The 144,179-nt window shown below is 42.6% G+C and overlaps 1 protein-coding gene and 2 pseudogenes across 4 annotated transcripts; 1 reads left to right on the top strand and 2 right to left on the bottom strand.

Annotated features, from left to right (window-relative positions):
• Window positions 1-47,590: 47,590 nt before the first annotated feature.
• DHX35 (DEAH-box helicase 35) lies at window positions 47,591-140,303 on the bottom strand. Of its 4 annotated transcripts, XM_037811031.1 has the most exons (22): window positions 140,199-140,303; window positions 133,574-133,707; window positions 128,244-128,336; window positions 108,084-108,161; window positions 95,994-96,098; window positions 94,015-94,076; window positions 93,110-93,179; window positions 90,988-91,047; window positions 85,704-85,816; window positions 84,666-84,762; window positions 83,615-83,773; window positions 80,962-81,172; window positions 77,420-77,544; window positions 73,413-73,467; window positions 67,473-67,568; window positions 66,214-66,308; window positions 63,950-64,027; window positions 62,248-62,377; window positions 59,069-59,150; window positions 57,001-57,072; window positions 54,647-54,758; window positions 47,591-50,532 (listed from the first exon to the last, which is right to left on the bottom strand). In XM_037811031.1, the coding sequence occupies exons 1-22, from the start codon at window positions 140,236-140,238 to the stop codon at window positions 50,488-50,490; spliced, it is 2,112 nt and encodes a 703-aa protein (XP_037666959.1). In that variant the 5' UTR covers window positions 140,239-140,303; the 3' UTR covers window positions 47,591-50,487. The 4 variants fall into 4 exon arrangements, with proteins under 4 accessions (XP_037666959.1, XP_037666960.1, XP_037666962.1 ...); XM_037811032.1 differs by lacking the exon at window positions 67,473-67,568; XM_037811034.1 differs by lacking the exon at window positions 133,574-133,707 and having other exon boundaries at window positions 140,199-140,209.
• On the top strand, window positions 69,736-70,462 carry LOC119515955 (annotated as a pseudogene).
• LOC119515201 lies at window positions 122,271-124,628 on the bottom strand (annotated as a pseudogene).
• Window positions 140,304-144,179: the final 3,876 nt, after the last annotated feature.

Here is a 144,179-nt window from a genome sequence, read left to right as displayed (position 1 = left end):
CCTCTAAAGAACTCCTACTTGCCATTGAAGCCCCATCTCTGACATCCTCCTCTCCTTAAATCTCCATGAATCCTTCTTTAGCCACCCCAGATTGTCAGCTACTCTCCAGACTGCCCAAGGAGCTCCTCAAGGAAGGCTGAGTTCCAAGTTACACAGTCTTTCCTTTCCAATAAGGCATCAAGTTTCATCAATGCTCCCGACTTCCACACCCTCACTTTGCCCTTCTCCGTCTCCCCAGATTTGGCATAATCATAAAATCTATCACATTTACCCTTTGCTAAAAGCAAACACAGGCAAGCTGGGCACTCCTATCATCCTCATTTCACAGAGGAGGAAACAGGCTCAGAGGGGTGAGAAGTGTTAGCCAGAACTGCATAGCCAGAAAGCGGTGCTGCTGGGACTTGAACCCAGGCAGCCTGACTCCAGAGCCAAGCTCACAATGGCTATCCTTTCACTGCCTCTCAGGAAAATGCTGTGATCAAACTTGTGTACGGAGAGATCACTCCATCCGCTTTCCCATGGGGATCCAATGAGGAGCCCCCTGGGTCCTCAACTGCCCAGGCCAGAGGCCAGGGGTCAGATTGGGGGAGAGGTGAGGGGTTATGGGAAGAGCTGAGACCAGACAAGGCAGAGATGATCAAAGATAATCAGGCAGAGATGATTGGTCAAGACTCCCTGTGTGTGGATGTGCTCCAAGGTGGGGTACACAGGATTTGGGTCAGTCTTTTAGGAACAATAATGCAGGCAGTTGTTGGAGTCCTAGGGTCAGAGGTCCCAAGGAGAGATGTGAGCAGGGCTGGGCAGGGGTCCTGGACCCCAGCACCGGGCCTGCAGGGTTGGACAAGATCTATAAACAGAGGGCAGGTGACCTAGGCATGTGGGTAAAACGGTTGGCAGTGGTGCCAGGCAGCAGGTGGGTGCCTGATGGGTCTGAAAGTCCACGATGTCTTCTGGCCAGAATGGGCGTGAGGTGGTGCAGGAGAGGCTGAACCCTCCAAGATGCTTCAGGATTATCTCTCACCCCCTCCATCTTTGCATGGGAGGTGCTGAGGAGAAAGCAAGTGGGTTTCCCCCATTGTCCTTCCGCTTGGGAGAACTTTGACTTCCTTTGGAGCGGCCTCTTATCAGGGACAATTCTGAGGAAGTAAAGAGAAGCAGAGGCGACCGGTCCTGAGTCTCCACTCTAGCCTCTGGGACCTTGGTTGGGCCGCACTGCCCTCGGCCTAGTTGACTTGTAGTTCTGTCACTTGCCATCAGTGAGTTCTGTCCAATACTCCACACTCGAGTTTTACAAATGTGCCCTCACCCCCCTCGCCCTTATAACAAACCCTCCACATCTCCAGCTGGCTTGAGTGGATTCCACTACCCAAAACACAGGTGCTTCAGGTCAGCCCCGAGCCCACCTCTGGGCCTCGAGCTTTCCCAACGGCTCCAGCCCTCCAGCCTGATCTGAGGGCCCCAGGGTGACTCCACATTCTGAGCCACAAGCCAGGCAGTTTGGAAAAACAGCCTCTTTTCCTTTTAGTGTGCATATTAATTACCCTGAAACAGGTGCAAAATCAACCTCGTTTATTATTATTTCTTGGAGCCCATAATGGCAGTTGCTGTGAATAAATCCCGCTAACCCAGGGAAAGGATTTATGGCCCCAAATTTACACCGGCTGTTTAATCATAGCACCTTTGCCGCAGACAGACTTTCCGGAGAACAATTTGCCCCACGATTTGTCAGTGGGAAAATGGCCTCATATAAACGTTTGGAGGAAATAAATGCTAATCCACAGCTCCGTCTTTCATTCTCCTAATTGCCCAGGGAATTTAAAGGAGACAAACTTATTTACTCACAGCAGGAAGTGAGCTGTAATAAACCATCACCATTGTGGGCTGAAATCGGGCCCTGACAGGGAGTAGGGAGGGGGCCCTGGGATTTATGCTGCGGGGATGGGTGGGTGAGGCCGCTGGGACAGCGGCTCTGGAGTCGCCCTGTGTTTTAAAGAGACAGGCTCTTGGAGCCAAGTCCATACAAAGCTGTCCCTCTCTCATCCCAGCCTGGGTCTCTCTAACCCCCAAATTGGTTTCTGGAAGGGTTCTGGGGAAAGGGGCAAGTTATCCCCCAAGTTGTCCCTGGGCAAAGAGGAAGGAGACTCAGAAGCCAGCCCGGGCAGCCACAGTGCTGGGTTCGAGGCCAGGCCCTGAAAGCCAGCCTCGCTGCAGGGAGGCAAAGCTTGCTTCCACATCCCAGAACTGGGCATGCTGGGATCACTGCCTCGTGTGCTGGGTAGAAAAGCATGAGACCATGAGGTGCACTGTGGCGAAGAGACCCAGGAGAGCTTGCTGGGGGAGGCAGGGCTCACATCCCACTTCATTCTCCCAGGAGACCAAATGCTCTCCTTTGGGCTGCCCCTCTCTGAGCTCTTTCCCCAGCAGGGCCCAGGAGCCCTATCTTAAGGTGGGAAAGACTCTCCCTGACCCCACAGCATCAAATCCACAACTGCTGAGAACCTTTATAGGATGTGAACCACATATCCCTAAGGGACACCATCCTTAAGGAGTACAACATGAATGGTGCCATCTAGAGTGGTGCAGTGCACGGCCTGGGCAACTGTTCACAGCAGCCATAAGACACTGTCTTGGAACTGAATACTCAGGAAGTCTCCCATAAGTTCTCCTCTCCGTCCCATTCTGTCTCTCCCTGCACATGTTGGGACCTGAGGACAGAGGGGCTGAGGACAGAGAAGCCAGGCTCCTACCTCTAGTCTTGAACCCTCCCTACCCAGCTTCTGAACTGGTCTTCCTGCATCCTAACCCCATCCCTGCTCTCCCCAGCTCTTATTCAATTAGATTCCTGCAGATCACAGTGGCAGAGAGTATCCGAGTTTGAATTCAAACACAGCCACTAAACAGCTGTGTGGCTGTGGCCGCTTTAATCAACCTTCCTTATCCTGAATTGCCTCCTCTGTAAAATGGGAATTATGACATTGCCCGTGGCCACCCTGAGATTAAAGGGGAAAATGAGTGTAAAGTGCCTGGCCCATCACAATGCTTAATGGATGGTTATTATCATTCTGTCGGTGAGTGTGAGGGGTCCTTGGGGACCTCTCCACGCTCCAGCTCAGCAAGATGAAAAATTCCTAAAGAGAATGGAGGGAATGTCTCACCCAGAAAACCAGCCAACCCAAGGCAAAGGGCAATGGGGGGTTGGGATGAAGGTTGGAGATTTCGGCTCCCCTGAGCAGCAGTGCTCTGGCCTGGAGGAGAAGCTATGCCTTTTGGGTGGTCACTGAGGACAATACAGGAGGGGCCTGATCACTGATGGGCAGGACAGTGCAGTGGGAGACACCTCACATTCGGGCTCTAGGAGTGGCATGGCCGGGGCCGCAGTGAGTGATGGGTAGCACCTACTGGGTGCTTTATTGCATCACCTCAAGGCTCATGACAATTATCTCTCTAGTCACTTGTTTTATTTCTATCTTTTCCACCAGATGGTAATCAGTGTAACACCATAGACTTTGTCTATCTTGTTCAACGCTACATCCCTAATACATAGCACAGGCCCTGACCCTCATTAAATATTCGCTGAATGAATGAATGAACCCTGTGGGGAAGGTGTCATTATCACCATTGGTAGGTATGGCTCTGAGAGGTCAAGTCACACATCTACAAAGAGATTTTCAGCCCGGGCTGGAGTTAGTGGCAGACAGAAAGTCCTTTTACAAGGGTCTCTTCTGTGCCAGCTGCTGTGGGGGCTTTACAAAGTGCATCACCCTGTTTACTTTTCACAGCAGCCCCAGGAGCAAGATACTCCTGCCCCCATTTCATAAAAAGTGGATGCTTGGGGTGGGGTTAATTGGCCAGCCCAAGGTCTCTCAGCTAGTGGTGGGGCCAGGTGAACCCCATCATGCTGTTCCCTCTGCACTGCTCTGGCTCCCCATGAAAACTGCTCAGGACAAGACAGTGTGACCCATCCACGCTCCTGAGGAAGCAGAAGGCCTGGGCCTGGGGCTGAAGTTGCATCAAAGACAGATGGCAGGAACCAAGGCCTCACCGTGGGCAGCTCCTGTGCCTTCCATATCCGGCTGCAGAGGAGAGAAGGGACGTTACGGAGAGGCACTGATGACCAGGATGGCAGGAAGAGAGGATGACAGCACGAGGATCATGGAAGAACATCACACCAGACCTGAGAAACCACCAGGAAAAGCAACCTCCAAAAGGGAGGTGCTGTGGTTTCCACAACCATGGGCTGGGGAGGATAACGATGATCTGAGCGGATTCAGGAACAGATTATTGACTACTCTTTTTTCTTAGCTTTCATTTTTTAAATTACACAATCAATGTATGGAGACATTCTCACCATTAAATAGACAAACAATGCAGAGATATATATAGTAAAAATTAAAAAAAGTTTCCTTTTGTTCCAGCCCCCCAATTTCTCTCCCCTCCCTAGACTTAAACCCCCATTTTCAATTTGGTGTGCTGCCTATTCCTAATGATCTCACACCTACATGAGTGCATTTGTATGCACAGAAACACACACACACACACCTCTGTATATCCACAAGCAAACATACTGTATATTTTTCCTTATTTTTTAACTTAAATGTTATCTGACTTCAAGTTACAATTTGACACTTGCTTTCATAACCCAGCAGGGTGTCTTAGAGATGTTTCCATCTCGACAGAAATAGAAGTGCCTTTTTTTTTTTTTTTTTTTTTTACTGCTAGTAGGCATGCCATAGAATGTGGGTACCCTTGTTTGGCCCCCTAACAATGGCTTTCCAGATTGTTTCTAATATTTCACTAGACTCCAGTACTTGCCTATGTCACTTCCACCACATTCTTTGGTCAAAGCAAGTCGTGAGGCCAACCCAGGGCTGAGAAAATAGACTCTACTTGTTGATGGGAAGGACTACAGAATCTTGTGTCCATGATTTCCAGTCTATCACAGTCTGCTTTCTGCCACACATCCTCATTCCTCCCACATGCAAAATATGCTTGTCCCCCCTGAGGAAGTCTCATTGCACTATGGCTTCTTGCTCAGGTTTGAAGGCCCAGGTCTTATCTTCCAAATCAGGGCCCTCTGAAGCCGGGGCTCATGAAGTACAGCTTGTGCTGCCCCCACCCACCCAACACACAAAGAAGAGAAGGGGACAGGACATCACAGTAGATATTCCCCATCCAAAAGGTGTGGAACTGGAGGCTCTTAGCAGCCCCTGGTTGGTGGCCCTGCCCTTCAGCCAGACCCACGTTGCCAACTCCCTCTCCTCCTGAAGCAGAGACAACCTTGGGTTAGGGCTCTGTTCTGCTCCAAGGACATTTTCTCCATGGCACTTAGTTTTCCTGCCTGGACTCTTGGCTCTCCCCTCTGAGTCACCCTTCTTTTTCCATAAGAAAGGGCCAACATTTGTGGCTGAACAATTTTCTCAGTCTGCTTCTTGTTCATAAAAGTTAAGGGCCAATTTTCATTTTGAACAGAGCCAGTCACTTTCAGTCCAAACTTGCAGTGGTTTCACTGATAGAACCCCCTTTAAAACTTTGTGGGTTTCTTATGTATCTGATTGGAAGTCCACCATGCCTAATTCTTTTGGATAACCCCTCCTCTCTCCTTTTAGACCCTTAAGATTCTTAGAAGCTGGGTGTGCTGGTTTGTATATGTTATGTCCCCCAGAAAAAGCCATATTCTTTAATGCAATCTTGTGGGGGCAGATATATTAGTGTTGCTTAGATTGGAATTCTTTGAGTGTTTCCATGGAGATATGACTCAATCAACTGTGAGTGAAAAGTTTGGTTGGGTAATTTCCATGGAGGTGTTACCCTGCCCATTCAGGGTAGGTGTTAATTGTATCACTGGAGTTGTATAAAGGAATTCACAGACAGAAGGACCTGAGAGCAACTGAGAGTGACATTTTGAAGAGCACCTGAAGCTGAGACAGACATTTAGAAGCTGACACTGACATTTTGGAGAATGCCATTTTGAAATACAACCTGGCAGCAAGTAGCTGCCAGCCATGTGCCTTCCCAGCTAACAGAGGTTTTCTGGATGCCAATGGCCTTTCTCCAGTGAAGGTACCCTATCCCTGATGCCTTACCTTGGACACTTCATGGCCTTAAGACTGTAACTTTGTAACCAAATAAACCCCCTTTTATAAAAGCCAATCCATTTCTGGTGTTTTGCATAATGGCAGCATTAGCAAACTGGAAAACCAGGCAACTAGCAATTTCAACATTCTGCTTAGAGAACTTCTTAGACATACCCACAAGTTCATAAGTACATTTTCTGTCTTCCGAGTCACCACAGGCAGCAGATTTGCCAGTCGCTCCACCCTAGTCACACGAGCCCCTCTATCTCCCATCTCAGTCTCCTTGACATTTTCCCAGTCTCTGCCTACCACCCAGTCCCTGAGCCAATGCTAGATGTTTTAGATTTTTGTTACAGCAGTACCCTATTCCCTATAACAATTTCTGTATCAATCATCTACTTCTGGGTAATGCATCACCTCAAAATTTAGCAGTTTGAAAAAACAGTAGCTTCTATAATGCAAAATGTTAATAATAAGAAAAACTGTCTGCAGGAGGGTATATGGGAACTCTTTACTTTCTGCATGATTTTTCTATAAACCTATAATTGCTCTAAGTAAAAATAATAATAATGATAACAGTGGCTTATTATTTGTCATAATTCCAGGGGTTGACAGGGTGGTTCTTCTGTGGGTGGTCTTATATGGGATGACACACTCTGGCTCTGTGACAAGCCTGACAGGCCGAACCCTAAACTTCATCATCAACTTGCTGTGTGGGCCAAGTACATGAGAGACGCCAACTTGGGACGAGCTACTGTTGGGCCCCCATCCCAGCACAGCCAGAAGAAAGCAAAGTGCCATGAGTTCCCTCTTTAATATGGCAGGAGCCTCTGGAGCTAATGAGAGCTGAGGCTTCATTAACAGAGGCATAAGGCAGGGAGGGGACAGTCTAGCTCTGCACTGCCCTTGCCCCACCTGAAGTCTGGGTTCCACACTTCAAGAGGAGCTTGGCCAGGCCTGAGCATGCTGAGGTCTCAGGCATATGGTGGGAGAAGAGAAAATGAAAGAGCCTGGGTGGCCGTGACTCAGCCAGAGATATGGAGCCTGCAGGGACAAAATCCCATTTTTCTGGACCTCAGCTGCCTCTCTTTTGGAACTAGTAGGTTAGATATATTGTGTTCTTTTGCCTGAAGTCAGTACAATATTATCCCTATTTTAAGTTTGAAAAGAATGGGGTTCATTATCTTCTCCCCCAGAAGGAGACCGTGAAACAAGTGCAAGTGGCTTGGGGAGAGGCAAACCCTGGAAAAACTCTGGTTGGTGCGTGAAGAAGTGAGGAGGGGCAGGGAAGGAATCAGTAGAGGGAGCATTGTTAGGAAGTTACAATGGGGGTAACTGGGGCTCAGTCCCAGTGGGGACCTCTGGGGGGCAGTGTAGAGCACACCGCAGAGTAGCTCCCTGTCGCTGAAGGTGAGGGAGGGGGGTAACCCGCCAACTCTCTGTCTGTCACTGGTTGAGAGTTGCTTCTAGGGACATTAACTCTCTGGTATTTTGGTTTCCCCTGCACCCTGAACATGACCCCAAGATCAGAAAAATGCTCACAGGCAAAGAGCCTCAGGTGTTTGCAGAAAGCAGCCTTTGACTTAAGAAGGTGAATGATAATGAGACACGAACCAGGAACCAAGGGTCTCTACGCCTCTCGGAGAAGCATCTTGTACAGTACTCGGCAAAACTGCAGCTGAGAAGGATTTGAATCTAGCTGGGCCAGGCTCCAAAGTGCTCCACCCTGACTGTACTGGAGGGATGTGGGGGTGCCCGAGCTGGTGTGGGGGCAGGGACTGGAGCCACGGAGACCAGGGCAGACCCTCGGCAGAGGCTGATTTGAGAAGTGAGGTCAGAGCATCTGCCTCAGAGCTGGTCAGGGGTGCAGGGGAGGCTGGCTTTCCCGAGGGGGATCCGAGGTGAGACTTGGCTTGAACAGACAGAGGGGACGATCTCTGTGGTCAGGATCAGCGGAAGCCCTGGTAATTACAGCTTCAAGACCTGGCCCTACTCAGGCCCTGCACCGAAGGACATCGTCCCATGTAATCCTCATGGGGGCTCCGGGAGAGGGACTGTCCCCTCATCCTACAGGTGAGGAAACAGGTTCAGGAGATGGCCCCAAAAGACAAAGCTAGGAAGTGTGAGAGCTGGAGTTTGGATCCATCCATTCATCCATGCGACACATATGTATTTGTTGAGCACCTCCTGCTGGGAACACAGCAGCAAAGAGCAGGGACAAGGCCCCTGTCTTTGGGGACTTGACAATCTAGTCAAGGGAGACAGACCAAAAGTGAGTAATCAGGTAAATAATAATCAGACAGCAGCAGGTGCTATGAAACAAGTAAGACAGAATAAGGGTGAGCACATGGGCAAGGCGGAGGCCATTGCTGTCTCATCAGGAGGGCCTGGCTTCGGGGCAGGGGTCTTGGGGGAGTCTCTCTGTCATCTGTCCTGCAGGGATCCCAGCAAGGACTTTCCAGGTGGAAGGTGCTGCAGGCAGCTACCATGGCCTGAGCAGGGATGCAGAGGAGGAGGCCAGGGGGAGAGGAGGAGGGGAGGCGAGGAAAACCGTGTAGGGCCTTAAAGGAAAATCTGGTAGAGCTTTGGCTTTCACCCTGAATGAAAGGGAGGCCAGGACATGATCTGACTTCCATTTCCAGAGGATTCCTCTAGATCTTCCACCTTACACAGAGCTGGGCCAGAGCTGGGGAGCAATGATTAAGGCAGAAAGGAGCTTCCTCCCGAAGCCCCTCCCAGCTGGGGCGCCCTCCCTCCTCAGCACCCAGTCCAGCTGGGCTCCAGGGCCACTCTCTCCTCCACACCCGTCGGCACCCTCCCTGCACTTCCCTCCCTGGAGTCTCTCACTTCCCCAAGACAAATGGCAGCTCCTTCCTGCCCATCCATCACGGCTCCCAGGCCCATCTATCAGCGCCCCCCCCCCCCCCACCAATCCTGCCCCAGTCCCACCGTCCTTGCTCGGGGACCAGGTCCATTGATCAGAAGCCCATCTGCTGCTTGTCACACCCTGGCGGCCCTGACAGCGGGAGACGGAGTTGCTGCCGGCCAGGCCAGCCCGGATCCAAGGGAGAGACGGGCTAAGGCCAGGGCCGGTCTGGGAGCTACGGGCCCAGGGGCCAGGGTAGGCCCCCCACCCAGACAGAGGCCCTGGTGCTGGGGGCCTCGATGGCCAAATGGAAAGCAAGCTCTGCAGGACCAGCTGGGAAACGCTCCCGTGCTCCCCTCCACATCCGAGTCTGCTCCATCATGGCAGGGTTGAGGTGGTGAGGGGTGCAGCCAAAATGATGAGGGCTGTCCTGTCCATGAATCCAGCTGTCCCAACATCTCCAGCTGCCTCAAATCGCCCAGGCCAGATCCGGACTCAGCACGTTCCCAACCTGGTTCTCCTCCCAGGTTTCCCAGGCCAATGCCAACCAGCAGCGCCTGGCCTGGACATACCCGCTGGTGCCTCCAGGTCCTCTCGTCAGCCTCCTCCACCTGCTCAGTGACCCAGGAGGGGCCTCCTAGGAACTGCCTGTCTGGGGGCTTCCTGTGGGGTTCGATCAGTGGGAGGCCCTGGCAGGGGACCTGGGGGAGGAAGGAGAAAAGGGTTGGGGCATTTACCCCATGGTTCCTGCCCAGAAGGATCACTGGGGGTCACCGCGGCTTGGCTGTGTCCCTACACCCGAGGCCCCAGCTCCCGGCAGGACGCCCTCTCCATGCAGCTCCCCGTGCAGGGCTGGAAACCACTCCCTCTCCTTGGCCCTGGTCCTGGAGTGGTGAAGACACTGCCACATCCCCATGGTTCCCCTGCCCTGCCTGCGTGTGTGCCAACAGCCCCCTCCTGAAACTGCCCTCAACTGCCGGCTTTGAGTGTGCGTCTGTGGCCTTCTGAGACCCTCCAACCCATCACCTAAGCCAAGCAGCCAGGCTTCACCCCAGACACATCCCTCTCCTTCACCCTCCGCATCCCACCCTGCCTAGGCTTTCTCCTTATTGCTTCTGTAATCCGTCTCTTCCCCTCCCTCCTTGAGGCCCTGCCCAGGTTGATGCATCTCTCACCCGCTTTAGCTTTATCAGAACAGGCTTCTTAACTCCCTGCCTACCCACAATCTCGTCCTCAGCACACTCAGCTCTTGAAGATCTTCTACAAGCCCCTCTCTGACTTCACTCAAACACCACTGCTGGCTCCCTATTGCCCACACAGCCATAACTCCCTTCTCACACTTCTCTGTGTCATCTCCTATTTTTACACCCATGTTCTCCTGCTCAGGGTCTTTGCTCATGCTGCCCCCTCCCCTTGGAACACCTTTTTCATGTTTTAATGTGGATGAAAGTGTAACTAGTCTCATTAGCAAATGAACTGCCAAGGAAGGAAAGGAGACTTTGCCTGAGGACAGCTGCATGTCCCCCTGGAAACAGCAGGAGGAGGGGGGTGCTGCAGTCTCGGGAATTTCAAGGCAGTGACCAGAGCTCCCTCCTGCGTGCAGGGCCCCATGCAGCCGCACCATCTGCACGCCCACGAAGCGGGCCCGTCCACCAACCACCCTTCTCCCCTTGTCTCTCCTTGTCCCACCTGCTGGCCACATCCCTTCATACCTGGCCCCTAGCTCAGGCTTCTGCACCCCCTCGTGTGCCTCCATCACCGTGAGGGGACTCACCTGCCACACCAACCTCCCTCCACCGCCTGGCCGCCTCTCTCCAGGCACCTTCGCCTCCAGCTCACCTCGGCCACTCCCGTGGTCACATCCAAGCACTCCCCAGCACCCCACCTGGACCTGGACAGGGATGTTTCCTGATGATCAGCTAAAATCAGCCCCCATAAATTCCTCGGATTATTCTCGGCAAAGCTGTCCAGGCCCCAGAATGAGTGGGCTCCCTTAGATCCACAGCCCTTCACGAGTTGAAGATGTGATGACAGAAGCAGAGGTTGAAGCAATGCACTTTGAAGATGGAGGAAGAGCCATGAGTTAAGGAAGGCTCTTGAAGCTGAAAGAGGCAAGGCAACAGAATCACCCCCCAGGGTTCCCAGAGGAACGCAGCCCAGCCCACACCTTGATTTTAGCCCACAAGACCCATTTCAGACTTCTGACCTCCAGAACTATGGGATCATAAACCTGTGTTGTTTAAAGCTTCTAAGTTTATGGTAATTTGTTACAGAAGAAGTAGGAAAACTAAGGCAGATTTTGGTTTCCAGACAGTCTTCTCCAAACTGAGCTCTCACAACTTCTGCAAGCCAGGGAGTGCAATGCTGGGGAAGGTGTGGCCTCTCCATGCTTCTGTTTCCTTATTTCCTATTTCCTTAACCACACCTTCCTCGTGGGGATGTTGCAAGGATTAAATAAGTTAATACTTGTAAAGCAGTTAGCACATTTAGGCAAAGAGCTAGAAATAGTAAGTGCTCAAAAACTGTTAGCAGATATTGTTGTTGCTGTTTGTTGTTTGCTGTAGCGCAGTGGTTCTCAACTGGGGGCAATTTTGGCAATGTCTGGAGACGTTTTTGTTGTGACAGCTAGGAGAAAGGGTGCTACTAGTGGGTAGAGGCCAAACATTCTACCAGCGCAAGACAACCACACACACACACACACACACACACACACACACACACACACACACACAGAACAAAGAATTATCTGGCCCAAAATATCATTAATACTGAGGTTGGGAAACCCTGCTGTAGCTGATGCTTTTAAAGCCAGTCCATTCATCTACCAAAAAAAAAAAAAAAACTTCTAGCTCTTACTCGTGCAACTTGCATTTTCACCACAAGGTGGCGCTTGAGCTAACGCCTCTCTGTTGCCTATACTGACAGTTAATTCCGACCTTCAATTAAGAAATTATTCTCCTGTTATGCTTTTTTATCAAAAGCCATACCCTGTAAAGAGCAAACCATGTTCAAAGAAATATATGTTGCTTCCTTTTTGTACAGCATATTACCGAATACACCCGCCACCCCCTCTCTGCTCCTCAAAACATTTCTAGGGCACAGTTTATTATTCCCATTTTAGAGAGAAGGATACTGAGGCTACAGAAAGCATTTCTCTTAAACCACCTCCCTCATGGTGACATCAGTTGGTTGTTGGCCTTGGAGATCAGGTTCCACTTGACTTAACACCCTGATTTCATAAAGCCTGAGGTTCAGAACTGTCCCTGCACCAGGTGTGTCCCCCATAACCGCCCTACACTGGCTTCTCTGAACACATCCTGAGCTGCTGGAGGGCCGTCACCTTGACCCAAACTGCACATTGGAATCACCTGAGAAGACTCCTATTCCTGTGGCCCACCCCAGAGATGGAGAGTTCATTCAGAGTTGTTTAAAGATGATTCTGACACGCAGACAAGCCTGGGAACCACTGCCTTCCCTGGAGTCCTATTGTAAAAATTCCATCCTTCTCAAGCATTTCACTGCTTTATTAATTTTTCTGAAGATCTGAGGGGAAGGAGCAGGTGCTCTCCATCTCTGGGACTGCCTCCTCGACCCCCGGCTCACTTCAGTGTCTCCCTTGTCCTTGCAGAAGAGAAATTTGAAAAAGAATTCTGGAAAATCAAATGTCCTCATTTTGTCACCTGTGTTTATAAAATAAAACACTGTCCAGTGCAGTGTATCTCGAACTTTGCAGCATGTTAGCTTGACATGGGGAGTTTTTAAAAATCTCGCTGCCCAGGCCACACCCGAGAGCAACTACCACCGAATTTCCAGTGGATTCCAAGGAGCAGCCGAGTTGAGAAGTGGCAGCTGAGATCCCTGCTGCCTTACATCTGGCCCTTGAATCAGCAGCATCGGTGTCACCTGGGAGCTGGAGACAAATGCCGAATCTCAGGCCCCATCCCAGACCTACAGTTCCCCAGGTGATTCCTGTGCATCTTAGAGGTTGAAAAACATCACCCCAGAACCAAAGGTAAAGGAATGCGAACACCGGGCTACAGCCTACACACTTCCCCACAGCTGCTCAAAGTCCCCACCTGCTGCTCTCACACTTGGGCTGTCTGCTGGGAACTGCTTTGTTCCTCGATACAGGGGTTCTTCATAAGCGACAGTGTTTTCCAACAATTTTATCTTATTAATTTACTCTGGGTCTCTGAGTTTGTCAACATAAATTTATATTGTCACTGTGCTTGGTTCCAGGAATGCCACCATGAACAGGGCAGATTCCCCCGGCCTCAGGGAGCTTACCTTCTAATAGACAAGACAGGCAAGAACAAGGAAACAACCAAATAAACTTTTTTAAAATTGCAAGTCGTGATGAGTACAGAAAAGGAAAGCACAGAAGTCCGGGATACAGAATCCCTCCTCAGACAGTGGGAGGGCCGGCCCTGATGAGGTGCGGGTTAATCTCAGACTAAACTGAGAAGGAGCCAGCCCCAGCCCAGGCACAGCTTAGGCAACAGTCCTGAGCGGACAAGCGCTGAGTGTTCTAGAAGCATAAATGGGGCCAGGGTGGCTGACCCAGAGGGACTGGGGGAACGGGAAGGTTGGAGAGACAGGCCGGGCCCAGCAGGGCTAGCGAGTAATTCAAAGAGTTACTTGAATTTTATTGTAAGTGCAGATGGAAACCTCTGAAGGTTAAGGTAGAGGAGGGAAGGGATTTTATCAGTCGTCCTAGAGAGCTCCCTCTGGCTGCTGGGGAGACAACCGGCTGGAGGCAGCCATGTCCCGGCTGCAGGGTCCCACGGGGGGCCGTACCCTGCTTGGCACCAGACGCCGCCATTTGCCCGGTGCAGGCTGGGAAGGCGTGTTTCCGTTTTCAAAGGGTAGCTGAATACCTGCTGCATTTTTTAAACACGAAGTTAAATAACGGTGAAAAGACTGACTCTCTGGAGCTGCTCTCCCACCTGAGACAGCCAGCCAGGAGAGAGTTTTTTGGAAGACGTGCTCATTTACTTGCAAACAATGAGACAGAAACGCTGGTTAAAATCCCATAGAGCAGCACTATTCACATTAGCCGGAAGCTGGAAACACCCAAATAAATGCTCAACAGCTGAAGAATGCATAAGCAAAATGTGGCCCATCCATACAACAGAACATTTTTCAGCCATAAGATGGAATGAAGTTCTGATACCTACTACAGCATGGATGAAACTTGAAAACATTATGCTAAATGTACAGACATAAAAGAAAAAATAATGTACGATTCCATTTTTGTGTAATATCTAAAATAGGCAAATCTGTGGAGAAAGAAACAGATTGGTGATTGCTAGCATCTGGGAGAGGGGGGACGGGACTGGGGAGTGACTGCTTAATGGGTACAAGATTTCTTTTTAGAGTGATGAGAGTGTTCTGGAACTAGAAAGCAGTGATGGCTGCACAACACTGTAAATGGACTGAATGCCACTGAACTGAACATTTAAAAATGGTTAAAATGATATAATTTATGTTATATGCATTTTAACCACAATAAAAAAAAATTTAAAACCCTTGTTGGAGGGTGTTTGTCTTAAGCCCTCCTTTCTCTCTATAGATCCCTACCCCACCTTCCCCAGCCTCAGGACACATGCTCCTGAGAGCTCTAATTGGAAGAGGGCTACAGGGTCCCGGGATTTCTAGTAGGCGGCTATATGGCCCAGCAGGGCATCCTTCACGTTGAGGTCCATGTGAATAGCGCCACCTGGAGTTGTGCAGCTATACACGGAGACCCTGATTAGAACTTGGGGTTTGGTGGAAGGAGTCAGGCAGGCAACCCAGGTCAAAGTGCTTGACAACGAGACATGGCAAGGGAGGAACGCACTGATGGCAGTTCTAAGAAACTGGCCTGTGAGAGGGACATGGGAGGCTGGCCATCTGCAAGGGCTGTGGGAATAAAGAGAGACTTTTTTTTTTTTTAAGTTGGGAGAGTCTTGAGAATGTCTAAAGGCTGGTGGGGTGGATCCAAGAGAATCTTCAATAAATCAAGAAGCATGAGAAAAGGTAATCCATAATCAGGACTTTAATTTATATTTCTTTGATGACTGGCATGGTTGGAAATGTTTTCCTATGCTTCAGAGATATTTATATTTGGTCTTCAGCAAATTGCAGAATTTTATCATTTGCCCATTCTATGAAGTCCAGGGATTTTCTTTATCAACTTAAAGACATTAAGCGTTTGCTGACTTATATGTCAAAAAGACTCTGTCCATCTGACTTTTGACCTTTCATTTGGGGGTATGTCTTGAGATACAGGCATGTAAACATTTTCTAGCTAAATTGTCAGTCTTTTTCCTTGGCTGTTCTATCCAAGGTCAGGGATAGAGTTCTCCTTATCCAGAGAACAAATAATTCTCTTTATACTTTCTTCTAGCCTTTATCATTTTGTTTTTTACTTTGAACAGTTCCACTCCTCTAGTTTATATTTTTTTGAACCCTAGAATGAGTTGAAGAGCTAAATTGGTTGTTTGTCAAATAACCAGATTTAAGAATAGCATTTATTGAATAATCCATCCCTCTTCTATTGATATATGCTCCTTCATTTTTCACGGACTAAGTTCTTATTTAGAACTACTGATTCCATTCCATTGATTTGTCTGTCTAGTTTTGTGCCAGTAACATACTGGTTTTATTATTGTACCTTTATAATGCATTTTAATACCTGGTAAGGTGAGCCTTTTTTCCAAATCGATAACTATTTTCATCTTCTTGGTTTATTTTTTTTTCTTAACCCAAGCTTTAGAATCAGTTTTAATTCCTTTTTTCACTTGTTGTCACGCAGATATGACTTTGACATTCATAGGTGGGTTGTGCTGGATGCAGACCTCCCAGGGATGCTGAGCTTTCCTGAGGTGGTCCCCCTGGCTGTGAACAGATAATCTGAGCCACACAGACTCTGAGGGAAATACTGGTTATTGTGGCTAAGAAAGCCTCATAGAACTGCGTGTTCCTCGCCACCCCCCCCCCAACTACTTTAGTGTTGCTGCTAAATAAAAGTCCATTTTTATACTTATAGGAGCTGAGCAGGGAGATGTTTTACACCCCAGTTTTCACCCACCATGATCTATGTTCCTTTTACAAACTTATCTCTGGGTTTTTGCTCAGTTTATAAGCTAGGAGCAATCCTTCTTCCCTAAAGCCTCCTTCCACCACAGTCTGGAGGAACCTTGAGATTTCCTGCCGGTGATTTAAAGGACTATAACACTCGCAGGCTAGATTTGTTTTAGTGTCCATAAAACTCAAAAATTTCATAAAACAATTGGTGAAAATAAAATTACCAAAAAATGATATAGTGCCAGCAGACTGTATAATAGTTATGGGAGAAATGGAGACCATGATTCACTGGGGGATAAAAATGACAATGTATTTATTGCAGTGCACTGACAAGAAACTAATTTGTCCCTTTTACTTTTGAGACAGGGCAAGAATCCCAATTTTTCTCTTCCTGCTCTGACTCTGACAGGGGAGCGGGAGGCAGTGGCAAAGGGTTCTCGGCTTTGGGGGCTGTGCCTGTGAGTGTGAGCATGCATGCACGTGTGTGCACACACTAACAAAAAGGGTTTCAACAAAAACAAACTGTGTTTGGCTTTACCTTGGACTAAATCTTTTTGAAACTCAAAAAAGTTTTCTGAATTTAAAATATATGCGAGTGTATATGTATATACGTTCATTACATGTGTGTGTGTGACATGAATGTGTGTGAGTGTGTGTGAATATGTATGTGTGTGCACACATGTGTGTGTTTGTGTACATATATTGTATCTGGCTATTATCCACAAGGGCCAAAGAAGGTAGAGAGTGGAAAATGAATACTGTTTTCCACAGAGATGTGTGTGCTAAAGAAAAACACAGAAAGAAACCCACCAGGGCCTAAATAAAAGTAAATTAAAATTTAAGCTGAGGGATAGTGATAGGAACCAGATCAGTGGTTGCCTGATATTGAGAGGTTGAGTGGGAGATGGACGGCAAGGGGAGTCAAGGGAACTTCCCAGAATCATGGAAATGTTCTACATCTTGATTGGTGGGGGTTACACAGCTATATACATTTGTCAAAAAATGTACGGATCATATTTTACGTAAATTAGACCTCAATAAGAGTTGATTTTTTTAATCCTTAGGCTGGAGGGAAGGAGAAAAGGGAAGGAAATCTCTTCTGACCCAACAGATCATGGTCAAACCATAGGGCCAGAGGGCAGCTCCTGAATATATTAATGGGCGAATGAGGAATGGAGCCTAATTCTCCCCAAAGACAGAGTCCCCTGCTCAGGAGGGCACAAACTGCCAGAGGGGCCATGGAAGGTCTATACACCCACTTCGCAGACGAGGCCCTGGAGGCCTGGGGAGGTCACCTTTCGTGACCAGCCAGGGGTGGCAGCGTGAGAAAGTGACCCCCATTCTACAGCCCTGGGGCTGGGGCCAGGAGGTGAGGGATTATCCTGGGACTGACGCATGCTGAGCCGCTGCAGAACCCAGGGCCTCAGCACACAGTCAGCACCCCGGAAGACAGTGCCCCACACAGACCTCGCAGGGCCGCGCGCCCTGGGGCGTGCTCTGTGAGTCAGTCAGGCCCCCAGCAGGCAGCCCCGCACCCCTACTGCGACGCTGGAGAGCAGAGCGAGGGGCTGGTGGGCAGAGGTGAGGCAGGACTGAATCAGCCTCAGGGGTGCTGAGGTTAAGGCACCCTGGAGTGGGGGAGCCGTTACCCTCCCTGCAGGGTGTCAGGGTGATGGGAAGCCGTGGAGGGGGGCACAGCTACCAAGCCAGGGTGGGGGGAATGGATGCCCAGCTCCCTCCTGCGGGGACTCCTTTGACCATCCAAACTGGATGCAAGAGGACAGGGTATCCCTGGAGACACAGTCCACAGGGGTCAGCCTCCAGGGACACAGAACAGGGTGGACATGGGAAGGGGCTCAGCCCTGATAGAGTGGGGGCCTATGGAGGGAATTTGGAAACAGGGCCTTTCCTAGTCCCCCCATCTCCACTTTGGGTGAGGTACCGGCAGGCAAATCACAGTGACCTGCTCGGAGGCAGCCTCAGGGGGGTTCAGCCTGAGGCTGTCCCGCAGGGTCCTGACACAGCCCAGCGTCTGACTATCCCTCTGACCGTGGGGTCAGAGCTGACCTGCCATGCCTCTTGATCAGGAAGGGAACAGGTTTTTTTGAGACGGGGGCAAATTTTTCCACTCCAGGCAACTAAAGGAATGTGTCAGGGCCAATCCTGAGGTTGGGTGAGTGGAAGCCAAGGAGGCTGGGGCAAGGTGGGGGGTGAGGGTGACTTCGCTGGGTGTTGCCTGCCCAGCTTCTGTTCCTCTTTTCTCTGGTTCCAGCACCCCAATCTCATTTTGAGAACCACCCCTCTCTCCCTCTCAGGCCATGGGGTTGAGGCGGGCTGACCCAACCCTCAAAGCATCCACCAGTATGGTGTGGTCAGACAAAATGCTGCAGCCCACTGGTCCAGGCCTGGTTCACACCAGACTCAGTCCTGGGACTTCTCCTGAAACCATCATGGGAGAAATTAAAAGTCTTCCTAGCTCTGGCGTTGTGCAGTAAAGAACTAAAACTTGCCCAAAAAGAATTTAAACTTTGTCCTGGGCTCTTGAGAGATAACCTTTGCTTGCCTGGGTGCCTTGGGCTAGCCAGACATTAGCACCAGAAAGACCAATAAGGTGCCTTAGGTTGGGGGCTTCGGGTCACGCAGAACCAGTTGACCTGGAGTCTGGGGTCAACCACATGGGCAATCAGTCAATCAATCACGCCTACCTAATGGAGCCCTGATAAAAATTCTGCAACAGCAAGGCTCGAGCGAACCTGCCTGGCTGGCAATACTCTCTGTGTAGTTTCACAAACTTATACCAGAGAAGCAATGCATCCTGAACTCCTCGGGAGAGGACAAGAGAAGCTCCACATTTGGTACATCCTTGGACTCCACACTATGTGCTTCTTCCCTTGGCTGATTTTAATCTGTATCCTTTCCCTGTAATAAACTGTAACCGCAAGTATAATAGCTTCTGCGAGTTCTGAGTCCCAGCAAAATGGTGACTCGGAGAGTGGATCTGGGAACTGCCAAACTTGATGTCGGAAGTAAGGGTAGTCTCTCGTGGGCACGGTTCCCTCTCACTTTATAGTTATCCACCTCCACACAGAGTTCGTTAAGCAAGAAGGTGTAAATCTAGGGCTGCAGCAGCCGTTTTGACTGAGGATGGAGAACACAAAAAGGAGAGTCAAAATATAAAGCAGGACAGATTCCTGATGCCACTGGTTGAGCTCCTGGATCCAACTCTTCCTGAAGGCAGAACTATCTCTAGATTTCTCAATTAAACAAGTCATTGAAGTCCTGAAAAATTCAGAGAACAGAGTTCAAGAGAAAAAAAAACAAGACTGAAGCAAAGGGTAGGGTAAGAGCCAAAGAGGGCAGGAGTCAGCCTTGAGAGATTATCTTGAATTGGTAGGGGTTTAGAGGAAAGGGGTGGACCACCTAGTCCTCCCAGGCCCAAGGATGCCCAACATCCAAATTCCTGGAGGAAGAGAGCATACTGAAAACCACCTCCCTGTAGCTAAGGTTCCGCTCTCCTCTCTGAAAGTTCAGCAACAGGCATCAGTAGTGTGTCAGGGCCAGCCTCCCAAACCAGACAGGGGTTAGAGCTGCTGCATTCATTATTCAAATGCCAGAGAGGCTTGTTATCCCCAGTGAACTCTGCAGAAACATGTGGTTTCTCATTCTCCCTCATTCACCTCTCTCTTATTTCCTCCTGCACCAGCTCCTCACCCAGCCCCCGTATCTAATTCCTTGCCAAACTTTGTCAGCTCAACTTCCCAAATGTCTCCCAAGCCCTTCCGCACTTCTCCCCATCCCCACTGCCAGCCCCCAACCCCAGCCTCCATGGAGCCGCCCTGGACCATGCCAACGACATCCTCATCCATCTCCCAGCTTCCACTCCCTCCCCCCATCCACTGTCCTTTCTCAGCGCCAGGCTCCAGGGCCATCTTTCTGAAATGAAAGTCTAAATATTGTCCCAACTTGCATAAAACCTTCCTGCTTCTCTCCATTGCTTGCAGGAGAAAGTTTGAAGCCTTTCACATGTCTTGTGTGTCCCAACATGCTCTAGTCCCTGCTGATGCACCAGCTTCACCTGCCACCTCCCCCGCCCCACCCCGCGTGCTACAGGCACCCCGGTGTTCCATTTCCTCCAGTACATCTGTTTTCTTCAGTAAGCTTTTTATTGAGGTACAGCTGACATGCAGGAAGGGACAAAAACCATGAGTGTAGAATTTCACAAAATGAACACAACTATGGAAACAGGAGGGCATGTTGTCCACACCACTCTCCAACCAGAGGTGTCAGAACGAGGCTGCGTTCACAGGGCAGAGAGCATCAGCCCATTTTGATGTGCAGGAGAATGAAAATGGGAACTAAACACACACACACACACACACACACACACATGTTCTCATTGTCTCTGCAGAGTACAGGCTCCCAGATCACAGACACACAGCTCTGGGGATGGGGTGGTGAGGGGAGAGCTGGAGAGGGGCTCAGGAGCCCCCAGAGCTGAGGTGCAGGAGGCGCCTCTCAGACCAGCCTCAGCTCTTGGGTGAACAGAGCTCCTCTCTGTGCTGCCACCTTCTCTCCCTCCTTCTCCCTCCCTTGCTCATTGTAGGGGTCTCATGGAGTCTTTCATTCCTTTCATCTGCCTCTCTCTCTCTCTCTCTCTCTCTCTCTCTCTCTCTCTCTCTCTCTCTCTCTCTCTCCACCCACATGTAAGCACCCCCAGGCCCGTTTCTGTGGGTGGTAGCTTGCCAATACCAATTCCCTTTCACTTTTCATTTTCTTAGGTGTTCGTCTTTATTAATGCATTAAACAAAGAGAGCTAGCAATGGGTTTAGTAACAACCATCCTTTCAAAATAGTGATAATTTAAATAACATTTTGAAATATCTGCAACAATACTGTAAGGTGATATAAAAATATCTCTGATCACAATGGGTGGCAAAGTCACAGGAACTGCTAATACTGTTGTGGTTTGATACCTAAATTCATAATTCAAGGAAATGCTAAATAAGATGTTATTTTTCCCCCAGCCATTTCATGACCCTCTGAAATCTACCCATTCGGGGTCCACGGAGCCCACAAGAACCCCTGCCTTGGGAGGACGGCTAAAGAATCATCTTAGAGGGAGAGCTGCCCCTTAGGGAAACGCCCACAGGAACCTCCTGAATACACAAAATTGAAGGTGGGCTGGTCTGGATGAGGGATGGTGAGACCCAGAAGGGACCAGTATCACACCAACAATGAAATAAAAGGAAGCTGAGATTCTCTGTGGCCATCTGAGAAAAGGGGGACCTGAGACCAGAGAAAGAAGAGGAGGACATGGGAGAAAGCCCCTGTGGGAAGAGTGCAGCCCAAGCACAGTGTCTGGTTTGCAGAAAAAGGACACACAGCTGTGTGAGCAAGTGTGTCCCCGAGGTGGGTTTGCCTGGGAAGCCTCAGGGACCAGGGCGTCTCACAGCCCGGTTTAGCTGCCTTCTGTTCTGGGCACAGCCCTCCTCGGAGATCCTGGAACTGTCAGTAACAGTCTGTTAGGTGGCCCGTGAGATGCTGGAGTCAGGGCTGCGTCCACCTACAGCAGAGCAGTTCAGAGAGGGCTGGTGGAGCCTGAAGGGGCAGTGGAGAAACAGCCAGAAGGGACCGGGAAAGAGTCCAGGAGAAAATGTTTGAAGCAAGAGGTGACCAGCAGTCAGCAGGAATTCTCAGAGTTCTTGGGGGTGGCACTGGATGCCCCACGTTACCCTGGTTGGGGATTCTGCTCACCTTATTTGGATATTAAAATCTAGAAGACTCCAGGACATGAGTTACCCATTTGTTTAACAGACACTTATATCTTATTTTCTACATGTTGGACAATGTCCTAAATGTTTTTTAAATAATTTATATACTTCTTACAACAACCTTAGGAGGTAGGTACTAGTATGGTCTGCATTTTGCAAAGGAGGAAACTGAGGCACAGATGATAAAGTGGCTTCTCCAAGACCATCCAACTGGGATTTGATCCCTGGAAGTCTGGCTCCAAAATTGATCCATTTGTTGGGTGTTAGATGCCATACAATGTGGTAAGCTGGAAGCAGGAGTGAGACAAGATGACCCGAAATTGTAGGCTGGGAGGGGAGGGGCAAATGAACTCTTAGGAGGAGGAGGTTGGGCCAGTAAGCCCCAGGGGTCTGTGAAGATGCCCATGGAGAGCCGGGCCTGGGCCCACCGGAGGAAGGGTCCCCACCTGGAGAAGAGACTCTAGACTCCCCAGGGAGGCCCCATTTCTCCCAGTCAGATGCCCCAAAAGAAGAGAGCTGCGGGACACTGATTACGTGCTTCGACTTGGCGGGCCTGGGCCAGGGGATCGGCCACCCCTGGGGAGGGTAGTGGGTACGGGTGAACAGCGCCCTTCACAGCCCCCCGGGCCTGGGAAAGTGAAGCCGGAGGCAGGCCCCATTTCCTCACCCAAAATACCACTGTTAGGGGAGGCTTGCCGGAGGGAACCGCCTTTTCCCCACCCCCTTATCTTGCCCGGACACTCCCCGTTGCCAGTGCAACTCCCATCACCACCAGTGCGCATACATTGTTGCCAGACACCGTTGCCAGAGCAACTCCCGCCCCTTTTCAAACAACCTCCGTGCTCTCTTAGAACCAATCCTAACCTCCGCACCCTCTCAGAACCAATCCTACCCTTTATCCCCTCAGCATTGACTTGCAACAACCCCCGCCCTCTATGCCAGCCTATATAACCTGTGCTCACCCCTAATAAACTCTCTTGGCTTCTTCACCCTCAAAGAACCGTGTCCCGCCTGTTCCTTCTCGCCGCCCTCCACACCTTGCACGCCTCCGCCGGGGACCGGGCCCAGTCCCCCGCCTCGCCCTCGCCTCCGGGAAAGAGCCCCCGCCGCCGGTACCCTCCGAGCAACGCCGAGAGCCGAGGGTTCAGCAACCGGCCGCCCCCCCCCCCAGACAAATCAACTGCGACCGCAGAGAGCTCTCAGCATCCCTCTCCCAACAGACTCAGAGGACTCAGCTTCCAGCCGCAGGCCGGTAAGGGACTTCCTCTCTGGGAATCTGGGGATTCCCGTCCCTCCTCCAGCATTAGGATGACTGGCTAGAGCCCTAATTGAGAAGCCTGGGTTTAAGGGCTCCTTCCCCCAATATCAGCACAGGGAGAGCTTCCTTCCTAGACAAAAATGGCCTTAGCTCCAGTGCCAGGACCACAAGAATAGAAAACCTGGGCTTTGGAAGCTGCAGAAGCCCAATTTCCCTGGCTCCCATTTGGTTGAGCAAAATCCACCCAAAAAAAGGTTGATCGTGTACAGTGAGCCCAGCCGAACGCAAGCCTCTGTCCGCATGCACCCTCTGAGGAGGCCCCAAGGATCCCCACCTCTTCAAATTCACACTGTGTAATCCTCTCCCCACGGATGTGGCCTGAACCCAGTGTCTTGTTTCTAAGAAATATGGCAAAAGCAATGGGATGTCACTTCTGTAATTAGATTAGAAAAGACTTTTACTTTCATCTTGCTTACACTCTCTTTTTTTCCCTCTCTCTTTTCCTCTCCCTCTGCCACATTGCAGACTGTCCTATAGAGAAGCATCCATGGCAAGGAACTGAGCGAGGCCTCCAACCATCAGCCAGCTAAGGACAGAATCCTGCCAACCACCTGGGAGTGAGCTTGGAAGTGGACCCTCCCCTGTTGAGTCTTCAGATGAGACTGCAGCCCCAATGGTTTAATGGGAACCTCATGAAAGATGTTGAACGAGAGGCATCCACCTAAGCCATGCTCTGATTCCTGACCCAGAAACTGAGATAACAAATGTTTGTTGTTTTAAGCTGCTAAGTCTGGGGGTACTCTGTTACATGGCAATACAGAACTTAAACTTGTATATACAGCTATTGATTCCAGGTGTCCATGCTGGATGTTTAGTTATTACCAGTTATGCATTGCCACAGTAATTCTTAGTAACAAATCATCCCTTAACTTAAAACAATTATTATAGCTCAAAGGTCTCTGGTCATTCATGCATCTGTGGTCAGCTGTGGGTCAGGTAGGGCAACTTTACTGACCTTGGCTGGACTCTCTCACGTTTGCAGATGGGCTGGCCGTGGGATGGCCTCTTGTCCACCCGGCCTCTTGTAGGCTGGCTTGGGCTTTGCCCACCTGGTGGCTGGGCAGGATCCTAAGAGAGCTAGGATCAGCCTAAGAACAGGCTCACTGTCCCTTCTAACTCATGCAGTTGCCCAAGGGAAGTCTCATATCCTAGTTCACAGGGGTGGGGAAAAAGACCCCACCTCCTATCAGGAGGAACTACAAAGTCACATGGCAAAGGGTGGGGTTCAGGGCAGAATGAAGGAGTGGTGCAATCTATCTACATAATGTGCAAATTTTCTATGCTATTTTCCAAGCTCTATGCCTTCCTCTCCAGTGTCTTTGGGTAAGTGTAAGCACCCTGATATAGGGTCTATTTTTCAGTTTTCATAGTGATGTACCCAATGTGTTCACACATGCAGACAGGCTCCAAAGTTGGCTGAACACATGCACATACCCAGTCTCATGAGGACAAGCCCACTGTTTGAAAAGAAAACACAGTCCACACACAGAGAGAGATATAAAAACACCAGGAGTTCATAGCTGTGTACACAATATGTACACACGCAGATAGGACCATGCACATGGGTTTCCTTGTTTTGTTTCAATGCAAACACCCACACGTTATCACACTAAGGCATGCAGGCAGGCACACATCAGTTAGGGAGCGCATGAAAAATGGTGCACATGCATGCAGACATGCGCAGGTTGTGCACACAGTTTGAGGGGCTGTGCAGGATGAGCACATAGCACAGACACACCTACAGGTTTCAGGGCTCTGGACACAGAGGTTCGCTAGCTCTATACACACTGTGCATACATTCACACACCATGAACCCATGGGCACACACATTCCAAGTTGGTAAGTCCGGATCTGTGTGTAAACAGACTCACGCGGAAACTGTTGAATTGGTCTCTCTTGGCTGTTTTTGCTTCCAGAAAGATGAATGTCCTCCTCTCAAAGATGAGCTGCCGATCCCACAAATCACTGCTTCTGGGCTCCTGCGCCCTTCCACCCCGACCCTCCCCCATTACTCATCCAAAGGGGAAATGCAAAGAGTAATAATAATTAGACAAGGACAAATCACTGGGCTGGGTCGGGGATGGCTCCACTCAATAAAGGGCCGTTTCCCTGGCAACCAGGGCAGGTGCTGGGGAGGTGGGTGGCCCTGGGAGGCCCACAGGGGGTGGGTGGGAGGGCTGCAGCTTGGGGCTCAGCCACTCCTCTGGGTCACACAGGAGAAATTTAAGGAATCCTGGATCTAGGGCACCAGGAAAATCCAACCCAGTTCCAGGCACACTCATCAAATTTGCTTTAGAACCACATTTGCAGTAAAAGGGAGATTGAAGATAATCTGTCACATCTTGTACTCTACATTAAACGGTGTAGGTTTTATAATTTTTCCCTAAAGCTTATCTTTCGCTTCTAAAGAATTGGAATTCCTAAGAACATATTTCATTTTTTAAGTATTATTACAAGTGCTAGATGCTTGCTTTTTTAAAAACTTAAATATTAAGTATATAAAATAAAAAGTGAAAGTCCCTCTCCTGGAGGCCCGGTTCCACTCCCCTGAGGTAGCACTGTCACACATTTCTAGAACTTTCTACAGGCAAATACAGAGGACGATGAGAGACCTAACTCTTTATATAGCATTTACTGTGTGCCAAGCACTGCTTTCAGCACATTATGTACATTAACTCACTTCATACTCCCAGTAACCCTAAATGGCATGTACTATCATAACCGCATTTTTCAGATAAGAAAATTGAGGCAAAGAGAAATTAAGTAACTTACCCAGTTCCTTAAAGCCAGTGAGGAGCAGAACCAGATTCAAAGCCAGGCAGTGTGTCCCACAATCCAAACTCCTACCACCACACTCTACTGCCCACAGCAATCCCTAAGACGCTCATTCCACCTTGTTTCCTGCCATTCAGAATCCTTGTCTCATGGAGATGATAGAACTGGGGTTCTGGAGGGGAAACGGCTCCACGGCTTGTTGCAGAGGACGGAGGCAGGGGAAGGGGAGAGGGAGCTACGAGCCTGGGCTGCTGGGCTGCCAGGCGCCCATGGGTGCGGCATGAACTGCCCCAAGTTCAGGGCCGGGGAGAAGAGACCCAGGCCCAGCCCGAGACAGAGGAGGTGGCACTGTCCACCCTCAGAGGATCCTGAGGCCCAGGAACACCGGAAGAGGCCATCTGGGCGGGAACCAGCCTTCCTCCTACTTTGCAAGGCCATCTCGGCTCAGGGTTCTGGGACATTCCAGCAGAGAAAGGGTGCGCCCCTGAGGACGGGCAGGGGGTGCAGAACCAATTGACCTGAGAGCTGTTGTCCTGTGTCCCTGGCCCTGTCCATTCCCACTCCTCTCAGCCCTGCCTGTGCCCAGCAGCTGACCTGGGTGAGTCCAGCCTGTGCGGGCCCTGGCGGGAAACCAAGAGGTGGGAAGAAAGGCCAGGGAGGGGTCATTCTCAGCTCCTTCTCTGCCTCCCCTCAGTCCTGGCCATGGCTGTCTCCCTCTCATCCATACCGTCTCACCCCCATTGGCTCCTTGGGTGTGAAAATCTTAGATATTACTATGGTTTGTTGCTCTCCAAAGGGCCACACCAGAAAAACAGACATACAGCACATCTGTGATGTTCACTTCATGAGGGCGGGAAGGAGGGCACAATTAGGGAATAAATCCTGCCCACCTTGCTCCAAATAGTCTTCTCATTGAACTCTGTTTAATTAAACCCTAGCACTGTTCTTTTTGTACATCTATTTCCTGCCAGGACCTTGACTGATGCAATTTTTTTTAATTAAATTCAGTTTTATCGAGATACATTCACATACCATACAATCATCTATGGTGTACAATCAACTGTTCACAGTACCATCATATAGTTGTGCATTCATCACCCCAGTCTATTTTTGAACATTTTCCTTACACCAGAAAGAATAAGAATAAGAATAAAAAATAAAAGTGAAAAAGAGCACCCAAATCATCCCCCAGTCCCATCCTATTTTTCATTTAGGTTTTGTCCCCATTCTTCTACGCATCCATCCATACACTGGATAAAGGTAGTGTGATCCACAAGGTTTTCACAATCACACTGTCACCTCTTGTAAGCTACATTGTTACACAATCATCCTCAAGAGTCAAGACTACTGGGTTGCAGTTTGATAGTCTCAGGTATTCACTTCTAGCTATTCCAATACATCAAAACCTAAAAAGGGTTATGTATGTAGTGCATACGAATGACCACCAGACTGACCTCTCGACTCCATTTGGAATCTTTCAGCCACTGAAACTTTATTTTGTTTCATTTCATATCCCCCTTTTGGTCAAGAAGATGTTCTCAATCCCATGATGCCAGGTCCAGATTCATCCCCAGGAGTCATATCCTGCATTGCCAGGGAGATTTACACCCCCAGGGGTCAGATCCCACGTAGGGGGGAGGGCAGTGAATTTACCTGCTGATTTGGCTTAGCTAGAGAGAGAGGGCCACATCTGAGCAACAAAGAGGTACTCAGGGGGAGACTGTTAGGCACAATTATAAGCAGGTTTAGCCTCTCCTTTGCAGTAACGAGCTTCGTAAGGGCAAGCCCCAAGATAGAGGGCTTGGCACACCAAACGGTCAGTCCTCAATGTTTGTGAGAACATCAGCAACAATCTGGGTTAGGAAGTTCAACACTTCCACATTTTTCCCCAGCTCCTCAGGGGGGCCCTGCATATATATTTTAATTCTCTGCCCAAATTACTTTGGGATGTGTCACTATTTCACTCTAACCTATACAAACCTACTATATCTCACTTCCTATTCAAAGTTCCATGTAATTGTGCTGTTTGAACAAACTGACTGTAGAAGTTATATTGTTTAGAAAATATAGATCCTGAACCAAATAAACATCTCTTCCCTTGGTCTCACATGGAAGTTGAAGTTTTAAAACACAGTCAGTTTCGACCTTTACCCTTTGGCTCGATTTGCCCTAGTCTTTTTTTTTTTTTTTTTTTTATCTTCATTTTATTGAGATATATTCACATACCATGCAGTCATACAAAACAAATCGTACATTCGATTGTTCACAGTACCATTACGTAGTTGTACATTCATCACCTAAATCAATCCCTGACGCCTTCATTAGCACACACACAAAAATAACAAGAATAATAATTAAAGTAAAAAAGAGCAATTGAAGTAAAAAAGAACACTGGGTTCCTTTGTCTGTTTGTTTGTTTGTTTCCTTCCCCTATTTTTCTACTCATCCATCCATAAACTAGACAAAGGGGAGTGTGGTCCTTATGGTTTTCCCAATCCCATTGTCACCCCTCATAAGCTACATTTTTATACAATTGTCTTCAAGATTCATGGGTTCTGGGTTGTAGTTTGATAGTTTCAGGTATCCACCACCAGCTACCCCAATTCTTTAAAACCTAAAAAGGGTAGTCTAAATTGTGCGTGAGAGTGCCCACCAGAGTGACCTCTCGGCTCCTTTTGGAATCTCTCTGCTACTGCAGCTTATTTCATTTCCTTTCACATCCCCCTTTTGGTCAAGAAGATGTTCTCCGTCCCACGATGCCAGGTCTACATTCCTCCCTGGGAGTCATATTCCACGTTGCCAGGGAGATTCACTCCCCTGGGTGTCTGATCCCACGTAGGGGGGAGGGCAGTGATTTCACCTTTCAAGTTGGCTTAGCTAGAGAGAGAGTTGCCCTAGTCTTAACCAGATCTGCTTCTTTCATATCTCTAATTGAAGTCTGGGCACTTTTTCAGCTTTTTTTTTTTTTAAACAGTTGCTCTTTGTGCTAATACTGACATTCATATCTGCTGAGCTCTAGCTCTGAGTTTCAGGTTTGACTGATTCAATGCGATTTTGAAAAATATCATAAGACCCTTTAGGAATGCTTGTTCACTGCAGGTGAGTCTGTAAATTGGTACAACCACTTTGGAAAACAATTTGGCAAGGTCTAGTCAAGTTCAAGGTGGGCATACACTATAATCCAGGTTTCCTCTCCTGGTCATCTGCTTTAGAGAAGTGTGGGCCTGTGTGCTTCAGGAGACACATAAAGAATGCCCTAGCAGCACTGTTTGTAATAGCCAAAATCTGGAATCAATCCAAAAGTCTATCAACTGTAGAATGGTTAAATTGCATTAGAGCCGTACAATGGAATTATGCTCAGCAAGGAAAACAATCCACAAATACACACAAAAACATGGATGAACCCCCAAAACATGCTAAATTTAAAAGGCACAGTACAGTCGTGTGGCATGATTCCACTCATATAAAATACAAAACAGGCAAAACTTAACTATGGTGTTTAAGAATATCTTCTTAGGGGAGGAAAATTACAAAGACTAGCAAGGATTCCTCAAGTTCCTGACCGGTACTCTTCAAAAGTGGCAAAGTCATGAAAATCAAGGAAAGACTGAGAAACTGTCAGAGAAGCCTAAGGAGACATGGCAACCAAGAACAGGCCACGTGTGCTGCCACCCTGCTCAGGGCTAAATATGGGGTGGAGGGAAGGAAAGATAGAGCCTCGAGTAAGTTTGGGATCTGAAAGTGGACCCCATTTCCCACCTGCAATCCCCAGTCGTGCTGGCTGAGATGGCAGAGGCAGATACAGCCGAAGGCAGCACACAAAGGGTTCAGAGCTCCAGAGTGACACAGAAGAGCAGCTAAATGCTTCTGGGCCTCTGACAAAGCCAGAGAAGCCAGCTGGGATGGAGGAAGCTCAGAGGACAAGAAGGGTCTCGATGGCATCACAGCACCAGACACTGCTGCGGACACCAACATGGGGGTGGAGTGTCATGACCCAACAAGGCCTCACTACATCACCACCCGTCACCCCAAATACAGTGAGCCCCCCAGGAAAAAGGCAAGGAAGAGAAGAAATTTTAATTGGCTGAAAACCCGCTCAAGTGGTGGCTTATCTTGAATTAACTGGAATTTATTTCCTGCCACCTGAAGAAGGGTACATGTATTTGGGAGGGAGGGTGCAGTATTGAGACACAAACCAAATTCAATTACAGAATAACCAAAAATTGCATTTCTTGCCCACCTGAATTTTGGGAACTAAGAAACTCAAAATCACATTTTAAATCTCAAGTGACATTTCCAAATTGTTCTCCATAATGGTTGTACTAATCTCTGCTCCCCTAATAAACACAATCATGTGTCATTTCCCCCCACCCATGCCAATACTCATTGCCAATCTGAAAGGTACACTTTAAAAAAGTTAAGTTTACTTTTTTCTGACTGAACCATCAGTTACATTCCCAAGTCCATGGTGTTACAAATTCCATCCACACCAGCTCTTGCTGCAGAAATGGGAGTGGAATATCAAACCAATTTTAATGAATTTGTAACAGCAAGTTCTTGGCTGGGAAAATACTGTGGCTTATTGAGAGATGTTGTTCCTTCAGGGGTTGTGAACATCACGTCCAAGTCAACACCCAAATGGAAACAACTTTATCAGAAGAGGCAGTGCTGGGAGGTATGGGATGGTCTGTGGGGCTCACAAGGACAAAGCCACTGCACATCCTCGAACGCTGGGGCCCCCAGATCCCAGGAGATGCCTCTGCCCATCGTGCAGCCAAGCTCTCACCATCTCCTTCACACACAGGCCCATTTCTCTACCCACCACCATCACCATCTCTCAGGCCCCAAGACACTAACATGGGTGTCAGTTATAGGTCCCCAGCCACCCTCTAAACCTTTGCACCATTTCTTTGCAGCACTTGTTTGCACCACTGCTTAGATCCTCGGGGCTAGAGGAGACCTCACAAGTTGTCAAGTTCAACTATAAAACAGATCTTAAACTCCCCTATGGCCTCATCAGAGATGGAGTGCTCATTCCTTCCCAACACAGCCCATCCCATCTTCAAACCCATGACTGTAGAAGAGTCCTTTTCATAAGGAGCTGGAAGCTGGGCGTCTGTACGTTTCACACGCCTTTAGGGACACACAGATTGACAAACTTCCACCTGACAAATTTCATTTTTTCGAGGACAGCATCCTCCCCCTCCTAAGATTTTTATTCTGCCAACAGAACGGGCTCAGTCCTTCTGCCATTTCTCAGATGGCAAATTGCCAACTCCCTTCTACTCCCATTGGTACCTGTGCCTGTTTGAACGTATCAAGTCCCCCAGAAAAAGCCATATTCTTTGATGCAATCTTGTGTGGGCAGAGGTAACAGTGTTGATTAGATTGTAATTCTTTGAGTGTTTCCATGAAGATAAACTGAGAAATGAACTCTTGGTTTCAATTAAACCAGAAATTGATGGCCTGAAAAACTCTGGGCATCCAGGGTTTGAAACCCCAGAAGTTACAGCCCAATGTGAGGATGTAACCACACATGGAACCCAGCCGCCATTTCAGTACAAGCCAAGATTGGAGAAGGATTTAAGCAGAAAGGATCTGCGGAAAGTCCTATTGTCTGATGGCTTTTACCCCTGTGTGCTTCATGCAAAGCCAGCAGAATTTTTGCGAGCTCTTTACAGACAGAGCCGCTGCCAGTCAGGACTGGAGGAGAAAGACAAGGAACAAATTGAAGGAAAAATTTCTTCAAAGACAGAGCCATGGAGGTTGAGGTCTGGAGCCAAGAGGCCTCGGGCTGGGAGAGCAGAGTGGCCAACAAGCATGGAAAGGGTGAGTTTGCCCTGGAGGTCGAGGGTGGGCCTTCTGCCTCGATGCTCTGGAAGAGTTTTGCCACCCCAGGACCCAAAAAGGATGGAGCACATTCCCAGGGAATTGGGGAGAGCCTGGCTGCCACCCCACTGTTCTGAAGGGGTTGAGCATGTGCCCCGGAGATGGAAGGGAATCTGGGTGCTGCCCCAATGTTTGAGGAGGGTGGGGTTGAGAAGGTGGTCTCCCCAATGTGTGGATATGTTGGAGAACTGACCCCAGCATTTAGAGAGGAAAGGGGCTGCTGAAAAGGCCCTTAGGAAGGGTTAGACGCCCTCTCTCTCAAGCCCCAAGGATGCAATGTCATTCTGTAAATGACTCTCAGACTTTGAAATCTAACGGAGTTTGTCCTGCAGGTTTTAGGAACTGTTTAAGTCCTGTGAACCCTGTTTTCCTTTCTGTTTCTCCTTATGGCAATGGGAATGTTTCTCCTATGAATGTCCTTCCTTTGTATATTGGAACCACATAACTTTACCCCAGGAAAGGCCATGTTCTTTTAAACCAATCTTGTGGATGCAAATTAACAATGGGTGGGAACTTTTAATTAGGTTGTTTCCCTGGTCTACAGCCAGAGGGGAATTTTGCTTTAGGACAGATCATGCTTGTAACTGATTTTGATGGGATCTTGTTCTTACCTATTGTTTCTGAAATGATTTAAGTTTTTGTGATATTGTGATGGGATGAAAGTATTTTGTATTTGGAAAGAATATGTTTTTCTGGGGTCCAGGGTGTAGAATGTGCTGGTTTGGATGTATTATGTCCCCCAGAAAAAGCCATATTCTTTGATGCAATCTTCTGGGGCAGACATTTTAGTGCTGATTAGATTGGAATCCTTTGAGTGTTTCCATGGAGATGTGACCCACCCAATTGTAGGTGATAACTCTGATGAGATAATTTCCATGGAGGCGTGGGCCCACCCATTCAGCATGGGCCTTGATTACTGGAGCATTATATAAGCTCAGACAGAAGGAGTGAGCTTGCTCCAGCCAAAAGGGACACTTTGAAGAATACACAGAAGCTGAGAGAGTAGCTGCAGATGAGAGACAGTTTGAAGACGGCCGTTGAAAGCAGACTCTTGCTCCGGAGAAGCTAAGAGAAGACAAATACCCCAAGAGCAACTAAGAATGACATTTCTGAGGAACTGCAGCCTAGAGAGGAACATCCTGGGAGAAAGCCATTTTGAAACCAGAACTTTGGAGCAGACACCAGCCACGTGCCTTCCCAGCTAACAAAGGTTTTCCGGATGCCACTGGCCATCCTCCAGTGAAGGTACCCGATTGTTGATGCCTTACCTTGGACACTTTATGGCCTTAAGACTGTAACTGTGTAACCAAATAAACCCCCACTTATAAAAGCCAATCCATTTCTGGCATTTTGCATTCCGGCAGCGTTAGCAAACTAAACAGTACCTTATGGTCCACCTGATTGTCCAAGCACCAGCAGATATTGCCCCATCTTTTCCACAAAGATGTCATAAGGAAACCTACCAAGTGCCATGTGAAATTCTAAAACACTACCAGTTCTCCCTGAGCTACAAGGGGCAGTGTTGGGAAGGGAAAGCACTAGGCTTAGAGTTAGGCCCACTTAGCTCTTCCCTGTTGCTGGAAGTGAGGTTTTGAGATATTCTGAGCCTTGGCTTCCTTTTTTGACAAATAGGAATAATAATACTCAACTTGTATGTCAATTCTGTGAGCTCTCTAACAATCTTTTCTCTCATCTTAGGCTTCAAATTCTGTTTAGCGATGTCCTTCCCAGCTCACACACCTCCCATTTCCTCCCCATCCCACTGCCTCTGTCCTTTTAAAGACTTCGGCCCCTCCTTGGGCTAGTTATTGTCACATTCTGGTTAGGGTGTGTGCTGGTTTGAATCTGTTATGTATCCCATAACAGCCTATGTTCTTTTAATCCACTCTTGTGGGGGCAGACCTACTATGGATGGGACCATTTGATTAGGTTGTTTCCATGGAGATGTGACCCTGCCCATTCAAGATGGGTCTTAATCCTTTACTAGAGTCCTTTAAGAGAACTCACAGAGAGAGAGAGAGAGAGCTCAGAGAAGCTGAGGACACATTTTGGAGAAAAGCTAATATATATAATCCAGAGTTTGCCCCTGGGAGAAGCTAAGAGAGAAGCTAAGACAGAAGCCCAGAGACATTTTGGAGAAAGCCACAGAAACCAGAAGCTAAACCTGGGAGAGGACCAGCAGACTCTGGCCGTGTGCCTTCCCATGTGAAAGAGGAACCCCAAATGCCATCAGCCTTTCTTCAGAGAAGGTATTGTCCTGTTGATCCCTTAATTGGGATATTTTCATAGACTTAGAATTGTCAATTTGTGAACCAATAAACCCCCATTGTAAGATCCAATCCATTTCTGGTATATTGCATTTCAGCAGCTTTACTAAACCAGAACAGGGTGCTACTGATAACAGGAAAACAGAGGTCCAAGCAAGCTCTTACCATCAGAGGCTGGCCCAAGACCAGCGAACAAAGTATAGGAGCCTCGTGTTCCGTTGTGGCTGCTTTCACCCCTGCACATTACCAATGTTTCCCAATTTTCTTCACACTATGGCACACCCAGAATGTGATGACAACCCTAAGACTCACTGGGTAAACAAATGAGGCTATCCTGGGCCCGAGGTCCCAGCCTGGGGACTCCACTGTGCCAGGCCCTCTGGACCTCTCCAAGGACAGAAGGAATCCACACCCAGCATCCTTGGAACTCATTGAGCGGCCACCTTTCAGCACAAACACCTTCCACCTGCTGACTCCTGGGTCTGTGTCACTTAGTTCTTAAGAGGGAGCATTTGAGCGGCCACTGGTCAGCCAACAGCTCAGCTGACCTTGGTTCAAACAAGCTCCACTCCAGACAGATTTTCCCGAAACATTAACAGATTGAGAACAAGAGTAACAGAGAAGAGTTAAGGAAGAGCGGACTTGAGGTGTGAAATTCCAGCCCTGGCAGAGAAGGAGGGGAGGAGTCATTGCCCTTTGCATGAGAAGTGACCCCTCCTCTAAGCCTCAACCCAAAAATGGTTGCCACTGCCTATCAGTGATATCAGTATTGCTGATACTCCTTAAGGAAGAAGGTGAAGGAGTAAATGGGTGTACCAGTTTGAAACTGTTATGTACCCCAGGAAAGCCCATGTTCTTTTAAACCAATCCTGTGGATGCAGATTTGCTATGGGCAGGAACTTTTAATTAGGTTGTTCCCATGGAGATGTGACCCACCCAAATGTGGGAGACCTTTTGATTAGATTATTTCCATAGAGGTATGACCCTGCCCATTCAGAGTGAGTCTTGATTTCTTTACTGGAGTATTTAAGAGAGTTCAGGGGCCAACACAGAGCCAGATACTTGGAGATGCAGACAGGAAGACGTTTGGAGATGCTAAGCTAACATATAAAGCCCAGAGTTTGCCTCAGAGAAGCTAAGTGAGAACCCACAGATGCTTAAAGAGAAGGCCACTGGAATCAGAATCTGAAAGCAATGCCACCTGGGAGCAAAGAACAGCAAATGCCAGCCACATGCCTTCCCAGCTGACAGGGGTGTTTTGAACACCATCAGCCTTTCTTCAGTGAAGCTATCCTTTTGTTGGTGCCTTAGTTTGAACACTTTTATGGCCTTAGAACTGTAAATTTGTAACTTAATAAATCCCCTTTATAAAAGCCAATCCATTTCTGGTATTTCGCATAACAGCAGCTGTAGCAAACCGAACAATGGGGGAGGCTTAGAAGATGGTGAGCTTGATGCAGAATTGAAACAATGAAGAGCATTGGAGAAAAAGCATTTCTTCTCCAGTCACCCTCATAATAGTTTTGCTGGTTCTCAAGGATGGAGGGATGGGAGTTACTATCAGAACCAGAGGGTCTATAGCTTTGGGATTTGCATATTATATACTTAGGTTAAGGCTACATTTGTTATGTCCAGGGGATAGGGGCTGAGTGCCCACTAAGTGCTGGACACCTGGCATATACCAGCCCTCCTCCCACATCAACCTGTCCTAGGCCCAGTCCTGGTCATGGAAGGGGCAGCAGTGAACAAGACAGGCAAGTCCTGCCATCAGAGGGCTTCCCTTCCAGTGGAACAAACCAGATGGAGGCAACAAACACACGGATATACAATATGTATTATATAGTATATATCATGCATTATTATACATAGTACACCATATTTTATACATTATGTATAATTTTTATCAGCTAGTGATCCATGTAGTAAAAATAAATAATAAATAATAAAGCAGAGTAAGAAGATCGAAGATTGAAAGGGTGTTATTTCAGATAAGGCCTCTCTAAGGAGGCGACATCTGAACAGAGATCTAGAGGAATGCAAGTGTGAGCCAAGGAAAGATCTGGAGGAAGAGCATGCCAGACCAAGGGGACAGCAAGTGGAAAGGACCCAATTATCATGTGCAGAAGAATTACTCAAGACATTTTTTAAGACACAGATTCCCTTGGCTCCAGCTTCAGTGATTCTGATTTAGGAGGTCTGGGAGAGACCTAGGAGTCTTCGTGTTCTGATGAAGATGCTCCAAGGATCATATTTTGAGAAAACATGGTTTTACATTTCTTCCACGTTTAGATCCTTGTTCATTCTCAGTGAATCTGTTCTATGCTTTCATAAAACCCCAAAGACTTTAGGGCCAAGGACCTACACATCCTGGTTCAATCAGCTAGCAGAGCATGCTAGCCCCTTCCTCGAGCCTCTCAGCAATAGAGAGAGAAGGTGGTGCCCAGCGGGGCTGTGGAAGAGGGCTCTGGGGGTCAGACAGGCAGTAACTGCAGGTGGGTAAAGGATCTGAGGGTGTGCAAGTCAAATGCTCCATCCCTCACACCAGGGCCCTGCTCTGCTAACTTGCGGAAGATACAATGATGGGAAATGGCCCCTTCCAGATGTAGGCTTGGTCTACCTACCCGGTCTCCCAGCACCAACCCTGCACCCCTCAAAGATGCTGAAGTGACAGAGAAGGCAGCAGTGGGCTCGCGTGGCAAGGCTGGGCTCCAATCCTGCTTCCACCCCAGGAGCCATGTGACTTCAAGCAAGTGATTAAACCTCTGAGTTCCAGTCCCCATCCAGAAAGTAGAAATAAAAGCAATACCTAGCCTACCCCTTACGGTTAGCAGGAAATGTTCCACAGAAAGCTCTGAGCACAATCTTTGACCCACAGAAGCACTCCACAAAATTTTACTCTTAATATGAATGATGTTATTATGTAACCCAAATAAATTGTGTGTCCCCACAAGCCCAATATGATGCACAGTTATTTGACAAAAACTGATCTAACGATCCACAAGTTACTGGCCTGAGATTCTACTCTTTACTTGGAACCCTCAAAGAATGCCAAAGGAGACCTAATTCATTACCTATAACATCACTTCCTCGTTTCCCATTTGCACTTCCTTTTATCCTTTAACTTTCTCACCCCACGCTATCCCAGCACCTCTCTCTTCCCCTGCCTCCTCCCAGTTCCTCCCTCAAGCCCTGATCAAAGCGCTTTGTAACCCTGCCCATGCAAACCCTTCCCTCGCCTCTTCCTTTCCACATCTACGCTTTTTCTCTCTATTGTACCTCTTAGCCCTTTCAGATACGACTTTCCAGTCCTCACGTCTGTTCTGCCCCTCACCAACCCCGAGTCCTGTCATTACAAATGTTGCATCTTTGGGGCTGTGGGCAGAGGAAGTGGTGACACTGGTGGGAAAAAAAAAAAGGAGAGAGCACTCAACCCACAATGTTGCATGCTCGTCCCTCCAGTGCAAAAGATGGTGTGCTGTGGCCGTGCACACACACGCACATGTGCAGGGCACATATGTACACACACTCACGTGCATTGTGTAGACGGCATGTGCTGCAGCATGACATGCCATGAGGACTCCGGGCCTCCACGGTCCAGGCCTGGATGAAGCCGAGAGACCCAGGCCCAACATGGGCCAAGCCAGGCCTCCCCCACCCCGGCCAGGCCACCCTCCCATGGGCCTCAAGAAACAAAGACAGTTTAACAAGAACTCCCCAGCTAAGCGGTTTTTTTAAGACCTTCAGCCAGAAGCTGCCCGGCTGAGCTAAACGTCTCACTTTATTAGTGAGTTTGGCCTTGGGTGTCTGGCTGTTTGATCAATCCTGCTGGGGGTCAGTGATATTTCTTCCAGCGCCCCCCGCCCCTGTCCCCGCTTCCCCACTGCACCTGATGAAGAGCGCTGCCCCTGGACCGCTGATCACCTATTGATTTTCCAGCCCGAGGCTGCATCCGCCGCCAGCCGCCAGCCCCAGCCCTGTCATCGCAACCACTTGGTGACTGATGGATCCCCTGGGCCCCTCCCAACCCCCGCCCTGGCTACGCACCCAGCTCCCCTCCCCACTGGCCTGCCCTGCCCTCCATGCTTTGTCTGGATCCAGTCCTGGGGCCACAGACACCAATGTCAAGGGCCTTTCCCAGTGCTGCCCCCACCCCGCAGGAGGCCTGGCTTTGAATCCTGGCTGTGTGAACTTGGGCTGGCTCCTTCATCGCTCTGTGCCTCAGTTTCCTCATTTGCAAAACTGGGGCAATATTAGAACCTACGCATCATGTATACAAGGCAACAGTTTCCAGAGTGTGGTCTGGGAGCCTCTAGGGGTTTCCAAGACCTTTTCAGATGGTCCACAACAGTCAAACTATATTCACAATAATACTGAGGTGTTATTTGCCTTTCTTGCTCTCAAAGATCCATTTTTTTACTCTCAGTGGAGTTTTCCAGAGGCTACATGACATGTGACATCTCAGAAACTTGAATGTGGAAGCAGATATGAAAATAAACCTGTTTTATATTAAGTCTGATATTAAAGAGCCATGCAAAAAGGTAAAACAATGCCACACTTTCCTCTCCCTAGGTTTTTCATGTTGGAAAATAGAGTATTTTCATAAAAATATGTTATTTATGTTAACATGTAATGTGTTTACTATCCTTTTAAATAAGAATAAACAGAATTTTTTTAATTTCTGTTTTAATTTCTAAAACAATAAATACTGACAGATACAACCCACATTAACAAGAGCTCTTTGTGATCCTCAGTAAATGTTTTAATGGCAAAAAAAGATGTCCTGAGACCCACAGGTTTGAGAACTGCTGACCTAAGACGTTAGTGCACCGCCTGACTCCCGGCAAGTGCTCAGGAATCATCATCAACATTATTAGGGGTAATTATGGTTGGAAGTGGGGGTGATTTCCTCAGCTGAGCTGGGGTCTCAGGGGTGCAGGGGAGGAAGTATTGATATTAGTGTGCATGGGGGCAGGGGGAAGGTTGCTGGAGACTCTGATGACTACAAGGATGCCCCTGAGCTCATGAGGGAACTTGGGACCTGCAGCCAGATGGCACAAAGGACTCCTAGAACCACCCCTGCGTGGCCCCCAGCAGCCCTCCTCCCCTGGCGCTCAGGGTCAGCTTGGGGGTGTTCAGCACCCCCTTTGACCCGGCACCTGGCTCTGGCTGCACCTTGTGACCCATGTGCTCTGAGTTGCTCAGGGGGGCTGAGGCTGGGCAGAGGGGATGGAATATTAAGAGCAGCTCCTTGTCTAGCCCTCACCACACGCCAGGCCCTGTTGTAAGCACTTTGGAAAAGTTAAGTCATTCGATCCCTTCAACAATCCTATGAGGCATGTTCTATTATTGTGCTCATTTTACAGACAAGGAAACTGAGGTAGGGGACTAAGTGCCTTTTCCAAGCTCACACAGCTAGCAGGTGGTGATGGTAGGATTTGAACCCAGGCATTGGGTCTCCAAAAGTCCAAGTCCTTAACCGCCATGCAGGACAATAGGGCTGCCCCTGGCTGCTCTCCAACTGACCAGAGCCTGGAGTCGGATGGGGCCTGGCGGAGAGCCCTTGGCTGTGGCCTCTGGGAAGCAGGCCCTGTGGCTCACGGCAGTGTGCACTTAGGCATTGCTCCTGGGAGGTGCCAGGCCTCCTGTCCCCGGGCCACTCACCCGGGCACTCTGGCCACACTTAAGCACCAGGAGGGATGCCCACAATGGACAGAAAAGCAGACACAAGGTGGCCTGGGACGGTCAGGACACCCTACAGGCACCTTGGATTCACCACAGCCACAGACAAATTTAACATCCCCTTCTCCCTCCTGCTCCTCCTGCAGGGTCTTCAGGTCCACAAGGACCCAGATGGCAGAGCAGGGGGGAGTGAGGGCTCCACCCTGGTGGGGGGCTGGCTATACACCCTCCTCCTCTCCTGCCCCCAACTCCACTCTGAAGCACCCCGACAGGGCAGGTCAGGAATTAGAACTTCATAAAGGTTGGCTGACATTAGTATTTGGTTCATTAGCTGGACTTGCAAAATGAGGAGATTCATGCCTATCCCGGGGTAGATTTAGGTCAAGATTTTATAGACCTGGTGGCAAAGTCCAGCTGGGAGCAAAGTGGGCAAAGGGGGACTCAGACGGGGAGGAAGGGGTTGGGAGGAGGGGCTGTAAGACCGGGGGAGCAGAGGCGCTCAAACCTGGGCCAGGGCAGCTAGGAGCGTGCCTGGGTGGGCAGGCGGTGTGAGTGGGCCGGGAAGGCACACGGCTCTGGCCGCGCTGTGGCCACCCGCCGCCCGTGGGACCCGCAGCGGGACGAGTTTGTCCCCGCGGCGCAAACGCGGGGCGGTGGCGCCCCCTGCCGGCCCCCGTGCGCATCGCCGGCCGGGAGCGTCCCGCGGCCTTGGCCTGAGCTGCAGCGCGGCGGACCCGGGGTTCCTGCAAACCCTACCAAGACTGGAAGGGGGAGCCGGCCTTGCCCCCCGCCCACCGTGAGCGCAGCTCCGCAAGTCGGCCTGCCCGCGAGAGCACTGACAAGGGCTAGAGTTAGGATTAGGATTTTGGGCTTTGGGGGTGTGGACCCAGGGCATCCCCCTTGGATCATACCGTACTGGACTGTTGTGAGCCTCAGTTTCTCCGTGTAGCGGGCAAGAGGGGTGAGGGCTCATCTTCTCCCCACCGACAGTGTCCCTGCACCCTTGTCCTCGCCGGTGCCCAGCCCCACCCGCAACACTCGCACACCAGCGCGCACCTGCCCACACTTCCCGCAGTTCCAATCCCAGCATGCCGCGCCTGCACCGAAGACCCTTCAGGCACGGTGGCTGTCGCACAAAACACGGCTTTCGTATTAAACAAAAAGAGCCAGATTGAGGCAACATGGAAGTCACGAGCTTGGAGAGACCAACTCCCCACGAATGAGGCGGAGGTGTGTGCTTTAAAGTTGCGGGCAGAAGCCCCCAGAGCTCCAGGCTCCTTGGCCAGCAGGTGGGGCCCAGTCTCCCAAGAAGACGGAGTCTTGCAGACCAGCTCCAGGCGCCCCCTGGCCCCTCAAGGCCTGGGTCGGGCGTCGTAGACCGGAGCCCCGCTGACTATGGCTGCCCAACCATCCGCCCCCAACCGCGGTGGAGCAAATCGGCCATCACTTTACTATGCTCACAGATTCTGTGGGTGAGAAATTCGGACAGGGCACAGCAGGGACGGTTTACCTCAGCTAAGGGTGACCCAGAAGGCTGGGGCTGGAGGACCCACTTCCAAGATGGCTCCTTTGCCGGTGTCTAGCCCCGGGGCAGGATGAGTGGGTCGACTGGCGGGAGCCTACACGTGGCCTCTCCAGCATCGCAGCCTCAGGTAGTTGCCGCCCGCGGTGGCAGCTCAGCGTCCTAGCAAACCCCGCCTCAGAGTGACACAGCACCCCTTCCTTGGCATCGACTGGCCACAGCAGTCACAAGCCCTCCTAGATTCAAGGCAAGGGGACATAGACCCACTTCTGCACGGGAGGAGTGTCCAAAAATGGACGATTTTTTTTATATATAGCCCATCTACTGATTATAGTTTTGTCACCTGGATATGGTGTCAGGGTGGTGTTTCCTCTATCCCTGCTGGACAAAAGATGGCTGAGAAGGGGTCTCCTGAACCCGGTGCAGCAGCTGGGGGCCATGGGGATGGCACAGTGGGAAGGGGGTGCCTCATGAGGGAGCTAAAAAAAAAGCAGCATGAGTTGACTCAATTCCCATTTCTCAAATCCAGGGACATACAGGCAAGGGGGGAGGTAAGGGGGCCGTGCAGGGAGTAACAGGGACACCAGGTCAGCAGCAGAAAAGTTTTCACACCACCGCTGTTCTTGCCAGAAACAAGAGACTAAGCACTGTCCCCTTCCCCTCAGCCCACTGTCAGGGCCCGCAGACAGGGATGGGGGCTGCCTCCATACGGCCAGCAGGTGGCAGCACAGCTCCACTCTGCAGCGTCAGGTGTGTTATCCTGTAGTGTCTGATGCTCTCAGGTGGGCTCCTGGGTGGGTCTGTGCCAGTGTGTGTCCAGGCCTGGGTCTGTCCCGGAAGGCCTGTCCTCTGAAGCCACCACTCACCTGAAGTGTCCAGCAGTCCTGTACGCCGCCTTCTCACATTCACATCCCACCCCAGCAGCCAGAAAACCCCAGTGTCCCGAGCTCCAGGGGGGCCCCACAAACACCTCCTGCTGGCTGCTCAGGCCCTGGCCACCTCTGGCCTTGGCCCATCTGGGAAGCCCCTCACCATTGCACCCCGCTGCCTGTGCTTCCCAGGGTGTCTGTTTCTCCTTTACTTAAATAAAGAGTTCTCCTTGAAGGGGTGCAGGGTGGCCTGCAGATCACAGCACCAGGGAGACTATGATAGGTATGGAGGGACGGAGGGAGGGAGCAGCAGGGAGCCTCCCCAGGACACAAACAGATGGAGCAGAGGCCTCTGTTTACTGACCTTGTGGTCCAGCACCTTTCTGGAGCTTCCCGATACAGCTACTCCAGCACCAGTACACACTTGAATGAGTGAATGAATGAATAACTAATGAAGCTATTATTGTCCTCATTTTGGAGAAGAGAAACTAAGAAATTATGTCACAAAGTTATTTAATTGTGGGACTCGGTCTTAAAAACTATCTTCTCCAGACACAAAAGAGCATGTTCTGAATGCTACCATTTATATGAAATCCTACTGTGGCAAAATTAATCTATAGTTACAGCAAGCAGTACAGTGTTGCAAGGAGACAAGGGGAGTTGACTGCAAAAGATCATGTGAGAATTTTCTGTGTGAAAATGTTCTATATCTTGATTGTGGTGGTCATTTGTGCTGAATAGATTGGTCAAAACCCATTGAACCGTCTAATTACATGCATTTATATGTAAATTATACTTCAATAAGGGAGTTTTTGTTTTTCTTTTTTAGTTTAGGTCTTTTGAGTCAGAATTCAATGCTCTTTCCCCTACCACACAGCTGCCATCGGTCATCCTAAATCTCTGATCTGTGTCCTTGCAACCTGCAAGAATGATTCTCACATCCAAAGGGTGTCCAACTGTGCATGAACCAGTCAAGAGAGGGGAACATAGGGCCCTTTAAATCCTAATTCTAGCTACACCAATGGCTAGAATCAATGGGCAAGAATCAAATGCAAAATTTTTACTCCATTTAGGCCCACTCAGAACGGGGCTAAGCATGATCAAGGTTCAGCACAGCTGCCTTTGATTCATAAATCTGGAAACAGGAAACCTGCCCTGTTTCCCTAGAAGCTGGGTCTCCATGAACCACTCACCAGGGAGCCAGGTAACTACCCTAGAATCTGCTCTCCTTCTGAGTCTGCAGCCGAAGTCAGGAGCCCCCAAGGTGGTTTACAACACCCTTTCCTCCAAGCAGTGAGAAATTTTAAAAGTTCTCTGGAGGTCTTTGCTAATTTGAACATTGCCTCACTAACCTGGCCCCAATATCTCCCCTACCCCGAGGCACTTGTTGAAAACCTGAATAAAACTGGCTCTAAATGCAGGGGTATTCGCCTACCCCACCTCCATGGTTGCTAACATGACCACAGACATAGGGGACTGGTGGTTTGATGGGTTGAGCCCTCTACCACAGGTTTTACCCTTGGGAAGACGGTTGCTGCAAAGGAGAGGCTAGACCTCCCTATGGTTGTGCCTAAGAGCCTCCTCCCGAATGCCTCTTTGTTGCTCAGATGTGGCCCTGTCTCTCTAGCTAAGCCAACTTGAAAGGTGAAATCACTGCCCTCCCCCCTACGTGGGATCAGACACCCAGGGGAGTGAATCTCCCTGGCAACGTGGAATACGACTCCCGGGGAGGAATGTAGACCTGGCATCGTGGGATGGAGAACATCTTCTTGACCAAAAGGGGGATGTGAAAGGAAATGAAATAAGCTTCAGTGGCAGAGAGATTCCAAAACGAGCCGAGAGGTCACTCTGGTGGGCACTCTTATGCACACTTTAGACAACCCTTTTTAGGTTCTAAAGAATTGGGGTAGCTGGTGGTGGATACCTGAAACTATCAAACTACAACCCAGAACCCATGAATCTCGAAGACAGTTGTATAAAAATGTAGCTTATGAGGGGTGACAATGGGATTGGGAAAGCCATAAGGACCACACTCCACTTTGTCTAGTTTATGGATGGATGAGTAGAAAAATAGGGGAAGGAAACAAACAGACAAAGGTACCCAGTGTTCTTTTTTACTTCAACTGCTCTTTTTCACTCTAATTATTATTCTTGTTATTTTTGTGTGTGTGCTAATGAAGGTGTCAGGGATTGATTTGGGTGATGAATGTACCACTATGTAATGGTACTGTAAACAATCGAAAGTACGATTTGTTTTGTATGACTGCGTGGTATGTGAATATATCTCAATAAAATGAAGATAAAAAAAAAAACTGGCTCTAAAAAAAAATAAACTAAAAACAAAAACTCATTCTTAAACGAACCTCAGTCATGAGAGATCTGGCAGCAAGGAGGCTAAGGAGCCCCTTGCATCGTGAAAGATCATCAAGGGATTCTCAAAGCCTTAGCATATCCTGTCCTTTTCAGTCGCATAATCAGGCCAGCTCTGAGGGCAAGAAGGCTCCAGAAGCCCAGCTTCAAGAGCTGAGATGGAGGAACCACAGTCACTAGAGGTTGAGACCATAAATATGCCATCTTTAGGGTGCTCATCAGCAAGGAAAGACTCACAAGGATCTGTCCTACTGGTTCCTTACTAGGAAATATGGGTGTGCTTTGCCCCAATAAATCCCACGAGCTACTATTCAGTTCCAGCAGAGTCTGTTTATCCATAACTTTGGAGAGAGCTTCTCCAACAAAAAGCCTTTCACTACTACTGCAGTTGCTGGCTTTCAGGTTGCCAGCATATCCCTGAGATATGTAGAATAAATACTAGTTTAAAGGGCATCAGAATGAAACCCTCTATCAGAGGAAAAATGTGCTGTGACAGGAGGATGTAAGCATTAAGACATTTCACGTTCTTTGCCAGGACAACACGTCAGGGGTAGAAGTGGTCCCTGCTGGGGTATGAGACCGGAAGGGGTCAGCAGCAGGCCCATGGAGCTCAACACTCAGCCCGGCCAGTCCTCACGCTGCACACAGCCCCTTCCGGGCCACAGGGAAACACACGTCCAGAATCTTGAATAAGAAGAGGTAAAAGTCCTTAAAGCCCAGGTCTCTTGCAGATGAACACCTGAAGGTCCTTCTTTCCCACGCCCATCGTGTTGTATTTCATTTTTAATTTTCTTTTACCCCCATTTCTCATTCCTATCCTACTCCCACCCTCTACCAACAACCCTTCTCAGGTACACCTTCATTTGTCCGTGTTTTGGCAAACACTATAGTTTTTTGGCACGTGTATTTTTTAGTTTCTATAAATGGTACTCTCACATTTCACTGCTTCTTACTGTTTCCACTCAGCTTTGTTTTTAAGGTTCATGGTTTACATTGTTGGTGGCTTGCAACTGCTCTGTAGTACTCTGTAGTGTCACCCACCAAATTTTGCTCGCACAGTCTCCCCCTCACCACTACCATCACACCGGGTGAGTGTCTTTGTGGATCCGAGTGAGAATTTCACGGGGACATACACCCTGAAGTGGGATTTCTGGTTGTGAGGCACACATATTCTTCATTTGATGAGTAGTGCCAGATGGCTCTCCAGCACGGCCACACCAGCAGTGCATGGGTGTCCCACATCCCTGCCAATACTTGGCATTACTCATCTTTACAATTGTAGCTGATTTAAAGGGTGCAGAGTGATATCTAATTGTTGCTTTAGTTTGTGTTTCTCTGATTATTGAGTTTGAGCATCTCTTCATTGGATTGGTAGACTTTTGGGTCTGCTTCTATAAATTGCCACCCCCCTTTTTCTTCTGTTGGGGTTGTCTTTTTATTGTTGATTTGTAGGAGCTCCTTGTATGTTCCTGAAATTTTATCCTTTGTTGGTTTTCACAATTGCAAATATCTTCTCCCATCTCTCATGCCTACAGTTAGGCCTTTTGCCAACCACTGAAGCAAATTAAAACATGAGATAGAAGAGAAAGAAGTAAAGACAAGAAGATGAAATGGGTGGTAAATTGCTAAGGTGAATTTAAAGGTCATATATTAAATTGAGATGAAAACAGAATAAAATACATACACAACAATGATAAAAAAAACTAAACCAGATTTTTTTGTATCTAAGGTACAAAATAAACAAGTGTTAAAGTGACCAAGAAGTTAAGATTAATGTTCAAGTAAAAACCACTCTTTTTAGAAGAGTATGAAACTAAAGAAAATCTCATCTTCTTGCCTTTTAAGACTCCCAGGTAAAAAGGAACCTAAGGCAGAGGTCAGAGAGATAAGGATAAAGGGACAAAGAATGCATACAAATAAAAACAAAACACCAAAGAACAGCTGGGAACAAACAGCAGTAACAGCAGACACTAAGCAAACATACTTTAAAAAAAAAAAGAGCACATGGGAATCAGAGAAAAGCTAAAGTAAACAAACTGGAGGCAGACTTGTGAGTCCTTATCAACCAAGTACTGCTCTCAGGGCCCCTGGGGTCCTCAAGCTGAAGCTGCCAGCAGCACGGAGGAGACAGGAGCCAGGGGTTCCTTTGGGTCATGTACGACCCCCAACCCCCACCCCCGTCCAAAGCCAGCGATCAGCCTGGCCAGGACTTTTGTATTCAGAGCTACTGACCAGGCCTTGGAGTCTCTGGGGTATAAAACTCTGTGCCCACCCCCACCCCCACACACCCCCCACTCCTGCGTGACTCTCCAGCCTTTTTGGTTTGTTCCTTCTCTCCTGGAGAACTTACATGTGGGAGTTGAGTACACTTATGTCAAAGTGCCAGGGGAAAATGTTGCATTGGGAATCTGTGGCCCCACTTAAGCAGGCAAGAAGACAAACTGTTGAAGCAAGTTCAATACCACTTGGCAGTGCACAAGATAACAGCCCTGTGATTCACCAGAGATGTCAGAACATCATCTTTGCTTGCCGGAGGGAGCAGTGCCTGTGGGGACACAAACCCTCACCAGGAGACCTCCGTGCAAACTCCAGCTAGTCACCCAAAGTGGCCAGCTGTTGTCAAGTGATTTGATCGGCTATTTCTAGTCTTAGTAGCTCAAAACAAATTGATTAAATTGACAGGAAATCCATCATCCTTTTTCATCACAAGTTGGAATGTTGAAGAGAAATCCAGATGACTCACTGGAGGGTGGAAAACATCTGATCTTAAGATGACGTAAGAGATATGGGGGCTGAGACCTGCTAACTTCAATCCTTCCAGTGAGCTATAAAGACAGGTAGCGCCCCCAAGCTGCTCCAAAAGGTCACTTGAAATCCAGCTGCTTGGCAATTAAGATAAATTTTCCCAGAGCTACGATGCTTGGTGCCACTGTTGCCAGCTGGCCCACACTTAGCCCACAACCCAGTGGTTCCCAGATGTGGGGATTTCATCAGCCTGTTTTTGTTTTCCTTTTTTAATTGGAAGACTGATGTAGCATTATCAGCATTTCATTTTTCCAAGGAAAATATTAAAAAAAGAAAACTTCCATTTAAAATCACAATCATTTACTAAAAGGACATTTAAGCACCAAAAGCTCAGACTAAAGAAAGATTATTTATATAGAATTGAAGGCTTACAAAATGCTCATTATTATACATAGTTCCTCATTTTTAAAGAATCTGGAAACTTATCGTAGGCCAAGATTGATGCCCACTGCTAAGAAATGACGGAAGTTGAATTCTACCACCACGGTCACGGTGCTTTGGGGAAAAAGGCAAATGGCTTGGGTTGGGATCTACAGTACATGCCAGGGCACAAGCTGTGCAAAACCAAATTTGTCTTTCACTCAAATCTGATGCTCTTCCTGGCCTCCCATCTGGTGGCTCACCTTCCTCCCCAGGCTTGATGTCTTTGTCTTCAACTCCTCAGTCTCCTTCAACCAGTGATTCCCTAGCCCACCGCATCACTAGAATCATCTAGCGCGGGGGCTTGAAAATTCAGATTCCCAGTCCCACCACCCAGAGATCTGATCCAGCAGTTCCAGAATGGGTTCTCATGGTCAGCCAGACTGAGAAGCCTCAGCCTTATGCCACCCATCACCCACCTGGTCAGCAGCAAATGTCCTCGCTCAGGCCCTGAAGTGACTGACTATAAGCTGTCAGCACCAGGACCTGGGAAACAGAGTTGGAAAAAGGACAGAATGCTCAGAGGAAAAACTAGACCAAATGGCAAAACCTAGTCCACAAAGTGAGAGCAGGTCAGGTAGCAGGCTGTACTGACAGGACCATGGAGCTAGGGAACTGTGACTCTGAATTCATGGCCAAGGTGAAAAGCACAGCTGGCAGGGGACTGACAAGGCAGCAGGACATGAGAATAATACCTGTCCTTGGGGGAAGAGTGCCTTGGGGGAAGCTTCTTTTGGAAGCTGTCCTGGCCTGACAATTCAATTTGGCCTCTGCAACCTCTCACCACTCTGTCACTCTTGTCTTCCTACCTCCATCCTGGGCCATACACTCATCGCCAAGGATCTCCACAGCCATCCCTGTGCTGTGCACAAAGCCATGTGTTCAACCAACACTTGCCAACTGGAATGTTCCAAGAGGAACACTGAGGTCGCAGGTTGGCTGAACCAGGGGACTCCTGGTGATGGCAATGTCTAACCACAGAAAACCAGCTATGGGAGACAACTGGCAGGGTCTTTGAAAGCCACAAATGCAGAAAGCTCCCCTCTCCGTGCCTGCAGGACACCACTGCCTCCAAAGGACTTTGCAGTTGCAGGTCTCTGGCGCTGAGGATCTGTTTCCATCCACAGGATACAAAACCCAGGCCTGCCCTGGTGAGGGTGGCTGAAAGGTGGTACAGGGGATGATGTGCTCTGGATCAGGCACTCTAAGACAAAGGCTTAGATTAAACATGCTCACTTCAGTTTTCTTCCCTCCAGACCATCTGTTTGGATCTCTAGTTTCAAACCCCAGAAGGTGTGGGATTCTGCATCCTTTTCCTCTTTGCCCCAACAGAAGCTTATTAAATGCCCAGCACCAGTCCTAAAACCAGACTTCAAAAATAATTATTCCAATTAGAAACTAGCAAAAACTAGCACCTCTTTGGGGCTTCAATTAAAGCACTTCCCATGGTTTGCTGCTAAGGTCTTGAGGGCACTCTGTCACATGATCTTGCTTTATAAGGCTTCCTGTGTTGTGTGACCCCAAAAGGTGCTATATGCACATCAGTCTTCTTGGTTAGCATCAGGCCCCACGCAGAACAATTAACTGGACCATCTTAAAATGCAGACCACAAGAGCCATAGATGGGAGGGAACACATTTACTTTAGGTATAAAGTTTTACTATTATTAATAAGATGTCACTATTATTTACATGTTTATAAAATGGAAATAAAAATGACATACATGTTTGGTGCCAAAAGTGGCACATCCAAACTAATGTCAGTACAAAAATAAATTTTTAAGCTATATGCTTTTAAAATGAATACCACTGAAGCAGTAAGAGGAAAAAAATCTGTATAGTCACTGTGTTGAAATGCAAACATCTCCACAGCAAAGAAGCCCTGGGGCAACAATGAAACCAGTGCCTGCTGGAATAGCCACCCCGTGTGTTCTTGGAAGAACCCCAGCAAATAAACAACAAATATGCAACAGTTATGTTCCTGAGCTACAGAAGTTCAGAGCTTCTAAACCGTTGTGAATTCCTGCTAAAGAAGGTCCCCCATGGGGTTTGAGCTGATAAATTTTCACTAGTGCTCAGCTAGTGGCACCAGAACATAGTGTCGTACCATGAGAGAGAGCTAAGCCCACTTGTGAAATACACAAACCATTTGCTAACAAGGAACAGTGCACATGAGCCTTCTCTGTGGATCACTGGTCCCCTGCAAATATCCTGGCCACTGATAAACAGGGACATGGGAAGAGGAAAAACAGAAGGTGCAAGGTTTGAGAGCCCCTGTGCCAGCCAGACACTCCCTTTGGTGCCCCCAGCATGTCCAAGGTCTCCTCCCTTCACAGATACACAATGTTCACAGCTGGCAAGATGCCTCATGGTCACCAGAGCCATGGCCCTGCAGGGAAAGCCAGCCCAGGAAATCCTCTGTCCACCTCACAAGGTGCTTTGGCCTTCAGCAGATAACTTTCCTCCCTGTTCCCATAAAGTGCGCCAGGATCGGGTACCTGTCTGAAGTGGCAGGCTGGGTCAGCGAACGTGCTCAGTCAGCCAAGGAGCACGGCCTGCCAGTCCCACTCCACCTGGTGCAGTGCAGCCTAATGCCTGCCCATGCACAGACTCCTCCTGGATCCCAGCAGGACTGCAAATGCTGAGGGGCATGGGGAGGAAGAGGCTAAGGAATGCGCTGCGGCCACTTCAGAACAGCTGAAGGGTCCATATGAGCTGATGCAGGCTCAGCCCCACCTGGGCCAGGTGGGCAGCGGCATGGAGGAGAGGGCACCTGCCAGCTGCGGCTGAGCTCCGCTCACTGGTCCTGGACCTTAGCCCTTTTAGCTTTCAGGGACAGGTGCTGCAAGAGAAGAGAAAACATCATACTTGGAGTTTGTTATACAAATAAACAAGACTTCGACATAATCCACATAGAAACAACCAAATACAACTCTTTCATTTGTTCCACACCTTCTCAATAAACGTTGTGCCCCTCAGGATGTAGCCTGGAAAAAAAAAAAAAAAGCCCCAGGATCAAGGAAGCAGGCCTTAAGGAATTAGATAGCAGCCAAGGTACAGCCCACCCTGCCTGAGCCCAGTCACACAGGGCTCTACAGGAAGCTTTCAGTAAGAGATATTCAGTTAGAGCCAATGATCAATCTCCTGCTGCCTGGCCTACAGGACGGCACTGCAGCCAAATCCATGCTCAGGGGACTGGGCTCTGGCTCGAGGATTACCCCAAGAAGTTCCTGAGAATGAAGGCAAGGGCATCCTCTCCCTAGGAACCATGAGATCAATTTACCAAGCAACTCAGCACGCCAGGTACCAGGGCTCAAGGCTAGAGACCCCTACCTGCAATGCACAGACCAGATGGGAAGACAGACAGGAAAAGGATGCCTCCCAGGGACAGTATTCTTTCCAAAATGTCACTCTCTAGCAGTAGAAATAACATATGAGGCACACAGCACTATAACCATGGGCATCAGATCATAGAGGTTGAGGGATAAAAATATTTAGAATCTAAGGAAATGACAAAAGTGCAAGAAATCCTGAAATATGCTTTGGATGCAGAGTGTGTGAGTGTAAGCTTTTAATAAATTGAGGATCCTTGACACCTCACTGATAATCATAAGCAAATAACCGAGCGCTACCTCAGGTGTGCTGCCCTAACACACGGTAGGATCACCACCTGAGGAATTCTTGCCCCCCCCACCCCACCCCAACTGCCAGCAGAGCAGGCCTCTGTTGCCCAGCGTGCTCAGTGCTCAAACCCCATTTCTTAGCACACCCACTTGGCCTCAAGACACCAGTCACCGTGGCTGACAGAACTGTAGGTCCTGCAAGAATGCAGGGTGCACCACCAAGTACAACCTGAGAGAAGACTAAGTGAACAGACAGGTCTAAATGAGCTGCAAGAATTCAGAATATCCACTTATGTCCAAAAGAGGACCAGTATAGGATCTCGCTAAGGCCCCAGTGAAGAGGATTTTCCCTAGATTGCAAAGATATCACCAAGAAATAGGAAAAAAAAAAAGTAAAGGACTGGAAGGCAAATCTCTTAATAGGTCACCCCTGTTCTACACCCCACCACCCCAGCTGTGGGTCCTGCTGAATTTCTCTGAACTCCTTCCCCACTGCACTTAACCTGATGAGACCCTCACGACTAATGTCAGACATCCACAGCATTAGCTTGGGAATGGGAGATGACATCATCATGCCTAGGGGACCATTTTGGGGGCTGGTTTATGAGAAGAATGTTGAATATAAATAAAGTTGACTCTGAACCAGTTCAGGCCTCCTTACAGGGTAAGAGCAAAGCCCTGAAAAAACAAGTGATGGAAAGTCACCACAGGTGCCAGGAACAGAGCTGGGGTGATACACAGGCTATGGGTGGTTGCAAGGGGCTATGCTGTGTTCAACAAAGGAACATCGACCATACATGGGCAGCCCCTGAGATCTGGAGAGTTCTTAGAGCAAATCAATCTCTTTGGACAAGTTAATATTAGAAGTGCCTTTGAACTGACTATTAAGTTGAGGAGAGGCCAGGTTTCTCCGGCTGTCTCAGTACTTTTGTCTATTCAGTAAGGTTGTTGAACAAGGTAATTTCAAAAGGTCACAGCCTCTCTAAATATAGTTTGATCGCAGGCAGTGATGAGAGTGGAGATGATGGGCTGAAAAGCAGATATTCAGAGAGAAAAGGCAAATGTGGAAATTTGGGCTTGTCATTTTCTTCAAACTTTTGAAGCTATTTGCTCTTTAACTTTGTGGGTGTGACCTAAAGAAATGGTAATTTTCAGCTGAGAAAGGGAAAAGTGACTCAGTTTCTAGGCTAATTCTGATCTCTAGGATTCTAAGTGAAGCCTAGACAACTTCAGGTTTATCCTTCTCCAACTGCTTGCATCTTACTACTTTTAACAACAGCGCCATTTTTCTCTCAACTTCTAGTTTGCATTTCTAATTACTTCTCTTGGATTTCTGAAGTCTGCTGCTTTCCATTTGAGAGATTTTGAGGGAAAAGATCTTCTTTCACTATAGGTTTATTCTTATCAACCCAATACAGCAGACACAGTACACTCTGAATTTATCAGTCCCAGCAGATCTCATTCTAGATGAAATATCTATATTAGGGTTTGTGATGAACTAGGATTTGTGAAGAACTATATAAGTATGAAATATGTTGTTTGATTAAAATTTAAACATTATAAGATTTAAAATGGACAATTTCCCTTGACATTTCCAGAGGTGGGAGGGATGAGAAAATCTTTGCGTTTACAGGGTCACAAACTCAAATGTCTCCAGGGGTTGAGTAAGAGAAATAAACAAGTGAGGCTGGACTGGGGCACTGGATGGTGTCATTCATAGCAGGTAGCCATTCCTCAGCCCCCACTGAGTCACTAGATTTAACATTGCTTTCAAGACATTCCAGAAATCCATATTTGATGTGAAATCTCCCAATTTTTAAATGCAGTAACCAATTCAGTGGTTTGAAAACACTGGGCAGTCCAGTTCTAGCCCTGATGTAGTAACAGGTCTTAGATTTCCCTTCTGCTGTAGAAATCTAGACAAAATATCCAAAGGAACTGTTTTCAGGCATTGGACAGAGAGTACAGGGCTGAGCTCCACATGCATATCAGCGCTTCCAATCCTTGGCACAAGGAAGTGAAGCCTAAACAGAGAACAATAACATGGCAGGAAAGAGAAACAGAAATCAGAGTCCAGGGCTGCTGAGGCAACTGGAATTTGCAAGACAGAGTTTCAGAAAGGAAAGGGGTCTGGAAATCTGCATAGGGCTACTCTTTTAAGTCTTTTGGTGAATACCTAACTGCACAAGATTCCATAGGGCTGGCAGAAAATAGTTACTGGGTTGCTGTAAGCTGCATGGAGATTCTGGGAGTTTGTGTACAGTGCTGGGAGACACAGGAGTTCTGACCAGGCAGAGTCCATAGACTTCTCTGAACATCCTAGACATTTAGCTGAGACATCAAAAGACCATGGCTTAAGAGTAGGACTACTTTAGACATGCCCTATTAAAGATTAAAATCAAGCCTCAACGGAATCAAATTGATTTGCTAGTTAATTAACTCTCAGAAAAAAACTCAACATTCTTTGAAGAAAAGCCTACAGAATCCAGACTCAACAACAGAGCATCTACAATGTCCAGCATACAACAAAAAGTTACTTCACATGAGAAGCAAAAAAATGTGACCCATAACAAGGAGGAAAACAGTGAAAAGATAAAATAGACCAGAGATGACAGAGATGTTAAATTAGTATACAAACCCTTTAAAACAGATATTACAAATACATTCAAAAATTTAAAGAAAAAGATGGATGTAATGAGTGAACATATGAAAAATCTAAACAGAGAAACGGAAATTAAATAAGCAAATAGAAATGTTAGAGTGTAAAAATACAGTATCTGGGATGAAAAGTGCTCTGGACGGACTTAACAGCAGAATAGACACTGTAGAAGTGACATTGAAAACAGGTCAAGAGAAACTATCCAAACTGATGAAGCACAGGGAAAAAAATGATCAGAGCCTCAATGCCATGTGGAACACTATCAAGTGATCTACCATACATGTCAAGTTCCAGGAGGAAAGCAGATATAGCGATAATAAAACAGAAAAAATACTTGAAAAAATAATGGTCCCAAATTTCCCAAGTATGATGAACAATATCAGCTCACAGATCCATACACTCAGAGAATACCAAGAAGGTTAAACACAAAGAAAAGCATAGTCAAAATTGCTGAAAAACCAAAGACAAAGGAAAAAAATCTTCAAGCAGCCAGGTTTCACTATGAAGGTAACGATATAGCGCATTTACCCAGAATGTTTTGGGAATATGATAATTGCCTTTTCATCATAAGCCCTACTGGGGACAGGGGGAGCCCATTTAGGGCATTAAATTGGAGAATAAATGTATATTTTAAAATATGAAGAGGCAGATAACAGTTTAGGGCTTATCCCTACCGTTCCTTGTTGATAGAAGTGTGGAGCCAGCTCCAACAGCCAAGCAGATTCAATAGCAGTCACATCTCTCATATAATACTTGGAGGTCTGTATAACTTCATTGTAGATAACCCTGAAATAATAAAGAATTGTGAAGTAATTTCTTATCTCTAATATTATGAGTCCAGAACCACAATTAGAGATAAGGTTTTTTTATTCCCTTAACCTTTAATGCATATCTATTCTGTGTGCCACAGGCACTACACTAAGCAAATGTATTTACGTTGCTCACTCAAGCCTCCTGACCCGGAGTGGTGAGTAACAGTGTGTCCATTTTACAGATGAGACTCCAAGTCATACATAGTTCGAGAATATCTGTTATCAGCACAGGACCTTTCTGAATCCTTAGTCTGCATTTACAAAACTCTGAACACAGCCTTAATCACTTTATTAGCAAATGCAGAAATAGAGGTAAAAGGCTTGCCTGATTCTGAAAGAGAATGGGAATTGACTGTAAGGAGGAATTTTCAAGGAAGGAATTTTCTAGACTGATGAAAATATTCTGTATCTTAGTTGGGGTGTGTTACATGGACATGCACATTTGTCAAAACTCATCTTTTGCTATATAAAATGACATCTCTTTTCTTTTAAAAAAAAAAAAAAAAAAAAAAAAGCCTTGCCTGAGGTTGAAGTCATAGACAACCAAAGAGTCAGAAGATAATCTTCTTAAATCCCCAGATCTTGGAGCACAAGAAAGGAGCAGGTGTAAGAATATTAGCTTCTGAGATATCTGAAGTACTGACTAAGGGATTCCCTCACAGTTACCAACACACCAGACCCGCAGCCACTGCCCACCTCTCAAGATCCAGCAGACAAGGGTCACCCCAGTTAAAGGGAGGGGCCCTCCGTAAAGAGGCAGTGGAGGGAGGCACACTTCCTTCGCCACCTGAATGGGATGGCTTGCTTTAGGACTGGCTCTACCTCTGCCATCCTTTCTTTGCCCTTCAGGACTCATTGGGAATGAAGCCAGAAAAAGAAAAGCCTTTTCCTTTTAGGCAACTCTTAAATTTAATCATTCCAAAGACAGAAAACCCTAAAAAAAAGAATCCAAAACTGGAGTTTGGCTTTTCTCTTCAGCTTATCCTGCACACTAACTGCCTTCAGGTAACATTTCTGAGACCCAGAACTTAACCAAGTCACACTTCATCTCAGAGGCTTCCATTGGATCTAAACTAGCTAAGGGACTAGGACTTCAAACTATACCCATCAAAATCACCTGGAGGGTTTATTAAAACAGACTGCTGGGTCCCACCCCCCAGTTTCTGACTCAGTAGGGCAGGGCCTGAGAATCTGCATTTCTAACAAGTTGCAGGTGATGGTGATGCTGCAGATCTGGGGACCATACTTTGCAAACTGCTGATACGGGGTGCAAAATATCTTACAACAGATCTTTTTGCCCTCTAATTTGATCAACCACCATGTTCTCTCCCCTTCCCCACAAATGCCTAATCCTCTTTTCCAGGGCTTCTCCATCTATCTGTGGTGAAGGACCAACTGCTGTTTTTAAAATTTCCAATCCACTGCAGATCATTATTTTTGTAAAACACAATAAACAAATTATTGGGAAAATGAAGTGGGGGAAAAAAAAGAGACATACAAAATACAAGCCCAATTTTTCCTTTATTAAATTGGGCAGACAAACTTAACCTGTCAAGTTACCATAAACATTTCTAAATGTCAACTCAACTTCTGTGCTTATCTCTTCATAATGCTACAGACTGGCCCCATTTCACAGGGCACCCTGTGAGTAGCTCTGCTCCAGCCACATCAATGGATCCCATTTCCCAAAGACATGAGGTTCTTTTAGGTTTCCATGGTTTTTTTTTTAAAAAAAAAAAGAAATTAATTCTGTATCACATTCTTTCCTGCCTGGACAATTGTTTCCCGATCAAATGTTATCTCTACATGAAATCAGCCCTGACTCTCCCTGGCACTTGAAGTGCCAACCACAGCACTTTATACACCCCTCTATCAAAGCCCTTCTCCTCCATACTGAACTCTATTGGCTTCTGCCTCTACTTCAGAACCAGGAGCTACCCATGGGCTGAGACCCCAACTCATCTCCGCATGGCTGTGCATCTAGTCAGTAGGTGAAAATGAATGTCTGTTGAGCAGGTGAGAGTAGATGAGTATTGCTGTTTGCTTAATGAGATGTTTGAGAGAGCAGAAATTCTACAGACAACATCATATAACAAAGTCAACAAACATGTACCACACACTAGACCGAGTAGCAGGCACTGTGGGCCCAGAGAGGAACAAGAATTAGCCTTGCCTCAGAGGCAGTTACAAGCCTAAAAAGTGGCAGGGCAGCTTACCAGCGAGGTGGTTTCTCTGCATAGAGGACCGAAGCAGGGTGGATGTGCAATTCATGGTCATCACGGATAGTCCTTGACAAATAGAAGAATTTTGTCCTGAGTACATTTTAAATACTTAAAGCAAAACTTCCCCACAGACATGTTTTTAATATTATCCAAAACATGCATGCAGACAGTATTTCACACCAACAAAACTATTTTCTCCATCTTCTTTTTGCCCTTTCTTGACCCTCTCCGCTACCGCCACCCCAGGAATCAAGAATAAATCATGTGAAAAAGGGAAGAGAAGGAAAGCTATATGTGGATATTTAGGAATTACATCTAGAAACATAATGGTCTGCCTATATTAATGTTTATCTTCTGTAGGTTCTCTTTCAAAACAATTTCCTGAGGACAGAAATAATACATGTGATTACTTCTATAAAATTTTTCTACTAAACAAAGTTAAATAATAGAGATTAAAGACTATAGGGGGAGGTAATAAAGGGAAAAATAGAAAGCTCAATATTTGACTACCAATTTCTTTGTGACAATATTTCAACTTCTAACTCAAGATTTGTGTCAATTTAATTAAAAATATACTTACAGAGCCCGCAAGTATTGGTGAGATCAGATCACAAGCAAGCATTAATAGAGCGCTCCTGTGGGTGCCAGGGGCCCTGTGCATGGGGGGATGAGCTCTGGGCACCATGACTGAGTTCATCTCTGGCACTCTACTACAGCCAGTTCCGTGACCCAGCCCTCCTACTAAGTGGTGGTGACCTCATTAACACCGAGTTTTGTCTTGAAGGGTCTGATAAGCCCATATTTTTGTTGAGGACACTGATGAAAGTATTTAAGTGCTAGCAGAAATTGCTAATAAATACTCTTGAAGAGAGGGGGGCAAGTCAGAATGACAATCAATGATACTCCCTGGAGAAGGTCTCAGGCCTCTCCAGACGAGTCTCACCTCCAACCTGGAAGAGTTGCCCCAAACATGGACACCTCAGGGTTGGGGGGGGAGGTTCATACGATGGGCAACAAGAATCATGGTATTGATAGGCTAGAATACTTGGCCTGGAGTAACAAATAGAACATACTAGAGACAAATGTAAAGTGTTGTACTTAAGTTCAAACAGTCGACTACTAGGGTACTCTGTGGCACAGAGCTGCTGCCAAACAGCTCAACTGCAACTTCAGACTCATTAACAGAAGCCCAGCGTCCAGGACAAGGGGTATCATGGCTGACCTCAAGATAACAGGACTCTAATATCTCTGAGAGGAATAATTAATGACAAATTAATATATGGAAGAAGTTCAAAGAAGAGCTGGAGAGGAAGCCTTTTGATTGTTCCCTTATTAGAAGAAAGGACAATTATGGTCATTATTCTTTAAACAGCCTACAGTGAAGTTATGAGACTAAAATGAGCTAAGGGACAAAGAAACACACAAGAGTAACAATTCAAAGAACTGGAATGATTTAGTTTGGAGAAAAGGCAAGGCTAGGATTAGCTTTTACTGTATTCAAATATACTAAGGGCTATTAGGAGGGCATCAATTATCAGCGGTTTTCTATGCCTGGAAAATGAACTGGAAGAAAGAGATCGATTATAGCAGGAGGCGTGTAATAGCTGGGAAACACTTGCCAAACTCCTAAAACACCAGATGGGACCACAGTGTACTGGGGTAGATGATGGGACATCGGGTCTGGAGATCTCCAAACACATAAGGAGCCACCTAATGGCAAAAGCAGCCTCTCTAGGGAAGATCCTCTTTAATGGCTTCTTCTAATCATATTTCTCTCTCTCTAGAACTGAAGTATGACCAGCCTCTAGACTTGTAATTGTTATCTTCAAACATCTACTGCAAAATGTGGATGGGCTGAATATTTGGAAACCGTTTCCAGAAAATTAAAATATTTTCCTTAAAGCTAAGTAGCTAACCTCAATTCAATTTTGAAAGTAGTCATGGTATAAGTTAAAAATAATTAATTTAATTTCTCTACTATCCCTGCACCATCAGCTTTCTGTGGGATTTGGGTAATTTTAAAAATTTCTCCTGTAACCGATGACTTCACAAAGTATGTTACCTATAACTTCCGGTAGAATGAAACCTCGCTGCATTTGCAAAGAATCCTGAAACAATGCACCTCAGAACTGGATCTGGATCACCTACAAAGGTAACAGAGTATTGGTGAGCCCCTCGCTTGCCCTGTGCTCTGTGTGCCCACCCCCAGCTGCTTCAAGTCTCCTTGCACCATCTCCTGAACTCATCCCCGTCCTACGGTTCCCAGTGCTGGATGCCTGCCCTGGCACCATCTAAGGACATTCCCACCCTCCCACAAAGATGGCCAAAGGAAACAATTCTGGATTATTCCTTTAGCATAGGCTCCCAAGCCTAGCTTTAGGCCACCGATGAATGGACCAAGGCTGGACACCAGAACTTAGGAGCTACTCCAGACCACCCAAGGACCTCAGAACAACTTTGCAGCATCCCGTGGGAACGATGTTCCTTCCATAAGACACAAACCAGGACCCTACACTACAGCATTATTTCTGCGATTGTAAGCTACCATATGTAATTCTTCAAAATTTTCAAATGTTGAATTTTAGTTGGTATCTATATTGCTACAGTAAACATCTTGAATGAATAAAGCTTTTCTATGAGTTAAGTGATGTCCACAGGACACATTCCAATTACTGTGCAAAAGGAAGTCATTTTTATGGCTCATAACATATCATATTTCATCAATTTTAAGACTCGCTCTTCCTTTTACATTTTAACTCACTAAAATCAGGGTAACATTTTACAGTTAAAATCGGAGGCATTTTTTTCTTTCTTAGTGGTACATAAAATAACTGTGTGTCTTACAAATGATGATGTCTTAGGTCCAACAAAACACAGTATGTTCACAAAGAACTTCCCAAAAGGTGGTACAACTTACAAAGTCATCAACAATGTATAAGAATACCACTTTCAATATAGATTATACTATTACCAGCAATGCTTTGGCAACAACATTTTTTTATTTTACATTCATTTGATTACTATCTGTACTTCTGTGAATTTTCTGTTCCAATCTTTTGCCCATTTATCAAGTTTTCTAAATAGGTAAAATGAAAGGATTCTCCAGTAAAATTTTTAATCTTTTCTTTCTTGTGTCTGCTGAAAATATTTCACTACTTGCATTTTTTTTAACATCTAGAAGTTTTAAATTTGCATGTAATTTATTTAGTATCCATGATTTTCTCTATTGCTCCTCAGCACAGAGCTCATAAATCTCAAGTCCACATTTCTAACCATGATTTCTGAGCCAAAGTTCAGTCCCTTCTCTCCAATTGCCCATTAAGAAATTTCCAGGTAGAATATCATTCATAACAGAGTTGATACTGCTTCCAAAGTGGGTGAGAACTGGTTCTTGGGGATGGGGGGGAGGGTGTAAAAAAAAATCTACATATTACAATAGTTTGTGGCCTTCCAGAGCCCAACCCTACCCAACAAAATCATATTCCTCTAGTATTTCATTTCTCTTGTTAGGGAGAATTACATTTAATGTAATTTTTCTCCTTGTGGGGGAAGGGTTGATAATGAAAAACAGGTTGAGAAACCTGAGGCAGAAATATGGCTGTAATCTACCTGTTACGTGACAGGTGCTGGAAGCCAGGTACTCAGTCGGCTTCTCCCCAGTTAGCTGCCCCTCGCAAGCTTCCTGTTTCCATCAATGACTCCAGCATTGCCCAATCACCCAGGTTTGAAAACTTATTTTCTACTCCTCCCTCTTGTGAGCAATACATATTAGGTAAGCACTAATATGCTCCCCACTCCAAGCATTTGTCTCCACAGACCTCCTTATCTAGCAAGCTCTTGGCCTGTGGTCTACTTTGACAGGCCCTCAAAGGCTCAACTCAATTCCACCACCATCTGGAGGCCTGCGGTTCTCTGAATTCCTCTGACATCTGCCATTGCGGTCTTCCACAATTACTGAAGGGTCTACTATTTTAACTTTTAAGGAAACTGATAACCTTAACTTGGTAGTTTGTTGGCATGAATTTCTCCCTTCACTGCACTGTGAGATCCCTGAGAGTAGGAACCACGTCTTCATTCTTTCTTTTAATTAGAGAAGTTGTACAGAAAAATCATGCATAAAATACAGATATACCACCTTATTATAAATACCTTGCATTAGTGTGGTACATTTGTTACAACTGTTGAAAGAACATTTTTATAATTGTACTATTATTTTAAAGATCACTTGCTCTTAAAGACAAAATAAGGCTCTGGAATAAAAGTGCCTGGGTTCAAGTTCTGCCTCCACCATGCACTCACTTTTATGACCCCAGCAAGTTACTCTTCGCCTCTTACCCTCATTTTCCTCATCTATAAAATCAGGATAACAACAGCACCTATTTTTCAGAGGTGTTGTAAGCATTAAATGAAGATAATAGATGAAATCACTTCGAACAGTGCCTGACTTATTATAAGCCTTTCAAGAAACATCAGCAAGTACTAGTGGCATTGAGTGTGGCAGAGTACCTGGCACATAGTAGGCATTCAAAAACGACTGCTGAAAGAACAGGCAGAAGTGCCACTTCCTCAAAAGTATGGGCTTCTCAGCCACAGATCTGGCTCTACTGATTGCCAGCTGTGCTGTCCTGTACTTAACTTCTCCCTAGTTCTTTTTGATTCATCTGTTAAAATAAGGATATTATCACCTGCACCTCCTAGAGTGGGAGATTAAGTGAGAGAATATTTGTATAGAATGCCTGCCACAGTGTAACCTAGTGTGTCCTCAATTATGGTCATTGCTGTCCCTTCTCAAGGTCAGACACTAGGTCTCACAAAGGATTTGTCTTACCCTCATGTGATTGCCTAGGCGAAGCAAACAGCACTTGCTTTAGTAATACTTGTATTTGAAAATAAAATATAGTTTACATGTATAGCTATAAATATTGCCCACTTAAAAGTAAAGCCTACATGGGGAAATTAATTATACAATAGGCAATGAAGTGAATGTTAACAATTCTTAAAGTGCTATCAGGGGCTATCAAATTTCTTATGCTGATAATAGCCCTCAGAAATAAAAATGGACCTCCTTGGAAAAAACAGGCTGTGATATGTAAGTATTTACCCTGCAGCAATGCAAGCCATTCAAAATGCAAAACCAAGCTGAGGGCCAGCACACTGTGCTGCCTCCATCCCAGCACTAGAACTTTAAGAATGCAACTCAACACGGCAAAGAAAGGGAAGTTATTGGTTATTTCTTCTTACCTTCACTAGATTTCTTTGGCACCTGAAACTTGACAAGAAGCTTTTTCAATTGTTCTCTCACTGTGGCAGCTCTAACAAGACCCTTGTAATTCAGGAAATGCTGCTGACACCACTGAGAGTTCTTGTTGTGCTACAGAGCAGCCCAGATAGAGGGAGAGTTAGAAGCACAAAGAAACGTTCTCAACAAAGGCACTGCTATGAGGATAATAATTTCTCTTCCCCCGTTGGCTGTTTCAATGGAACAAGAACTTCACAACTGGACAGATCTCTCAAAACATATGTTTAACAACACATCACCATCTGACTGGCTGTGAGATCATACTCTGTGCCCTAAAGGGTAAATGAGAATGTAACGACTAGCCAAGTTGTTTTCAAATCTTAAACACCTACATGAGAAGTGAACTATTAGAAAGAACCACTAGCTTTCCTTTGTAAATCAGCTTTTCTTTTTTGATGGGCTTGAGTTAATCACTTTATTAGACTACTAGCAAGCATTGACACATGCCAGTTTAGAAACAATTTGCATTTATTTATCCCCTATTATTTACCCCCAAAGTATGATTTTCCACCATACTGCTTAATATTTTTCTGAATTCTTAAGTATGACTATTATGTCTTAAGAGTAAATTATTGATGCGGGAGTGTACTTCTGAAATTATACTTTAAAACCAAGGGGGAAAGGGTTACTATTATGAAATTCACAGAGGACTTACCAAGAAGGAAACAATTCAGTGATGCCCTGTAAACCTACAACCACATTCCACTGGTAGCAGAAGTAGCAGATTATAGAGGGCACACCATGCTTGTACAAATGAATTTTAACCCACCAGTCTGAATAGAGGTAAGTGTTCTTTGAACATAGTTCATTAACTGAACAATCTTCCTCAAATCCCTGGTAAAACAAATTTAATATTTCTCCTCTTCTAAAAAAGTATATAAGAAATGGATACAAACTGAATTATTAAAAAAAAAAGAAAAAAAGAAATGGATACAACACACCGAAAACCTGGAATTATGTTATTTTCCCCCTCATACTCTATCCTCTCATCAAAAGTTTTTTTCTCCTTCATTTTCAGTCTCAGATCTCTCTTTTTAACAATCTTTAGTGAGAACTTTGAGCTGTATTACTTGCTTGTACTTCTCTAGCATATTAAGAATAATGAAAATGAGCATCATCTATAGCTAAACATGGGTAAGGTGCGTGAACCTACATGGACCTTCGCCTAATTATCTCCGCACAGGTGGTCTGGTAACTGGTAGGAGCAGTGACTAAGTGAAGCCTCAAACTCATACAGACAGCTCTGAAGTTTCAACCCAAGACTACAACTCTCAGCCTCAATTATTTGGCAGAAGATATAACAGAACTTTCTATTCAAATGTTGTCTTTCTGTCCAACACTGGATGGAATGCAAGACACAGGAGAGAGCATGCTGTGGAATACTAGTAGCTAGCCTGCTGCTAGCAGGCCATGGCTCTATGCAATGAAAAGCCATACACAGTTCCTATGTTCTTCCAGGAAATACTACATCAGAAACGCAGGGAAGAGGCCCAACTCACATATTAGAATAGAAGTAATGGCAATAAATCTAATAGGAAAATGAGGGAGTCTCCTGGCCATTCTTGTATGAACTGAAATTCTGGGATTCTAGATTCTCAAGTGTGTGGGTACATGGAGAGGATGCTGAGATGTAGGTGTCCTTACTTTGATAAATGCTTCAAACACATTGAGCATTGTGAGGTGATCACCCTCCTCCACAGCAAATTTTCGGTGCCCTCGAATCTGGAAAGAATAAACCAACATTGAGAAGATGGTTCCTCTGGGGCCTCTTGCAGCAAGAGGAAATATTCTGTGATGAATAATGCATGAGTTGTGGAGTCAGAAATACCTGGTTCACCCCATTCTAGCTCTGTTCTTTCCTGAAAGATCTAAAATTGGTTATTTAGCCTTTCCTAGCCTCAGTTTCCTAATCTCTAAAATCAGGAAATTAAACCTCTCTGTTAAGATTGCTCTGGGTTTAAGACATTTTTTATAAGTAACCAGCACAAATATTAGATAATGTTAGTGTTCTCTCTCCTCTGCCCAGCTGACATCATCTCTTTCAGAAGAACTCCTCCCAGCCACCTATACAATGTACATTCCAGGAAGGCAGGCTTGACTCTGGCACATTGTAGACCCTCAATATTCCTAGGGTGCCCCTAACTATGCAACTCTTTCAGACACCATCCCTGAACTGTTCTTTCTATGAGATCCTGGGCAATTTTAACCAAAAGGTAGAAGCAGCAAGTATCCACCAACAGATGAATGGATAAACAAAATGTTGTCTGTACATACAACAAAATGTTAATCAGCCGTAAAAAGTAATGAAGTGCTGGAGCATACTTACAACATGGCTGAACCTGAAAGACATCATGTAAAGTGAAATAAGCCAGAGACAAAAGGACAAATTTTGTATGATTTCTTTTATATGAAATATTTATAATAAGCAAATTAGAGACAGAAAGCAGAATAGTGGTTACTGGAAGCTGGGGGTGGGGGTGGGGGGCATGGGAGTTACTGCTTTAATGGGTACGAGTTTCTGTTTGGGATGATGAAAATGTTCTGGAAATAGACAGTGGGGGAAAGTTTCCCAGCATTGTCAATGCACTAATGTCAGAGAATTGTATACTTAATAGTAAAATGATTTTTATATTCTACTTTACCACAATAAAAATAAAAAGACCCTGGGCAATGCCATCTGCACCCACGGGGGCAGGATACACACTATAGATATACAAGCAGACAAATAAATATAATAACTTCAGAATTTTCTCCTTGCACCAAATAATCAAATAACTTTCCTTCCTTCCTCCCTTACTTTCGTTCATTCATTCAGATATTTACTGAGAAATTACTATAGACCAATCACCGTTCTAGGATTCTAGGGATAATACAATGGTGGAAGAAAGACGTTAGAAAAGACTGAAAAAAAAAAAGGCAAAATATATGGTATATTAGGTGGTCAGTAGTGCTAGAGGAGGGGGAAAAAAATCAGGGAATGGGGGTGGGGAGGGGTACGCTGCAATTTTAGGAAGAGTGGCCAGAACTCTTCTCTTCTTTAAAATAAATTTCTCATCTTTAAAATGTCTTGAGGTAGGGTTTTTAAAAAAACGAGAGAAAACAGACATAGTCATCTGGACACAGAAACAAGGTAACTTTGTAATGTATAGTTACACAACTATACAACTGTCTGGGAAGATGACACTCATGAAAAAGTTTCTCTCCTCCCTACTATTCACAAAAATTCAGCCCCTCAGTGAGCAAGGCTGTCAGTTCTCCAACTTTTCAAATAGGAACCAACTTTGAACTCTTTTTTGACCTACTGCTGTCAGTGTACCAGAGTACCTAGTCTTCAATATTTTAACTTGCTCCTTCTCAGTCTTTCCACCCTCCACTCTTAGTGATCACTGATGCGTGGACCTTCAGAGGGGTCCTGTCACCTGCTTGGCTTGGAATGCCCCCCTCCAGCACTACCACAAGGCAGGGTTTGCCTCACATCAGCCTGCTGTGCCCACATGCCCTACTCCTCGGGGCACGATTGTACCCACCAAGGTTTCTACCAGAGCAGCCTGAATGACAATTTCCCTTAAGGGAAACTGGAAGACAGTAGAGCAATGATTAAGATTTGGGGCTGTGATCTGTGAAAGCCAACTCTGACAATCCTGGCTGAGCAACCATAAGGGAGCTACCTACCTGTCCTGTGCCTCCATCTCTAAGAATGATTAAAACTGTATCTATCTCCCAGGTTTATGGTGAAAATAAAACAAAATGATGCACATAAAATGCTTGGCACAATATCAGGCACAACATAAAACACTCAAAATGTGAGCTGCACTTCTCTCCTCAGCAGTTCCTGGGTATAGTTTTAACAAGAAAAGCCCAAGGTAAAAGGGCATGTATGAATAGGTTGGGGAGAAAGTTGGACTTACTGCCTGAGACTTCTGGTTTGGGGGGATCACAAAGATATTCTGGATCTGCATCATGGCCGCAATGCTCAGAATTTCCTGAGAACAGCCAAAATTTCCTATAAAACAAAGGGCATGTTTGATTTCAAATATACAATGTGTCAAAGAGGCGTGAAAGACATTTTCCAAAGTTGTCCTTGCACCACACTGTAAAATCATATATTGATCGCTGTATATTTTTAAGTTTATAATACATAAACACTCCATCCTACCATATGGAATGTCCTATATGCGGCCCACACAAATGGAAGCCTTGAAGGACTCTGCAGAGCCACTGTTCCACCCTTGCAGATGTGAAATTGAGGGACTCTAGCTGTAAGCCCAGATGGAGCCCAGACTGACCTCACTTCTAAGGGCAGGTCAGTGCCACACCACTCCCTGCTCTCTTATGTAGAGATTTAGAATCAAGGCAGGAAGCCTGAGACGGAAGGGAGGTCAAGGATTATGTGGGTTGTGTCCCTTCTGCTGCAACTCTGCTCCTGGACCCTCTATGAAGTGGCCTCCCTCCCAACAGGGCACAACTCGCCTGGAGAGCCCCTGGAGGCATGCAATACTAGACCAGGGAAGCACCTGGTGGGCTGCTGGCTGCCAGCTCCTGTGAACAGAATCTGCAGCAATCAGCACTCCAGGACATCAGGCAGCCGGAGCAAACCACACTGCCCACCTATTTCCCCACAGTATCCTCCCCCTCAAGAATGATACAGTCCTCCAACCCCACACGTAGAATCCTGTTTCTCAGTGTAAGGCTAAAGGTATTTCATTGTTCCAAAACACAATTATAGCTACTTTTCTCTGTGCTTGGTCTGAAATACATCTTTGTAGACTGCCAGTTGATGTAAAAGTTAGACAAAAGCCAATAATAATAATAATAATAATAATACCTTCCGGGGAAGAAAAAAGCAAGGTATACTCACTAGATGATTCTGACTTCTAAATATGAGCTCTCCAAGTTATATGCTTATATCCCTTAACTTCTATCCTCACAAAAATCTGAAGGTGTCAGTGCTAGGCCCACAGGAAACAAGCAAAAGTGTTTGCTGAATTAATGGTGACTGACATTGAATCACAAGTTAGCAACACTCTGCAAACCGGGCAGCCTTAGATGAAAACTCCTTCACTACTCTAAACATGTTGCACCCTCTTACCCAGGAGGCACAGAATTCAGGGAACTACCTCCTCTGACAATAAAATAAAATCCATGAGAGCTGTCGGTCTCCACTCACCTGATTCAAGTAGCATTTTTGCAAACATGGGATTCAAAGGAAACTCTGCTATTCTCATGCCAAGAGGTTCAGTTAGGCGACAGTCTTTGTCCAGACCTGTCATAAGAACAAAACTAAGAAACAGAGGCATGTGCCACTGTGTTGGAAGAAGATACACAGTTGTTGAGAGAACATGATATATGCTAAAAAATGAATCCAAAAGATGATTCATGCACTCCCAAATGCGATTTTGACATTGGAGTACCAGATCTCCACTGAGCTCTTGAATACTCAATTTTTAAAGACAGAGACTTCTAACAGCTTCAAGGACTCGATTTTAAGGAAATGGCCGCTGTCACCACTATTAATCAACATTGTGCAACATTAGCAATTTGCTTGCTAACTACTTGTTAAATAACACTTTGAAAGTTATCACTGTCATATATAGATGTTAAAGTTCACAATTTAAAAATGTATTAAAAAAAGGTATTGCCAAGTTCAGAGTAAAAAAGAAAAGGCCATTTCTCTTCTGCTCCCATATGATCATCTCTAAAATCAGCTTGAAACTAGATTAAAGTTAGGTGTTTCCCTCTACCTTTTCCAGTTTATTTAGGGCAATAAGGAAATAGAAAATATTTTAAATTTCATTCCATATGATTGGAGGAAAATCAATTCAAATGAAGAACTCCTATGCAGCCAACATTCTCTCATCCTCATTACAGATTATCCCATGAAACCTTGCATTCAAGTTCCTGTTATATGCTTGAGAATGAACACGAGATAGAAGCCTTTTCCAACACACTCACTCTGGAATGACCTTATGTAGCCCCAGTTGAAGCCTTTTAAATCACTTTGATCTGTTTAACAATCTTCTAAATCCTGTTTAATCTGGCTGCTTACCTTTAAAGTAGAGGACCAGCTCTTAAATATTTCAAAAACTTCTATATGAAAATCAAAATACCAGAAGACCTCCCCCCAAAAAAGGACCCCCAATAAACTGCAAAGAGTTAAGAAACAGAAGAAATGCATGGAATAAAGTCTGTTTCCATTGCTTATTAAAGTAACATTAACAATATTCATACATGTTTCCAGTATAGTGACTCAATACTCATTATCTAAATTAATTCTTTAACAGCAATGAGAGGTAGGCATTATTATTCCATTTTAGATAAAAATGAGTCTGGACGTTGGTTTCCAGTCTAGGTGTCAGATGACAGAGAAGTCCCAATTTCCAATATGAACAAAGAACAATCTAGAATTCTGGGAAAATCTGAAAAGATAAACTATGGCCAGAAAAACTCCAGTACTGTTCTGGCTATAGAAATGAAATTTGGTTGTCTCTAAGCCCTTAGTTGTCCTTCAGGCCCTAGTAAGGTAAATTTAGAAATCATGCTTAAGAACATGGCAAATATTTTAAAGGAAAGTGATCAGTTTTTTCCCATATCAAAACTCACACACAACAACAAGGCTGTCAAGACAATTCAGTGAAGAAAAGAATAGTCTTACAACAAATGGTGCTGGGTCAACTGGAGAGCCACACGCAAAAGAATGAAGATGGACCCTTACTTCACAACAGACAAAAAATGGATGAAATACCTAAACATAAGTGCTAAAACTACAAGAGTCTTCCAAGAAAACCTAGGTCTTCATGACATTGAGTTTAAGAAACAGTTTCTTAGATACAACAAGAAAAGCACATGAACAAAAGAAAAAGATACATTGGACTTCATCAAAACTTAAAACTTTTCTGCTACAAATATAGTCAAGAAAGTGAAAAGCCAACCCAAGGGAGCAAATATATGCAAATCACATATCTGATAAGAAGCCAGAATATATTTTTAAAAAACCCTGTAACTCAAAAATAAAAAGACAAATAACTCAAGTAACAAATGGATAAAGGATTGGAAATTTTTCTCCAAAGAAGATATACAAATAACCAATAAGCAAATGAAAAAGTTGCTCAAAGCCAGTAGTCATCAGAGAAATGCAAATCAAAACCACAAAATACCACTTCACACCCACTAGAATGGCTATAATCAAAAAGTCAGACAATAACAAGTATAGGCAAGGATGTAGAGAAACTGGAGCCCTCACACGTTGTTGGTAAGACTATCTACCCAAAAACTGTACATAAATATTTTTAACAGCACTATTCATAATAGACCAAAAATGGAAGCAACCCAAATTTCTATCAATTGAGTGGATAAACAAAATGTGGTATATCAAGAGACTGCTGAGCCCCATCCATCCGCCACCACCTTCTCTGGACACAGAACATCCGATCATGGATAAAAATGAGCTGGTGCAGAAGGCCAAACTGGTCAAGCGAGCTGAGTGATATGATGACATGGCAGCCTTCATGAAGTCTTGTAACTGAGAAAAGAGCTGAACTACCCAGTGAGGAGAGGAATCTTCTCTCAGTTGCTTATAAAAATGTAGGAGCTCACAGGTCATCTTGGAGGGTCATCTCAATGATTGGGCAAAAGACAGAAGGTACTGAGAAAAAACAGCACATGGCACGAGGATACTGAGAGAAAACTGAGACTGAGCTAAGAAATATCTGCTATGATGTACTCTCTCTTTTGGAAAAGTTCTTGATCCCCAGTGCCTCACAACCAGAGAGCCAAGTCTTCTATTTGAAAACGAAAGGAGACTACTATTGTTACTTGGCTGAGGTTGCTGCTGGCGATGACAAAAAGAAACTGTGGATTAGTCACAATAAGCACACCAAGAAGCGTCTGAAATTAGCAAAAATGAAATGCAACCAATGCATCCTATCAGATTGGGTCTAGCCCTTAACTTTTCTGGGTTCTGTTATGAGATTCTGAACTCCCCAGAGAAAGTCTGCTTCATCAAAGACAGCTTTTGATGAAGCCAATGCTGAACATGATACGTTAAGTGAAGAGTCATACAAAGACAACACACTAATAATGCAATTAATAAGAGACAACTTGACATTGTGGACATCAGATACCCAAGGAGATGAAGCAAAAGAAAAAAGGGAAAATTAATGGGCCTTCCAAAGTTTGTCTGCCTCATACTAAAATTTACACAGCAGACCATCTGTTATCAATGCTGACCAACAAATGTTTTTTGTTTACAATTAATGACACATTTATGTTACTTCTATTTGAGTATCTTTATTTCTCATGTAGTTTTTATGTTTAATATTAGGAGAGTAGACCCAGTTAATATTTAGAGTTATCTGTTTTCATCTTGAGGTGGCCAATATGGGGATGTGGAACTTTTATACAAGTTATAAATGTCTGGCTTAGCACTTTTGGTACACTGTGGCTTCAGAAGGGCCAGTGTTAAAACTGCTTCCATGTCTAAGCAAAGAAAACTGCCTACATATTGGTTTGTCCTGGTGGAGGGTAAAAGGGATCATTAGTTCCAGTCACTAAGGGTAGTATTGTGGGTCCTTTAAGGTTTGGTGCACTTTCAAGGCTGCAGTAGAAAAGATATCCCATGCATCTCACGTCAACCATGTGTATCTGTGGAATACACAATCGCAACGTGCACACCTTGGACTACAGCTGCAGAAGTGTTCCTTTAGACAAAGTTGTGATCCAATTTATCCTGGAGAAGGGCAGAAGTGGTTCACATTCCATGATTTGTAAAGTTACCTGCTGTTTGTTTTTATCGCTACACTCATTTTATTTCATTTAAATGTTTTAGGCAACCTAAGATCAAATGTACAGGTAGCAATGCAGTAAAAATGAATTGCTTGATATCCATTATTTCACATATATCAAGCACAGCAGCAAAACAAAAACCCCATATATTTATAACTTATTTTTTAGGTTTTTTGCTTTTGTGATTTTTTTTTTTTTTTTTTGATTCTTGCCTAGCATTCCCATGGTGTAAAAATAGTTAAAAATAGATGGCTAGCTTTGTTTAATGCCTTATGAAATTTTCATGAACAATCCAACCATAACTGTTAAGAACACACATATTAAAGTGATGTAAGCGGAATAAAAGTTTTATGAATGGGCTTTTAAACTACTTTCTCTACTGCTTTTCATGTAAATTAGTCTTTTGGTTCTGAAATGCCTCTAAAAGAAACGGCACATTTTTGGAAATTTATTCCTTATTCCCTTTTGGCAGCTAATGGGCTTTTACCAAGGTTAAATACAAAGTTTATCACAACGACAAATAATCTACTCATGTAACTACTGTCTTCAACCATGTCCCATTCTCCTTTCACTCCCTCCTTCACCCCTCCCCCCAAAAATCAATTTCTATTTGGGGCAGAGGGGGTGTCAACTGGATAAAAGTAATGCATTCCATTTAAATTTCTGGTATATCGCATTTTCTAACTCAGGAAGCCACAAGTCACAATGTTCTTGGCCTGCCATGATGTAGGGTAGCATTAACTAAGTTTTGTGCTTCCACTTTGGTTTTTAAGAATTTCTTGATACTCTTGTAGCTTGCCTTCAATTTTGATCCTTTATTCTTTCTATTTGTCAGGATTACCTTCTTTTTTTAGCTTTCCTCTGTCTTGTCACCAACCATTCCTACTCGGTGGCTGTGAACTTGGAAAGAGGATGCAAGATCTTTCTGACTCTACTCAGTGTCTAAGATACTACATTACTTCCTTTGCTTGCATCTCACGAACTATTTCCCTCACCCTATTCACTGCAGCAAATCTCTCCTTAGTTGATGAAATTGTGTTTATCGCCCTTTAAGCCCTACCTCTCTTAAATGGTGTGTCATCATCTGCCTTTAAATCTCTCTTCTTCTTCTATTCTCTAAATAATGATGAGGCTAAGTTATACCCAAAGCTCACCCTATACACTATTTCCTCAGTACCCTGCAGAAAACACCAAACAAAAATACCTTTTTAGAATGTAAGCTCCTCAAGAGCAGGGACAATGTATTCTGTATGTTCTATTGTGCCTAGCACACTGCAAATATTCAATAAAAATTTATGATCGGGGGGAGTGTGGTACATCCATACTATGAAATATTCAGCAATAAAAAGGAATGAAATGTTGATACGTTACAACATGGATGAATTTTGAAAACGTCATGGAAGAAATCAGTCACAAAAGACCACACATTGGATGATTCCATTTATATGAAATGTCTAAAATAAGCAAATCTATGGATTAGTGGTTACCTAGAGCTGGGGGGGACAGGGAGACAGGGAATGGGGGGTGACTGCTAATGGGTATGGGGTTTTTTTTTTGGGTGACAAAAATGTTCTAAAATCAGATTGTAGTGATGGCTGTACAATCCTGTGAATAGACTAAAATCCATTAAATTGTAAACATTAAGTAGGTGAATTGTATGATATGTGAACTGTTTCTCAAAGCTGTTTAAAAGTAAAAAGAGTAAAACTAAAAATTAGCCTCAAAGGACAAAACCTCCACTAAATACCAAACTGGATATTATATTCCTTTGGGGCAACATTTACAGAAGATATATACTTCCTGGAGAGGTGAAGGCAATTTTCTCTATCTTAAGGTAAATACCACATTTTCAAATCACGAGAAAATAGAGATTCCTCTATAACATGGTGTTTCCTTGCCCAAAAAAATACTGCAGGCTGATAATCTACCCAATCTACAGGAATGAAATGGAGGGGAATTGGGTATAGAAACACTGAGCCACAGTGACCAAGGTCAGGTGGAGGAACAGAGAAAAAGGTCTGAGGAGGTCACATCTGACATATGGTAGGGAATCACTGATCTGGATGTCTCAAGAGTGTGTCCCTGGTGATGGCTATTGATAGCTTTTGATGTCCTAGCATGCTTTATAAATTAATTGTCATAATAGGACTTCATATACTATTAATTTAATTATGATCCCAACTTCTTATTTAGATAGAATATGGTTAAGAGGGTTATAAATAAGAGAGAACCAATCACGTCCCTGAAGATACTCAGAACCCTGAAGTGAATACAACTTAACTAGTACTGCACAGGAGAACACACAGTAAGAGAGAACCAGGCTTACCTCCAAGAGCATAGAGTAACTCCAAAGCTTGAACCATCGACTGTGCTGGAGGGGGCTGTTAAAAAAAGAAAACAAAAATCAATAGTTAATTTCTCTGGGCAACTAATACAGCATGTGACCACTGCCTGCTCAAATCCACTCTTCCCCACCACATGTCCCATCGGTTCCAGCCTCCATGCTTCTGTCCATGCTGTCAGGGCATGAACTGCCCTCTCCTCCTTCTCAGCACCCTCATTTCTTTTCAGGCTTTTAAGCCTCAGCTCAATTAAACACTTCCCCTGAAGCCCTCCCTCATCCTCCCCTCCATCAGAAGGGATGGCTCCCTACCTTGAATTACCTCCTCATTTCTCCTAAACCCTCCTCAGAAATTTCTAATTTTTACTTCATATTCTCAGCCTTCCCCTACCCTGGGAGCCCTACAACACTGCAGAACTCACCCACTTGGCACACCCATTTGCCCATGGTAAGCATTTAACACAAGCTGAATTTGATTATCTGAAAATAAAGAATGCTAGGCAATCTGAAGTCCAGCAAAGTTTTTTTTTGATATTGTGGCTTTTGGTCCGATTCTTCCAATCCTTACCACCTTCCTTCCTTCCACAAACCTTTACTGAGCACCTAAGTGCCAGGCATCATTGTTTTCTTCTCTCTAAATCAGCTGGTTTCTAAGAAGTCAGGTAATAAAACCATGGTACTTTTTAAAAATTACATGGTTTTTTTCTGCATGCCTTCACAAAACAATATACCTTAAGCATCACAAAGTTTTAGGCCAGTTTTACAGAACAGGAAAGTGAATGTCAGTACATTAAAGGCATTCAAGCAACGTCATATAGGCAGTTAGTGGCAAAGCCAGAAAGGGAACTCGGGTCTCCATCAGTTTTTCCCGCTACACTCCACCAACTGATCACCAAGGAGCAATGTCAGGCTTTTAAAAGTTATAAAGATGGTAACACGTGCACACACTTAGGAGGGTGGGGACTAGCCCTAACTGATTCACTACATGTAGAATACTCAACAAATCAATGATTCACTAACCTTTCCTCAGTGCCTATGACATCCTTCTTTAGGAACAATAAACCACACCTAAATGGAGGAGCTTAAATCCTCTGGGGATCTTTATACTGAGCATATACAAGATAAAAGGAAAGAGCAAAGCACTGAATTAGGTTTTAAGTAATTACAGAACAAAACCAACAAGGTCATTGATTCCTCTCAGTCCTTGGTCCTATTTTCATCCAGTCACCAGACCCTTTGAATTCTGCTCTGAACTTTTTTTTTTAATTAAAAAAACTTTACTCCTCCCCACCTCAAAAAAAGAGTCACATCCATAGTATTTTCACTTAAACACACATTCACAGTATTTCTCTATGACTCATCTGATCTGGGCTCATATGCAGACATGTTTTAACATAGTTGAAGTTATTGGATTTTTTCCTTGCATGTTTTTCTGTTTTCATTGTTTCGTGTACCCACAGAAACATCACAGTGATCACCTGGGAGAGCTGCACAGCATTCCATCAAGGACAACTCCATAAAGTAAGCAATTTTGTTATTACTAGGAAATTGACTTGTTTCCAGTTCTTTATTATTGTAAATCACACCACTAAACATACAAAATTATATGCAGCCTATGATTTCAATTGTAAATTACACAATTTCAGAGGGAAATAACCAGAAGGGAATAAAGGAAAATGAATTTGAAAATTTGTACGTATTTATATTTTTCAACTGTCCAAATGTTTTATGATTTATTATTTATATTGTAAATATAAAATGCTGCTATAAACATCATACATGTAAGCTTTTTTCTTCTTTTGAATTATTTTTTCAGGAAAAAATTCCATGACAAGAAATACCAGGCATTTCTATGGCTCATGAGATACCGTCAGAAAGTCCTCCATGAACTGAAAGACAGAATAAAACCACGAGAATACAGGAGGAATTGATTTTACTAAATTGTGTCGGCTTTGGATTTTATCACTTTTATGTTTGATCATTTAATTAGTGTAAAGTGGTAGTTTACAGCTATTTCAATTTGTACTCATCTCTCTCCTGGAGAAGTTCAACATATTTTAATGGTACTACTTAAGCTACTTTCTTTTCTTTAGCTTTTACTTTATTGGATTTTTTTTTATTTCTTCTAAATGATGTTTGAAAACTCTATTTTTAGAGATGCTAATCTGTTATCTTTTCCATTATATGTTTTCCTTTAATTTTAGATCTGGGGCTTTCATAAGCTTTTAATTTGCATATACTGTCCATAATTTCTTTATAATTTCTTGTACTACACACCAATAGTCAGAGTACATTTCCTGCATACGAATGATAAATACACAATTGTTTTCTTTTATTTTCTTTGGGGGAGTGGGGTTGATATTTTAACATTATATTCTTTCTCCTAAATTATCATGACATGATACATGAGGGACTTAATTATCCAAGAATCCAAACATCATACCATATGTCAATACAATGGGAATAGGATAAAGAGTTAAGATGCAAGTTCTGAAATCATAAAAAATTCAAGAATAAAATATAAGTGAATATTTATTAACTGACCAAGATATAGGGGAGAGTTTCAGAAGCACAAGAATGACAGGAGAAATCAGAGACAAAAATAGACAGACTTTACTATGGAAATGTTTAGAATATCTGTACATTAAAAAAATAACATAAAAGAAATAACCAGATAAAATATTTGCAAGAACTATTACAGACAAAGGTTAATGTCTTCAATATTTAAAGAACTCTTGAAAATCACTAATAAACACTAACTGTAATAGAAAAATGGCTTGACAATTCAGAAGGAACACAACATAGCCAATAAATATTTTATATAAAAAAACTACCTTATAAGGAATCAAAAAAACATAAAGATAATTCCCTCTCTCTCTCTCTCTCTCTCTCACTGGCCAATTAAATTAGGGAAACTCTAAAAGAAAACAACATGGCATGATGGGGCACAATTAGCTGGGCATTGTAACAAAAGCCTACAAAAAGTCTATGGCCCTTTGATCTAGTAATTCCACTCGCAGAAATTTGCCTTAGGAAATAATCAGAAATGCAATCAGAGGCTCCCTCCTGCATCTCCACCAAACCCAGCTTGGCTCTCCTAATTGAGATAGATACTCTTTCTTCTAGGCCTATATGGAACAAGTTGCTACATGGTACATTGTGGGAACACAGGCTCAGGTAGAACAGAGGCTCCCAGCAAATGGTCACTTAATTGCTTATCCAGCACAAAGGGTCCAAAGGAGCAAGGGAAAAGAGCTCACCTTGGCCAGTCCTCTGGGAATACCAACTGCTCAGTCAGAATTGGTGGATTGCAGCACTGCACACCTCTTAGACTTGGAGATGAGGGACAGCTGTACCGACTGAGTAATGAGCTTTTATACACTCCATGGGGAAGGGGTTCTGCCAGTGAGCAATCTTTGTGTCCAGGGAGGCAGCTGGGGCTGGTTAAAACTTAACCTCCCCCTGGCTGCCTGCAATCTTTTGCGAAATAGAACCATACCAAACACCTACATGCAAACAAGCAAGAGCAGACGAGGAGGAGGCTAGGCAAGAAAAAGGACGGGGATAGGAAAGGGCTGGGAGATGGCCACTGAGTGTGTCCTTGACTTCCCTGACAGCCTATACAGATCCCCACCATCCTGGAACTCTTCATCCCTCCTGACCTGAGTTTCAGGTTTCACCTCAAACCTGACTAACTGGCTGGGGGTCCTTCCTTTGTGCTCTCCTGGTGACTAATCTCTGAGCATTGGGCACACTGACTTGTTTCTATCCCCCAGCAGGCCACAGAAATTATGTAAGAACAGGAATTGCATCTGCCTTGGCTGGCTGTATTCCCCACTACCTGCATAGGGCCTGGTGCAAAGTAGGTGTACAACACAAGAGTGAAGGAAAACAAATAGAAGGAAAGGGGACACAATCTGTAAATAATGTCCTGCCGCCCCGCTGTGAGCTTTGCAGGCTTCCTGCAGCCCCACAAAGAAGGCAGGACTTACCGACATGAAGTGGAACCTGAGGACATTGTCAATTCCCAGTGCTTTCAGCTGCAGGATGACAGGTGCCAAATTGCTACGCTGCATCTCGGGAACAGTGGATTGAGGCAAGTTGTCAAAGGCTTCCTCTGAGGATAGGAAATCAGAACTGTTTGTGATCAAATGTCACAGTCAAATGCAATCATTATACCAAAGGGATAGTTTTCCTTCTCTAACTTGAACAAGAGGCTCTAGGGTTCTGCCACAAAGCAGATGTATATGATCTCATTGAATAAAGTTGGTTTTACATCTAGGAAAGCCCTTCCTATTTAAAAGATATTTTAGATAAATATATTTGAATACAATACCTTTAAAAGTTTGTCTTTACACAATGTAGATGAATCCAAATGAAATACACTAAGTGAAAAAGAAGTCAATCTCAACTGGCTATATACTATATGATTCCATTTATATGGCATTCCAGAAACGGCAAAAATATTGGGTTGGAGAATAGAACAGTGGTTGCCTGGAGCTGGGGATGTGGTAGGAGATTGAATAAAAGAAGAAGCAAGAGGATATTTGGAGGTGTGGGGAGATGGAACTGTTCTGTATCTTGATTGTGGTATATAGTTACTCTATGCATTTGGCAAAATTCTTAGAATTATATATAAGTTTAAAATCAAGTAAATAAAAATTTAAAATTAAAAAAATTTGTCTTTTTATATTAGAATGTTTTTTTAAGTGCTTTTAAAGTTTATCAACAAAACATTACATCAAAGTAACAAGTATTTGCTGAATCAATATTGGTACCCAGCTACCATTAACCTTGATTGGGGTAGGTTAAGTCAATGGGATAAGAACTGCACATACAAACAAAGAGTAATTTCAAAATAAATAACCAAAATGGCACCCAGAATATAACAAATGACCAAATCTTATAAAGAGCAAAATTGTCCAAATTGAGTTTTTTTAAATCAGTGAGCCAGGTAAAAGGTCATACCAAGAATCTGAGGCGGCCCCCAAGTAGATTAATGAACGCCCCAACAGGAACATAAGGTGACCTCAAACAGGAAATAGAGACATAAAGGCACAGAGACCCCAAGACAGGAAGGACAGGAAATGGGATAGTGAGAATTCACTTTGGGAGACCTTTTTATAAAAGCTAGACAAAAACGGTGAGGAAAAAAGAGGGAGAGGGAGATTAAATCATTAAATCATTCAGAAAGCTTATAGATTATATAGAGAATACTCTACCCACAAAATTCTCCCACATCAGTCAGTATTTTAACTGGCTGATGCATGCACTGCTTAAACACAAGGGCTGCTCAACTTCCATTTAGATCATGGAGCCTTAGTTAACTAGAGAAAACAAAATAAAACAAGAGGTGTCATGAAGAAATAGCATTACCAACAAAGAAACTCATAAGGGTTTTCTTTGAGAAAACACACAACAAATATTCTGTGGACCAACTGACGTAAATTGTCAAATGTATGGTGTAAATGGAAGGTGCTGGATTACAGGCAACAGCAGGAAGTTCCAAATGGGACATTCCCTTTGAATTTCAAGAGCATTCTGAGTATGACTTTTTGGTAAGATAACTGCATTTCCAAGCTCTATGCTGATCAAGGGAAAAGCAAAGTTATCAGATAAGAGGACACCCCTGCTGAGAAGAAGCTCATAGGAAATAGGCACTTCCTAAGAGTTCTATGACACTCAAACTCCACCAAGGACTCGAGTGTACAAGGTATTGAGCCAAGAGCTAAAGGAGCCGCAGGCCATGCCTTTGAGATGCTTCAGTCAGATGAAGGGGCCCAGGACCAAGACCTGAAACAGTGCCCTCCAAGGAGGAGAAGGCTATGTCCCAATGAGTGTTCCTCCCAAAGAGAAATGGCAGCTCAGGAACAAAAGAAACCACAACCACTGGAAGAAGGTATCAGAGATAGCTTCTAGAGGAAGTTGCCCTTTGAGGGAGGGTTTGAAGGATGAAGAATATCTGCTGGGCAGATTCGTTTGCCTGAGCAAAGGTATCAGTTACATATGGTGGATATGGGAAAGGAGAGTGTGTCCAAGAACAGAGGGTAGTCAAGCTGGGCTGCAGTACAGGGGTAGGTGAGGTGCACGACAGGAGAACATAAGGTGAGGAAAAGTCCTGGAATGTTCTGGAACACTGTGACGAGTCTGAGCAGGAAGCATCCTCCTCAGAGATGAACTCTCTAGAGGTTCATCTGGAAGTAGATTGGCTGAGAAAACATAGAAGCTGGATGCTAGTGTACCCCATTACTGCTGGGCAGCCCCTCCCCAACCCACCTCAACTGGAACTGTTCATGCTAAGAAAGCCAGAGATCATTCAACCAAATCCATCTGCCTATATTTAGTCTGCCTTCTACTACCTGACTTCTTTGAAACATGAGATGATGCTGACAGCTTCCTCTTTAAAAGTATCTTGAAACTTTCTCCTCCCTACCATTTCAGGATGCCTTTTAGTCCTGGTTTTCCTCTTTCCTCTCCAATCATTCCAGCTTAGCATCTTCAATGGCTGCCCTTACCTCTCTAGCCTCAGGTTCTGCCTTTCCCCTCACTTATCTATGAGTACTCCATACCCCCTTTCTCCTCTCCAAGTACTTGTATATTCCATTCCTCTGCCTGGTATGCTGGAATCCAATTCCCACCACTACCCTTTCACCTGGGTGCCCTGTAAGATCAGGCTCAAACATCACCTCAGTTGTGATGCATTCCCCAACTTCCCAGCAGGATTAACTCTCTCTCTCTGCTTTCTGCTTCCAAGGTTCATTACTTTAAGGCATACCCAGCACATCATATTATGCTGATCTGTTTGTGGCTCTGTCTCCCCCAGCAGAACATCAGCCATGTGGCCAGACTCTATGCCCTACCTAGCTCTAGATCTCCAAGCCCTGGCACCATGCCTATCATACGGCAAGTGCTCTGCACACATTTGCTACAAGAAAGAATGGCCAAAGAGAAAGATGTCAAGGACTAAACAAGGACATTGGTAACCAGAAAGGAAAGGAAGATGTAAAACCCCAGACCCAGTAAGTTGTTGAAGGTGGGTATTTGACAGAGGAAGGAATTAAAAATGACTTGAAAATTAAGTCTGAACAATTGAGAGAAATCTTAGAACCCTTCCCACATAAGAGAAGTGCAAAGAGAGAAAGAACAGCTCTGGGTATCTGTTGTTAAGTCTGTCTTCAAGCCGGAAAGAAAGCTCCTTAAGGGCTGGGACAGTCTTCATCATAATTTCATTCTACTTCATCAGAGCTTAGCATGGTGCATGGCACAGAGAACGAGTTTACCATTTTCTTTCTACATTTGAGTCTCAGGATAGATGCTGCCATTTTAGCTCTGCAAAGATGCTCTGAACCAGAGGTAAAAATGGAACCCAGTGTGAGACCCCACAGGACTCAGGGATCCCCAGAAAAACAGGGCTCTGTAAAAGGGTCTGGATTACATGTTAAGTTCCACTCATTAGGGATAAATATGTGCACTGTTCTCCAATGCCTAGGATGGCTGTTAGAAAGTCAAAAACCTTAAGGAAAGCCACACTAACCTGTATAGAGTCGGTAACATTTTCCGCAGCGGTTGCGACCACCACGTCCTGCTCGCTGATTGGCTGATGCCTGGGACACAGGGACCACCACTAAGCATTCAATAGCTGTCCTGGGATTGTAGGCTCGGAGTTTCACGAAGCCACAATCAATCACATACACAATCCCACTGATTGTAATGGAGGTTTCTGCCACATTCGTGGCCACTATCACCTAAGTTCCCCAAACAGAAAAGATTAAGAATAAAAGTTATTGTATTCCTTTCACTTTCAATAAACTATTAAAAATTCAAAAACATTTAAAGATGCTTCCAACATTGTAGAACCTATGAAAGGCAGTTTGGTATACAGGAAACAGCATGAGTTTTGGAGTCAGTGTAACCTGGACTTGAATTTCCCCTAATCATGTGACTGCATAAGTTGCTTAACCTCTTGAGCATGAGTTTCCTTACCTGTATAATACTATTTACAGCTTCCCAAAGTTGTTGAGGGGATTAAAAAAGAAATATACCACAACCATTGGAAGAAGGTATCAGAGATAGCTTCTAGAGGAAGTTGCCATTTGAGCGAGGGTTTGAAGGACTTTTATCATCAGGTGGCAGAGAATAAAGTAGGTGAGAGATGGTCTGAGGATCCACCTCCAATTTCCTGTGGGTGTGAACCCTTATAAATAGGACCTCTTGATGACTTTATTTCAGATAAGGTGTGGCCCACTGTGGGTCTTAATCCTACTACTGGAGTCCTTCATAGGAAAGGTCACAGAGAGAAAGCCCCAGGGGAGCAGCCAGAACCTGGAGGTCAATGGAACCCTGAAGAGGAGGAAGAGGCTAGAAGAGGTGCCATGTGCACTGCCATGCGACACTGGCAACCAGCCTGAGAATATTAGTCTTCAGGAAGAAAGCATCATCTTGATACCCTCATTTAGACTTCTCCTAGCCTCAAAACCATGAGTCAATAAATTGCTACTGTTTAAGCCAACCCATTGCATGGTATTTGCTTTAGCAACAAGGAACCTAAAACATATACATAGAGTGATGAGAGCCTAATGATTGATACATTGTAAATATTCAACAATTTTAGTTTTTTCCCTTCTGCACAGCTAAAGTAAATGGCCACTTTGCACCTGTATATTCATTTATTCATTCACAGAATAAGTATTTTCTGAGGGTCTGCACTTTGCCAGGCACTGTTCAAGGGGCTGGAGATGCAGTGATGAACAAGACACACAAGGCCCCTGCTCCCTTGGAGTTCACATTCCAGCAAGTGTTTGAGATGGAAAAGTGGTGACCACAAACAAGTAGATAATTTCAGGAAATGACAACTACTATGAAGAAAACACAACAGGGTAAGGTTATACAGAGAGGCTAGGGTGTGCTACTTAAGGTGGGTGGCCAGGAAAAGCCTCTCTAAAAGATGAGTGTGATCTGAGACCTGAATAACAAGAAGACAACCCTACAGAGATCCAGGCCAAAGAAACAGTTCAAAGGAAGGGAAAACAGGCGGCCTGGCCTGAGTCCAGCATAGATAAGGGGCAAAGTGGCACAAGATGAGGTTGGGGAGGGAGGCAGGGACATGATCATGCAGAGACTTGTGGACCTCCACGAGCTATTGCACTGAGAGCTGCCCAAGAGGATTTTAAGCAGCAGGGGACATGTATATACAGCACTTAGAACTTTTTTCAAGCACTTGTACATCTACCATTTTATAAAAATCTTCCCAATATTTTTATGAAGCAGAGAATCAAGATTTTATGTTATAAAACCATCTATCTAAAAGTTATTATTTATGTCTTACAGCTAAAAAAATGAAGACTCTAGATTAAGTAACTCATCCAAGGGCACATAGTAACTCAGGATGGGATTCAGGCCTCCTGACTGGTTGACTGCAATTCATGTTTGACGGGGCGGACTCGAAGTGCTCCATCCCAACGGCCAAGAGACTATGCACCCCCTTCCCAGTGGTCTGAAATTGGAGGTGAATCCTCAGACCACCCCTTATCTACTTTATTCTCTGCCACCTGATGACAAATAGCTACTGTAAGCTGACTTCTGGCCAGCTCTGTATACTCCTCACCTAATGGAAGGGGAGAGCAGAGCACAACCCCAACGAACAAGAAGAAGCAGGCTGACTGGCTACCTGTTAGCTCTTTAAAACCAAAGCTTCCCACACTCCTCCCCACCCCAACTTATAAGGCTAAATATTTTTAAGCCACGCCTTGAATTAAGTGATTTAAACTTGGCACTACTGGCAAACTGATTTTCAAAACAAATGGTTTAGAAACCATTTGCAGGTACAACTCTGTTGTCCTTGACTAATCATAATGCACAAAAAAGTCCTTTAAGTCAAGTTCTGTGTCACAGGCAAAAATTAAGTAGGCATAAAAGAAGTAAATAAAAATCAACTGCTCTGATAATCACTGTCAGGGTGACCCTCCTGTGGGGCAGACTTATAAATCTTCAAAGCACATTATTATTGTATGCTTTTAGATCTACTGCACAGAAACACGGACCTAAAATTCTTTAAGAAACTTGCTGTTTAGCAAGTTTCACTTTAATTAAAGAAAACAAAAAACAAAAAGCATTCCAGGGCATAGCAAAGGGGCACCAATATGATTATAGATGGCTGCAAACTCCCTTGGTCATCAGGACAGTCTCACCTTTCTGACACTGCGTGACATCCTCTCAAACACTTTCATTTGCTCGAAGGAAGGCAGCCCTGCATACATGGGGAGAACCCGGAGGTGTCGCTTCATCCCAGTGCGAGCTAGTGCTCGGGCCTGCTCAATCAGCATAGACACAACAGTTTCCACTTCTTCCTAAAAACAGTGAACCAGGAACCAAAAAAACTGAGATCAATTTGAAGCATGTCATTTTATCATACTGAAAGAAAATGAAAGTTGGGGTGAGGATTTAAATTTTGGTCAGATTCATGAATTACAGTGCTATCACATTCTACTCTGGGATGGTATTTAATCAAATCTGAACAATGATGCCATGGGGATGAAAATTTAAACTGTAATATTAATTATTGAAACCTATACTGTATTTAGTGAACAGGAGAGTTTCTGAAAAATGAAAACACTGACTATTTTACTCAGCTTCTATGTACTGTGGCAAACAAAGCATTTCATGCATATGGACAAGTTGTGGCATATAAAATTGCAACATGCTTTCACCAGAAAAGATTAGTGAACTGTGGAAAATGTTTGACAGTGGAAAGGATTACAGCTGGAGGGTGGTTCTGAACAGTGCTACAAACTTGAGTGAGCACTTGCGCAGTGCCTGTTCACATGTTTTTCCAGTAACATGACTACTTACCACCACCAGGATGTGCTGTAAAGGTGTCACTGGGCAGGGCATGCAGCAGCAACATGCATGCAGCAAAATGTGCCTAATGCAATATTCAATTTCAGTAAACAAAATGTTCTGTTGGCTGGTCTACCTAATTTATTTTGTAATCAGCTAATAAACTTAAAATACAATCAACCCTCCATGACAGAACAGGCAGGGGCTAATGACTCCCTGACAGTAGACAATCTAGTCAGTAGACAAATGACATCAAATCAAACAATTTTCAGGGTATTAAGTATCCACAAAATGCAACAAAACACAAAATAAATGGGCAAGTAAAGCAACAAGCCTCTGTATTAATTTTGGCACTACCTTAACACATCTGTTCGTCACTGAGAAAATGTACCCTGGAATTACCTGCCCAGTAAGAAATGCCAAGATGTCTCCATCTCCCTCTGTCTGGTGAATTTTCACCACAGTTTCCACAGTTGATTTGATATAATCTGGAACAGGACTGTAAAGAAGTATGGGATAAATTCATCGCTAAAATATCCCCATTAATTATAGATCAATTGGCAGCACAGCCCCATGAAAGTTAGTTTGGACCTGCCCAGCAGGTAATTAGTATACAGATGAATGAAATAGTGACTTAGTTTTTCTTTTTTGAAATGCAACATTTGAAACTAATCCATAATTACATGCTAACTATGACTGTTAACTTTATTTGCAAAGAAATAAAAATAATGTACCCATACAAATAGATGTGCTCTCTTTAGCATGTGAAGATGCCTTGCAAGTGAAAACTGGGGGCCGTGGCCCTGTTGTTGAACCCCACACTCATCTGGCCCGTTTTCCCTCCTAACATCTGGCAGCATGTATGAGTCAGGTGGAAGGAGATGATGGGTGTGTTCTCCAGTTAGAGAGACTCAGATGTCAAGCCCACAACCCTCTGGATTTACCAGCTTCTGGACCAGGCTCCCAGCTTTGTTTGACCAGTGACAAGGTGTAGGAATTGGGATGATCCCCTTCCCGTCCAAGCAGGTTTTTTCCAAAAGAGCTGACCAGGCCTTTTGGATAAGGATGTAGAGCTGAGAACCAAATGATTCAAATCACCAATATTGCCCCACTGACGGGCAGCCTTGTAAACACAAGTTCTGAAAACCATGAGGTTCCCCTTCCCCACAAACCTTAATACCACTTCGTTCTCTCCAACTGAGCTACTGAGCACAGAGTCATGGACACTTAAACATCAGTATCAAACGTTTAAACTATGTTTCAGCAGTGGCTGAGCAGGGGTCCAGAACATCGTTATCAATGAAGGGAGACATAAAACATGCTACTCAACACCAGCTTGGCACATGACTGAGTTCCGGACCGATATAGTTCCCTTGTCATTTCACATTACAGACCTGGTTTTTCAAATCACCACCATTAAGAATTCAAGTATCATCAAACCTTTGTAGATAAAATACGTCCACTGGAAATGTTCGCCCTTCCACTGTAAGGATCACACATGTATCCCTGGTTGGGTCATTGGTTTCATTTTGATTAAAGAAATCCCGAAATTTCTAAAATAAAATAAAATAAAATAAATTCTTCATTCCTCTAATGGCTCATAATAATTCATAGAAAGGAAATATAAAACTAGGAGAAAATGGGTGGATAGCAGGGATTAGATATGTAATAAGGATTATGGGTTGCAAAATCATAAAAAAAACTTGATTTTTCTTATTGCAATTTTGAGGAATCACATTTCAATGACAGACTGTTTACTAAAGGTTTGATTTAAGAATAATAAAGATTAGATTTAAAACTGCAATCAGTAATGCACCTGAGTTACCATGTAGCTATGGTATTATTTAACTTATTCTTATCCCCTATATTTTCTTCAACTGAAAACTAGGTCAAAAAGCATGATTCAGGTTAAATACAGATTAAATCAGATTGATGTATAGCTTCAATCTGGAAAGCATAGATGTAATCACACAAGTTATCAATTTATGAAGGAAACTTTTACTTCTGTGATCAGTAGGTATGTTTCTGGCACCACAGTTACAGATAAACATTTACTATAAACCTCCCAGTAGATTTTAGGCCACTTGATGGCAGAGAAGGTGTCTTCCCCATCTTTGAATGTCCTACAGGAACTAGCGCAATGCTTGGTATGGGGTAAGTCATCAATTATATACTTCTCTGATACTCCCACAGTACCCTGTTGAGAGAGGTGGCTCTCAGCAGCTCCTCCCAAATAGGTGACCACATTCTAATATAATAATACCTGATCACCAGATCTGTAGCCTGTAAGGAAGTCTGGCACAAGAACACCAGCTAACGATGAGGAACAGGGACACCACCAAAGATTCCTTCTCAAGGATTGTGAACCCAAGGTACAGAGAGGGCAGGGCAGGTGGTCAGTAGGAGCAGCATCAGCAGCTGAAACTGAGCAGAGCTGAGTGACCAAACTGGCTGGTGAGCACTAGATGGAAAGCTGCTCAAGCCAGTGGCAAAGGGTACACAGACATCCTGTTCAGTGGCGCGCTCCATTACTTGATTCTGAATGACCTTCCCATTCTCCCACTATATTCCAGTTTCCATGAGGCCTGGCTGGGCACTAGTTTCTGTTCTTCTAGGAGGCCTGGCAATGTGATTACAAATTCTGTCTTCCTTACTTCCCTATGTATCTTTATAAAACATGCCCAGGAGTCCAGGCGGCACACTGCTGAACTGCATCAATCACAATGTGAAAGTGCTTGGAGTACTTCTAGAAGAGTAAATGGGATTTACTGGTATTATACATTAACCTCAAAGTTGGTGTGTAAGAAGATTAAATACAGACATAAAAGCACCTCATGCCAACAAAAGAAATTATGTTGTGCTATGCAGAAAGCCACACAGCACCAATCTTCACTTTGTTTTTGGATAAATTCACTTCAAGTCACTTCAACCTTCCCGCATCCACAACCTTGACATGCACAGCACAGGCTAACCTTCTGGGATGTACAAATAAATGAAAACAGACCCCCATGCCCAAAGAAGTAAGGGATCTGAAAGGGGGCAGAGGTGGGTGGACATGCAAACAACCAATCATAAGATAAACCCTGAGGCAGAACAACTAAATTACCAGAAAAGAGAAGTTTTCTGGTAATTTTTAAAATTAATTTAAAATTTTAATTTTAATTATTTTAAGTCAAATTTTTAAAATTACAAGTACAGACTGAGGGAATGAAGTGACCAAGTATTACTGGCTTTCAGGGCAAGCCTCGTGGAGGAGGCAGCATCCCTTGGCTGGGCCTTAAAGGATGAGGAGGATCAGAACTGGCTGGGAAGGGGAAGACAGACCTTCCCAGGATGACAGCAGAGTGTGGACTAAGATGTGAAGGTGTTCTGAGAGCACAAAGCACCCAAGGCCTAGGCCAGGCATGCCCCATCTCTGCACCAGCGTGAGCGTCTACAAAATGCTAACAGACCTGCAAGTTTGCGCAGTTCAAATACAATGTTCGAAAGCACTTAGCACAGAATTAGCCTAGGAAAGTACTAAAGTGACCATAGTTATCACTCAGAATGGCCTGAAAGCCACATTGTACATGCATTTTATTGGTGAGCAAGACAAGGGCAGCAAGGATGGGCATGATATTCTTAGACCTGTGTTCAGGGTACCCAACTCGGGGGGCCATTTTGGAGAGAGGTAGGGGCCATAAGAGATTGGAGACTAATTAAGCAAGTTATGATAATAGTTCAGGGGAGAGAGAAGGTAAGTGTGAACTCAAGGCAGGGGCAGTATTAAAGCAAAACATCTCAGAGCTACAGCTGCCAGGACCTGGCAATCAATGAATACCCACACATACACTTGCACATTGGGAAGAAGGATGAAATTTCTTCTTCCTCAATTAAGGATAAAAATTCCCAAAGCAATGGAAGTCTTGAGCTTGAATGTCTATGATAATGAGAAAGGGACCAAGACAGAGAACCAAGAACCCCAGGTTTGCAGGAGAAGCAAGCAAGGTTAGTGGTGGTCTGTGACAAGTCAGCTGCTGGGAAGCTGAGGCTGGAGTGCTGGGGCACAGCTGAAACTGCCAGATACACAAAGAGTCAGTGGAATCAGGGGCTGGGGAGGGGCCAGCTTGAAAAGAAGAGAAGCCAGCAAAGGTGCCTGAGAGGAAGCCATCAGGGAAGCAGGAGAGAGGGGAGAAGGCAGGGCCTCAGATGCTACAGGCAGAGGAGGATGACTTTCAGAAGGACGTGGTCGATGGTGCTGAGTGCTACCAAAAAGGCCAGCAGAATGGGTGGAAGATGACGCCTTAACAATCTCATCGGAGTGGATGGCCTAACCTGAGCTGCTAAGAAATATGTGGTGCTGAAGAGTAAAGATAAAGGGTTATTGTCTCAAGAAATAAAAGTCAGCATTCACTGAGGAGCCACAAGATCTTTATCTTTATTTGGAAATATAGAATACACACACAGAAATTATAGGCTAGAAAGCAAAGAAAAAAATCTTGAGGCAGAATCAAGGAAAAGGAAGAGTGAAGTGAGTTCAACACATCAAGTCTGAAGGAGGTGAGGCTCATATGACACAAACACATGGTGAAAAAATGTAAAATGATAGAAAGGAAGAGGACAGTACAATGAAAGAAATGCAGTTTAAATGATGTGGACATCTGCTGGGTTGTCTTTTCAGCTCACAAGAACTTCCTTCCCTGGTAGTTGCTCCTATCCGGCTCACAGGAGGGGGCTCCCAGCCATCAGGTCTATACACCATGCCCACCCCCTGGCCGACACCCCTTAGCCCATGCTGACTGGTTCTAGAGTGGGTGCCTGATCCCAGCTGACCCAAAGTTCCTTGCCCAGAAATCTGGATAGAGAAATTAATCTCTCTCCAAGTAGCTGGACCTGTGACAAAAAAACCTTGGGAACTGTCAGCAATCATATTTTCTGCCTTGCAGATGCAAGCAAATGAAATAAAAACAATAGCATATGATACAGTGGTCAATAAATACTTTGTAATTATACCTGGCATGTTATGTAAATGCTCACTTAATTAGGTGTAGATTAACAAAGCAGCTAAACCAATAAGGCAACTATTTAATCAGCACCTCCATCTTATTCTGCTTGCCTCTGCCTCCCAGCTCCAGGTGCTGGTGCTTCATCTGCAAGCTGGGCACACCCCAAGCCCTGAGCGAACACAGAGCAGGCGAAGCATCAGCAGCCACATCCTTTCAGGCAGCAAGGCTTGGAATGAGTCTGTCTTCCGCAGATCTGGCAGCTGGAGGCCAGAGAGTTCTGGAACCACTGTTGCTACCTAAACCCACCCTTTCCCACCAACCAACACACTTCCTCACTCTCTCCCTCCTCTGCCTATTCCCTTCCTCTTCCTCATTCATTCTCTCCCATGTGAACCCGCATGCCCCCACACACCTGCACCCACAGCCACCCACCACCCACTCTCTCTCACACAGACCCTCCCAATCTCCCATTGCCCCCCATTCAGTCCAAATTCATTCAGCCCAAGTGCCTGTTCTATGCCAGACACTTTTTTAGGTGAAGAGATAAAATAATGAATATGACAAAACCCCCAAGTTCAAGGAGCTTATATTTTAGTGATGGGGACACACAATAAACCAACATGCAGCTATGCATGTGATGGTAGGGAAAGACAATGCTAAAAAGAAAAAAATAATCAGAGAAAAAGGACAGAAAGTGATGGCAGCACTATTTTAGACAGGATGGTCAGGAAAGGCCTCTCTGAGAAGATAATATCTGAGAAAAACTGGAAAGAAATGAGGGTTAAACCATGAGAACATCTAGGGGAAGAACAGTCTAGAAAGAGGGAGCCAACCAAGAAGCACACTTGGTTGTATTTTGTTGTTGTTTAACAGCAAGCAACCAGGGTAGCTGGAGTGCAGAGAGCATTGGAGCAAGTGGAAGGAGAAGTCAAAGGTGGCTGGGGGACAGATCACTCCCCGGAGGGCCTTGCAGACGAGGTGAGACTCCTGAGTTACACTTGCCTCACAGCTTCTTGAACACATGGTTTCAGGCTCTGTACATTCCTCACCTTGCCCATCTGGCAAATTTCTGAATACCTTTCAAACCCAGTCAAGGTGACCCCTCCTTTGTAAAAGCTCTCAGCACCCCCAACTCTACTGCAGTTAACTCTCCCTGCCTGGTGTAAAAACATCTATTTACGTGTCTGCTTCTCCCCAAGAACTCAGGGAGTCTATGAATCACCTGTATCCAGCACAGTGCTTAGCATATACACAGCAAGTGGCCAAAACTACTTGTTGAATTGAACTGCTATTTGAACCAAAATATTAGTCATTCAGGGAGAAAAATAATATAAATCTAGCCATAAAAAAACTGTAACATGGAAATTATATTTACAGGGTAAACTTCAATTGCACAAAAAAAATCTAAATATATGTTTAATTATAAATAAATTAAAAAAATATAGCCTCTTACTGAAAAAAGTAATAAAAAGAAGCAGACTATTGAGGGAGAAAGATAGTATGTAGAGAAACAAAACAACTAGGTAATTATGAACTCAATTAATTAATTATAGGCTAATTGCCACCCACAAGCTGAAAGGGAGTATCCTCTGATCATCTAGGGCATCTAGGAATATAGGACATCACTTGGCCCCAGAAGGAAGGGAGGCCACTCTGCCAAAGATAAGCTCTTACTAGAGGTAACTTCCCAATGACAGGTCCAATAATTCCAGTGTTTACAAGGGGAAAAATGCTCTTACCTCAGCATCCAGAGTGGCCGAAGCCACAATCAATCGAAGATCCCCTCGCTTTTTCTGAATCTACAAAAGAAGAAATGAAGAAATAATGATCGCAACAAAATACTTACAGATGAAAGCATTTTATATCTGGAATTCACCTCAAACTAATCCAATGTGTATACATTTCAGGTAGGGACTCACAGATGAAATAAAACTGACCACAAATTGTTAACCTTTAAACTCACAGGTAAAAGGAGGGTTCATTATACAATACTTTCTAATTTTGCAAACACTTGAAATTTCCCAAAGAAAAAGCTAAAAAAAAAAAAAAAAGTTCATAGGAGATAAAGGAGCTTTAAGACCTGAATCTCAATTCACCATTTTTTTTTCTTTTGACATCTGGGTCTCTGGATAGTCAGAATCTATGCATATACAACAGTAAAGTATGAAAGGTACATTAAATGCAAATAAACAAAAATTGATTACACCAAGAAAGAAATATGGACAAAAGGTATTAACAATTACTCAAAGCAACAATGATCAAATCAGCCATATGAGAAATGATCGAATAAACAAATAGCAAAAATATATAATAATAAAGGGATCATTTTTTTTCATCACATGGACAAGGATTTATTTTTTTTTAAGGCTAATACTAAGTGTTGGCAAAGAATCAGGAAAATAGGCCCTTTTATATACTGTTCCTGGGAAGCTAATAACCATTTTTGTAGGATAATGCCTCACAGGTATCAAAAAGTCTTAGCTTTTGGCCAGAGAATAAAATAACAATGAGAATAACACTAACAGCAGCAGCTAATACACACTGAGCTGTGTGCCATTCCAGGGCCACAGTGTAGAGCTGTACAGGGCATGCACTGCACAAAGATGCGTGACGGAGGTGGGCAGGGGCATCTGAAACCCAACTTCCTCTACACTCACCTTAGCCATGGGCATCCTCCCAGAGGATGCACAAAGGCAGGTTATAGGCTAGTTGAGACCCTGTACCAGGTGCCTTTTAAGAGTTTTATGTTATCTCATTTAAGTCTCATAACAATTTATGCTACAGAGCAGTGCTGTACAACAGAACTCTGCAACGACAGAGATGTTCTCTATCTGCACTGTCCAACACAGTAGCTACTAGCTACATGTGGCTACTGAGCCACTGAAATGTAGCCAGTGACTGAGGAACTGCTTTTTTTTATTTCATTCTATTTTAATTAACTCAAATCTAAATAGTCATGGGTAACTAGGGGCTTCTGTAAAGGATAGCATGGCAGCACAGATACAGAGATTATTTTATTGTCCTCATCTTAGAGATGAATAATCAGTGATGCAGAGAAGCTGGGTTATTACACAGGCTGTAGGGTGGGGGTGTGAAGATCAGCACCCAGAGCCCATGCTCTTAATCACCCTGCTCTACTACCTCTTTCTGACTCCAATGAATTGGAATTTGCCCAAAGAAAATAATTAGAAAATAAAGGAAGGAGGAAGAGTGAAGGAGGTGGAGGTAGGGTTTGAACAAGATTAGCATTGAGTTTTCATGTTGAAGCTGGATAATGGGAACATGGGGATTCAGTATACTCTCCTCTCTACTTTGGGGTATGTTTGGAACCTTCCATAAAGTTCAAAAAAGAAAGAAAAGAAACAGAAATGCAACAGATTTAATTACAAAGATGCCAAATGCAACATTATTTAAAATATTTAAAATCTGGAAGCCATATAAATGTCTAACATTAGGGGAAGAGGTAAATACTTCATGATAGAGAGATAGAGACGTGATTATACAGCCATTAAAAATAATGTATTCAAAAAATATTTAATGTGACACAGGGAAATGGTCTTAATGAAAAGTTAAAGGAACAATACAAGATACAAATTAACATGTTCAATCCAATTGTTATTATGCCAAAATAGATGCATGCATACACAGAGACAGACACACAGAAGAAAGAAGAGGAAAAAAAATGTCAACATTTTAACAGTGACTTTCTGTGAATGGGTGGGATTACGGATGATTTCAATTTTTTCCTGTCAAATTTTGTTGGGTTTTCCAAATTGATACAATACTTTCATAATCAGGCAAAAAAAAAAAAAAAACTAACAAACAAAAATAAAACAACAACAGTTGGCAGCAAACACATACCTTTTTTAACAAGCCAATGGCAATGTCGGTATACAAGGTCCTCTCATGGGCTTCATCGAGCATGATGGCACTGAGCATGAGAGGGCAGACCTCGGTGAGCACCCACACAAATCCCATTATCCCACCCATATAATCCCATCCAGACCATCAAAGGGTCTTCTGGTTGTTTAGCCTTCATGCAATCACCTTGTTTTAAAAGTGAAGCTAAATAACTCCTCTTTGACAATGAAGTAATTCATAAGCTATTAAAAATGGTGACCTCAATACATCTGAGTGAAGAAAATGGTATATACATTGCTCTCTCTAAATTAGAGTTTTTACCACCAACATTGGATTCCAATAGGATTTAATATCTGATTTAAATTCCTATATAACATAACCCCAACAGAGAAAATAAAAATTGGAACCAGGCCCAACCACCCTTAAGATTGTTATGCTGTAGAAAACAGCACAGAGGCGCATGATCACAGCTGGATCACACATGTACCAGGGAATCAAAGGTGACATCCTCTCTCAGACGACCACAAAGCCTCTATGGGACAACATTAATGGTGTGAGGGATGGACCGACACACAAGGAGGAAGAAAGTGATAATTATTTAGACTCTGCATTCAACAAAACACTGTCTACTTCTCTGCTGTGCTAGGACTCTGCAGTCACAGTCAATCCTGGGATGTAAGAGATGTGAGATAAAAAGAACAAGTTTAAATACTGACAGGGATTATGCACTCATTTTTAACTGTTGGTAACTGGAAAAATGTCAAGAGTTGCCAACAGCCAACGTAAAGAGGAAAGCTTTGGGGCAGGTGAACACATACACAAATCTCAGCAGTTAACACAACTGCTTCTCAATCTTTGCATACTTAGGAATTTTAGGAAAATTGTCATGGGAAAAACACATTTACCTATATTTTGTTAACAATGGATCAATCATCATTTCCCTGACCAGCATGCCATCAGTCAGAAACTAAAAAATAAAAACACAAAGTTTTAGAAATAATTAATTTACAATGCATCTTGACTTATTTTTTTTTTTTTTAAGTTCAAGAGCAACTAAATGAGTACCATCTCCTCACAACCATGTGGACAACTCCCATAAAGGACTAGGAGAAAAGGGCCCCAATGTTCCAGTTATGGAGCACTGGAACTGTCCACAAACAAGATTTCTAACACAGGATCCCTGGCTGAAGCTTGCCAATCTTTTAGCAGAATTTCGCCTGCATTTGCTATCTGAACATCAGCTAGGCCCCACTTCCTCTGGACCTTCACCACTGGTACTCTTGGTAAACAGGCCATGAAGACAAACTTGTGGCTACCCAAGGGAGAGCCATGAGTCTGAGATAATTTTCCTTAAAATTTCCCAAAGATTATAGGCTTGCAGTTCTTGAGGTGCTTAAACCTAACTTCAAATGATATTACTTTAGGAAGGCTGTGTTCACAGTTAAGAACAGAGGCTATGGTATCAGGCTGCTGAGGTTCAGATTCTATCTCTACTTATTACCTGTGTGAACCTTGGGCAAGTTACTTACCCTCTCTGAGCCTGATTCCTCACTTGTAAAATGGAGGCAATAGAAGTGTCTATTTCACAGAGTAATTGTGAGAAATAAGTGAGACAGTATATGTAAAACGTTGAGCATAAGACCTAGCATGCAGAAAGTGTACAATAACTGTCAGCTATTATATAGGATAAATGATTGCTTATGAACTGCTTTGAAATATGAGATAACTGGATGTTGTTACTCCTACCCAAAAACAAATTCAGTAATTTAATGAGGCAAAATGTCACCTTCATGTGCTGTATCTTAGTATTTTTACTTTTGTTTTGTTTTGTTTTTAAGAGCAGGATATAGTTCCCTCATATTTTTCTCGATAGCTGGTAGCAGCTGCCACATATACACACTGCAGTGAAAAGTGAAAATTCTGCCACCAATGAAGAGATCACCAATCAAAAACTGAGCTCCTTGAAATTATGAACAAATGGAACACAAAAGCTTTTCATGAAAGACTCAAAAAGAATCATCTGATAATCTAATCCACTGAAAATTATTTTTAAATTAACTAGTTTAAATATATCGAAAGGATAGAAGAATATTCTCTTTATCTACCAAAATCAATGTCAAAAGTAACAAAATTTAGAAAGTTGAAAAACAAGGTCCATAGTTTCACAAATCACATTATTCATTTAGCTTATCTGATTATTTTCAATTTTCTTTTGTTGCCAATTAAAGGTAACTGAGATTTTCATCTCATCATAGCATTTTATTTCACTGCCTTATAGTACTATCTGATTAGACTTTGATTTCAGCACAGTGGTACAGAATAGAGTTCATTACTCACTGATTAGTATTGATAGTAATTATTTTAATACTTAGCAAATAGGTCAAAGACCACACACGTAAAATCCATTATCACATAAAAATAGGAAAGTTCTAACTAATAAAAATGACGTTTGTGAATTCTATACTTTATTTTTCCACTGCTTTGTCCCTGTTTTCTTTCAAGCATGTTTCTATATTTAGATAGCTATGTGAATCACTGGGAAAACAATAAAACACATCAGAGAAAAGACAGCTTCAAATCCTAATCTACTGCCAATGGGCATATTAACCTTAATCAAGTCATCAAACTTCCCAGACCTTCAACCTCTTCATCTGTAGAACTAACAGCCTATCCTTAATCCCATGGCCCTTTCTGGGCGAAAATTCAAGGATTCTCTGCAAAAGCTTTGTTACCTCCAAGCAGACTGAATTCCCTGAGGGCCAGGATGATCTCAGACACTTCCTGCCCTGGTATCAGTGCCCTGAACAGCAACATTGGCTGCATGTCTTTAATTCCAAAAAGACCTTCCTTATTTGTAATAGGAAAAGCAGCTTGAGCATTGCACCTTAATTCTTGTAGCCAGCGGGTCGGTGCAGTCATCAAAGCGGATGCAGTAGCCCACCTCGTGGCCCAGCACCGCACCCCTTTCCTCTGCCACTCTCCCTGCAACCTGTGGGAAGAAAGATCATGCTGAAAACAGAATCACAGAAATTACTGTACAGAGCACATACTCTGGCAAAAATAAAGGTCATTTTTTTTTAAATAATATGTGAACACAATGGGAAAAGAGAAGAAAAGGGGCAGGTTATTAGAGAACAAGTGTGACCACCTTTGTGACTTATTAACTTATGTATTTATATATCTCACTTCTTTCTCTCTAATGGATTTGAGGCAACTTACAAGAATATACACAAATAAAATTAGAATCATATAAAGATGCTACAGATCAAGAAAAAGGAAATTACAGATAAAATTTAACAGATCAAAGCCAACAAGAAAATTAAAACATATGCCAAGGTTATTTAAATTGAGCCACAAATTCCGTTCTAATTTTCCTGTTTTTTTCCAAAGCAAATTCCAAAAACAATTACAAAATTCACCTTGTTCCTAAAGAAAAAGCACACTAGCCAGAGACAACTTTTCAACTCTTCATGTCTTCAGATATAAGTACCTTCCAATGGACCATAAAGGCAGGAAAACAGGAATAATCAAACAAACCTGGACTAAGTTCATTTGAAGGTAAAAGGATAACTTTCCAAGAGCCAGACAACCTAAAACAATGTGCAACATAGTGTCCCTGCTACCGAAATCATTAAAAGAAGAAATAAGGTGTTAAAAAAAAAAAGGACGAGTGGATGAGATTTATAAAAAATCCAAGTTAACATAATACAGTAAGTCATATACAAAATAAATAATACAGTATGAAGACCCAAAACTATAGCTAGAATTTTATCCACCTATAGATGAAAAATGAAAGGTGAATGTAGGAAAGAGAAAACGAATCCAACAGCAAGATCTCCTACCTCACTGAGAAGGCTACTTAAAGGTTATTAATTTATTAATAGAGAATACTTAAAATAATGAATAAACAAAAAAAGCAGAAGAGCAACAATGTTTATCGTTCAATTTAATTTCAAAGAAAATAAAGACTTTAACGTTTACTATGTAAACCACCTAAGTGAAAAGCACAAAAGGAAAACAGTATTACAGAAGCTTCCAGGCGACCTGGCACACCAACCCTCATGTGAGACAGGCATCTGTACTCCCTCCTTCACAGCTGAGGGAGCCTCCCCACATTGCCCCTGAGTTGGGATGGGGGCTGGCACAGGAGGTGTTCTAGGACAGAGCTTACCGATACAGCCATTGTACCCCAGCACCCTGGGCCTAGGAGCACAGAGGCTCCTGCACTCAGCTCTCTGAGCCAAGAACCCCAGGCACTATCTGACCATCAAGGTTCGAGAAACTGAAGAGTAAACGAGAATAAGAAGTGACTCTTCCTAATGACTTGAAATTACAGATCTGGAAGGACAAAACAGAATCAATCATCAAGCAGCTGGTCTATAGCTGGAGTAATACCATGCAGTCTTTCCAAACATCTCATGAAACTAGAAATTCATCCTATACTGCTCTACCTCTAGAGGCTGTATTTCCCAATAACCAGCATTTCACCAGGATAATTTTGTTATTGTTTCAGTTTCAACTCTATAGATTATTACACCATAAATCTCTGTAATTGGCACAAATAGAAAATATATGCAGAGATACTAGGAGCTTCTGGGGAAAATAGGCTTGCAAAGCATGAACATAAATGAGACAAACCTGTCCATAAAAATAAAATCGTTTTATGGGTCGGTAAGATAGATAAAAGCCAAATTCACTTGTTCTTGTTCTATTATTACAAACATTTGATACAAAAAGTATGTGTTTTTTCAACTTCCATATGAGATCAAGGGAAGAGATGTGTATTTGGTGCAGGATCTACATTTTCGAAACAGTGTAACTCTACAGTCAGTTTGTTCAAACACCACAATTACATGGAACTTTGAATAGGAAGTGAGATACGGTAGATTAGTATAGGTTAGAGTGAAATAGTGACACATCCCAAAATAATTTGGGCAGAGAATAAAAAATATATTTACAGTTCCCCCCCCTCACCTGAGGAGCTGGGGGAAGGTGCAGAAGTGCTGGACTTCCTCACCTGGACTGGTGTCGATGTTGTCACAAACATTGGGACTGGCGGTTTGATGTGCTGAGCCCTCGATCATGGGACTTGCCCTTATGAAGCTCATTACTGCAAAGGAGAGGCTAAACTTGCATATAATTGTGCCTAAGAGTCTCCCCCTGAGTACCTCTTGGTTGCTCAGATGCAGCCCTCTCTCTCTCTAACTGAGCCACCTTGGCAGGTGAACTCACTGCCCTCCCCTCTATGTGGGACCTGACTCCCAGGGGTGTAAATCTCCCTGGCAACACAGGATATGACTCCTGGGGATGAACCCAGAACTGGCATCGTGGGATTGAGAATATCTTCTTGACCAAAAGGGGGACGCAAAATGAGACGAAATAATTTCAGTGGCTGAGAGATTTCAAATGGAGTCGAGAGATCACTCTGGTGGACATTCTTATGCACTATATAGATAATACCTCTTAGGTTTTAATGTACTGGAATAGCTAGAAGTAAATACCTGAAACTACCAAACTCCAACCCAGTAGTCTGGACTCCTGAAGATGACTGTACAATAATGTAGATTACAAGGGGTGACAGTGTGATTGTGAAAAGCTTGCGGATCACACTCCCTTTATGGAGTATATGGATGGTTGAGTAGAAAAATGGGGACAAAAACTAAATGACAAATAGGGTGGGATGGGGGGGATGGTTTGGGTGTTCTTTTTTTACTTTTATTTTTTATTCTTATTCTGATTCTTTCTGATGTAAGGAAAATGTTCAGAAATAGATTGTGGTGATGTATGCATAACTATATGATCGTACTGTGAACAGCTGATTGTGTATACCATGGAAGATTGTACGGTATGTGAATATATTTCAATAAAACTGAATTAAAAAAAAAAGTCAAAAAAGTAAAAAAAAAAATTGTTACATGTACATGGTGAGCTTCTCACAGTGTACTTTCAAGAATGCATGTTTCACCATGCCCAAAGAATGTCTTTCCCCAATATCTTGTTGGCTTTTCAAAACAAAATATTTGAGAGTTATGTTTAATTTGATTTAGTCTTAGGCTTTCAAATATAATTCTCACTCTAGAACTGAAATATATAATTATTTACTGGAATGATTATAGATTTGTAAACCTTGAACTGGCATCTTCAAAGCTTCTGAACATTTTATTACTTTGTATATTGGAAAAATTGTAATCAGCAGAAGAAATCATTGAAGATATGTTATTTTGTTCAGCTATTAGAAATGAATGTGTAATTCAAAAATTTTCCAAAATTTTGCATTTTGATTGTAAATAAATATCTTCTTCATGGAGAAAAAAAAAAAAAAAAGTACATGCTTTCCCAGGGGCGTAAATCTCCCCGGCTACATGGAATATGACTCCCGGGGAGGAATCTAGACCCGGCATTGTGGGATGGAGAACACCTTCTTGACCAAAAGGGGGATGTGAAAGGAAATGAAATAAAGTTTCAGTGGCTGAGAGATTCCAAAAGGAGCCAAGAGGTCACTCTGGTGGGCACTCTTACACACAATATAGATAACTCTTTTTAGGTCTTAATGAATTGGAATAGCTAGTAGTAAATACCTGAAACTATCAAACTACAACCCAGTAGCCTTAAATCTTGAAAATGATTGTATAACAATGGAGCTTTCAAGGGGTGACAATGTGATTTTGAAAGCCATGTGGATCACACTCCCCTTTATCCAGTATACGGACGGATGAGTAGAAAAACAGGGTCAAAAAAAAAAAAAAACTAAAGGAAAAATAGGGCAGGTGGACAATTTGGGTGTTCTGTTTTTACTCCTGACTTTTTATTCTTACTTTCACTTTTTCTGGTATAAGGAAAAAAAAAAAAATAGATTGGGGTGATGAAGGAACAACTAGATAGATGATGGTAATGTGATCAATGGATTATATACTTTGGATGATTGTACGGTATGTGAATAAATCTTAATTTAAGAAAAGAGAAAAAAGTATGTGTTTTACTTTCAAACTGGTAAATTTTTAAATTTTATCATTTATAATCATACCACTTGATAACTGACAGGCCATAGTCTACTGGTTTTCTAAGATACTGTTCTAGTTTGCTAATGCTGCCAGACTGTAAAACACCAGAAATGGATTGGCTTTTATAAAAAGGGGTTTATTTGGTTACACAGTTACAGTCTTAGGGCCATAAAGTATCCAAGGTAATGCATCAACAATTGAGTACCTTCACTGGAGGATGGTCAATGGCGTCCGGAAAACCTCTTAGCTGGGAAAGCACATGGCTGGCGTCTGCTTGCTCCCAGGTTGCGTTTTAAAATGGCTTTCTCCCAGAACGTTCAGCTCCTGTGCATTCTTCAAAGTGTCCCTCTTGGCTGTAGCAAGCTTGCTCCTTCTGTCTGAGCTTATATAGTGCTCTAGCAAACTAATCAAGGCCCACGCTGGATGGTCAGGGCCACATCCCCATGGAAATTTTCCAATGAAAGATCTCACCCACAGTTGAGTGATCACATCTCCATTGAAACATCCAATCAAAAGTCTCCAACCCAATCAACACCAATACATTTCCTGCCCACACAAGACTGCATCAAAGATAATGGTGTTTTGGGAGACATAATACATCAAACTGGCACACTTTCACCTCTATTATTTAAGTTTTACTCCCCAAAACCTCAGGATAAATATTATCCTTTGACAGAAGCAAAAATATATAGGGAAAGGGAGGAAAAAAGAAAACCAATCACTGAGCACCTGCTGCTCACTACATGCTATGCTCCAAGCTTTTACAGGTTGCATCTCATTAAGTATGCACACAGCCCATGAGGTGGGCAGCACTCCCTCATTTTTACAAATGAGGAAACAGATCAGGGAGGTTTTGGAGATTGTCCTGAGTCACAGGTCAAGCCACAGCCTGCTCTTGAAGTCAAATCCAGACCACACGAGTCCAGTGACCATGCTAATTACTAACTGCTTCTCGCAGAGATCAAGCAATGGATTATGCACTTAACACAATCCGTTCTTAGGCTCTGAGATTGTTTTCAGATTTTAGTCTGCACACAAAGTACTTTCTGAAATGTAACATTTCAAACTTGACAGCTCTATTAATACTACACAGTTAATTTATATTCTCTTTTTTCCTTTCAAGAGAAAGCTTGTAGTTTCATGGAAGTTGCCCATGGCTACAAATTTAGAACTAAACGCAAACTGAGATTTCAAACCACAAACAGGAAAAATTGCTATAATGGTTAGGTAACTGAGTCAACTTTTACTAACCATAAAAGGTTAGCTCTATCACTGTGACCTAGTTTCCAAACAGTTATCCTCATTCTAACACACATGAGACTTAAAAAATATTTCTAGATAATTTCTAACTTGAAGACCAATAGAACTCAGCAAATGTGCCAGTTTGAATGTATTATGTCCCCCAAAACGCCATTATCCTTGATGCAATCTCGTGCGGGCAGATGTATTAGTGTTGATTAGATTTTAATTCTTTGATTGAGCATTTCCATGGAGATGCAACCCACCCAACTGTGGTGATAACTCTGATTAGACAATTTCCGTGGAGGTGTGGCCCCGCCCATTCAGCGTGGGCTTTGATTAGTTCACTGGAGCCCTATAAAAGCTCAAACAGAAGAAGCAAGCTTGCTACAGCCAAGAGGGACACTTTGAAGAATGCATAGAAGCTGAGAGAGCAGCTGCAGATGAGACACATTTTGAAGACAGCCGTTGAAAGCAGACTCTTGATCCATAAAAGCTAAGAGAGAAAAAACACCCCAAGAGCAACTGAGAGTGACATTTTGAAGAGGAGCTACAGCCTAGAGAGGAATGTCCTGGGAGAAAGCCATTTTGAAATCAAAACTTGGAGCAGACGCCAGCCACGTGCCTTCCCAGCTAAGAGATTTTCCGGATACCATTGGCCATCCTCCAGTGAAGGTACCCAGATTGGTGATGAGTTACCTGGGACGTTTTATGGCCTTAAGACTGTAACTGTACAGCCAAATAAACCCCCTTTTATAAGAACCAATCCATTTCTGGTGTTTTGCATCCCGGCAGCATTGGCAAACTGAACAGCAAAGAACAAAAATAAATTGCGGAAACAGAATTTCTTCTCCAGATAAAGATAGTAAAACGATGACACTTTTGCTACCACTTCCGTCTTTCAAAGCTAATTAAAAACAACAAAAGAATTATAGCATATTATCAATAAGAAAATCTCCATGTTCAATAAAAGAAGGAAACAGCCACAAATGCAAACAATAAACTAGGAAACACACCTGCCAAATATTGTGAAGTCTGAATCCAGAAGAGGAGAGACCCAGGCCTCACAACCAGAGAAGGTACTACTGGATTCCTTAATGCAAGTGTCCCCACCTTGAAAGGCAAGGCCAGCAATCCTCAGAAAAATAAGAAGTGGCAGTGTGTTCAGGTGTGGGGAAACATAAAAAATACCTCAATGGAGATACACCCTGAAAGCAAAGAATCACAAGGGACAGGGAGCCGGAGGAGGAGGCAGACAGTCAGGTCACTTCTATTTTTTAAAAAAATTTCAAGTTGTATTTTTATACTCCCCAGTTTAGTTTGAAAAAAACCTTTTTTAATATATATCCAAATGAATTTGAAATTACAGTTACCTCAAAGTATACAGAAATTACCTATATTCTCCTATAAATGAAACACTGATAAAAACACACTTAACATATTATTTAAGGACTTCAACATAAAAGGATTCTCTTTTTCTAGCTTTTTAAAATATTTTTCCCCATCTAAGGGGAAACAATACATAATGTCAAACAATATATAATCTTTGACATTTGGATTATACATGCTTATAAAACAGACACATTTGTAAAAATGAGCATAAGATAAAACAGCATACAGTGTCCTTTCTGGATATAATTAAGTTTTCAGAGGCAAGGTGGCACAAATGGGCCCAAATGGTACTTCCTCATGGAATAAACAAGATGAACAAAAAGTTTTATTCCATAAATCATTCTCTTTCCTACCCTTCTAACATACAAGTGTGCACTCAGGATATGTATGAATCAAAATATTTGTAATCAAGACTGTGAACTCCTATGACTAGGGGTATCTAATTCAATAAAAGAACCTGGGGAAAAAAGGTAGGTGGTATAGGTGAACAGAGGACATTTGTCCATCAAGTTATACGTATCAACTAAAGAGGTGGATTATTTCAAAAGTCTCAGTGGGCTCAGATATTCACTCAGGCTTGAAAGTGTAAGTGACTTTTTAAATATAACCTTAAAACTGTAAGCAAGCAGGAAATTGTGAAGTAGCCTTAAAATGTAATTTTCAAAGCTAGAAGCAAGCTATAATGGAAGCTCTTATTCTCACAGAGGAGCAATATGTAAATGTAATGTCTTGAAGCAGTACATAAATGTAAAGTCTGCACCAAGATTTGAATAAGCATTCATCTATGGTCCCCAGACCTCCCAGATATGAAAAAGGCCTTATCATCTATATCCCTAGATGCCTGGAGGCACCTTTCCCAGGTGTCACCATGTTCTTGAAGAAAACAGGAAATAACTAAATTACTGAAATTCTCCAGACCTCTGTTACGTTAACTAAAATGATTAACTCTTTTTATCTCTGATGGGTATAAAAACCAATTGGCGGGGGGGGGGGGGGGGGGGGGGGGGGGACAATTGAAGAAACACTTTGGGAGGCTGATTTGGAAAGCGGCCCCCCCTGTCTTCCTGAAGGCATAAATAAACCCTCTTTTCCTTCTCAACCTGGTTTGGTGCGACTTCTATTGGCAGCTCCAAGTGACAAACCCAGATTTGGGAATTGCCCCTTCTACAAAAGAGTTGTTTTAATTACTTATTAAGATCATAATTAAGCATATTAGAATGGTAGCCATCACTGGATTAGCTTAAGGTTAAACAAAGGAAATAAACGATTGTTACACAACACACATAAAATTTTATATTTTGTAGTTCTACTATTTTGTTTGTTTCACTATTTTTGTAACTGGGGTAAGATAAGAGGTCCAGTTTGTTTAAAAACATTTAAGGTACCCCATAAACTGTCTGAATCAAAGATTTTTATTAATTCTCCTGCCAAACACGGCACTGATTTCCATCTACAATTATTCTTTAAGAAACAATAAGTCAATTGAAAAAAAGTTGTGGCCTTGAGCTATAAAATATTACATGTTTGGCACACTGATTAGCAAGCCTAGAACATCACTATAAAGATGTTAATCATTGTTTGGCCTTCAGCAATGAATGGATGCAGCTTTACCGTGACTTCTCCAAGACTGCTTTGCAGCACCTAACACATTGCTGGTACACAGTCTCAAAGTCGGAGTCATTCCCATAACAGAGATCTTCAATAATAAGTTGTTTTTGTGGATCATAGCTCCCAAGTTCAATTTTCACTTTGCAGTTTTTAACTTCAATACCTCTTCTATTCAAATCTCTCTGCTTTCATCTACACATAGTATATAATCAAATGTGGAAAAGTCTTCCTTAGTAACTTGCCAGGCAACGTGATTCATAGGAATACCAGGCTTCATGATACAATTTTGCCCTTGATAATCATGAGGACTTCCTATCTCATAAGTGGATATTGCAACACTGTCTATCCTCCAATTATCTGAAATATTTTGATCAGATACAAAGTTTCTGAAAACTGCTTCTGCAGTGGGTGATCAACAAATGTTACCCAGACATACAAATAGCAACGATTTGGACAGCTGCGCTGCCATCTTCTCAGGAGCAAAGAGAGGCACAGAGTCAGGTCAGGCCATTTCTAATGCTTACAACCCCAAACACCAAGGGGAGAATGACTACAGGAAGTGAACACAGACAGGAGAGAAGGAAGGGAGGCAACAGGATCAAACCCCAAATCAGAAAGCCCAAAGAGTTTTATCCTGAGCCATAATGACCCCTCAGATCACTACGGAGTGATCCTTACCCTCATCCCCCACCTAACAAAGGAGGGTAAGAGAGTCAGCGAGGGGCACTACCTTACCCAGGCTGGCACAGCCCTTGCCCACCCTCACAATCCTGCAGCGTTTGTAGCCCATTCAGAGATGATGACCATAAAAACTATAACAAAAAAGAAAGAAATGAGGAGAGGAACACAAGCAAAAGCAAGTAGTTTAACAAGAAGCTTTAAAAGCAAGACCCAAAGAAACAGAAGGAGAATGCAGCCAAATAGTTCTCAGGTTTCAAAGAAGTCACACGGATAAACTAAAAACCACTTAAGGAAGAGATACAGAATTCAAAGAGCTGAAGAGAAGTAAGGTCTCAAATGTGCAGGCCAGAAGCATTTTTGCAAGTCTTCCAAATCTTATAGTTTACACATGAAAGGAGCTTGACAGATGTTTTTTGTTTTGTTTTGTTTTTCAAATTTGAAAACAATCCCAGTACTAAGAACACAATGCTACCAATAGCAAGTTATAGAGCAGGAAGAACTTTTCTATAAAATCAGTAATAAAAAACCAAGTTTGAATCAATCATGCTAGAAGAAAGACTAAAATGTTGCTCTACTCTCTCTACAGAAAAATAACAGAAAATCATTGTCATGTGTAGAGGAGAAGAAAGAGAATGTAACCAAAAAATTTTAGGAAATAATGTGTTATACTGAGTGTCAGGCAGTGAGTTAATAAAAATATTATTTTATTTTCCTGAGTTTTTTAGTGTTTGTAGTATTCATCAGCTTTTAAAATTAATTATAATGCATTATAATTTCTTTTCTCTTTCTAAATATTCATTTTTCCATCTTAAAAAAAAAAGAACAAAACATTCAATGATGTGAGTAGAGGTTACAGAGCTGTAAATGAACCAAAATAGAATAAATGACTAAAAATTATCAAGAACATGGTGGATGAACTCCCAGGGGTGTAAATCTCCCTGGCAACGCAGAGTATGACTCCCGGGGATGAATGTAGACCCGGCATCGTGGGACTGAGAGTATCTTCTTGACCAAAAGGGGGATGCAAAATGAGACAAAATGGTTTCAGTGGCTGAGAGATTCCAAATGGAGTCGAGAGGTCACTCTGGTGGACATTCTTATGCACTATATAGATAACACCTCTTAGGCTTTAATGTATTGGAATAGCTAGAAGTAAATACCTGACACTACCAAACTCCAACCCAGCAGCCTGGACTCCTGAAGACAATTATATAATAATGTAGATTACAAGGGGTGACAGTGTGATTTTGAAGACCTTGTGGATCACACCCCCTTTATCTAGTGTATGGATGAGTGGAGGAATGGGGATAAAAACTAAAGGACAAATGGGGTGGGATGGGGGGATGATTTGGGTGTTTTTTTTTTCACTTTTATTTTTTATTCTTGTTCTGGTTCTTTCTGATGTAAGGAAAATGTTCAGAGATAGATTGTGGTGATGAACGCATAACTATGTTATCATACTGTGGACAGTGGATTGCATATCATGGATGATTGTATGATGTGTGAATGTATTTCAATAAAACTGAATTTAAAAAAAAAAAAAAAAAAAAAAAAAGAACATGGTGGATGGGCTTGAGGAAATCCCATAAAACAAACTGGAGAAGAACAGATGTTTCCAGAGATGCTCATGAATACTGAAGAAAGGCAAAGGAGAGCCAACATACACTTAAATGGGGTTCTTAGAAAAGAAAACAAATGGAACAGAAAAAATATGTCAAGATATAATAAAGGAAAGCTTGCCTGATTAAAGATAGATTTGAAGACTGAAAACTTTCCATATTTTACAAAAATTAAGTTAAAACAAACAGCATCAAGACATACTTTGGTAAAAAAAACTATCTTGTAAACATTCAAGCAGAAAAAGTAAGCCAGAAAAGGAGGGGGGAAACCCACTTGACCTCAGACTTCTATACTATGATCTTTAACATCAAGACAGTGGAGCAACATCTGCACAGTAGCTAGGGATGTTGAGTGTGAATTAAGAGTTTTATATCAACAAAGTAGTTCCATAAATATAAAAGGCACAATCAAGCATTCTCCAATATGTAAAAAATTACTGAATGATAAAAATTCAGCCAATCAATAAATAAAGTAAATTAAGCTACTCAGGGATGGCAAAACCATGGAAAATTGGTGGTGAACATTAAATCCATTTAAAGTAGAAGTAAGATTTAATAATCAAAATTTTTCAAAATTCCATAGGACTGTACAACACAGTGAACCCTAAAATAAACCACAGACTATAGTTAATAGTACAATTATAAAAATATTCTTTCATCAATTCTAACAAATATACCACACTAATGCAGGGTAGGATATGGGAAATATATTTTATGCTTGGTTTTTCTGTAAGCCTACAATTTCTCTAATAAAAAAAAGAGAGAGGGAAAAAAAAAGATTAAATAGCTGTGGGAATTATGATTACAGAAAAGAACATAAATGTTAAAAATCTTGAAATAAAAAGTACAATATTTTAGAACAAATGGAGGGAAGGGAAGTGGATAGAATAAGCATGCTAATCTCATCTTCTTTCATGGTAGGAAACTAAAGCTGAAACACATAATTACAAAAATAAGTAACATTTCAAAGTTTTTTATAATCTTTCTCCAGTTTTCAAGCTTTAATAAAATCTCTTTTTTATTTGTGATGAACAAATATTTACCAAAAGTTCAGTAACTATTTCTACTTCAGTTCAGTTCCTTCTTTTGTTAAATTCAACAAAAACATTTATGATATGATCCCATTTTTATAAAATCATTTCTATCCATCCAGCCAACCACTCATTTTTATCCTTAAGAGAAGCTTGGAATGACGTCCACCAAATTTTCAGGTTTTTTGCTGGGTAGTGAGATTTGGTTTTGTTTTTTTTTAAATGTTCATAATGTTAAAGGTAGCATTTAAATATATATATATATATTTCTTTTTATAATGAAGAATTAAGTTCTTAAGGAACAACTACTTGTCATTTGGACCTTTTAGGAAAAGAGAAAAAAATAAGTCACTGAAACAGAAGATGCAAACAAAGTCTTTGCAGTTATAAAAAAGAAACTCACTGTAACAGCAGCCACTCTTCGAGGCTGGGTCACTCCTACAACTCTTCCTTCAGCTGTCCAGCCAGCTTCTGCAAGGTACTACAAATAAAAATCACATCTAATTGTTCATCTGACACCACTTCTTCAGAATCAATCTCCCCATGTTGCCTCTATGTTGTGTTAAATTCACTGGAAAAGGCAATGATAAATAGTTCTTATACCAGCAGACATTTTAGAGATTATTTTATGGATGAGGAATCCAAGGCTTAGAAATATTAAACAATGTGCTTAAATTCACATTACAGCTGATAAATACAAGAACCAAGGTACACATTCAGCCTTCTGAACCCAGTCTTGCAAAATTTCTATATACTACTATATACTACTGCTGCCTCACTGGGGAACTCAGAAGAGTGCAAAATCTGTAAAACAAAGAATTTTAAATATGCACAGAAACTGCACAATATACCTACCATATTTTTGGTCACATTAAATAAAAATAATTCAATTTTATACATTAATATATAGGTCACCAGATTATATGTCACATAAATGTGGTTATATAGGTACATATAAAATTAGATTACATATATTACCATATGCATTAAAAACCCAAAATGGATAACAATGGTTATCACAGTTTACATATATTTGCAAGGTCTAAACTGTTTTACAATTATATGTATTAATTCCATAATAAGAAAAAAAAAGACTAAAAATGCGATTGCACCTATCTGCTCATTTGCACAAAAGAAATATAGGCAGGATAAACTAAAAACTAACCAGATTAAGTGTCTACAGGCAATAGGTGGGAAAGAGGTAGAGAAAGGGGAAAACAGAAACAAAATAGCAGGGGTGAGGACAGATTGACACTATTCTGAGTAGACCTTTTTGTGTAGCTCTAACCCCTAGAACCACAGACACATTTCAGATAGTCTTCACACACCTAAAAAACAGACAGCTGAAACTAATCAGGATGTGGGGGGCATCCAAAATGAAATACAAACACTAACAAATAACCCTAATTGAATAACAAATTAACAACATAACCACAACAAAGGAGGTAGAGAACAGAACTAACCTAAGTTAACAGTGGAAGACAGTATCTTGAGTGATGCTGTAAGGCTAAAAACAAAAAGAACTGTACATAAATATTATGATACAATTAGTAAGTGTTTCTCCCAGGGTATGAGTTAGTGATACTGAAACTATTTTATCTGGATACTAGAATTGAATAAATAAATAAATATATTGTAAATAATGAGGAATGCGTTTCTTGATGTTGGAGAAAAGTTACAAATAAGGAAAGGCTAAAACAAGCTCTAAGGCGCTGGATTGGAATCAGAAGCATCATCATAAACTCATGATTTTAATATACAGAGAGTCAGATTCAGAAACACAGCTGCTTTTGTATGTGTGGATTAGTATACATACACCTGTTTCTTCAGTCTGCTCACAGAAATGGCCTAGAGGAACGGCACCTCAGTCGCAGTGAGCACCCTAGCATACAGATCTTGATTTCTAAATGCCATTCTCCAATAAAAGGAAAAGTGGTTGATCCCAGGGCTGGTGCGGGGAAAATATAAGACAAGCCTGGAACATCTTGTGGCCCCAGAATGTAAGGAAGAGTTCAAAAAATAGTCCATCAACAGATGAATGAATAAATAAAAGGTGTATATACATACAAAGGAATATTATCCAACCATAAAAAGAAATGAATTCCTGACACAGACAACAGCATGAATGAACCCTGAAGCCATCATGTTGCGTGAAATAAGCCAGGCACAAAAGGACGAATATTGGTTGCTCCCACTGATTTGAAATAATTAGAATTAAGCAAATTCACAGAGACAGAAACTAGTATATAAGTTACCAGAGGATAAGGTGGGGATAAGGAATGGGAAGTTAAGGCTTAAAATGTACAAAAGTTCCCATGTGGAATGATGAAAATGTTTTGGTAACAGATGGTGGTGATGAAAGCACAACATTGTGAATGCAATTAACAGCATCAAAATACATACCTGAAAGTGATTAAAAGGGGAAATGTTACATTATATATATGGCAACAGAATACAAATAAAAAAAAAAAATCCATAGAACTATACTACACAAACAGTGAACCCTAAGTTAAACCATGGACTATAATTAATAGTACAACTGTTAAAATGTGCTATCATCAATTCTAACAAATTTTCCACACCAATGCAAGGGTGGTATCTGGAGGCTTTTCAAAAAGAACACAGGAGCCGACTTGAAGGAGCTCCTAATGATCAAAGCTGAAACAATTTGAGAAAAAAAAAAAATGACAGTATTGGGTATTAACCCACAGAACAAAATAAATATCCATGACTCCATATTGAAATACCTAAATAATCAAATAAATAAATAAATAAATGAGGGAGAAGGGGCAATTCTTCCTTACAGAAGAATTCATTTAATAAAGGTAGAGGGAAAGAGGAAAATAGAAAATCATTGTTAGGCAAACACCTCAATAATTGCTGCAAACAAGATGTACTGAGCAACGTTAAAATTAGCAGGGGAGTGATGAATGCACAACTATGCGATACTGCGAGGCACTGATGGCATACTTTGGATGAATTGTGTGGTGTGTGACTATATCTCAATAAAATTGCATTTAAAAAAATTAGGAGAAAGATGAGAAGAAAAAAAATATTTGCAAAGCCTCAAAGAATCTCCCCCAAGATATTCTTCAATTACAAAGAAAAAGACAGTAGCTTGAAAGATAAAACTTGGCACCTTAACCAAATGATCAAGGTTACTATCACCAATGAGAAGGTGTATCAACATCACAAATCCCAAGGCGTGATGCACTAAAAAGGACACACCTCATTTCTGTGGTAGTCTTGCCAAAAACACATAACCTTGTTTTAATCATGAGAAAACGTCACACAAACACCAAATGAGGGACATTCTACAAGATAAATGCCCAAAACTCTTCAAAAGTGTCAAGATCATGAAAACTGAGCAAAGAATGAGGAACTCTCACAAACCAGAGGAGACTGGAGAAACAGAAACTAAATGCAATGTAGGATCCTGGATTGGATCCTGGGACAGAAAAGAACATTAGTGGGAAAACTGATGAAATTTAAACAAGGAAAATTGCTCCATCTTGTTTGTAGCAATTACTGTGGTATATGCCTATTTAGTACAATACTGTATGAACGTTAATGGTACAATACCAGTACTGCTTTTAATTATCGTACTAGAAGTGGTATGATGGGTATAAGAGAACTCTATTATAATTTTTGCAACTTTTCTCATAGTCTAAAATTAGTTAAAAAATAAAGTTTAAAAATGACTGTAAGAAACAAAATGTATTTTGTCTATAAAAACTGTAAAGTTTCTCTCTCTTGTACATACACAAAATACTTCCAACTACCCAATCAATACAAATGCAAAAACAGAATTCTAAGAATAACAGCTAGCTTTCATGGGGTTCCTTACCAAGCGCCAGGAACCATGCTGAGAACGTTTCATGCATTACCTCTTTTAATCCGCACAACAAATCCTATTAGGAAAGTGTTACCACCATCAACAACTTACAGATGAGGAAATAAAGAGGTCACATAATTGTCCAAGGACAGATAAAAATCTAAGAGCTATGATTCAAATTTAGCAGTCTGACTCCAAAGTCCTGATACAAAGTCATAAGTAAGACACAATTCTATCATCCAAAATTTAAAAATAAAGCAAACACACACGTAATTAATCTCTTAATAGTACTGTTATGTGAAAGAAAAATAATATTTCCACAAAAATAAACAGTCTTTGAAACTAATTTCAATGTTCCTCATGATTTAGACTTCTACTGTATGCTTAGAAGTGTTGCTAGGTGGAAATTTAAAGATCCTGTAGAAGCAAAAACAGTACAGGAATCATAGGCAGTGGGACATCATGGAGTGGGACCTTCAAACTCTGGGCTGAATTCTATCTCAGTTCAATCCACTCTCTTTAAGGGCCAGTCACCAAATCTGGCATAACTGAAGAGTGGAATTAGGAAGAACATTGCTCAAAATAGTACTAATAAAAATTGTAGTAAAGAAGAGCTTCTTTTCATAATCCATTGTTTTGAGAGAGCTCTAATAAAAAACATAAGTAGTACGTATCATTTGTGGAATTTCAAACACTGATAAGTGAACCCCGTTTACAAAAGCCAATCCATTTCTGGTATTTTACATAAGGCAGCATTGGCAAACCAGAACAGATTTTGGTACCGAGAGTGGCGTGCTCCTGCTGCTGAGTTTGCAAATACCCATCATGTTGGAATGGCTTTTTAAATGTATAAGGGGAAGATTCTGGAAGAATTGTGAGGAGCTTGACAGAAAAGGCCTAAACTGCTTTGAAGAGAATGTTGGTAGAAATATGGACTCTAAAGATACTTCTGACAAGGCCTTGAGCAGAAATGATGAATGTGTCATTGCCAACTGGAAGAAAGGCAATCCTTGTTTTAAAGTGGCAGAGAATTTGGCAAAATTGAGTCCTGGTGTTGGATGGAAGGCAGAATTTGAAAGCGAGGAGCTGGGATACTCAGCTGAGGAGATTTTTAAACTAAATATCGAAAGTGCAGCCTGGCTTCTCCTTGCAGCTTATAGCAAAATGTGACAGGACAGAGAAAAGCTGAGAAATGAACTCTTGGGTACAAAGAAACCAGAAACTGATAGTTTAGAAAATTCTGGGCTTCCAGAAAGTAAAAGTCCAGTGGCTACAGCCCCACATGAGGATTTCAACCAAACATGGAACCCGACCACCATTTCAGTACAAGCCAGGATTGGAGATGGAGTTATCCAGAAACGATCTGTGGAAAGTCCTATTTGTGGAAAGTCCTTGTTCTGCATGCCAAGCCTACAGAATTTTTGCAAAACCTGTATAAATGGAACCATTGCTGGTCTGGACTGGAGGAAATGAAGAAGGAACAAATTGAAGGAAAAATTTCTTCAAAGACAGAGCCATGGAGGTTGAGGTCTGGAATCAAGAGGTCTCCGGTAGGGAGAGCAGAGCAGCCCAAGCACAATGGAAAGGGTGAGTATGCCCCCGAAGCAGAGTGCAGGCCTTCCTCCTCAATGCTCAAGAAGACTGCTGCCACCCCAGGCCCCAGAGAGGGTGGAGCACATTCCCCAGGGTTTGGGGAGAGACTAAATGCCTCCCCACTGTTCATAGAGGGGAGAGCCTTTGCCCAGAGAGGCAGAGTCTGGGTGGCACCCCAGTGTTTGAGAAGGGTGGGGCCGAGAACGTGGTCTACCCAATGTGTGGATATGTTGGAGCACTCACCCCAGCGTCTGGAAAGAAAAGGGCTATTGCATAAGCCTTTGGAAAGTGTGGGACTATCTCTCTTTCAAGCCCCAAGAATACAATGTCATTCAATAAATGACTCTTAGACTTTGAAATCTAATGGAGTTTGCCCTGCAGGTTTTAGGAACTGTTTTGGTCCCTTAAACCCTGTTTTCCTTTCAGCTTCTCCTTACAACAATGGGAATGTTTATCCTGTGATTGTCCCTCCTTTGTATATTATCAATAAATAACTTGTTCTGAGTTTCACAGGTCCACAGCTAGAGGGGAATTTTGCCTTAGGACAGACCACACATGTGACTGATTCTGATTGGACTTTCTACTTATTGTTACAGAAATGATTTAAGTTTCTGTGATCTTGTGATGGGATGAATGTATTTTGTATATGGAAAGCTCATGTCATTTTGGGTTCCAGGGGATGGAATGTGCTGGTTTGGATGTATTATGTCCCCCAAAAAGCCATGTTCTTTGATGCAATCTCGTGGGGGCAGATGTATTAGTTTTGATTAGGTTAGAACCTATTGATTGAGTGTTTCCATGGAGATGGGACTCAATCAACCATGGACAAGACCTTGATTGGATAATTCCCATGAAGGTGTTACCCCACGCATTCAGGGTGGGTCTCAATTAAATCACTGGAGCCATATAAAAAGCTCAGACAGAAGGAGCTCACTGTTTGTTGCAACTTACAGAGACATTTTGATGATGGTCTTTGAAAGCAGATTTTGCTCCGGAGAAGCTAAGAGAGGACAAATGCCTCAAGGAGCAACATTTTGAAGAATGCACAGGAGCTGAGAGAAGAGCTGGAACACAAGCCAGGATCAGCAGATGCCATCCACATGACTTCCCAGCTAACAGATGTTTTCCAGATGCCAATGGCCTTTCTCCAGGGAAGTACCCTATTGTTGATGCCTTACGTTGGACGCTTTAAGGCCTTAAGACTGTAATAGTGTAACCAAATAAACTCCCTTTATTAAAAATAAAATAAAATAAAAACTGATAAGTGTTTGATGCCTCAGCATACTTTTCCAAAGGAAGACACCATAAAAATCGAGAAAAACAGTTTGTTGAGAAAAAACTTGCCCTGTTTCCATGCTGTGACCTTCAGTTCTTTAGCCTTTCCAATTTTCCTACGACCTTAACTCAAATCCCAGCTTCAAAGAAGTTGGTAACAATGACTGTCTCTGAGAAGGGGGGGTTAGTATATGCTTGGAACAAGAATACAATCCATCACAATGCTCTAGACATTTTTACCAGCAAAGTTTAGGAGATTCACTTTTCACCATTTATTCTTTTCTTCTTTTGAATTTTGTACCCTGTAACTGTATTTCTTATCTTTTTTAAAGAGTGCTTAAAATAAAATACATTCCCTAAAAAAAATTTAAATTCAAATGCACATACCCTTTGACCCAGCAATTCTATAACTATTCTACAAATATATCCATGTGTGCAAAATGATATATGTGCAAACTGATTCACTGCACCATTGCTTGTGACAAATAAAAAGCTCTAAACAGGGCCCCCTGAAGAGCTGGGGAAGAATGCAGAGGTGTTGGACTTCCTCACCTGGCTTGTTGCTAATGTTCTCACAAACACGAGGGACTGACGGCTTCATGTGCTGAGCCCTCTGTCTTGGGGCTGGCCCCTATGAAGCTTATTGCTGCAAAGAAAGGCTAAACCTGCTATAATTGTGCCTAAGAGTCTCCCCCTGAGTGACTCTTTGTTGCTCAGATGTGGCCCTCTCTGTGTTACCAAGCCAACTTGGCGGGTGTTCTCACTGCCCTCCCCACTACGTGGGACCTGACTCCCAGGGGTGTAAATCTCCCTGGCAACACAGGATATGACTCCCCGGGATGAATCTGGACCCAGCATCGTGGCATTGAGAACATCTTCTTGACCAAAAGGGGGATGCAAAGTGAAACAAAATAAAGCTTCAGCGGCTGAGAGATTTAATGGAGTCGAGAGGTCACTCTGGTGGACATTCTTATGCACTATATAGATAACACGTTCTAGGTTTTAATATATTGGAAAAGCTAGAAGTAAATAACTGAAACTACCAAACTCCAACCCAGTAGCCTTGACTCTTGAAGATGATTATATAGCAATGCAACTTACAACGGGTGACAGTGTGATTGTGAAAACCCTGTGGATCCCACTCCCTTTATCCAGTGTATGGATGGATGAGTAGAAAAATGGGGACAAAACCTAAATGAAAAATAGGGTGGGATGGGGGGGTGATTGTTTTCTTTTTTATTTTTATTTTTTATTCTTATTCTGATTCTTTCTAGTGTTAGGAAAATGTTCAAAAACAGATTGAGGTGATGAATGCACAGCTATATGATGGTACTGTGAACAACTGATGGTACACCATGGATGACTGTATGGTATGTGAATATATCTCAATAAAACTGAATTTAAAAAAAAAAGCTGTAAACAACTTAAAGGTCTATCAACTGAAGACTGACAAAGTAAGTACATGTAGTAGAATGTATGCAACTAAAAAAAGAGACGTTAAGTTTAAAAAAAGTGCATTAAAGCACGTATAGGTGCTACCATTCCTGTTTAAAAAAAAAAGAAGGGGTGAGTGCCTGTGTGTGTGTGTGTATATATATATATATGTGTGTGTGTATATATATATGCATTCCCCTGTATATGCATAAAAAAATGTCTACCCAAGAAACTGTTAGTATTAGTTTCATCTGCATAAGGGAACTGAGCATCAGAAGACAGGAGAGAAGGGATATATTTCTCTTTATATCTTTTTGTGCCTTTTGAAGTTGAACTATGTGAACCAATTAAAAACAAAAAATAAATATCAAAAATATTAAATTAACTGCAACAGTAAAAAAAAAAAAAAAAAAGAAGAAGAAGAAGAAGTACCTTCCTTTGCTGCCACACTACTTAGCCTGGATCCTCAGACCCTACTACACTGCATGTCCTTTGGGCCATTCTTTCCCTGGACTCAGCTCCCCAGCAGGCCCTCTCCATCCACTGGCAGCTAAGCCTTCCTGAAGAAAATGACTAGCTGATTGTGATACATTATATTATTGTTCCAAATACATGCTACCCCTCTATGGGGGGATTAAATAAATTGCCACGCTAGTGCTATAGAGCCTTGCCATGTAACTTGCTTTGACCAATGAAATGTAAGAGGAAGCACCACTTCTATTCAAGTTTTTTTCTTTTACCTTAATGCTTTATTATCAGCTTGTACATTAGATCCTCTGATCTTATTTACATTTACTATGAAATTTCTATTAGCCTGTGAACTCAAAGGCACTCAATTCAGAGGTTATAGTCTGAGCTTAAGTAGGAAATAGGATTCCCAACTAAAATTTGAACAAACAATTATAAAGATTAGAGAATATGAAAATGTTTAAAGTGTAATATCTGGTACATAAATAATTCACAACCTATTAACATTGTACAGAATGTCAAAGAAAAGACCACATAAGGCAAACAAAAATCTCCATAAAATCAAACTGATTTTTATCCCAATTCAAGTTCATTTAAAGGTCTGAAGCTGATTCTTTTTTGTTAAAATCCTAGGAAAGTTAAAGAAAAAGCAACATCAAATAGTATGAAAATGTTTAAGTTAAAACAAAAGGTCCTCAGTTTAGTTTCTAATACCATGAGAAAGTATTTAATCATTGAAAACAAGTATCATTTTGGGAGGATATTAGAATAGGAGGAATTATTATGAGCAATTCAAAAAATTAAAGGACAGCTGGCTTTTTTTTTTTTTTTTTTTTTTTAAATCATCATTTTATTGAGATATATTCACATACCACGCAGTCATACAAAACAAATTGTACTTTCGATTGTTTACAGTACCATTACATAGTTGTACATTCATCACCTAAATCAATCCCTGACACCTTCATTAGCATACACACAAAAATAACAAGAATAATAATTAGAGTGAAAAAGAGCAATTGAAGTAAAAAAGAACACTGGGTACCTTTGTCTGTCTGTTTCCCTCCCCTACTTTTCTACACATCCATCCATAAACTAGACAAAGTGGTGTTTGGTCCTTATGGCTTTCCCAATCCCATTGTCACCCCTCATAAGCTACATTTTTATACAACTGTCTTCGAGATTCATGGGTTCTGGGTTGTAGTTTGATAGTTTCAGGTATCCACCACCAGCTACCCCAATTCTTTAGAACCTAAAAAGGGTTGTCTAAAGTGTGCATAAGAGTGCCCACCAGAGTGACCTCTCGGCTCCTTTTGGAATCTCTCTGCCACTGAAGCTTATTTCATTTCCTTTCACATCCCCCTTTTGGTCAAGAAGATGTTCTCCGTCCCACGGTGCCAGGTCTACATTCCTCCCTGGGAGTCATATTCCACGTTGCCAGGGAGATTCACTTCCCTGGGTGTCTGATCCCACGTAGGGGGGAGGGCAGTGATTTCACCTTTCAAGTTGGCTTAGCCAGAGAGAGAGGGCCACATCTGAGCAACAAAGAGGCATTCAGGAGGAGACTCTTAGGCACAAATACAGGGAGGCCTAGCCTCTCCTTTGCAGCAACCGTCTTCCCAAGGGTAAAACTTATGGTAGAGGGCTCAACCCATCAAACCACCAGTCCCCTATGTCTGTGGTCATGTTAGCAACCATGGAGGTGGGGTAGGCGAATACCCCTGCATTCTCCACAGGCTCCTCAAGGGGGCACTACATCTTTTTTTTTTTTTTTTCCCCTTGTTTGTCTTTTTTCTTTTTTTTTTTTTAACTTTCCCTTCTTTTTTCAAATCACCTGTATGAAAAAAAAGTTAAAAAGAAAACAAACATACAATAAAAGAGCATTTCAAAGAGATCATAGCAAGGGAGTAAGAAAAAGACAACTAACCTAAGATAACTGCTTAACTTCCAACATGTTCCTACTTTACCCCAAGAAAGTTACATAATATAGCAACATTTCAGTGAACTTGTTCCTACTACAACCATCAGAAATTAACAGACCATAGTCATTTCTGGGCATCCCCAGAACGTTAAATAGCTTATCTGTTCTTCCTGGATTATTGTTCCCCCTTCCTTAATTGCTCTCTACTGCTAGTTCCCCTACATTCTACATTATAAACCATTTGTTTTACATTTTTCAAAGTTCACATTAGTGGTAGCATATAATATTTCTCTTTTTGTGCCTGGCTTATTTCGCTCAGCATTATGTCCTCAAGGTTCATCCATGTTGTCATATGTTTCACCAGATCGTTCCTTCTTACTGCCGCGTAGTATTCCATCGTGTGTATATACCACATTTTATTTATCCACTCATCTGTTGAAGGACATTTGGGTTGTTTCCATCTCTTGGCAATTGTGAATAATGCTGCTATGAACATTGGCGTGCAGATATCTGTTCGTGTCACTGCTTTCCGATCTTCCGGGTATATACCGAGGAGTGCAATCGCTGGATCGAATGGTAGCTCTATATCTAGTTTTCTAAGGAACTGCCAGACTGACTTCCAGAGTGGCTGAACCATTATACAGTCCCACCAACAATGAATAAGAGTTCCAATTTCTCCACATCCCCTCCAGCATTTGTAGTTTCCTGTTTGTTTAATGGCAGCCATTCTAACCGGTGTTAGATGGTATCTCATTGTGGTCTTAATTTGCATCTCTCTAATAGCTAGTGAAGCTGAACATTTTTTCATGTGTTTCTTGGCCATTTGTATTTCCTCTTCAGAGAACTGTCTTTTCATATCTTTTGCCCATTTTATAATTGGGCTGTCTGTACTATTGTCATTGAGTTGTAGGATTTCTTTGTATATGCAAGATATCAGTCTTTTGTCAGATACATGGTTTCCAAAAATTTTTTCCCATTGAGTTGGCTGCCTCTTTACCTTTTTGAGAAATTCCTTTGAGGTGCAGAAACTTCTAAGCTTGAGGAGTTCCCATTTATCTATTTTCTCTTTTGTTGCTTGTGCTTTGGGTGTAAAGTCTAGGAAGTGGCCTCCTAATACAAGGTCTTGAAGATGTTTTCCTACATTATCTTCTAGGAGTTTTATGGTACTTTCTTTTATATTGAGATCTTTGGTCCATTTTGAGTTAATTTTTGTGTAGGGGGTGAGGTAGGGGTCCTCTTTTATTCTTTTGGATATGGATATCCAACTCTCCCAGCCCCATTTGTTGAAAAGACCATTATGGCTCAGTTCGGTGACTTTGGGGGCCTTATCAAAGATCAGTCGGCCATAGATCTGAGGGTCTATCTCTGAATTCTCAATTCGATTCCATTGATCTATATGTCTATCTTTGTGCCAGTACCATGCTCTCTTGGCAACTGTGGCTTTATAATAAGCTTCAAAGTCAGGGAGTGTAAGTCCTCCCACTTCGTTTTTCTTTTTTAGAGTGTCTTTAGCAATTCGAGGCATCTTCCCTTTCCAAATAAATTTGATAACTAGCTTTTCCAAGTCTGCAAAGTAGGTTGTTGGAATTTTGATTGGGATTGCATTGAATCTGTAGATGAGTTTGGGTAGAATTGACATCTTAATGACATTTAGCCTTCCTATCCATGAACATGGAATATTTTTCCATCTTTTAAGGTCCCCTTCTATTTCTTTTAGTAGAGTTATGTAGTTTTCTTTGTATAGGTCTTTTACATCTTTGGTTAAGTTGATTCCTAGGTACTTGATTTTTTTAGTTGCTATTGAAAATGGTATCTTTTTCTTGAGTGTCTCTTCAGTTTGTTCATTTCTAGCATATAGAAACATTACTGACTTATGTGCATTAATCTTGTATCCCGCTACTTTGCTAAATTTGTTTATTAGCTCTAGTAGGTGTATCGTTGATTTCTCAGGGTTTTCTAGATATAAGATCATATCATCTGCAAACAATGACAGTTTTACTTCTTCTTTTCCAATTTGGATGCCTTTTATTTCTTTGTCTTGCCGGATTGCCCTGGCTAGCACTTCCAGCACAATGTTGAATAACAGTGGTGACAGCGGGCATCCTTGTCTTGTTCCTGATCTTAGAGGGAAGGCTTTCAGTCTCTCACCATTGAGTACTATGCTGGCTGTGGGTTTTTCATATATGCTCTTTATCATGTTGAGGAAGTTTCCTTCAATTCCTACCTTTTGAAGTGTTTTTATCAAAAAGGGATGTTGGATTTTGTCAAATGCTTTTTCAGCATCTATTGAGATGATCAATTGATTTTTCCCTTTCGAGTTTTTAATGTGTTGTAATACATTGATTGTTTTTCTGATGTTGAACCATCCTTGCATGCCTGGAATGAACCCCACTTGGTCATGGTGTATGATTTTTTTAATGTGTCTTTGGATTCGATTTGCAAGTATTTTGTTGAGGATTTTTGCATCTATATTCATTAGGGAGATTGGCCGGTAGTTTTCCTTTTTTGTAGCATCTTTGCCTGGTTTTGGTATTAGATTGATGTTAGCTTCATAAAATGAGTTAGGTAGTGTTCCATTTTTTTCAATGTTTTGAAAGAGTTTGAGTAAGATTGGTGTCAGTTCTTTCTGGAAAGTTTGGTAGAATTCCCCTGTGAAGCCATCTGGCCCTGGGCATTTATTTGTGGGAAGATTTTTGATGACTGATTGGATCTCTTTGCTTGTGATGGGTTGGTTGAGGTCTTCTATTTCTTCTCTGGTCAGTCTAGGTTGTTCATATGTTTCCAGGAAATTGTCCATTTCTTCTACATTATCCAGTTTGTTGCCATACAGTTGTTCATAATATCCTCTTATAATTTTTTTAATTTCTTCAGGATCTGCAGTTATGTCACCTTTTTCATTCATTATTTTGTTTATATGGGTCTTCTCTCTTTTTGATTTTGTCAGTCTAGCTAGGGGCTTGTCAATCTTGTTGATCTTCTCAAAGAACCAACTTTTGGTGATATTTATCCTTTCTATTGTTTTTTTGTTCTCTATGTCATTTATTTCTGCTGACAGCTGGCTTTTAAACAAACCAACACAAAGAGCATTTAGAGTTGGCTGTTCAAATTATTCCTTTAGCATTCTTCTAGTCAAATAAAAATAAGCTTACATTGACCAGTCATAACTTTTATGTTTACTTAGGGTGGTTTTTTTTTTTCTTCATTATCTGAAAGTTGAAGATATTTCTGTCATACTGTAAATTTATCATAAATGTGTTAAAATATACTCTGGGTACTCTTATTTGCATCTCTTTTGTGCCCTGAAAATCTGAAGGCTAATTCAAACTGGCACGTTTTAAAATATTCAAGAAGAAAAATGACTACTTTTAATACCAGCTTTTGGATTTCCTGAAGGTTTTAGTGAGAAATAATAATACATTCTATAATCATTGACAAAATTTTGGAAATTCATTTCAATAAAATAAAATAACATCTAAATCCAAGTCAGACATGAGAGATCAGTGCCCCTACATTGGATGTTTTGTGTTTTAGATTTATATTATAATGTTTAAAGTGCATGTATAACATTTTAATACTTGTCAACATACTTTTACAAAAGTAAATCCTAAACTACAAAGCTTTATTTATTCATATGTTCTCAAAACTTTCTAATCACCATAAGAAATTACTTGTATATTAAAAATTTCCTTAAAAGCCCACATCTGTTTTGCAGATGCTACAGTTTTATCATAAACAAATACTCTGTAAAGTAGACCAGCAAATCCAAAAATAATAATAAGTTTACAGATGATAACTGAGGTTCTAACTAACATCAGATATGGTAAAAGTTTAAGCTAAAAGTAAAATTTGTATTTGGTTGCAGAAATGTAGAATTTACCTACAGCAATTTCCTACTGATGATAAATCAAAAGCATGAGTCAACACCTTTATAACATAAATGGTTTAACAGATGTTTTCCTGGCTTTAAATTTTTTTTTTCACACATGCATAGAAATATGAGGATAAGAATAGTCTTCTACATTATGCACTATAGTTCATAAAGCTTTGTCATTCTTAGTCACCTTGGATGTGAGTATCATTAGGGCCATTCAGTTAAAGCTGGACCCAAAAGTTTTCAAAGTGCTACTGTTTCCACCTGATGAGATCCTTAGTTTTCTGGATTTTCTGGGTGATGATTATTTTCAGTTCTCTTTTCTGACAATATATACAGGAAGTTGCAACAGATATATAAAGGGAAGATCAGAAGAAGCCTGCTGTCCAAGTTCATCACCACTTGCTTCTGATCCTTTTCAAGAGTAAGTATTTGATATCCAGTTGTTCTACTATATATTAGTTTCCCACTATTATCAAAAGAGGCCAAATGTAATCTAAAAGCTATGCTCTTTCAAAGTTGTAAACTGACAGATCCGCTACACGGCTGATTCAGTGTATTGCGTTTGAAAATGATGTACAAGTAGGTCAAAGTCGAAGTTAAAATCTGTCCACTGCCAGCAGTATTCACCATCCTTGGCAAGCTTTCTACCACACCTCATACTATTTCCTTCCAGTTCATCTTTATTGATTTCTTGAGGCTCCACCTCACTGTCTTGTTCTGCCCGGAGTATAGCAAGCCACTGCTGTTTATACACAGAAGACAGCCATTTTGAAGGTACCAGAGAATGATGTTCAATAATTCTAGTGGAGGCCAGGTCACTGATAATATACTGTAACCTTAAATGTCTGAATACTGACGCAAATGGTTTTCCTTGCTCGGTTTCAAGGAAGGTCAAACCTTCAAAGTCTTTTTTCTGCTTAGAAAACCACACATCTGTTACAGTCAAAAGCTGTCTTAAAGATCCATTCCAAGAAGGTACAAGTTGAAAGAACATCCACTTTTTAAGAGCTGTGTATACATCCATTTCCACTTGCATTACAAATAAGTTAGATGAACTGATGAGTTGTTTCATGACACAAACTGAGTCCTTTAAAAAGTTCAACATTCTGGTGAGTCATCAAATTGTTTAGCAGCCATTCAAGGCACTTTTTCTTTACAGAATCTAATCCATAGGTCCCTGCTGATGTATAATAGCCACATACAGTTTTCACGTTAATTGTTTCCTTCATTGTCTCACCACATTGCTGTATTAAACCATCCAACTGCAGCATACAAGCCGCTGCCAAAATGGCAATAACTCGACTGGGCTTTATTAAGACGTCATCTCTATACAGTGAACCAAAAGCAACCTGCAATGCTTCTACATCAATATTCTGGTCAGGAATCTCCAATTCAATAATATTCAAGCTGGATACTTTCCAAGAACCACCGAACATACTGGAAAAGCAGCCAGATTGACATAAATATATTTTGTGTAAACTCCACTCTTCTCCAAGGGCACAAATCTTAATGTCACTATTTTCACCATTCAAAAACAATGTTTGATAAATATATGTGGATGTACTCTTTAATTTTTTCCTTCGCGGGGTGTTGAGGAGCCGCTGCTGCTCGTCCCCTTCCTCTTCATCCTCGTCCGTCTGGGACTCGGGGTGGCAGGAGCAGAAGGCCCCGCTGCTCCGCTTGCGCTTGCGGCTGCCGATGCAGTCACAGAAGCCGAGGCCCACCGCGTCGCCGCCAGCCCCTGGCCTCCGGGCCGAGCCCCCTGCCCCGGAACCCGGCTCCTGCTGGGCTCGGGCTCCCCCGCGGTGGCGGCGCAGCACTCGGCTGCTCAGCGAGCCCATGGGCGACGGCTCCCCGGGACTTCAGGGAGCGCAACTCAGGGAGCCCGGCAGAGAGGGTCTCCGGCCATGGCCGGGCCGCCGCCGGCCTCCACCCAGTCCGGGTGCCCACAGGGCCACTTGCCCACGCGCAGACCCAACCCCGGCAGCGGACGAAACCGCCTCCATCCTCCGCTCCGCCCGCAGTGTCTCCAGGCGTGGCGACCTGTCTAGCCAAGTTGTAAGAGCCATCTCAGGATTCTGTCATCCCTCTTTGTCTTCTGCCATAAGATCAAGAAGTCCCGGATAAGAACTGCACTGTCAGCCTCAATCCCAGAGTGATGCTGCGGAGCAGCCCCAAAGCCAACTCAAGGTGATCCATACTATGAGCAAGAGATAAACCTTTGTGCTTTCAAGCCACTGAGATTTTCAGGGTTTTTTGTTTTTGTTTTTGTTTTTGTTTTTGTTTTACTATAGCACAGTTTATCCTAAACTGACTGAATAACCATACAGACAAATTCCAAAACAAACTAAAATTATCTAATCTCATGTGACCTTTTACTTCTGCTCCATAGTTCCCAACCTCCCTTCTCTGTACAATGAGTGGTCCCATCTGTAAAATGAGGATAATAACAGCACCTACCTCACAAGGTCATTGGGGAAATTAAATGGATTAATCTGTATAAAGTGCTCAGCACTCTACACTCAGCTCAGCACTCTGTCCTTTAGAAGCAATTCCTTGCCCTCGTTGCAATTATATTACCTTGGGAACTTTTAAAAAAAGACCTATGTCTGGGCCCCATCCTAAACCCATTATTCAGATTTGGGGTGGCGAGACAGGTAGAAAATGGAACGAGTATATTTTAAAGCTCCCCAAGGTGACGCTAACGTACAGCCAGCATTGAGAACCACACAAGAAATGTTGGCATGTCCATGACTCTGGATCGGGCAGTCAATAATATATTATCAACATTTTCAAAAAGAGAAAGGGATTTTCATCACCTTTCCCTGAGAATCTCTTAAATATAAAACCCATGAACTACCAGCCCCTCTTGCCTTCCTTCTAAGCTTGGAAGCTGCTGACTCTGCCTCCTTGACCTCTAGCCACTGCTCTACTCACTGAAAACTGCCCCGTCCTCTTCTTCCCACTTCCAGTCCACTGGATGTGCTCTATCCAAGATGAACAATCCAGGGACTGAATTGGGTCTCCTGCCCTCTGGCTGACACTGCCACCTCCCTCCCTCTCCTGAAGCCTCACTCTTCTTTTGGTTTCTCTGGCAGGGACACCATCTCCTGGGTACTTTGCCATCTCCCTGGCTAGATCTGTCTCCTTTCTGCTCCTGACTCCTAGAGGGTGATGCTCCAGGGCTCTGTCCTTGCTGCTCTCCTCAACTCTTTCTGTTCCCTCTCACTCCCACACATATCAGGACATCGCATCATCAATATGTGGACCACCCCCAAGTCCACACCCTCAAAACTCTAATGTCTGCTAAGCTTCAAACCCCTAATCCAACTTTCTTGCTAATAATGTCATCAGAGACTGACAATGATATAGGAAAAAATCATTCTGTATAAAATCAAACACATCAAGCCTTCTATCACGGAACTTGCCCTTATGAGGCTTGTTACTGTGAAGCAGAGGCTAACCTGCTTATAATTGTGCCTAAGAGTCTCCCCCTGAGTGCCTCTTTGTTGCTCAGATATGGCCTTCTCTCTCTAGCTAAGCCAACTTGGTGAATGAACTCACTGCCTTCCCCCCTGACGTGGGATCTGACTCCCAGGGGTGTAAATCTCCCTGGCAATGTGGGATATGACTCCCAGGGATGAATCTGGACCTGACACCGTGGGATTGAGATATCTTCTTGACCAAAAGGGAGATGCAAAATGAAACAAAACAAAATTTTAGTGGCTGAGAGATTCCAAATAAGAGTCGAGAGGTCACTCTGATGGGCACTCTTATGCACTATATAGATAACTGCACTATATAGTGCAGTGAAATAGCTAGAAATAAATACCTGAAACTATCAAACTACAACCCCGTAGACTTGACTCTTGAAGATGGCTGTATAGCAATGCAGCTTACAGGGGGTGACAGGGTGATTGCGAAAGCCTTATGGATCACAGTCCTTTTATCCAGTGTTTGGATGGATGAGTAGAAAAATGGCGACAAAAAAACTAAATGAAAAATAGGGTGGGAGGCGGGGAATGTTGTGGGTATTCTTTTTTACTTTTATTTTTTATTCTTTTTTTCACTTTTTCTGTTACAAGGAAAATGTTCAAAAAATAGATTGGGGTGATGAAAGCACAACTATATGATGGTACTGTGAACAACTGATTGTACACTTTGGATGATTGTATGGTATGTGAATATATCTCAATAAAAATGAATTAAAAAAAATCAAACACATCAATTTTTCCCATCACCAAGTCCCTGTTTACTTTTCTATCTCATTTAACACCACTATTCTCCAAGGCAATGCTGCTTGGTCAGTCAGCACTGAGTACCACACAGTGATGTTGGCATTTCATGAGTCTAAATCAGGCAGTCAATAATATATTATCACCTATTCATTCTTCCCCTTTCTCATCACAAATATCCACCCAGTTTCCAATTTCTACAGACCCTAATCTAAAATCGCTTTCATTCCTATCCTCCCCAGGGTCATCTCACTATTATCTCTGGGTCAAGAATCCCATTACACTACCCTTCCCCAGAAAGCTATTGCAGTAGCCTTCTATGGCCTTGGTTCTCCAGTCTGTAATTTCTTTTTTGCATCTGATTTTTTTTTTAATCTATCAAAAGCTCTTCATATTGTTTACTTGCTCACAAACCCTGCAAGAACCGAACTACTTTGATAAACTGTCAGACATCATTTACTAAAGTTGAATGTATGCATATCCTATGACCTGGCAATGCTACTCTTACGTATAACTCAATAGAAATGTGAACATCTGCTCACCAAAAATAAGCACGCAAATGATCATAGTAGCACTATTTGGATAACTAAAAACTGGAAACAACTCAATGTCACCTAACAGTAGGAAGGATACATAAAATGTGGAATACTAATACAATGCAACACTATACATCAAGGGTCAGCATATTTTTTCTATAAAGGGCCAGACAGTAAATTTTTAGGTTTTGAGGGTCATAGCTCTAGAACAACTCATTACTCAGCTCTGCTGTTGTAATGTGAAAGCAGTCATGAGCAATATGTAAATGAATGCATGTGGCTGTGTTCAAAAAAAAACTTTATTTACAAAAACAGGCAGTGGACTGGGTTTGGCCTATAGGACATAATTTGCAGACTCCTGCTATAGAGCAGTAAGAATGAACAAACTGCAACCACACTCAACAACAGAGAGGAATCTCACAAACATAACGCTAGGCAAAAGAAGTTGTATTTTTCCATTTACATAAAGTTCAAAATTAGACAAAACTAATCATTGGTGTTCGATGATAGACGAGTAGTTACCTTTTTGGAAGAGGTACAGTTGGGGACTGGAAGGGGGTACTAGAGAGCTTCTGAGGTTCTGGTAATGTTTTGTTTCTTGAGCTGAGTATAGTCATTTGTGAAAATTTATTGAGCTATACACCTATGACATATGTATATACTTTCCCAATGTATCTTACAGTAAAAATTTACATTAAAAAAGGAAAGAAAACGTGCAAGGACTCTTGTCCTGACCACTTACTCATCACTCTATACCCTTCAAGGTTCTTAAGACACATTCTGACCTCAAACTACATTTCCAGTCTTGATGCCTAGCAGCCCTAAATATTTTTTCACCCAGTATCTCTAACCACAATATTCATTGGACTGGAACATCTTCCCAGCCAGCAACTACTGATTGCTCAAGGTCTATTTCATATGCTTTTCAAAGGCCTTTATAAGGCCTTTCCTGATCCTTCTTTTCCACTCTTACCTCCATCAGGTATGAAGTTTCTTGGTAAGAGAGGCTTCTTTCAGAGCACTGAGTAATTCTATAATAGTCAATTTTTATTTACCACAATAGTGGAATTCATTTTATCCCACCTCTTCAACTGTAACTATTTGATGACAGAAATTGTGCCTTACACATCTCTGAATGAGACCCTATGGTTCCTTTAGGAGAATGACTTTTAATTATATTTTGGAATTAAAATAAATTAAAGACAACTCATTTCAGTAGTAATCAAAGAAAGCATAAACTCCAAAAGTTTAATAAAATATTATCTAGTTGAGGTGAATAGTTCCTTACTGAGAGATCTTAAAAATGCAAGTGATAGTAAAGAGAGTTCTCAAGTTACAAAATCCTCCCAACCAAATCAAAGTGTAAAAACACAAATTAAGTTATGTACTCACTTGTGGAATCTGTGTGCTTTTTCCACATCCTGTTTCTCCAACAATCACCACTGTCTGATAGTTTTCTATCAAGTATAATATATGATTTCTAAGCTGAAACAGAAAGAAAAACAAATAACCATACATTGTCTCATAAAACCTAAGCCAAGATATTTAAACATTGTGAAATGAGCTGTTTGCCAAAGGAAAGTGAATTTTAAAAAGACCATCAAAATGTGTTTCCAACTCTCAGATACTGTTGGTGTCAGTGTAAGTGAATGAACCACAATCAAGCATAATACCAATCAAGATATATAATGCACATACTTTTTAATTCAAGATTTTGACTTTTTATGCTATAGACATGTTGTTATGTGTGCCCAAAAGTGTATATACAAGCATATTCATTGTGGAAATGGTTATAATGCACAAAGATTTAAAACAGCTAAATGTTCACCAACGGGGGTTGGCTAAATCAGTTATGAAATGCCCAACAGAATACTACACAGTTGTTAAAAAGAACAGATATTTATTTGTACTGATATAGAATGATCTACATGATATGTTAAGGGAAGAACACAAGGTGTAAATCAGTGAGAATAATATAATAGCATTTTTACTTTTAAAGAAAGGATAAATACATATATGCTTGTTTATATGTAGACAATCTTTGGAATTAAAAACAAGAAACAAGTAACAGTGCCGCCTCCAGGGAGGGGAACAGGGTGGCCAGAGGGCAAGAGCATGAAGGAGATCTTTGAATTCTGTCCCACATACATGTACTACCTAATTTTTTTTCATTTATTAATTTGTAGAAACCCCCCCTCCCCAGTGGGATGAAGGGAAGCAATGCTAAATCTGAATTCGTAAGAAAGTACCCACAGGTTACATATATATTTCAGCTGAGCCTCCTCTACACATTCAATATAAGCAGAAATACTGGATTGATCACTGAAAAGTTAAAAATAACTCCAACAGCTTATCTACTTAGCTTTGGAATGTATTTTTGTACACATATTTGATTACACACACCTGATGCTCTGGAAAGAATTATAAACACAGTCAATTCTCTTTATTCACAGTAATTATGTTCTGCAAAGTTGCTGCAAACACTTAATTAGTAAATACTGAATAAATGCTCCCAGGGGAAATAAAGAGATTCCTGTAAGCCTCAGATCATGTTTTGTCAACCAATCAATACATAATCTTGTTTTATGTGTTTCTGTTTAAAGACACCTCATTTAATACTTCTTGTTGATTTATTAACATTGAACTCACAGCCAACAGCACTGTAACTCATGCCTGAACAAAATTTACCTAACACATGTATTTTCTCCATTAAGGTACACTGCAGCCATCTTGTGCTCACAAACACTAGACAGCACTTCAGCACCATGCATAGGGACCATTTTAAATGGAGGAATCACCAATAAAAAGCACCAAAATGTGGAAAACATGGCACAAATGTACCACAAAAGGGGGACTTGTTTACGTATGAGAGCCATAACAAGAAAGCAGAGCATCGCCTTGTTCGACCTCAGCAGGGAACATGCACATCAAAAGACTTAAATTTTTTGCAGCTCTGCACATGTCCACAAATGAATGACAAGGAAAGCACCCTGCAAGTATTGACTTTGGGGTTACAAATAAATTTTAGCAAGTAGGTGAATTCACAAATATGGAATCCAAAAATAATAAGGATTGATTGTACCTGGCTTGGGATGAATTATAAAACTGCCCAATTCTCCCACTCTGATCATTGCTCAACCGAATTCACACCAAGAATAGTGAGAATCAGAGGAACTGGACGGTGCTGGTTCCTTACTGGATAAAAAAGGTACTAAATGTTTTGAGTCTTTTGAATTTGGCAATATTTGAAATCTAGATATGTGGTTCTCAATCTTAGTGTGTGAATCTCTTAGGATATCTGTTAAAAATGAAGATGCTCTATCTCTACCCTTAGGGTTTCTGATTCAGTAGGGGCAGGGTGGGACCCAGGAATCTGCATTTCTATAAGCACCCAAAGAAGAATCAGCTGCAAGTGGTCTAATGAGCAGTCTAGATGTTCTCCTCTTGGTTGCCTTGACTTTGTGTTCTATTTTATTTTGAATGGAGGAGAAGGGAAAGATTTCAGTTTTTTGCAGCTATTTTGTAAATAGTAGAGCTACTGGATGGATAGACAGATGGACTGATGGATGGATGGATGAATGGATAAATGATCAAGGAAAACTTCATAAATAAGATGGACCTTGAATTAGCCCTTGAAAGATAACTTGAATATGAATAGAGACATAAGCAAGGCATTCCAGGAAAGGGGATAACATAAGTAAAAGAAAGAAGATGGAAATAGCAAACTATGCAAACTGTGTTTGGGGGGCTATGAGTAGATAAGCCCATGAAGAGCCCCAGGTTTCGTTTAGAATGAGTTACAAGAGGTGTAGATAGGGTTTTACTGTGAAAGGCCTTGAATGAAGGCAGACTTTACCTGGGAGGCAGAGTAGGCAATAAGTGTTTGAGAAAATTAGACAGCAACATATAAGATTGATTTGAGAACAAAGTATGTGAAGGCAATAATTCAGACTTGATGTGCTAACCACTTGAAATAAGGTTCTGCAAATAGAGAGAAGCAGATGTGTGACATTCAATAACACTGAATATAGGAGATGAAAGAGCTGACAAAAAGATTTTCAGCTTGGGATAATAGGAGAATAAACTGACAGACACAGGGAAATCAAGAAGGGGAGCAAATGAAGACAGGATGGAACCTCTCTGAGGCTGAGTTTGCAGGAAGAAGAGGTCAACTGTGCACAGCAGTGTGCAGGGTCCAAAGAGAACTCCAGCCTATGGAGGACAGCCAAAGAGAAGGCTGCCTCACGTTGGCACTGAGGGAGAGAGGGGTTGGAAGAAAGGAGGGGGCACAGTGAGTGATCCTCAAAGATTAATCGCTGCTTTAGTTCCAACTTCTGTTTTTACTTTTAATTTTACTTTTGAGGTTTTTTACTTTTACTTTATTTTTACTTTTATTTTTAGTTTCAATGGGGAAGGAGAAGTACAGGTGGTAGCTTTTTATCCTTTTAGTCTTCTAGATTTATCTTTAACATCGTATTAGATCTTAAATGTGTTTAAGCTCTGCTTTGCTTTTCATCAATAACTTGCATCCCTCTTCACATCATTTTTGTTTCATCAATATATTTTAAATTGTTGTTTTCCTCCCCCTCACCCGCCACTTGTTGTCATTTCATTTATTTTATGTTATTAACACAATTGGAAGATGAAGAACAGTCAAGAAAAGCCAAAACTTCAAAATTTGGTACCTGAGAGTTTACTTCATGTCAGGTATCTTATTAAATCTCTACCTGTATTACCTCATCTGGTCCTCATAACAATCCTATGAGGTAGGTACTACTATTAGATTAGCCCCATTCTATAGATAAGGAAACTGAAGCTCTGAATGGTGAAGCCAGGTCACAGAGCACACAAGTGGTAGAGAATGGGTTTGAACCCTAAAGTCTAGCTCCAGAGTCCAGGTGCTTCATCACAGCTTAACTGCAACTGTCAGTGGTAAGGAAACTACAATGAACCTATAATCTTATCTCCTGAAGGCCAGACTGACAACATTCACACAAAATGGATGAGGTCAGTAATTTGAGGAAGAAACCCAGACACTGTCAGTATATGAGGGACTAAAATGTTTAGGACCACCTAAAATTCCAATCATAATGGCCTGGCTAAATTAAGATGGCTACTGTTGCATATCCATTTGGAGAAAGAACATATTAATAGAATTGGAATTATCAGCACAGTCTAGCAAAGGGGACTCCCTCAATGTAAGGACTTGGCAGTTTTCATGTGGGACTGTCTAGGAGAGAGACACAAGTGCTGGTGGCCACACCTGCTCAGGTCATTCCAGAGGCATCCGGCGAGGAAGGGGAGTTCATCACCCTTCATCAGGGGTTGTACAAAACAAATGGCCCTTCAAGCATACCTACACATTTGGCTCTGAGCCCACCTCCTGATTACCATTTGGCTTCCCATGTGGACTTGCCAACAGGGAGAACTACAATTCACTGTAAATGAACAGATCCCAAATTCTAGTTTACACTTTGATCTCTTGTGAGGTGAGCATGTGTCTATTTCCTGAGCACTGGCACTGTCGATAAAATCGAGTGTCAGCGTGTACGCATGATATGTGGTAACCGCAGCAAAATCTTGTCACCATCTTAGCGGGAGATAGAGGACTAACTCACCTCTTCAACAGAAACAACTTCATATTGCCAGTTAATCCTGTTTAAAGAAATACATCTTTTAAAAAAAAGCTATAAGATATGCAGAATTTTTAACTAGGTTGATTTTAAATAGGTAGAAATAGAGAGAGGTGATGATAGCACATTATGGTAAGTATAATTAATAGTGCTGAAGTGTGTGTGAGTGTGGATGATAGGGGAAGTTTAGAGTCATATATGTCAACAGAAGGAAAGCCAGAGCTTAAAATATGGGAATGTAAAACAGTAAATCTTGTAGTGGACGATGACTGTAATTAACATTACAAATATAAAAAATTTCCTCCATGAACTAGAACAAAGGTATGAAACTATTACAAGGAATTAATAACAGAGTGGTATATGGGAACAATACATGATGACAAACTATGGACTATAGTTAACAGTAATATCTTAATATTCTTTCATCAACAGTAACAAATGCACTACTAGGGATCAATGATAGATGGTGGAGGCAGATAAGGGGAACAGGATGTTTTAGTTGTTCTCTTTATTTTATTTATCTCTCTTTTTTTTTGTTTCCTGGAATAATGAAAACGTTCAAAAATTGACTGTAGTGATGAACACACATCTATGTAATGATACTGTGCACCACTGATTGTACACTATGAATGGATTGTATGGTGTGTGAATATATCACAATAAAATTGCATTAAAAATGAAGAAAAAAAAAAAGAAAGCTAAAATTGGCCATTCTACAGGCAATCTGTTGAAGACAGGTGCATAGACATTCACTGTGCTATTTTCTCCACTTTACTGAATGCCCAAAATTGTCCATAATTGAAAGCAATGAGGGGAAAAGAGATTATCATTCCATTTCTTCCAGTTTTTCAATATATAAGATCTAACTAAAAAAAAAAAAAAAAACAACTTAAGGACTTTCAAGATTTATAAGGTTAGCTAACACACATATTTTCAAAAGTAATCCCATAAGATAAAGGTATCTCTGAGTTCACTGTGTTCTAAGGAATCATTAGGAGTAAGAGAGTAATTTTCCCTTCAATGCCAACTACTATAAAGTTGCAGACACATGGTTCAGGACCACCAACTGAACACGGTTAATCAACGTACCTTGAAAACCGGCAACTTCTGCCTCTGCTGCTCTATAGAAAAGGCAGCATAAGGATTGTAAACAACAGTTGTCACAGAATTTTCAGCTAGACTTTGTCTCTCTTCAGAGATGCTGACACCTGGCCCCTCTGTACCTGTAGCAGAAATGTTTTTTTCAGGTTCTCTGATGCAGTGAACAGAAAAACGTGCAAAAGTTACAAATTTTCAAAGACAAAAATACACAATGGAAGCAATGCATTTTATCTCAAACTACTAAAAGAGGTTAAACTTTAACTTCATGAAAGCATCTAGAAAAGCACCTTCCAGAATACAAAAATCTTCCTTAAAAGTTTCATGAGTTTCGAGAACAAAGGAGAAGGCAGTCGCACTGTACATTACAGGGCAGAGTGTTTTTAGCACTGGTTTCCATGTCAGTATCATTACTGAACTCAAGAGAAGTGACAGAAACCCAATGGGAATTAGGTGAGGTAAAAGAGTTAATCCTGTTACTACAGGACCGCAGCAAGGCTCAGGAATGGAGAGACTAATAAGTTGCTAGATCTTTCTTCATCTCTCATCTCTGCACTCCTTAAAAAGTTCTTTTCAGTCTTTTAGGTTGCTTCTGCTGCAGACACTTAAAACGGAGCTGCTGACAGTCTAGAGCTCAAGTTCACAACTCCTCCACCAATCACTGACTCACTCACCCAACAAGTATCAATAGAGAGCCTTCTCTGTGCCAGGCACTGCTCTAAGTGCTAGAGTTCTACCCTCATGGAACTATCTGCTTGTTTTATTCTTCCTCCCAACAGATTGCAACTTCGGACTATGGAGAAAAAGAAAGACACAGTAAGGGGGCAAGGAAGCCTGGGTGTATATTATATTGTGTGTTTGAGGGGACAGGGAGCTCTTTTATTTTGGAGGGTAAGAGACTGACTTTTTCTCCCAACTAAGGTCCAATGCCTACCCCACTCCAATCAACCATGGCAAGGGGAGTGGGATGCAGTAAATGGCCATGCCCTTTTGAACTACGGAGTTAGATGGCTGGACTGGAAGTGCTGTTTCCAGAAACCACAGTGCTAAACAGATTAAAACGCAGATATCCATCACAGCTTCTTGGTAAAAACAATAAGCTAGTGCTCAAGATGGTGAAGAATTGGGACACCATATCCCATCATTTAAGACTGTTAAAGGTACCATGAACTTTTAGTCTGGAAAAGAAAAAGCCTTAGGAAGAACATGGGTTCTATTTTTATGATCAGCTTCTGTAACTGTTTCATGCCAATTTGTTTGTGCAGTCCTAGCACATAAGTAAATGACAAACAGTTCAGAATTAAATTCAACATAAGGAACAATTTTCTAAAAGTTAGAGCTGTTCAACAAGCACCGGTATAGACTGCCTTGTGAGTCAACGAAAACCCTTCCCAGAATTCTATATAAACACATGTTGAACACTGCCGGCCAGGGGTGCAACAGGGACAATTACCAAAAACTACAATCTCACAGGTCTTCTTAACTCAGATTCTATGATGTTATGAGAAAGTACAGGGGTTTTCCCAAACCTTTTCAACAATCTGATAGTCTATGACTTCCCTCTCCTGAAAAATACATCGGAATATAATTTTCCAGAATATAAAATGCTGGGGGCCCAGATACCCCCTAGAACTAAGCTTAGAACCACTGCTTTAAATCTCTTTATCCCTTTATTTCCAGGAACACAGTTGTGTTCCAGAGGTCCAAGACTGCCAAAAATCAGGTAAGTGGGGCACTGCTGTAGTGCTTTCGCCAAAATATTGACCTTCCTTTCAACAAGATAAAAGAAAGCACAGGACCTGGAACAGAGCCTGTGCTCATGGAAGTGGGTTTCCTTTCCTTTCTTCCCTAATTACAGCTACAGTTTATTAAGTCCTTGTAATCTTTATGCCAGAAAATTATTGCAAAGAATACCTTATCCTTAACTGCTGTATGTCTGTCCTGAATTCCTTCCTTTTCAAAGTGTTTTTTTCCAACATGCCTGGAATACTTTCACATTGCTCCTGCAAGGTCTTTCCTCTCCCTCCTACACCAGTATTTATTGCAATCAAGTATCTTCTTCACTGCCCATCCCTCCCTTTCTCTACCCTCCAATCTCAGCATATTCTGTTATGAGATCTTTTACAAGAACAGCTGCTGCCAATTAATACCGAGCATGTCTCCTCCTTACAAAAGACTTCATTCAGTGACTCCCAGGGAGGAATCTAGACCCAGCATCCTGGGACGGAGAACATCTTCTTGACCAAAAGGGAGATGTGAAAGGAAATGAAATAAGCTTCAGTGGCTGAGAGATTCCAAAGGGAGCCGAGAGGTCACTCTGGTGGGCACTCTTACACACAATACAGACGCTTTTTAGGTTCTGATGAATTGGAATAGCTAGCAGTAAACACCTGAAACCATCAAACTACAATCCAGAACCCCTGAATCTCGAAGACGATTGTATAAAAATGTAGCTTATGAGGGGTGACAATGAGATTGGGAAAGCCATATGGACCACACTCCCCTTTGTCCAGTGTATGGATGGATGAGTAGAAAAATGGGGGCAAAAAAAAAAAAAAAAAAGACACCCAGTGTTCTTTTTTACTTTAATTGTTCTTTTTCACTTTAATTTTTATTCATATTATTTTTGTGTGTGTGGTAATGAAAATGTTCAAAAATTAATTTTGGTAATGAATGCTTTGTATGACTACATGGTATGTGAATATATCTCAATAAAATTGAATTAAAAAAAAAAAAAAAAAGACTTCATTCAGCCAAACCAGAACATCAGGGCTGCTCTCCCTCTAAATACACCCACAGCCAACAGGGCCGCTTATGCTTGTTTTTCCCTTGGGACAGTTCCCTGTGTTTAAGGGAGTAGCTATTCTATAACTTTGGCAAACCACAAATGCTGTCATTTCTCCCTTTATAAACCAAAGCTGAAAACAGCATCCCCAACCCAGCTTTCCCTCTCACCCAGTTTTTCAAAATTTGAGTGGTGCTCTATTAGTCAGTTTTGACCAGCATTTTTTAATAACAAACTATTTTAATAACAAACTAAAAATAAAAGAGAAAGTTATCAGAGTACATCCCAGAAAGCAATACTGTTTTTGTACAACTTTTTTCAATTGTGTGTGTGCTAGCTCACAACACAATATATTTCTTTACTGTGGGTTGGGTCACAAAAGCTTCAAAGCTGTTGATATAATATTTGCCAGACACACAGCCAACAATCAACAAATATTCATTGAAAGATTGAATGAAAATGGCTAGGCCCTTCTGATCCACTTATGCTAGGAAATTAAGGAAAACTTTTTCCTGGAAATATCTCAAGCAGGTCATACAAGGCTCTTAAGTCACACTCCTAAGGTAGAGATCACAAACTAGTAGCTCAAGGCTCCCAGATGTACTGTCATTAGAATGTTTGAATGAGTTCTTTAAAAATGACACATTTAATTTTCCATTCAAGTCTACATATTGGGCTTCTTAAAGAAAAATCTTGCAACACTAAGTCCATATGACAATAACTAGGTAGAACCAAGTATAGCTTCCTGCTTTAGATAGCATATGAATGTTCCACTATATATCTTCATATCTACACTGCACATATCTAGCCAGTGCATGCACTATAGTTTGCCACAGTCCCCACCACACCCAGAAGTTTTACTCATTTAGATTATGTTAAAAATGCCTGTAGCTACCTGAACTGGAGACTCCTGGCCTACCGAATATGCTCATGATTCCAACATCAAGCATTATATCCAATTTCACCCACCTCCCCAGCCATCACCCATGTCCTATTTCAGATCTTGAACTTCAGTTTCTTCATCCATAAAAAGAGGGCAATGTGTCCATCACAGGGACACTGTGACAATTTATTAAGACATAAATGAAAGTGACTAGCACAAAGTAAGGTTTCATTAAGTATTTACGAAATCTATTCCCAAATCAGTTAATGACATCACAGTTTACTAGACCAGTGGCTCCCAAACTTTGATGCATGCTTAACCACCTTGGGATCTTTAAAAAATACTGATGCCTCCACAGAGACAGAAAGCAGATTAATAGTTGCCAAGGGCTTGGGGGGAGTGGGTAATGGAGAGTGAGTGCTTAGATAGTTTCCTTTTAGAGGGATGAAAATGTTTTGGAATCTGATATAGGTGATGGTTGCACATTGTGAATGCACTGAATGTCACTGAAAAGCACATTTTAAAATGTTTGCTTTTATTTTATGTGAATTCCACCTCAGCAACAACAAAAATGTTTGGCTCCCAGCCTCCACACTTCAGATTTAATCGGTATGGGGTACAACTGGATAAAAAGATTTTTAAGCGCTTACCAGGTGATTTGATTATACAATAAATTTAATAACCAGTTAAGAGTCACCCAACCCAGAAATTTGAGGCATTTCTGACTTCACTTTCTCTTACATCTGCCTCCAAAATGTCTCTCCAGCAAGCCCTACCTCTCAGCTCCCAGGCGAGAATTCAGGCTTTCAATATTGTACCTTGATTTTAGTAGTATCCTCTCTTAAGGGTGTCCCTGTCTCTAATTTCTTCCCCCATCTATTTTCCACACCACTGCCAGAACTGTCTTTCTAAAATAAACTTGATCAAGTCATTCCTCTGCTTAAAAGCAGAAAAGACCAAATTCCTTAAGTTACCATGGAGACCTTTCACAAGTGAATCCCTACCCACCTTTCGAGCTTCATCTCCTGCCAAGGCCCAAATTACACCCTACCACTTAACATCATCAGAATACTCCATTATTTTGGTTTTTGGGGGCATCCATAAGGCAAACATCCCACTGTGCTTTTGCATCGAGCCCCATTCCTCTACCTCTTTACCTAACAAAACCTTATGCATGCTTCAATGTTCAGCTCAAAAAACAGCATCACCTTTATGAAATACATCTTACCCATACATGCAATCTTTCCCCCTTCTTCGGTACAATTTTAATAGCTAATATTTCCCTCCCTTTTCTATATCCCCATACAATTTTAATAGCTATCACATAGCTAATGCTAAGTCTCATGTATTATTCTCATTTAATCCTCACAACAATCATTTAGGCAGATATTATGTCCAATTTACAGATGGGGTAACTGAGGCTTTGAGCACTTAAGTAACTTTGCCAAGGTGATAGAGTTAGTAAGTGGTATGCGGTGGGAGCCACAAGAGTCTGACTGTAGAGCCTGCCTTCTTTACCACTACCATATTCTGCCTCACTTTACAATCTCTTTTAAAGCACACCTAACTTCATATTACAATTGAAAGTGAGCGAGCATCTTGAGAGCAGAGCCCTGGTCATCTATATCTGTCTCCTGACCACAGGTGTTCAAAAAGTGTACCATCAATGAATGAACTAATAAATGGAACAGAACCCTTAGAGTAATCCTATGTCCTTTAACCAAAATAGTACCCTGGTCTGATTTTTTTACAATTCATTCAGACCTCTATTACACTTGACACTTTGACCTATTATCATACTTTGAATAAATAGTAGGTATCTCATTATTTAACGGAATCTTAGTTTGGGCTGCAAATAAAACTTAGGGTGGATAATTGCTTATGCCTTGAAATGCTCAATCATAAAACTGCCCTTAAGTGACAAATGGATTTTAAAAAAGAATTAAGCACAACTCTTGCTTGAGTTTATCTCCCACATCACATATATGCATGGTCAGAATTTCAGGGAACCCCTCAAAAATACCCTTTAGAAGATTTCATTATATCACCTGTCTCATTTCATTTTTGCTGCAATATACTGTGCACATCAAGTTGAGCAAAGGAGCAGTGGTGGAAATAAACAAGCTCATAACTCCTAAGAAACTTTATTTTCCACCACAAGAAACTGATGGAAGGAGAGAAGTATTGCACCTAGCAGGGTCTGGCATGTACACATTCAATAAAAACTTTATTAATGAACAAATGCCAAAACAAAACAAGCAAAGTATATTGTGATAGAGATTCGTATTAGACTGCAGGAAAGAAGTGGATGGTAGCCAATATGAAGAAAAACCTTCACTTTCTGATATACTGTTGGGGTAGAACAAGAATTACCCTAAAACAAAATAAGAGACTTGCCCTTTTTATGAGCACTTACTTTAAGTTAGACAACGCTTTATGCCATAATTCAGCTCACAGGGTAGCTGTTATTCTGCTCATTTTACACACTGAGGGATTAAGTGACTTGCCCAAGGTCACAGTGCTACTGTAACACAGAGCCGAAAACCCAGGCAGTCTGATTCCATTGCAGCACTGCCTATCCAGCCCCAACGTGGGGCCAGGGCAGTAAGAGGGCACTGGGCGCTTTAGCACAAACAAGTGTTTGCCAGTCTTAGGGGGTGGGCAGGACAGACATCAAAGATGAAGAAAACGAGGCCCCGGGAGGTGAAAGACTCCAACAAGGTCACAAAGTTTCTGCCCAGGCTAGGGGTGGACTCCCCCGTTCCCAACTCTCTTGGGGCCACCGACAGTGCCTAAGTCGCAGGGAAAATCCACCAGCAGAGAGGCGATGGTGCCCAGTCCACCGAGGTCAGGCCTGCGAGCAGGTCCACCGGCTCCAGAGCGCCGGCCGCGGGGACAGACCAAAGCCAGGCTGCCGCATCTGCCCAGCGTTACTCCGAGGGCCTTACCCGGTCGCCAGAACTTCACCGGTCCCACGGACGCAGCCATGCTGAGGTGAAAGGTCACGGGGCAGGCTCCACCCCTCCGGCATGCGGGAAACCCCCGAAGGGCAGGGGGCGTGGCCCGCGAGGAGCCTTTGCCTTCGCGAATCCGGCTGTTGCGGCCACGCCCCCCGTGGTCACCGCCCCCTCTGGGCCACGTGACTGTGGCACTGTAACAAAAGACGGTTCCAGCCACGCGCCCCTTCAATCTCTGACCACCTATAAAATGAGGGTGTCGGCTTCTGCCACGCCGCCGGTCACGGCCTTCCTCCCACGTGACCTACGGCACCTCTCCGGCGAGCGTTGCGGCCCCGCCCTCAGGCCCCACGTGACCTCGCCCCCACCATCTTGGAAAAAGAATGTTGTGCTGTGTTCTGTTTCAGCGTGGTGGATTAGGGTTGCAGGTGACTTTCGTGGGAGCGTCGCGTGGCCTCAGCGGCGGCTGCAGACCTCCCTGCGGAAGGACGAACTTTGGGAAAGGGCCAGTGGCAGAGGATGCTGGCTGGCACCTTGCAAAGGAGTGGACGCCGAGGCGGTGTTTCCCGAGATAACGACTGAATTCTCGTTATGTTATACAACGATCCCAGCTTTGCCACCTCTCTTTTAGGTCTCCTTCTTAGTTTCAAATCTGGAAGTTAATAATAGTAACTACTTCGGTCCGAAGGCGGAGGTAAGGTGAGGAGTAAATCAGTAAGTGCTCAATAAACAGTAGTGTTTATTATCTCAGTAAATAAAATGTGAAATGGTATGGAAGTCGTCAGGGACCTTGAGAGTAATGTCCTCTGTGCTCCAAGCAGGCTAGAAAGACCACACCACCTACCTGTGCTCAGATGAGGACAGGACACTTCATCAGGATCCCTGATTAACTGACCACGCTATGACGTTACCCGTGTTAATCCCAGTCTTAATACGTGAAAGAAGATAGATTTCAGTTGAACATAAAACATACAAAATCGGAGCTGCCCAAAGATGGTAAAGACTGTCCAGGGACTGGTAATGAGGACCCCGTTTCTGCAAGGGCTCAAGTAGAAACTAAAGGACTAGTAGGCAGAAGGATTCAAGAATTAAAAATGGGGTGACTTTCCAGATTCCTACAGTGAATATGCCTTATTTTTTAACTAGGGAAAAAACAAGGGCTAAAAATTAGAATCTTGTGGAGAATTAGGTTATATCACCTTTTAAGTCCCTTCCAACTATAAATCTTTGTAATCTCTTAGACCAAGCCTCCCTTTCAACCTTACAGATGAATATTCATATTTAAGCACCTTATATGTAAAGAAAGCTTTTGATGGATAAACAGGTTGTAATCTAACTCTTAAATCTTACCATGGTCCCAGATAGGAAATGCAAAAACAGTATAGATTATAGGTGTTGGGAGTCTGCAGAATGGATGAGTTGGTTTCCAGCTGGGGAAACCAGGACAGGCTTTCTGCAGAGTGGTCATCAAACAGTCTTTTGGAAAAGTGGGGTAAAAGCATGGGTGGGAGGATTCCCAGGCTGTAAAGAGAGCCAGAAACAGTTCTGTTTATCTGGGAGTGTAAAAGGGAGTAATAGGAAGTAAATTGAAAAAGTAATTTGGGCCCTGATTCTGAAGACTTTGAATTTTAAGATTGTGGTTTGGATTGCAGAGCTCTGCAGTGAAAAAAAAAAAAAAGGTGGGTTGGAAGAAGAGGCTAGAAATAAAGTAGAGTGGTTAGGAGGCTAGGGCACTAATCCAGTGCTTCCTCCAGTATGACTGATCATATGACCCAAATGTTTGCTAAAAATACAGATTTCAGGCCCCAGTCCAATCCTAAATCAGAATCTCCAGGGGCATGGACTCAGAACCTTTATTTTTAAGATGCTCCTCAGATAATTCTTAGGATCAACAAACCTGGGAAAGATTCCGCTAATCCAAAGAAGAGCTAGTGAGAGTTAATGACCTCAAGTGGAAGAAATATTTTATAGGTAGGAAACTAATTGGAAGGATTTGAGAGAGGGGCTTCATAGTCTGTACATTTTTAGAACTATGAAGAAAATTCTGCCTGGGAAATGGTATGGTTATAGAAAGAGCAAGAGCTTTACGTCACATAAGCATGACTTTGAATCCTAGCTCTGCCATTTCCTAGCTCCATTCATTTAATATTAGTTGCAAAATGTAATACGAAAAGGTTGTATTAAATGAGATAACATGTAAAATACCTAACAGTGCAAGACATAACAGGTATTCAGTGTTAGTTCTTGTTACCTTAACTCAATAAGCAAATTCACCAGGAAAAAAAAAAATTGAATTTACATGCGTACATTCATTTCTCAAACATCTCTTTTGATTAATTTACATGATAATGAAAATAGGGTTCACTTAATATCCCTCTGCCTAGTGTTCACCTTCCATCCTTTAAAATATCCTCAACTTTAAAGGAGTAGCTCTTAGAAGACTTCTTTAAATTCATTAAAAGACTTAAGCATTCCCCTTTTGTAGACTCAGATCCTGTGTGCTCAACTTTATGAATACAATTATTTCATTGAACTATGGTTAATCTGCCTTCAGATTAACTATAGTGGGATCTTCTTGAGGACAAGGACCATATCCCATTCATATTCACAGCCCAACAGCAAAGTGTTTTATTGGGTGATAGATATGTGAATCCTTGCTTTGTACTTAGTTTTATTTCTTTATGGCTTTGATCCTTCCTTGTTTTATCTTTATCTTATTTGCACTAAAGGCCCAAATATAGAAAACAAGGTTTATACATGAATACAAGGGAAAATGAAATAAATGCCACTTTTTTTTGTTATTTCTGTTTTATAAATTACTTGTGACTTATATGAACAAATCTTCATATTTACAGAGACAGTGGATTGGCCATGCCCACATTATTAGATCATGCTTTTAAAGCTGGAGGAGACCTTAGTCAACATCTAGTCTAAGTTCCTCATTTTGTAGATAGGAAAATTAAGGTCCATGAGGTTAAAATGACTTCTTCAGAATCAATGAGCTAATTTAGTGTCAGAGCTGAAACAAAATTCAGGCTTTCTTATTCCCAGGCCAATGCATTTTCAACCACTTAGGCCATTTTATTTATTTATTTTTTTAATTCATTTTATTGAGATATATTCACATACCACGCAGTCATACAAAACAAATTATACATTAGATTGTTCACAGTACCATTACATAGTTGTGTATTCATCACCAAAATCAATCCCTGACACCTTCATTACCACACACACAAAAACAACAAGAATAATAAAGTGATAAAGAGCAATTGAAGTAAAAAAGAACACTGGGTGCCTTTGTTTGTTTGTTTGTTTTTTTCCTTCCCCCATTTTTCTACTCATCCATCCATAAACTAGACCAAGGGGAGTGTGGTCCTTATGGCTTTCCCAGGCCCATTGTCACCCCTCATAAGCTACATTTTTACACAATCGTCTTCAAGATTCATGGGTTCTGGGTTGTAGTTTGATAGTTTCAGGTATCTACCGCCAGCTACCCCAATTCATTAGAACCTAAAAAGAGTTGTCTATATTGTGCATAAGAGTGCCCACCAGAGTGACGTCTCAGCTCCTTTTGGAATCTCTCTGCCACTGAAGCTTATTTCATTTCCTTTCACTTCTCCCTTTTGGTCAAGAAGATGTTCTCCATCCCAAGATGCTGGGTCTACATTCCTCCCCAGGAGTCATACTCCACGTTGCCACTTAGGCCATTTTAAACCATTAGAACCAAACTCTCATAGATGCAAATAGTTCATTTGCCTCAGAAAGTTTCAAGGCCCAACTGTCTAATCGGCTGTTTTGCTCACACAGGCTTCTATTAGAAAAAACAAGTAATATAACCTAGATATTGATGGCATGGTTTTATTGTCACAAACTAGGAATGGTCTCAGTAGACTTTTGGTGTTCCCAATTTCCCGTTTTCAGAAAGAATGCCCTAAAATAACCATTCTAAAATTAAAATCCTTATTTCTT

This window comes from Choloepus didactylus, chromosome 19, assembly GCF_015220235.1.
Source record: "Choloepus didactylus isolate mChoDid1 chromosome 19, mChoDid1.pri, whole genome shotgun sequence".
Classification (NCBI taxonomy): domain Eukaryota; kingdom Metazoa; phylum Chordata; class Mammalia; order Pilosa; family Megalonychidae; genus Choloepus; species Choloepus didactylus.
This window is presented reverse-complemented; position numbering and strand designations above follow the sequence as displayed.

Coding starts and splice junctions, on each gene's coding strand:
- DHX35 (XM_037811031.1), bottom strand. CDS start 140,238: ATGGCTGCGTCCGTGGGACCGGTGAAGTTCTGGCGACCGG. Junction 67,569..73,412: donor GTTACTCTATGCTCTTGGAG/GTAAGCCTGGTT, acceptor TTCTTATGACAG/GTCTGGACAAAGACTGTCGC. Junction 64,028..66,213: donor CAAACCAGAAGTCTCAGGCA/GTAAGTCCAACT, acceptor TATTCTTTCCAG/ATTCGAGGGCACCGAAAATT.